The sequence below is a fragment of the Poeciliopsis prolifica genome, unplaced genomic scaffold, assembly GCF_027474105.1.
Source record: "Poeciliopsis prolifica strain line A6 unplaced genomic scaffold, Auburn_PproV2 SCAFFOLD005, whole genome shotgun sequence".
NCBI lineage: Eukaryota > Metazoa > Chordata > Actinopteri > Cyprinodontiformes > Poeciliidae > Poeciliopsis > Poeciliopsis prolifica.
The window spans coordinates 3,811,486-3,953,561 of NW_026562380.1; the positions used below are offsets into that span (position 1 = coordinate 3,811,486).

General features: G+C 39.9%; 4 protein-coding genes and 1 non-coding gene across 9 annotated transcripts; 4 read left to right on the top strand and 1 right to left on the bottom strand.

Annotated features, from left to right (window-relative positions):
• Positions 1-3,208: 3,208 nt before the first annotated feature.
• On the bottom strand, positions 3,209-13,401 carry ggps1 (geranylgeranyl diphosphate synthase 1). Its single transcript, XM_055029129.1, has 4 exons — positions 13,052-13,401; positions 10,650-10,748; positions 9,723-9,793; positions 3,209-4,599 (listed from the first exon to the last, which is right to left on the bottom strand). Exons 2-4 carry the CDS (start codon positions 10,720-10,722, stop codon positions 3,796-3,798), a joined length of 948 nt encoding a protein of 315 aa, XP_054885104.1. The 5' UTR covers positions 10,723-10,748; positions 13,052-13,401; the 3' UTR covers positions 3,209-3,795.
• A 246-nt stretch (positions 13,402-13,647) lies between these two features.
• On the top strand, positions 13,648-62,332 carry arid4b (AT-rich interaction domain 4B). Of its 5 annotated transcripts, XM_055029406.1 has the most exons (24): positions 13,649-13,991; positions 15,982-16,030; positions 30,068-30,178; positions 35,639-35,704; positions 36,016-36,106; positions 37,240-37,319; positions 37,610-37,701; positions 41,432-41,573; positions 42,626-42,705; positions 45,778-45,854; positions 46,431-46,579; positions 46,661-46,733; positions 46,816-46,910; positions 47,003-47,100; positions 47,857-48,055; positions 48,148-48,350; positions 52,180-52,362; positions 53,309-53,393; positions 53,466-53,661; positions 54,755-55,954; positions 57,038-57,148; positions 57,601-57,825; positions 58,381-58,527; positions 58,617-62,332. In XM_055029406.1, the coding sequence occupies exons 2-24, from the start codon at positions 16,025-16,027 to the stop codon at positions 58,763-58,765; spliced, it is 3,858 nt and encodes a 1,285-aa protein (XP_054885381.1). In that variant the 5' UTR covers positions 13,649-13,991; positions 15,982-16,024; the 3' UTR covers positions 58,766-62,332. The 5 variants fall into 5 exon arrangements, with proteins under 5 accessions (XP_054885377.1, XP_054885381.1, XP_054885382.1 ...); XM_055029402.1 differs by having other exon boundaries at positions 13,648-13,991; positions 46,431-46,733; XM_055029407.1 differs by lacking the exon at positions 52,180-52,362.
• A 1,522-nt stretch (positions 62,333-63,854) lies between these two features.
• tomm20a (translocase of outer mitochondrial membrane 20) lies at positions 63,855-66,532 on the top strand. Its single transcript, XM_055029132.1, has 5 exons — positions 63,855-64,033; positions 64,338-64,384; positions 64,465-64,546; positions 65,661-65,803; positions 66,042-66,532. The coding sequence occupies exons 1-5, from the start codon at positions 63,910-63,912 to the stop codon at positions 66,084-66,086; spliced, it is 441 nt and encodes a 146-aa protein (XP_054885107.1). The 5' UTR covers positions 63,855-63,909; the 3' UTR covers positions 66,087-66,532.
• On the top strand, positions 65,837-65,968 carry LOC129360200 (small nucleolar RNA SNORA14). Its single transcript, XR_008605987.1, has one exon. It is a non-coding gene; the product is annotated as a small nucleolar RNA SNORA14 (small nucleolar RNA).
• Positions 66,533-107,126: 40,594 nt separating the features above from the next.
• irf2bp2a (interferon regulatory factor 2 binding protein 2a) lies at positions 107,127-109,696 on the top strand. The gene is made up of 2 exons (XM_055029948.1): positions 107,127-108,381; positions 108,575-109,696. The coding sequence occupies exons 1-2, from the start codon at positions 107,556-107,558 to the stop codon at positions 109,285-109,287; spliced, it is 1,539 nt and encodes a 512-aa protein (XP_054885923.1). The 5' UTR covers positions 107,127-107,555; the 3' UTR covers positions 109,288-109,696.
• Positions 109,697-142,076: the final 32,380 nt, after the last annotated feature.

The window sequence follows — 142,076 nt, forward strand, 5'->3', positions numbered from 1 at the left end:
TGTGTTGACATGTAGTGTGGGTATAATATTGATTCATGTACGATATGAACAAACTGATTGATGGCTCCACTGGGGGAGGACATTCAGGGTGGCGAGACACTGTAAAGGAGAAATGCCATCGTGTCAAATGGACACAGTTGAGGGCTGGGGCCATTTGCCATTGCATTTGGTTGGGAGGTTTTCAAATGATGGATTTGATGAAAAGAAAATTGATGCAGCAGACATAAGCCCTCTCCAAAAGCACTGGACCCTACATCTTCCCCTTAATGCACCCAGAGAGCATCTTCTATCAGACCTCTCCAACCCGGTGAACACCACTTCTTCAAAATCCCATTTCCCATTTTTGAAACACAGGATTTCTGTCAGAGAAGTCTAAATCCCAACTGAGATGAGACTGATGGTGCAATTAAGCTCCCCACCAGAGCCTCAAACAATAAGACACATCTGTCCTGTTGTTTCTGTGCTCTAAAGCTCCCCATGGTGAATAATCTGAACATCACGGGTAAAATCTCGCTGTAACAAGACAGGTTTATTCACGTTACAGTAGCTGCAGGTGGGAAGTGTTTTGTTTTTCCTCTTCAAGCCTGATGGGACATGCAGACGCAGTGAGGGATTTTGGAAGCTGGCAGAATTATGCATGAGAACATGTGTTGCTGTGGGAGCACCGACAACTCACAACAAGACTGACATGAATATTGAAAACTGAACCTCAGTTGTTTGGTGAAATTTAAAGATGATTCTTTCAATATTTTATACTTTAACAGTTTAGGTAAATGTTTTTGAAATGCTAAATATTGGGAGTAAGAGTTGGAGAAGGGAAATATTTGTGAATCCACTGCTTCCTCCTCAAAACAACTGGCGATAGTTAATCCATCCATTCTTCTCATTCCACCATCTTGAGCTCTTCTGTTGACACTGAGTCTGACCCCCAGCAGCAGATCTCCACTCCTGCACGTTTTTTTTTTTTTTTTTTGACATTAGTGTGACACATTTACTCATTAGTACGAGCTTGGGCATTGTGGGCTTATTTTGTCAGCCCTGCTGGCTGTTATTGTCACTCACAAGTGCCACCAATCTGCAGCCAGAAGATGCTTCCCAACAGTTTTTAATCTTCTGTTGCTGTGAAGCCGTCGTTCTAGCCGAAAAGCCAATTTAAAAGAAAAAAAAGGCTGTCACTGGACAAATGTTTTTATGATGAGAGCAAGAAGTAGATGGAAATCAGAGGTTCCTCAGGGATCAACCCCACTGAACGCTGCACGCTGCATAATTGGATGCTTGCAGCAAACTAATAATTCTGTCATTTAAGACGTATTTTATTCAGCTGCAGCGACAGAACATGGTTTTAACTGGAAGCTGGTTTAATTGAAACCGTTCAGCTGTCATGGACATGTTTTTTTTTTAGAGTTTCTCAACCGGTTTGAAGAGGAATACAATGGCCTGCCAGGAACAGCTCAGCAGTCCCTGATGGAAGGACGACTGTCTTTCTGCCAGTGTAAAAGAACCCCAAAAAATACACCACCTGTAAAAACTATGGCAACATCTCAGGATTTTGACATTTCTGCAGAATCAACAAAAACACAGTAAAAACAAGACAAGTCTGTTTACACCCTCCAAATGAAGGTTGTTGTTGTTGTTTTTTCTTTTTTTACATCATTCTGGATCTGAGCGATGCAGGTCAGTGAGAAACAATCCAAAGCACGAGGGAGACAGCGACTCTTCATTCTGTTTGTTTCTCAAACACAACTCAGACTCTGTAGGTGAAAAAAAAAATCAATCTCACCAACCCAGAGAGGAGAAATGAAAGCCATGAGAGAGCTTTGATTTATGTCATGGACTTAAGCTAGAGCTACAAAAACGACTTTATGCTTTTTCTTCTCCATTTATCGAATCAGGCGTTCATTTGCATCGGGCTTTCCTGCGGCCCTTAACTTCTTAGCAGGGGCAAAGATTTTCAAGAAGTTGACATTTTGATGAATAGATGTGACGGCACAATGCAATCCAAAAAACACGCATGATTAATTGAACTGCAGCTGTCAAGAGCTGGGGCTTCAGTGAGTCAACAGAGCTGTCTGGGACAGATAGGCTTTATCAACAGGACTGTGTTTTCTTTCAGCAGCGGAGGGAGAAACTCAAATTAACAGAGACAGCAGATAATGCCGGATTTAGATGAATTGTAACCAACACAAGGACAAAAGTCCAAGAAAACCTCGGGTGTCTTTATCTCTGCTCACTGGTAGGTAGAGCTGCCTCAGAAACAAAAACAGTTCTGGGTAGAAGGTTAAATCCACTCATCATAGGCGTGAATGTCATTGGCTTTGGGCTTTTAGTGATTCATTTCAGCTGCTCTTTCTCAACAACAGAAAAAAAACAAGTGCTGGGATGTTTACAAGGCTGTTCCGGGTTGAAAATATGGAATTTTTAAGATTTTATGACTGTATCCACATGTTTTCCCACTACAAATCAGAAATGAATGCCACTGTGTTTGATTAAGTATTTTTCATTCCAGGAAAAAACTTTTTTAATGTGTAATTTTGACGTCGGTTCACACTTTAATTTAAAATATTAGAAAAATATTACCTGGATGGTTATTAATTAAATCAGTTTTTTGTTAGTGAGTCCTTTCGAGGAAACAAATTTGGAAAAACAAATATTTAGATAAGGACTCTTTGTTCAGCTAATTAATTAGAAAAGATCTGAATTTCCATATTTTTTACTTCATTTTAAATTTATGTTTTGACTATTAAAGAGTTGGAATAAAATTTCAAGATTTATCCGAGTATAAATCACCAAAATATCAGTTTTTCAGAAGTTCAGATCCATCCTTCAGATTATAAAGAGAAATAGTCTGTAAACTCCACATTTGGATCTGCAAATTATAATTTATGAAGAAAAAAAACAGTCGTAATTTTTTAACATAATGACAAGAAAAACATCTATCTTAGTTTATTTGTCATTCTGTGGTGAAACTCCAGTGTACTTATTCAGATTTGTTATACATTTTTAAAAAGTTTATTTTTCAGCCAACATTTTAGTGCATCGAATTTTCCTATTTTCATACACCTGACTACTTTATGTTGGGTAAAATTAATGGCCCGGTTGTCAAAAGATGGCGCTGTTTTTCCAGAGTTCGAGTAAACCAGACTAAAAGAAGACTTCATGCCAGTGAGAAAGATTTATAAAACAAGACAAATAACTAATTTAGATTTAAACATTTTTTTATTCAAGAAATTAAAACAAGATCCTAGGATACAGCAGTGTCAATATATAAATATGTGAGCATCACAGTAGCTGTGAGGATTTGTGCTGTGAGACGACTGAATGGAAACAGTCACTAACATCATTGTTACAGAGCAATCAGAACAAACAGTCACACGGCTGTTTTTCTGCAGGGCTGAATCGACTCCCTGCTGATTCAGCCATTATGGGACCTCAAATCACACGGATGCGGCTCCAGTTAGAGATTTAAATCAAAAACAACATTCACTCAATTAACTGGATTAACTGGATCCAACAAAAAGCACTTAGATCCACTGGAGTGTGCATCAGAAGAAAAGGCTTTCAAGATTTTTTTTTTAATAAATAATCTTGTCAAGTGGTAAAGCAGAAACTGACTGTAGTTCTGCTGCTTAATTTTTATTCCTGAGAGCACTGCAGCACTTCAGATGTCAGAATTAGCCATGGGTACTATTTTAAGCCACACTTGGAGCTCGCCTGCCGTCACAACGGTTAGTTTGGAGCTTTTCAGGAATGTGCATCTTCTGAGTTCAGGAAAGCAGGAGTGTGAGGGAGCGTCTGTCAGTAGTTTTGGTTGGAGTGCGTCTCTCTGTTGGACTCTGCTGAAGCCTCTGCTTCTTTATGCATGCGGCTGAGATGTTTGACCAGGCTCTCCAACTGAGGGTTTCCTCCTAACTCCGTGATGAGGCGGTAAGCCTCCGCCTCCAGATCCCGCAGGGTCTGACGGGTGTAGGCAAAAGATCCCACCTTTTCCAGGTAGTCCACGCAGTACTTCTTGATGTCCATGTTCTCCGTGCGCTGCCGCAGGATGTTCTGCACCTGGGTGCTCTCCGGGCGCGACCATATGGCGTGGATTGTGGGAAACGAGAACTTCCCCTCTGTCAGGTCCTCGCAGAAGCTTTTGTTCTCGCTGTACTCGTCGGAGCTCAGGTTGGCGTAGTCGTCCCGGATCTGGAAGAAGAGCCCCAGAGTGTCCAAGAGGGGCTTGAGGTCCTGCTTCCAGTCTGAAAAGAGCTGCATGAGTCCCACGGCCAAACCAAAGAGGCCCCCGGTCTTCTGCAGCACCATGTTGCGATACTCCTCCTCCGTGGGACAGGTATAGGTGTCCCTCCAGTGGATGTCCAGGCCCTGGCCGCGGTGCAACTCCAGCAGCTGGCGGGTAAACACTCGTACAGCTTCTGGGTGCTCTAGGATCAGAACCTTCTCCAGCCCTAGGAAGTACACGTAGTTGGCTGAGTTGATCACGGAGGGAATGCCGTAGATGCTGTGAGCCACTGGGAAGCCTCGACGCAACTTTGAGTTGTCCTCGATGTCGTCTATCAGCAAGCTGGCGTTGTGCAGCATCTCTGTCACCTCAATGATCACCTGAGGAAGACACAAACATTTTTGTTGATTCATCTCAATATGTAAAATTCACCAGAGCAACAAAAGAAACAAAACAAAAAAACAACATTACTCCCAATACGGACCCTAACCAACTTACAACTGTCAATTAATGGTTTATTAGATTAAAATTAGTTCCAACTGATTGATAACATCCACTTAGGCCTTTTAGTGTTGTAGTGTGGCCACCATCCAGCAGAGGGCGCTGCCAGTCATCCTTAAGCTGAATCAGTTTATACAGAAACAAAGATGGCGAGACAATACCAGACCGGAAAAGAGAAATGGTCCAAATATAAGAAAATGTTTTTTGTGTGTGTTTTAAAATATAAACATCAGTTTCTATTTTTTATAAAAGCCCTTAAACAGTGAATCCTAATGCTAACAAATGTGCCATTGTAGACCATCATTTATCAGCTTTGTAGTCTGTGTTTTAGTGAGTTTTTTATATCTTTATTTTTCTTTTTAATTATTTCCTTGATTTTAATTTAGTTTATTTTTGCATCTATGCCTAGTTTCTGATTTCTGTTTTGTATGTGAATATTTGCATTACTGTCTGGTGATTTGTACAAATCTTTCAATACAGTCTAGTGTAGGATGCAAACTACACTTCATCCGTTTTGAAATATAAACATACGACTAGCTCCTTAACTTTCACCTTAACAGCGCTCATTCAGCCAAGCTATATGATGAAGCAGTGTCAACTTCTCATTTAGAACTTACTGATGCTTTATGAAGGTTAAGATGTGATGACTGAAAAGTGGAGGAGATAGAGAAAAAAAAATTACATAATGGAAAAAAAAATATGATGGTTGATTTTGAGTTAATGCACTTCATGGAGTGAAGTTTTAACATTCTTTAAGAACAACCACAGTATGAACATTTCTCTATTTATGGGGAATATTTTAATTCTTTTCATCAACCCAATAGGTTGCTGTTTGTTATACTTCATAAATATGTCTAAGTTTAACAAAACAAGAACCACAATTATCTGCTTATTCAGTCAGTATTTAATGCAGAGGACAAAATATTGTTAAAATTGAATAATTTTGCTAAATTCATATGAAAAACTATCTCATTAAAGACAGTCTGACCTCCTGATACAGAAGAAAACTTAAATTTTGTAAGAAAATAGCTGCACATTAATAAATAGTCAATGGGTAAGATCAACCAACTTTAGATCAACTCAATTGATAACTTTCATCCCTACCTCCTAACTTTGCTGGAAACAGTTTTTTTTTGTTTAAAATATGCAGTACAGCTACGATACAGCAGATGGCACCATGCCTACATTTTTTGACACTGAATTTTCAGTAGAGCAATTACAGCATGAAAAAGCTCAGCCAAGACCGACTGATGAGATTCTCTTTAGATGTCTAGCAGCTAATGGGATGCTAGACATCTAGCAGCAACTTTATTTGCTGTAAAGACCCAAAACACCAGTGCTAAATATAGACATTTGTTTGCAACTTTCATCTTTTAGTGAATCTGACCAGCATCTGCTGCAGGTAGACACTTGAAATCTGTAAATAAACCTTTTTTTGTCTTATCAGGAAGACATTCTAGTTGTAAACCTTGTTGGACTCTGAGCTTTTTGGGCTACCATCAGGTTCCTACTGTCCGCTCTGCTGACTGAAAAGACGAGCGGTGTGTCCCATTGGGGGAAACTGCTTGGATGGGATCAGGCTGCTCAAAGATGAGACTCTGAAGTAGATTGCCAAGGCCGAACCGGTCAAGTAGTTTATCCAGAAAGAAACAAAACACGCCTCATGTTGATGGTGTCCCAATATTTCTCCCTCCAGCTTTAGTGAGCATAAAGCTGCAATCTGCCGTTAGAGTCAAAGAGCAAAAGAATCATTAAAGTACAACTGAATCGTCATGAAATCTCAAAAGCAGACCAGATTTTTTAAATGTTTTAAACGTAAAGCTGAGCTCTAACATCCAACCAACTTACAACTTTATTTTATTGCCTTAATTTCCATCAAAGCTCCAGAGCATGAACACAGACTCAGTTTCTTAAAATGAAACAAATCTGATTATTCTTATATAAAGAAAAATCCTTTTTCAAAAATTACAATTTTGTTCAGAGACTTTCAATATCTTTATTTAATTATTTTAGATATTTAAAATGTCTTCTAACATTTGTTAGAAATTAAACCTTATTGATCTTTTAGAGGGTGTATTTGCTTTATTATGCCAAGACCATTATATTACTTGAAATTGGTCTCAAAACAACAATATTATCATTTATTGCAATTTTTCATCTAAGACTTGTCATTGTTGCAAGCCTACAGGTTTAATCTTTATCACAGGTGTCTTGTAATTTAGCTCATCCCACAATGTTTTCATTTAACAATACCATTTTATTTTTGTCACCCAGGCTCATAATGAACTAAAATATATAATTTAATATCAACCAGACATGTAGATGCAATAAAGTTCAACTAAACTTTCATTATTGCTGTAAGGGGTGCTTATGAAGGATGTAAAAAAAACATACCTACATCTCTAAAAACAACTTTTTTTGTTCAACTGTATCATCAAGTATTTTGTCCAGAAAATTTCAGGCAAACCAAACAGAGAGGATGTGAAGGCATCCAATCTTAACTCATCAACGCACCACAGATTCAACAACCGATGACTCAAATGCAACTTTGGGATTACATAAAGGTTGTTGTGATCACCCTTTATTTTATTCATAATGGTGATTTATCACTTGTAGCTCATACAAACTTAACATTTAAAATTATATTATTGCATCAAGCTGGATTGGGGTATTTTTAAAGATAACTTTAAACTGACAATTAGAATGCATATTCTAGTTTCCTGAAGGAATGACACTGTTTTCTTTAACACATTTTTTTTCACAAATCTGTAAAATACTGAAATCAAATTTCTAAACTGTTTTAACCAACTTTGAACAAACTAGACCTATAGGAGATAAGCCAATGCAGATCTAACAGAAACTATTAGAATATACGAGTAAATATTTGTCACTACATCCATTTAACACATTTCAAAGGTGTAATTTTATCATGTGTTGCTCCACAGCATCGAACACGTCTTACTGCACCTCCTGCTTCCTAGTTATTCACTAAAAGAAGCTGCATGAGTCACAGAAAAGCACAAAAAGACCCTCATACCAAAGCAACAGATGCAGTCATGTAGATATTTCAGAGTGAAAGAGCGCCATAAATAAACAACTACGCTTTTCAGAGAGAACCAAAGAAAAGCAAACGGCTTCAAAGCGCCAAACGAAACGCGGGGAACATCCACGACCTGTGGCGTACCGACAGGAAAAAAACAAAAAAAAAACACACTGCCACACAAAAACCAGCGTGCCACTGTCGGTACCCCGTCTATCTAAAGGCGCTGTTGTTTCCATGGCGGCGACTTCATGGCGGTAGTGAACTAATGATGACAAGAGGAGAGCTCTTGGCCTGTGTGAAGGGTTCAGCTGGAGTTTACAGAGCTGTTGTACAGATATAAACCTCAGCTACCCGCTGTACCATGACAGCCAGCTTCTGCTGAAACTGTAGTTACCACAAAAACACCAGCGGGTGTAAAGATATGACTAAGTCACCAATGACTAATTAGTTACCCTTGAAACTCTAAAAATAAAACACTTTAGCTTTAGGGAAGAGATGGAATCTTAAAATAGAAACATCAGAATGTGTTTTTATATTTAGTGTGACGAGTGTTTTAATTAATTTGGCCATAGATAATTCAATATTTTACAAATATTTTTTATTGTGGAGCTTTTTTTTTAATCAATCACATTTATCTATCTCATAATGACGTTTTATTTTGTGATACTTACTTTGCAACGCTACTTTACATTTTTCTGGGACTTTTTATTTTACATTCTTATGTTCAAATGAGGGACGGGTTTGGTCAAAGTATGGCAAACTTCAGTGACGGCAAAGTCAGAGTAAAACGAAAACCAACTGCAAAATATCAGCAGAGAAAGAAATGTTTTTTGTTGCTCATTATTGTACCTCTTAAGTTACAATTTATTTTTTTTTCTACATTTATTTTCAATAAATGTATAAAATTCGTTAACCTTCATAAAAAGTCAGCCAAAAATTGTCAGCATTTCTTTTCTTCAAAAAAATAATTTACCTGATGTTTACTGGGGAATATTGTCTGATTTCAGTCACTGGGTGATTGATTATTGCAATGTAACTATAAAAAATATTTTATAAGACTTTTTAATAAAATAAATTGTATTAAATTGCAGAGGGCACAAAAAAGTGAAGTGAAGATAGCAGCTTAATTCTCTCTATACTAGCTTAGAAAAACTTTAAAATTTACATCTAAAAAGTTTCAACCAAGGTAAAAATACACAACTGCCATCAGAAAACAAATCCACAACCACAAACAGGTGGAGGTCAACTTCTTTTTATAAAAATAAAACACTTTTTGTCTTGTACAAAATCACAACAACACCAAACCACCTCACCATGCAGAGGGTAAAATATTAACCAATGTGAATCCAATATACTACAATTATATGTTTATTATATTAAGTAATCCCATAAAACAGCTGTTTCAGAATTTTATTTCCTTTAACAGAAAAAGAAAAAAACAAATAACACTTCAGATTAAAAAAAGTAAAGCATCAAATATTCAATTAAGCTTAGTGCTAAAAAAATATATTGAGGAGATTATAAAGGGCTTAAACAGAGGCTTACTCAACACAGAGGCAGGTTATCTCTGAAAGACAGGAGCTCATTATTGGATCTTTAACCAGATTTCCTCCAGAGTAGCTGAACAAGTTCAGACAAGTGTCACAAAAACTAACCCGCCCTGATCCAGCCCAGTGTGAAGCCAGCAGGCCTCCCTGCTTCCTCCAAGCTGCTCATCACCAGAGCAGCATAAATGTTTGCAGCACAAAAAATAGTGTGAAATGAGCTTCAAATCAAATGTATAAAAATGAGACAATTCTGTGAAATCTCACAAGAACCTCAAAAAAAAAAAAAAAAAAAAAAAAAAAAAAGCACTATATAGATATAAATAGAGCAGTGCTACATTAACGACTAACTACATCATCTTCCCACTTTCCACTGAGACTCGCCTGCAACAACCTAAAATGCGCCGTTTCTCACCTGGAGTTTGTCTTCTGGTACATTGAGCCAATGGTTAAATGCTTGGGCAAGTTTTGTCCTCACTTGTTTTCCTGCAGAGAGAACAAAGAAATAAATTGTTTAAGTAAAAACTACATTTTACCAACAGCTTCACTGGTGATGTTTCTTGCAAAAATGTGCATTCCTCATGCCTTGCTGACAATTTTCACAGACACTTGACTATTGAAGGTTTTAGCAGAGCGTGACCGTTCGTCAAATCTTCAGTTTGGCAGCTTTCAACTTTACTCAAGACGTTTAACAACAGGCTCATGATTCAGGAGGTCGAACTGCCACGACATATTAACGGATTAATGAGTTGCAACAGACAAAAAAAAAGTATGGAGGACACAGATGCAGAAAGAGTGAGTGAGACGTAGCATACTTAAGAATATTTGCACGTATGACGGTAAATGTGACTTTTTATTACAAGCTGTATAGATCATGAACTATAATCTGATATCACTTAAGGCTGCGGCAGTTGTTTAGTACCAGTCAGAAAGATTTACAAATTTTGAGAAAAATTCACAATAAACTCCCATTATATATTAGCACAAAAAAGTACATGGATTTGTTGATTGCTTGAATTTCCATGGGAATTAGCCAGAAACTGGAGGGACTGACAGATACAATTTGGCAGTGAACAGATAAATCTTGTATTGATTTGATTGATAACATAATATTTAACCAAACATAATGTTTAGTATAGAATCTAGAGGGCCATATAAAAAAACAAAAGGGGGCCAGATTTGGCCCATGGGCCTTGAGTTTGACACATATTCTAGAAAAACTAAGTACACAAACTGGCTTGAAATCAAATGAGCTGCAAAGGATTCTTCAGCAAAGTACAGTATTTTTGGTCATTTCATTATTGTCTTTTCTTCACATTTTCCAAAAAATAAAAGGACTCACCAGGCAGCTGCAACAAGTACTTGTATGGTTCTAGCAGAATTCGGTCCGATGCGGATTGAGAGGAACCATCCATCGCTTCCTGATAACTCTCCCTTTAAACTGGAAGACAACAAACACAAAAAACGAAAAATAAAACAGGATGAAATAGATGGCTGTGTGTTTTTTTTTTAAAGTACTGTAGGCTAATATGATTCATCTGTGTATATTTATCACAGCCGGAATAAACATAACCAAGATAAACAGTTTGGGAGCAAATTGTTTTACCATAAAAACATTGACAATGTGTTTTAAATTAACAATGCTCTTCAGTGATTGTTCCATATTTTAGGTAATTAAATACAGTTGATAAAAAAAGTAATACTTTCAAATTTTTTATTTGATTATTGTTCTAGCAACTAATTCCGGTGGAGCATGCTTTTGACAGTTTTTTTATCTTAAAAATATCCTAGAAATTCTTTGCAGGTATATCACAGAAAAGGGTAAAGAAAAGAAAAAAACATTTCATCTTCTGGATTTGTAACAGGAAGTTACTTTTCAGAAAAATGAGGCATTAAGCGCCACTCATCAAGGTGAGAGCTCACTGATTCAGGTACAAGTGACTTTTTAATGCGATACAGAAAATCAGATGAAGCAGCCTCATTATCCTGAAAGTGTGCTGGTTAGATGAGACACTACAGAAATGATGGTGAAATTATTACTACACTACACTATATTACTACACCTTTTTTCCAATCTTGTCATTTTCCACCATTACACAAGGGGTCATATCATGAATACATCATTATCTTCAGTGATTTTTGGTTTTTCTGCAAAAAAAAACTCTCAGCAAGTTTATGTATATACCATATTTCAACAACAAAGTTTTAAAGTGACTCAAATTATAAAAGCATAAAACGAAGAAACATTGAAATACGATGGCATAATGACGGAAAGTGAAGAAAAGTTGGAATACAGATTAAATCAATTATGTTCCGATTATTAAAGGCAAATTTAAAACAGGTGGGTTTTCAGCCATGATTTAAAGGACATCAGGGAGTCTGCAGTTTTGAGCCAGTGGAGGGACTTAATACAGGGATGATGTGCTGTATTTTCTTTTCAAAGACACATTATAGAATATGTGTATTTTGTGTGGTGATGTCTATTGAAATATGATAAGGTCACCTCCTACTCACAATGCATTGCTAAATATTTGCCATATTAGCAGAGGTGGAAAGAACGTCGAACATAAAGACAGCGCTTGAGGGAAACAAAGCTGTAAAAACTAGTTATTAAAGTTTGAAAAGTTTTCAACAAACAAGTTACCAAGAATAGTGACATGGAACTGAGCTATTTCGTGCATAAATTGCAATTTTATGAGAGAAACTGATGGGAAATGCCATTTTTATCTTCAGCAAAGACCATTTACACAGCTATATTAGGTGGTGTGATTGATAAAAGATAAAATTTCACCATGATTTGACTATAAGTGAGATATCTTAAAACATCTCCATGCAGTTCTTTCAGGGAGTATTGAGCAGCATTACATATGAATTTTAGCCATTTTACAGGAAAGCATGACTGTGTACCACAAACTATATATACAAATAATTATCATAGACTGTACCAATCCAAGATCTAAAAGAACAAAGCTTTTTGTTCCATCTGATGATAAAACTTTTAACAAATAGAACAGTTTTATTTCTTCATGTCATTTGTAATGTGACCGTCATAACTATTTACAGAGTGAAAGTTTCTGTTTGCATTGCTTGAAACCTACATCCAGATGTCAGGACATGTAAAACCCAACAAACTGGAAATATAGGTGAAAAGCCCAAGTAACTAACTGTATTCTGCTCCATAATAAACTGCAAAAGTTATTATTTGTCTTGTTAAGGATGTAAAGAGATATTCTGTAATACTTTGTAGTTTGGTTTTAGTTACAAAGATAGTCAAGTCCTATAATCCTGAAGATTTTGCTAAATTTGTAGATTTCCTTTGATTAAAAAAAAGAAACAAACCTCTTTTGTGGGGGGGCAAACTGTCTTCTTTAATAACATTTTATAGTTCAGATTTTAATTAGTTTCAAGAGCAGAAAAAGGTGAGGGAGTTTTGATAATTTCTTTAAAAATGTTATTCAGCAGACTAGTTTTTCCACAAAAACAGATGATAAATTAGCCACAATAACCTTTAAACACAACAGTTTGGTTTAATTTGTGGGAGATTAAAGGATTTATAACCTCACAATATACTAAATATAAAAAAATGCATTTCACTATGCAAGAAATTTAGCAGACAATTCGTTAAAAACACGATTTTATATTCTTGTTGCAAGTTTTGTTCGCATATTATATCCAATAAGAAAAAATTCAAAACAGTTTTACCGACTTTATATATATTTATTAACAGTTCCCAACTCCACCCACCTTAGCTGCCGTGTGTCGGTCTGCTCACCAGGCGTCCCCGAATTCCGGTTAGCCAGTCTGCTAATTACTTAGCGGAAGCGGGCTAACATAAACGCGTCGAAATCACCCAGTTGAGCATTCCTTTCTTTCCTTTCCCAGAATTAAACCTAGCACTTCCACGCTGGGGAATAGAAGGTACACGATATGACTTTCAGTACAATACTTTTAAACCATTATAGCTCCGAGTGCTCGTGTCTCCTTCGAAGGATGCTATGCTAAGCAGCATAGCTTATGTTACGCACCGTTCCGAGAACAGTCAAGCCTTAAAAGAGCCAGCTTTTGATGAACTCAATATATAACCTTCGGCCATGTTAAAGCGCACGCGCAGAACCTATTGAGAAATAAATGTAATTTGATAGGTATTGGATTTATTCCTTGATGTTGCCCGGTTAACACTCTTTGCTGTTTGCAAATGGGTAAAAACACTCATATCACTGTCGGGACGTCCTGCTTCTTACATCAAGCAAACCTATTTGTTAGCAGTGGGAGTTGTAGTCTTTCAGAATTTTTTTTTCTTGTATTGTGACAACCACCCAGTAGGATTACATCGAACTCTTTACTGTGCATATTTTTCTCCCGGATCAACCAATCCTGTGTCACGAAGGCGTATGGTTTTATGGTGTCCTCCAATGGGCAGTTGTATGTTTGAAGAGAGGCGGGATTATTCTGGACGTCAATCACTCTCAGAAGGCGGAGGATCACAGAAAGAGCTAGGTTAGAGCAGCTACTCAACAAGGCAAACAGCAGCTCCGAGCGAAAACCACTTTTACCAGTCCGCATCCAACATCCACCGGGATTCAACGGACGTTAAAGCCTGTAATTCTTTCTACATAAATGTTCCTATGGATTACTAATACACTATCGTCGAAGAGCAGACGCGTTCCTCAGCTTGACAGCAAAGGTAAGTGTTGCTTTTATTCGTCAAAGCGGTCGCTATTTTGAACATTTTACTGGCATGCTTCCCTGCTGATACTAAGCCAACCGTGACTGTAGCTAACTTGTTAACTAATGGAGTGTTGTACTTTCGTAGGGGGCGGTTTGAGGGGGAAATGAATGAGAGAAAGGACAACTTGATGATAAAGTTGTGTTGTTGTGAGCACAAATTAGGCTGATGAACGCAGTAAAAGGTTATGCTCCTTCGAGGTTGAATAGTTTTTCAGTGTTTCTGGACGTGGCTAATCGTAGCGTTGTGTTGCTGCCGAGCGGAGGAATCCTCTGGGAGGCTTCAGTCGAGCAGCGCCTGTCACGGACGTTGGGAAGTGATATTACTCGAAACAATCCGGGGGCACTCGTTGAAGGTGGGTTTTTTTTGTGTGTGTGCGTGTGTGTATTTGACATGGCTGCGGGACGCGAATCGTCGACTAGCGACTCAACGGCGTAGTTTAACAGGTAAACTGCACTGTCAGGAGGTTCTTTTGTGCCATCGGTGTCGCTAGCTTCTCACGACCGACTTGTCCCGGTGTAGGCTGGAGCAGATGGGCTGCCTCGTTGCATCGAGGAACCCCGATCTGATGCGATCCCGTTTCGGAAGGGGAGAAGTCCCACTGTTGTGTGCGTGATAAACAATGTGTGTGTGGGAGGGGGGGGGGGGGGGGGGGGAAAGGGAGTCAATCAGTAATCGGGTTTAAACGGACATGTTTCTGGACTAGCTGCGCTGTCGGCGGCGGTCAGTCATTCTCTCGTTGAACTGTCTGGGGCGGATGATCTCGTATCCTCCGCGATCATTCCCGAGCCATAGAAATGCGGGGCTGCTGCCGACCTTGGCTCTTGTCTCAACAATAAAACGTCGGAAGAACCGAAGATGTGAGTCTTCTTCTTTTTTTTCTTTTTTGTTGTATTTTTGTTTTTCCTCGGGCTTGACCTTGCTGCAAACCGCTCCGTCGAATTGTTTCTTTGTCAGCTCAATCAAAAAACAGTCAGCGAAATGTCGGAGCTGTCGATAAAGAAAACATTTTCAGAGCGAATAAAGTGAGTTTTCAAACGCCTCTCACTTTGTTTAACTCAACGCTGTCGCTGTGTTGCGGTTTAACGACGTGACATGTTGATATAAAGGTTTTGTGACTGTGTTTCACGGAGTTATTATCGCTCAATTTTTTTTTCTTTTTGCTGTCGTGTGTACTCTGCAGAGAGCCAAGCAGCGAGACAAGAGAGAGGGAGAGAGCGAAAATGAACAGTTAAAAAAAAAGACAAAAGAGATTTGTGTCGGAGGGGAAGGGTAAGGGGGGGGAGGAAATATGTTTAAGCATTTGCTAGCTGAAAATTACGTGTACAGTCCCAGCAATTTTCAGCGCTGGTTGTTCCTCCTTTCTGTCCGACTGTCAGCTACAGAAATGGCGTCATCCCTCTGCTGTACTGTTGGTAGAGTCAGTGCGGTGCAGACGGTGGAGGCAGAGCACCGCGAGGCTCTCAGCGAGTATTAAACGACCACATTATCCGCGTTATCTGTGCCGAGCGACGGAAGGCAGGGAAGACTTCCATGTTGCACAGCGAGTAGTTACTTTGTGTCCTTCGGAGCAAGGCGGCCGAGTCTGACTGACTCGACTGGCAACAGTACACCAGGCATTACATAAACGGCTTTAAGCACTCTGCGAACGAGAGAGTGATCAGCCTGCCACGGCTTTACTTTCTGAATGTGACTCGAATACCCAAGCGCACACACTCACACACCCATCCCTGGTGCTCCCGCAACAGATCAGTGGCTAAATCAGGATGTTAAATAATAATAGAGATGAAAAAAAAAAAAAAACAGCAAATGAGGCGGTTTTGTATTTTTTTTTCGTGCACCACTGTAGCAAAAGAAGTGATGTCATCATAACATAACCGTGTCTTGTTGTGCTAGACTGAAGTTGGCTACCCTCTGTAATGCATAATCTCCATCCTCCCTTTTGCAGCCTCGGATTCCTCACACTGGTCACCTAGAGGACTCGTAGAGAGATGAAGGTATGTTCATTCATTTTTCATGCATTTGGGGCGTTAGAATAGCAAAGCACAGTTTCTTTTTGCAGCTAAATGAAATGTGCTTTTTCTCCCTGCTTTTGCTCAGTGGATGGATGCAGGTGTAAAGCATTCATAAACTCGACTAGCCTTTTTAAATAAAAATGTGATGATTAATATGCTTAAAATAATTTTTTTTTGCGTTTTAAGTTCTGCTGCATGGTGTGGATGTAATTGAAAATTGTATAAATGTGAAAAGCATTTGAGAAGTGACATTGTTTACCCAGCTTTTATTCTGTTTGAAGATGCATCCCAGCTGCCATTCACTGGGGAATATTCCTTCTTCTTCTTTAAGTGTTGCTGTGCCTTTAGTTCTTTGTATCTGATATTTTCATTTGTTATGGGGGCCACAGCATTCCTGACAAATTTCTGTGTTTTTATTCGCCACTCGCAGCTCACAGGAGAGCAAATCGCAAGCATGCTGATACGTTTTGTGATTGAGGTGATGGCGATGAGGCACAGATCAGATTTTTTTTCCCAGGCAAATACTGATTTGAGGTCAGAATTGCTATTTTCCCCAAGGACTGTAGCACGGAAAATACGACAATGTGCTGCAAGTGTTTTGAAAATGAAAGACTTGCAAGATTATCCCCATGTTTCAAAGCATATTTCTCTAATCTTTATCTCATTCTTATTAAACTTCCAACAGTGGCAAATGAGACTGCATGTTGATGGATGACACATTGAACAAAAAGTGGTTGTTCCTGATTTTGATTAGTTTAATCAATAGAAAAAGTATTTTTCAGAATGATGAGAGAAAATTCTGTGGTTCTGATCTCTGGTTGGTTGATTGGTGCGTCTGGTAGTGAAGCAGCTGTGATGATGATCTGCAGCGTGGCACTTTGCCCTCACTGTTCTTTCTCTTCATTATCATCCGCCACCAACTAACAGACAGGTGAAAAGGGAACCACAGAGTGTTACTTGATAAACAAAATATTTTGAAACAGAGAAATCTCACTCTACTCTCCATATTAAATGGGGAAGTTAATTTGATATGATACAAAACTTTAACTGTCTGTTCCCAGACTGACCTGCATTCAGATTTGTAGCACTGACTTGAGTGACAGTATGTGTGACAGCTATGACAGATGGTTTGTGTCATAGATGTGTGTTGAAAAGCTTTTCACCGTCATGGAAATGACGAAATGCTTAAACTAATGCTCGATTGACACTCAAACTAGCTATGCTGCTTCATTTTCTACAGCAATGTTTAAATAGAGATGTTATCTCCATTTATTCAATATTTATCTTTTTTTTTTTATTGCTGAATATAGTCGTTTCCACTTTTCTCTCTGAGTTTTCTGGCTGTATTGATGCCAGAGGAGGAGCCAGCTTTTCAGTGCTGCTCTGTCTGATGTTTGTTTAGGACTTATTGTCACTCTGCCTTATGATTCCCAGCCTTTTTATATCTGCTGTGCACTCTTATTTCACTTTAACAACTGTTTCAAATTCATTGGACGCTTGTTTAAATTTTAAGATCTGGCTTTTACATTATTAGCTATCAAGTTAATGCTATACAGATCAGGAATAATGACTAATATGAGCTTGGGCGTGAAATTAAAGCAACACTTTGAAAGTCATTGTTTAGTATAGTTTTGTGCAAGTTGTACATTTTTGCCTATAAGTAAAGCACTTTTTTTTACAGTGATTACTCCCTTTAACTTGTACTAATGTCATTACATTACAACTACATAGTTCAGTATAATTTAATAAGATTATATTGGATACAGAGTTGTTGTGAGGCTGCAAAAGATTCAAACTTGGCTATGGGTACACCTTGCAACATTTCAACAAACCTAAACATTAAGTCAGCGCTAAAGGGAATGGTTTGTTTCAAAGCATTCCCAGGTGTTGGAATGGTCCAAAAATATTTGGAAGAAGGTGTTCTTTTCAGATGAGATCATTTTGGTATATATGCTAATCAAAGATGGGCAGAGATGTGATGGAAAAATGTATGAAGCGAAGTGCAAGAATAAAACTTTTTAAGAACTGCTTAAGACTGCTGTCCAGATTCCAGCACAACAAAGACACTAAACATACAAACAGAGATACAATATTTATGTTGGAATGATCTAGTCAAAGTTTAGACTTAAAGCTAACTGATAATCTTTGATGTGTTTAAATGTTAATTTAAACAAAACAAATATTTGTGGCCACAAAACATTTAGTGTATTTGGTTATATGGAAAAGGAACCGTTTTTGTCTCATTCACTTATATTAGATTTTGTAATTTATCTGATTCATTTGTAACTGGTTGTTTCATTACATGTAATGTTTAACTTGTGCAAGTTGGTGAAAAATGTCATGTGATAGCTGTCATTTAATTAATGTGGATTTGACATAAAACTCAAAGTAGGATTTAATGTATTGATCCTCATGGATGAAAAATTGATACTTTCTGAGGAGAAGATATTGATAAATATCATAGAATCAAGAAAATTACACAGTCCTAATGTCCAATTTGAGGTTGACTGAGGTTGAGCAATTTCAACGTCAATGTGTAAAGTTGATTGAAACATACTTCAAAATTCAGTTCAAAAATTATTTTTATTTATTTGGATCATTTGTAACTCATGTCCTCCAATTATCTTCAAAAAGTTGCAATGAATTTTCAGTAGCAGTCAGTCTCAGAACAAATCTGACGCTGTGTAATAGTGTCTTCTGTAACATTTTCAAAATAAACAAATATGACAGGCTAACAGCACACTTTACAGGCAGCAGAGATGATATGCCACTGTAACATGTTCTGGATGACTCGATCAGTTGTTAACAAGCTCTGCTAATCCACCTCATTTGCTTTTGTTGCTCCTCTTTAATCTCTGTCTGGCCGTATGATTAGAAACCTGGAAAGAGATGGTTTGAACTTCCTCCTTTTCTCTCTGCTCTTTGGTCCTGCTCTGCACCCAGGAAGCCTCCTTTTTTAACACCTCAGGTTTGGGGTCGTAGTTAAAGTATTTGTTGAGCTTTTGAGATGCTAATCAGCTACTCCTGGTTGTAGCAATGAAATCACATTGTTGCCAAGGTTACGCATCATAACAACTGTCTGAAAGTGAACAAAAATAGAGCAAAAATCCTTCCAGCTGCACAGCATCCAAAACCAAAGGAAATATGTAATGCTTAAACACAACACAATGCAAAAGAAAAAAATAAATCTGCAGAAAGAACAACACAGAACAACTCTAACAACTGCAATCTTATTAAACTATGGTTGTACAAGTTAATTTAGTATAACTTAACACAAATGCATGCCACTTGTTTCAGATTTTCATTTATATATAAAAAGAAAATCTTCTCTCTTTCACTATTAAAAAGCACTGAGGTTTGTGGTTGTGAAGTGACAAATTGTAAAAAAACAAAGCAAGAATCCCCTGAAGGAATAGGAATATTTTTACAAGGCAGTATAATCACATTTCTTTATGATGTGGGTGAAACATTTTTAGTGGAGTTACTCATGCTTTAGCTGCAAGAGCGATAGTTAACAGCATGTGGTGCTGCGGTAATATGCAACATAATCATGCAGTTGAAGAGGGCCTCAGCAGGTCAGATGCATTAGTCTCCTTAACGTTCTCTTCTGGTAAAAAAAAACGTCTCTGATAGATGTATACAAAGCACTTTTTAAGTGTGTAAATATACATTTGGATCTACGCAGTAAAGTATAGCGTTTAAAATCCACACTTAGAAACGTGAAGAAAATGTTTCAAGTGTCTATAACATAAATGTTGCATAGTTTCTTTTCAACACAGTTGCAATATTGTTCACTTCAATAGTCATGCATCTTGGAGTTATGTACTCCAGATTTCTTTTATTTTTCGTTGAATGTTTGGAAATTAAAAAGTGATTGCTTGGCTGGAAAAGCAACTTGGAAATGGACAAAAATAATAGTCCTTCATTTATCCCGGAGAAGGGAAAATCATCATTGATGTTTTCTTTACCCTAAATGTTTGCAACAAGTGCCAAACTAAAGGCATTTAAGTTATTATTTTCCCCACCGAGTTTAGAGCTGCCATGGCATTGCCAAGGTAACTCCCGCTGAAGCGTCCGTCACTGGAGCTGTGGTCATTCTGCTTCGCACAAAGACGTGATTCACAGCAGGATTATTGTATGTGTGAGCCTGGCTGGTGAGGGAGCTTAATTCTTTCCTGCATGGCCCTTACATGTTCCTTTGTTCAGTCTACAAGGCTGTTTGCTGGGGAACAATGCAGTGGATTAGACACTATTGCTTAGTGCTCTAGCAATGTACTGTTCCTAAATGTTATGTTTAAAACATGCAGATCTTGAGCATAAATAAAATTAATGCATTGCAGCTACTCAAGCGAAAGTAAATGGGTGATGTAATAGTTTTAAGTTTAACTTAAGTTACATTAAAACTTAAGCTGCTTCTTTCTCTTCAACCTGAGGGCTGTAGGACAAGGCAGGATTATAGATTTAGTAAGGTAACTTTCAAACTGAACGGTGAGTTTGCTGTTTCACAAAGCTGATAACTAAATCTACTCAGAAGCTTCAGTGGAGAGATAACTCACGTAAAGAGCTTTAATGAAACGATAAAAAAGATATGGATACATGATCAGAGGTTTGTCTCACCTCTCATTCTCTCAGAACATTGACTTTTCGGGAAAGAAACCCTCATTGATGTCCGATCCAAAGGGAATCCTGCAAATATATATAGAACACAATTACTCAAAATCTTACTATGATACTTTTGAGTTCCTCTTGACTCCTGATTAGTTTTCTTTATTAAGATGAAGATACAAACAAACCAAACTTTTCTTTGGCTTATACCAGTTTCTGAGTTTTTCTGAGCTCTCATATGCTGCTATTAAACTTTACTCCATGTTTTCAACAAAAAAATGTTGAAAACATGGAGCATTAAAGCAAAAATTAGCTTTGAAGGCCAACTGAAAGTGAAGCAATTGCATAATTATACTTTTTTATGTATAAAAGCAAATTTTCAAATTGTCTCAATGAAAAAATGTTTTTTTAACTAAACTCAAAACTAAATGCAACAAAGAACCTTTTGATCTGTTTACCAACAGAAAACTGAAGCAGTTAATGAACAGAAAATATATATTTGATCATATCAAAACTTTCTTTGTTTGTTGTTATTTGGGCATGCGGAGCGTCATACTTGCAAAAAAAAAAGTAAACCACCAAATTATAACCATGCATAAAAACTCACAACAAATCTCCAGCATAACATTGTGTAACATTTTAACTACTCTTTGAGGGTTTAAATCACAGATTCGTAGGCAGGATATTAAGCTGAAGATCATTTTAAAGATGTTGACATATTTTTATTATTAAAAATAAAAATAAAAAATTAATCAGTGGGCATTTTACCCGTCAAGATTTTTAATCCAGCAGTGCTCTCTGGGATTTTCTGAAGTTTAGAAATGTATCTGCAGCCATCAGTATGTTTTTTTTTAATTTTTTTATTTTATTTACTTTCCTTAGTGCTGATTGGTTGTGTCCCCCAAAGAGTGGAAATAAGCATCAGTGCAGATGTTAGTTTACGCCTAAAACAATTTCTACTGTTCATATTAATTCACATAGCTACATTAGGTACTTGAACTATAAAAATTAAAAATGGAATTGAAACAGTGAAAGCTTTGAAGCATTCAGGCCAACCCTGAAGGAATCCCTGGAGCCAATGGCAGGAGTCTGTCACTTATGAGTGCGGCCTCAGCTGCACCACACCATCTGTATTCCATTTAATAGTGTTCAGGAAGCATCTTTTTTGCTAACCTTTACAATAAGAGGCCAGTTGTCATTCACACTGTCCAAGAACATAACTATAGGCTCTAGCGTATATTCAGCTGTGGAGACGGTCGTTAAATTTTTCATGACTTGATAGTTTTTATTGAGCAGCAACTGATCTCACTCTGCAGCTGCAAGTGTGACCTTGACAAGCTTTGGTGTGTTTCTTTAAGCAGCTTCCCTCCTTAAATAATCCTGAGAAGACATTAGGTCACTTGTAATCAACAATTAAAACACTACAATTAAAGTCATTATTCTGACTTTAAAAGTAGCAAAAGCTAAGAAAATGTCTTGTAAGGAGTGCATATTGGTTTCTTTCCATGTCAGCCTCCGGTGTTTTTTGTCACTTCAATGCCAAGTCCCATTAGTATATTTAATCAAACACATGTACCTGGAGTGTCTTCCACATCAGTAGCATTAGATGAACGTCTTGATGGCTCCTCATTGAGTCCTTGCACATAGCAGCTGAAGTAGTACTCAAGGCCGGTAAATGACGCTGCTGTTAATATTCCTGACAGAATTGTAGCAAAGAAGAGAAAAGTTTTTTTATACCTCTCAACCTCTCATCGATAAAGGAGTTTTCCTTCCTTGAGCTTAGTCATCCTGAATTGCTGTTTTTCTTTGTCTTTGAGGAGGACTCATTGTCAATTAGCACTAGTAGATGGAGTGAAACTAAAAATGTTTCGTTTCAGACAGCTGGAGGCTTAAAAGTAGTCCTTGCAATCTGTGCAATGAATGGAATTTTCTTTCATAGTTTTACTGAATGTGGGGAGGCAGGGCAGAACTAGAAACAAACTGTCCTCTGTTATTGTTGGCATACAGGAGCATGACAAATGTAACTCGGGTCTCAGAAGACAGGCTGTTATTTCTCCTCATTGTTGAGCTGTGTAAGTTTGGCTACGCAGCTGTCAGGATAACCCAAGCTGCCCTCAATGACTAGGAAGTAAAAATGATAAACAGCATTTAAGAGAAATGATCAGAGTCAAAAATGTTGCTGTGAATATTTTTGTTGCAGCTCTGACTGGCAGAAGAGCTGCTCTGCTAGTGAAGCTGGTTGATAGGTTGCGTGAAACTGAAAACTGTTGTTCTTCAGACCCATCGTCTCCAAGCGGTCATGACAGGTTGTTCTGAAAAAGAGGCTAAAGTTCACCAATATTTTTTCCTACCTGTTTTACTTAAAAAGCAGTTACTAGATATGTACCGGTCAGAAATTTGTGTCTGATTTCCTAGCTCCAACTTTTGCAAAACCTTGACATGACCAATTCTGATTTCACTTTGACGACTGTAATTCATTTTAAGCATTTTTGCCCCAGTCTTTCTGCCTTCAGTGGCCATGAATGATTCACTGAACAGCAGAGGTGACGTCACACTGTGTGTGTTTGAACAGTTGCTATAAAACTTTTCTTTACTATTTCATAATGAAGACAAAGTGACTGGAATAAATATTTATAAACTTCCCTTTGTTAGCACAATTAGCCTGAATTGCTATCAGTCAACGTGTATTCCCTAAGAAATATATAGTAGACCCCAGTCTGTCACGGTAGAGTTTTTGTAAAGCCACCTATTCATAGATTTTTGTGTTCATAAAGCATTTGTAAAATATTCTAAAGAAAACGCTTTGGAAGTTGAAAACATAATTTCAATGTATTTATCACGCTATTAGCTGGCACTAATCCAGCAGCCAATCCAGCAATGCCAACAAGGAAAACTGTGAATGTTATCTTCTGAGATACTGCTACGACAGTTTGCACTGTTTGCATTAATGCATATTAAAGTATACTTGGTGTTTTTACTATTAGAATAGACAGTTATTCCTGATTTCCTGTACCTTATTGCCGTCCAAAATGTTGGACGGCAAAACAACAAAAACTACAAAACAGTAGAAGAGTGAAATCTCATGAGAGCCTGAATGAACAGATGGCATGCCTCCATTGCAGTTTCCTTCCAAATAGCTTCATTTTAAACTATTAATTGATACTAAAATAGCTAACTTTGAGTCTTTTTCTTTAAAAAGGAACTTTAACTTTAAATAATCTAAACTCTTGTACAACTTGCTGGATGTTAAGTTGGGTGTGTGTGCATGCTCACCAATTGGGGCTGATCAAGTCGAGAATAGTATGATTCTGTTGACCGCAAGACTTCTCTGCACATCTGTTTTTTACTATGTTTCTGTAGCTGTTTGTTGCTGATGTTTCCATTAAAAAATGCATTGCAAAGCTCGCCAGTCGTGCATGTCGTACTTACATTATTTTGAATTTATGGGGAGAAAATGGCAAAAACAGTATTATAGCAAAATGCATTGTGCGTGGGTGATAATAAAGCACTTTCTCTGGCATGAGATATGCACTGCATTTATTAGATTGATGAAGTCATTAATATTACATTTCATTTGTGTCAGGACTCGAGTGCAGAATTGTTTTTGTTGGTTTCTACAACAAGATAAATTATGTAAAGTTCTGCTTTTTGAGTCGACTAAACATCCTTGAAATTCCTTTTATAGGAAGATGGATTGCAATATCTACCACACACTGCTTTGTTGGAGGCATGACACCTGTTTTTTTATGAACCTCTCAATTCTGGTTAATTGGCTGGCATTCACTACAACTTCTGGCTGATTTATAAAACTTTATTTGAAAAAATGAATTCAATAAAATCTTTCACTAAGCTGGGAAGACCTCACTTGTTTATCTTCCAATTATTAGTTAATAGAAAGAGGTGTTACTTCTCACATTTGCAGACAAGCTGTAAATTTGAGTGAATCAGTGTTTTCACTACAGAGTACATACAGTACGATATTTTATATGTCAGCTTGTTCTTAATTGTTACCCATTAATGACAAAAATTGCAGCAGAATTTCAAACTCCAACATAAGCTCAAAGTACTGAGTGCCTGATAAGGCAACCGTTCATCTGATTTGTTATTTTTCCTGTCTAACTTTTTTGTTTTATACTTGTAAAGTCAGTAGAGGTTTCAAGTGGTAAAAAAGCCACATTTCTTAACTTCTATCTCGGCCCTACAGGTTAAAAAGCCCCAACTACCTCTTGTTTGGGTTGTAAAGCTGATGTTCGATATATTTTTTTTTTCCACCTCCGAACAACTGAAGGTGGCGAAAGCTTAATAAAAAGGAAATTCATACCTAATCTCTGAGTTTGGATGAGTATTCAAAATCACCTTTTCTTTCTGTGCTTTGTAAATGTCTCTCAGCTGGGATTTTTAAATGCATATATCTATAAATCCTACAATTTTTGCTCTCTGTTTGGCGGTGGAAGTGTGTCTGGTTAAAAATGTGAAGAGGGAAGGGGGGCAAGAAATAGCTGAAATTCTTGTTGAAGGTTGCTGAAGAGTGATGACATTTAATTTGGGAGACCAAACGCCCCCATTAACGCATAATGTAATCTCTACCCAAGACAAAAGCAGTGATAAGTTCTACAGCTTGAATGTGAGCACATCAAGTAAAGATTTATAAAGTGTGGAGGAGGTCAGGAGAGTTGCCTGAGAGTAGTTTGGTGCCGTAACAAACCGGCACGTTATGGATACATTTAGAGATGTATTGTGTTTTGCAGTCTGTTTTTGATTCACAGACTGCAAATAAGTTGAAGTAGTTGCCAGTTATCATGGATTAATGTTTTGAGAGAGTAGCTATTGATTTGACAAGCTCTGCACACATCAGCAGATATTTTCTGCAGTGAGAGAAAACATTTAAAAATAAAAACGACCCCAGAAGAAGCCATTTCTTCTGGAATAGACTTGTTGTTCATAAACTGAACCTTTGCCTGTGCTATATGTCCACTGCTTAGACAAAGTTGGGAACTGGCCACAATTCAAAATAAATATTTTTTTAGTGAGATCAAACTAACATCTAATTTATGTATAGTTTTGTCACTGTCTGCATGAAAAGATGCCAGTATCACTGCTAACACATCTGGTTGAATTATGGAGTCAGAGAGATTGCTAGGATGTTGATCAAAAACAAAAGTACTTCCTTGTATTACTTGTTGCTTCATGTTATGCATGTGTAATTATGGTCATAATGCTTATCATTGGACAAAAAAGCAGTGGTGGTGTTGCTTCATTCTTTAAGCTATATCTGGCTTAAAGAGTACCCAAAGTTTGAAGTTTGAAGTGTGGGGGATTGTGTGTCAACATCTGGTTAGTTTGCTGGTTTTCTGGCCATGAAGATCCTCCTTGACACCAAGGCGCCTGTAATCTTTTTCTACATCATGGAGATTTTATTATGGTGTCCATTTAAAACACAGGAACCTATGTCTTGACATAGAAATAAAATAAAAAACAACTTTCCAAGTTCCTCAAGCCTTTTATCCTCTTTGAATTGTTTAAAATACTAAAAATTAGAATTAATACGCAACATATCAATTTCCGTTGTCCTTTCTGTTGTCCTTCCTCTGCATCTATTTGCGTCTCACTAGACTGGTTTTCTTTTACCTGTGGCACATAAATATATGGCCTTGCCCCCCTTCAGATCACCAGGCAAATCCATAATATTTCATAATAGTTTTTTACTATGAGACTCTTCCTTGTTGTTTTGCTTGTCGGAAGTAAAGGAAAACTGTGCTTGTTTTCTGGCCTTCAATTGATGTTAAGGTTTCTATGTATCAGTTCAGTTTGTTCAATAAGAAATAGGGCATCCAAAACATGATTTATACTTCAGCATGAAAAGTGCAAATACATCAAACTTGTGCTATAAGATCCTACTAAATATAGCAGCAAAGCAGTCATTTGTGATTGCGGTGTTGCACACACTCGTTTTGGAATCCTGGTTGCGATTCTTTCATTTGTATGTATTCAGAATCATAATCTATGGTTAAATACACTCCGTATGTCTCCCATTTAATTTATTTTAACTGTTACTTGTTTATAGCAAAAAGATCCCGACCTGCAAGCAGTTTCCACATGTGAGCTGATTATCTCCCTAAATTCGTATATCCACCATGCAATTATGCATCGCAGAGGCAACATCTGGTGTAAGTGATTAGTCACTTCTAATTGCTCTTTGTGCTGCTAATCACTGGTGTAGTTTGTAGCTGCAGTTTCATGATATGAACAGTTATCTGCAGGCTCTCAAAGTATTCTGTTTGGTTCTCGTTAAGTGTGGACAATGAAAGAACAATCTTCGTCTTATTAGCAGCTTGTAATATAGAAATGCACTGAGAACAGCTTGTCTACAGCGAGGGCTTTAATTTCAGCTTGTAGTGAATAAGACACGACTACTGTTGAGGATTTTATGGATATCCTATTAAATGTCTTTTTTTCCCTATTGATTATAATAATCCATTTAATCACATATTAACTTTTCTAACAATAAAAAAAAAAAAGTTCATACCTTGTTATAATGCTGGATCAATGAAGTTTCCACAAAGATAAAACTGGCTGAGAAGAAGTAAAAGGTGTGTCCTGTACACCACCTTCTAAAGAGAAGAACCTCTGACCTGCATTAACACAAAATGTAAATTGATACTTTGATCTAATCTTCTTTTAACCAAAAAAAAAAAAATCAAAACTTTTTTTGATAGCTGCAAATCAAAGCTGATGTATTGTTAATGTTATAATAGTGGTGTTCTACCATTTGTTTCCAGTTTTCCTTTTTTCTTTTTCAGAAATAAATCAAGAACTTGGCTTGAAACTTTTTAGGTCTTGAAGGTGCAGATTATGCTCCCATTTTTCTCTTCTGCTCTTTATTAAATACAGAACATCCAGTGAGTCTGACTACTGACTCAGGTTGAAGTTATCCTTTTTATTTTGGCTGCCTTTTTGTTCCATTTAAAAGTAATTTTAGCATTTGGAAGTGTCCCGACTTGAATTTATGGGGGAAGCTAAAGATTAGGATGATGGCCAGGAGACAAAATACCTGTGGGGAAAAAAAATATCAGCACTCTGTAGGCGAGGTTTGGTTGCTGTAAGGCAAAAAAAGCTTTGTAGTTTTTGAAGTAACTTTTTTTCTTAAAACATAACCAACACTATTTTTTCAGAACGCTTATCTCATTACACATCGTTTTATTATCAAAACAAATGTAGTTCCATTTTCTATCAGAAACAGATTTGCTGATTGAATGGAAATAATTTTCGGCTTAACTGTATGTGCTTGGGTAGAGACTGGAGTCTGCTGCTTTACACATTTTTATGACTGTGCTTATAAGTGTGTTTTTAGTGGAAGTACAGCTAAAGCACACTGGAGCAACTGTGTCACACACATTTCTTGCCAGTAACACAAACAGAAAGGGTCACGGTTAAGATGAAGCTGTTCGGTGGACTTTAGCCAAGGGTAGTTCCTTCATTAGTAGTGATGCTTGAAAACAAAACACTGAAAAATCACTGGTGTGTTTCTCCCTGTTGTAAGCTAGACGTCCAACACCCATTTAATCTGCAACTCTGTATATTGACTCAGCCAAGTTACAGGTGTTTTTTTTTTTTTTTTTTTTGTTTGTTTTTTTTGACAAATGTGTGTGTCTATGTGAAGAGTTGTTACAATCTTATGGCTTCAGATTTAAAGCCATTTAAATCTGAGTTAGAGCAAGAAAGACTCAAGAAACTCAGGGAGGATCAATTTTGGCAAAATCAAACAAAACAAAACCAAAGCAAAGTATTCCAAACAATAGATGAGTGATTATTTGAGGGTGAGCTAGGTAGACTCCAAGTAAACTATTGTTGAGTGTATTACACTGATTAAACTTGCTTAATTTAATCAATGTAATACTGATTAAATTAAGTGTATAAATCAGTGTATTAGTGTATTAATCAGTGTATTACACTAATTTAATCAGTGTAATACACTGATTAAATTAGTGTATTACACTGATCAATTTAATCAGTGTAACACACTGATTAAATTAATTTCCTTTGAGAAGTGCAATTTTTTTATAATCAAAAGTTCTTTATGAAAAATATACAAATACAATACAATTTTATGTAGAAACCATACTTTTAGATACTTTTTTTTTTAGGTGAAACAACATTGTAAAACATGGAAATTTTAAAGGCAAACCTGAAAACGAAGAATGTGGGGGGTGGGGATCATTTGCAAAGGGGTGAAATTGATATCTAAAGGCCCTATAGGGGGCGCTGTTTTACTTTCCATATGATTACTGGCTAATTTAGTTGGGTGAGAGGAAACTGATCGAACCCCAACCATTAATACTAATCAGTAATTTTAATTAAGTAATTATTTTTAAATTTAATAAACTAAACTGAAAAATGTTCCCCATGTCTTTCACTTTTCACATTTTAAAATCAAGCAAAAGTTGCACAACAGGTTAGACTACAGACCTGTTTTGACCCTCTTGCCCCAAAAGTGCACTGCATTATTTTTCTTTTACAAAATCACAAAGTTGTGAGGTTAGTTGAGGAAAACTAACAAAACAAGTTAATCTGCCAATAAAGTGTCCAGAGCTTTAGTTTCCAGATCCTGCACAAAAAATACCGACATGCAGCAGCTTTGTGGCTATTTAAATGTAAATAAGATTGGTTTCACCCGCAAGCATTAGCAAAATTGCATTTCACCTAAAATTAAAGAGATTGGAGTTGATGGATCAGTGCACCCTTAGTTTTTTGTTTTTTATGACTAAATGTGGCACTCTTTTCCTTTTCATGCCATGAATGTTTGTTTTTTGTTCACGACTGGCAGCAACAGGTGGGGGAGGAGCTTACAAGAGGAGGAAACTACTTTCTCAAGCATCTCATTAAAATGAGTTCAAACCGTAGAAATCATATAATAGATATTGCGGGTGGGGGGTTTTCAAACTTTTTATGAAGATCCCTGCCTAATACCATTGTTATTGGTGCTTTTATTTCATTTATTTTGTTGAAACACCCCTAATAAATCTCTCACCACATTTTCTAAATGAGAAACATCCCCTTGCCCTATTCACGCACACCCTGCTCTCTCTAAATCTGCTCCGGAGTGGAGGGGGGCGGGGGCATAAAGTCTTGATAAACATCCAATAACGACACAAAATGGTGCTGCATATTTGGAGTCCCTTCATTTTTGTAATAATGAAAGCTACAGTGAAGTGGCGTTTTTTGTTTGCTTCCTCAGAGGCTTGTTTTCCAATACCCACAGCAGATGGTATGTGTTTTCCATGGATGAAACCCTGAGCTTGCTGGGTTTTTCACAATGCCAGCCTACGCTCCGTAAAACACCAGTCTTGGCTTGGAGAATGCACTTGTGTCAGTAAGCTACATATCGATTAACTGAGTTTGCTTTCATTTCCACAGACTCTAGAAGAGCCCCCCTACCTGACAGTAGGGACAGATGTGAGCGCAAAGTACAGAGGGGCTTTCTGTGAAGCCAAGATTAAGACCGCCAAGAGGCTTGTCAAGGCCAAGGTAAGTCTTGTCAATTAAATTAAAAATTAATTGTCTGTCTCAGTTGCTGCTGGCTTGGAATTGTGCGTCTTTGTTTGGAGTGGTTACAGTGGAGATAAAACAACTCTTTAGATCTAAAGCCGAGGGCGAGTTGGACACATTCTGAGCCCTCCTTAAAAATCGGCTTGTTGAGATGATTAGACTGTGCTTATGGTATTAGAGTCTGCGACATTGATACTCTTATGACTATGCGCATTTTAATTACTTCACTGGAAGAAGTCCAGCGGTGTTGCTTGCAGGAGCTTCACCACCTGGTTTGTGTTGTTTGTACTGCTTGTATGTGGCTGAAAGAGTGATCAGCATCCCAGCTGTGATCAGTGCCCACTCGCTACCTCCGGTTCCCCTCTTATCCGCAGCTTCTGTGCACTTTGTGGCAGACAGAACAGCTGCCGCCCGCCAATCCCCCTCCTTCAATTTTACATCTTTCCTATGAAAACAGTACTATGATACACATAATTCCAGTGGGGCAGAAGCATCTGGATAATGCAATAGAGACCCATCTTTGGTTACACTGGAGTGTGTGGGAGGAACAAAGATTGGCTGCTGGCTCTTTCACCGAGTCAGTTCACTGTGGTTCCCCCCTGTAGAAACAAAGGAGCGACGACATCCTGCTTCTCTGCCTCAACGACTTAAATCATCAATGACTTGCTGTTTCGCTCTCATTCACAGGATCAAACACCCGTGACGAAGCAGACCGCAAGGTTTTCTTAGTGTAGATGATGTTGGCTAAGAAGAAGCAAGCAGTGCAGCCTCAGCTAGTAAATTCATTAGCATACTAATTGGCTCAGTGACAGGTTTGTTTTGGGGAAGCTCTAATGAGAGCATGAGCTTTGTTGCACAAATGTTGAAACATGACTATTATACAGTGGTTGGTTTTACTGTGAATATTCTATTGTAATGAAGTCTTCTTCACCTTATTTACTTACTGTGCTTCATTAATTTTTGTCTGCTTGTTCAGCTAAGTCAGTAACTGCAGCGTAACTTGTTTTACGAGACAAGGTGAAATGATGTGAATGAGTCTCGCTCTGTATAAAGCAATCTGTGCGAGAGGACCTGTAAGAAGGCAATTAATGCCTCAGAGACCTATTATGCGTGAGAACCAATCCAACAAATACTGACAAGTGTGTAGAGACATGTTGTGATTCATGAATTTAGTTTTTTCTCTGATTTTTGTGAAAGATTTTATCTATTTATTTATTTATTTTTAATTATAGTTATTGAGATTTGAATATAGAGCAGGGCAGTGTGGAGAAAAGTCCACACTGGACTTTAAAATATTTAATATTAAATATTTAATATTACAATAAAATAAAATATTTAATATTTATATCCATATGTGTCATGATACAAACAAATAAAAATTTTTGTTTAATGTTCCATGGTACTATTAAATCATAACATATTATGTTATTTTTCATATTAAAGATTCAGTTTTAAAAGTTGAACATATCATTGAATATTATACATCTTCCACTGAAAAATATGAGGTATATTTAGGCCTGTCACAATAATCAGTAAATCATAATTTAAAACGAACTCAATAATTGAAGAACAATTTTTTTTTACAAAGACTTCACAATTAATTTTATTTGTCGATGTTTATTTATTTTGGATATTTTCAAAATGTCCTCCAGTTCCACTGTTAAATGTTCATTAGGATTTAAAGTTTACTGATCTTTGAGAATGTGTTCTTGCTCTACTATTTTGTCATTACCATTACATTATTTTAAAAATGGTCTCAAAACAACAGTATTATTGTTTATTGCGATAACGTCTGGAACAATTTATCGCCTAGAAAATTTTTTAACAGACCGAGGTATATTATAAGCTAAAATCTTTTTTGTTTTTTTTAGAGTAAACCATAAAAAAAAAAAACAATCAAAAATAAACACAACTTCAGTTTATGTTCTCAGTGTAAATGTCGGCAACAAAACTTAAATAAAATAAACATTGTCTTTGCTCTGGAAAAAAAAACCCAGATTCCAGTTAGAGGAGTTCTGTCTCAGTGCTGTCAGTCTGTGCCGGATCAGATATTGCGCTGCACAGGGGACGTTTTCTCACGGGGTTTAACACTTGTTCTCATCTGGGATTGTGACGTTTTACATTCAACGTGTTCCAGCAGGTGTCACTGGTTCAGGTGGATCTACAGATTGGTTTTATTCCCTGACTTCTTCTCAATATTTGTGCTACATGTTTTATGTCCAACTTTAAGTAGCCAAAATACCTCCAGTTAACTGAACCATTCAGGCCCTGGTTGTCATCAGTGTCATTTGCTTTTCATTTTTTCTGTCTTCAGGCTACTCTTTTCTCTTCTTTCTTTTACTTTTAATTGTATCCTGCTCTTACCTGAAGTGAGCAAGGGCATGTCTAGATTTTTTTTTTCTTTTTTTTTCACAAAATGCCCTTTTTTACTTTTATGAAGTAGAAGTGGAAATTAGCCACTGGCCTGTTTAATTGTTAATCTATATATAATATCCCGTCTCTAAGGAATAGATTTGAAAGAATCAACATTTATAATATAAATGAAATTATATAATAGCATTTCTGTCACTTACTGACAGAATGTGGACAAAATACTAATCTGTGTGTCATCCAATATGAACAAACTGATTGGTGGCCCTGGTGGGAGTGGCCTATTCAACTCTTATGTGTTGACCCTTTCTTATTTGTCTAACCATCAAGTAAAAATTATTTCAAGATTATTTCGGCCTTTGAGTGCTGCACCAAAAATTTGTATGTGCTTGAACCATCAATATGTGCTTGAAGGGCAAATAAAGCTTCCTGATCTTGAGCCTGACCTGGTGTTGTAGTACTTGAGACCGGCCTTGGTCTTGTGTGAAATTCTGTTCCCCTGTGAAAATCTGTTCCCCCTATGTCGAGAACACGCATTGCAGCCACAGAGGCTGATCTGACCATTTTCACAGCTCTTCTGATCAATTTCTCAGTAAAAACAACGAGTTTGTTCTGCTTTTAATGTTGATCAAATTTATTTCAGCTCTTAGTATTTAATATCTAGGTGTTTTTATGGGAATGTGAATCTTTCAGATCAATTTGATTAACAAGTTTGATGACATTTCACATTTTATTGTGTCATGTAGCGCTGTTTGCTAGTCTTGGTCTTGACTTGGTCTCGGACCCAAAAAGTCTTGGTCTTGTCTTAGTCTCGGTTTAGGTGGCCTTCACTACAACACTGCTAGATACTCTTTAAAAACTGTAAATTATAACATTTAGAAAATCATAGTGACTTCTCAGAATGTTTATTATAGCATAAAAAATTAAATTCTGTGGAAATATTGCCATGTTATAAAGCTATCTCTCTATGTCCCTCTGTATGCATTTATAGATGGGACTGGGAACTCTGTTAATTTCATTGAGGAGGAGCATTAAATGTATTAAACATGTATGTTGTTCTATATGAGTCTCTCCTCCATGTGATGATTCAGCCAGACAAAATCAGTGTCTGCTTCTTAAAAAAAATGGCCAAGTCACTGATATTGATATAAACTACCTGTTGTATCAAATTATGGGGAACAAAAAAAAAAATTCATGGAAATTAGGAAGCAAGAAAAACAACTGGAGTAAGTTTGGGCTGTGATAAAAGTGAGGCAGGGATAAATATTTTTCATGTGATGTACTTTCTGAATTAATGCTATGTCTTTATGGGGTTTAAGTGGTTGCTCAGCTCCCTCTGCATCAACCGTCATACTGTTAGGTTTGTCAGTGTGGTGAGGTGTTATTGATGTTGTCTGACTGCGGCTTTGGACCACAGCTCCTTCTCTTTGCCTTTAGAGTGAAAAGCATCCCGCAGCTCCTTGTTCAAAAAGGAATTTCTTTATTTTTACTGGGTTAAAATGTCATTTTCTTGGAAAAGCAAGTAAGCTTTTGTAAGCTTTTAATTTCTTTCCTGTCTTATTTTTTCTTGACCTTACAATTTAGTACATATTTCTTTGCCTTGATTCTGCCTTCAAAGTGAAATTTTGATTACTTTTTCTTGTGCTTCTGGTTTATTTGAAACTGACTCCATGTCATTGCCTGAAGCTATTACCTGCTGGAGTTTTTTTCTGATAGCGGATCTTTAACATTTTGTTCACCCCCTCGCGTGTGCCATTGTTTCTAAATTGAGTTGGGTTTTTAACAAAGCTAATTTAATTATACCATCAAAATAATTTTGTCATTTTATGTGAATATTCTCAGAAAAATTCATTTTTAAGATCTTCTTGAAAATTCACATGTTCAGGTGAGGATAAAAAAAAAAGAAAATCCTTAGTTTCTGGCTACTCTTAACACATTCAGTGCATATAAAATAAGTCACTGTTAACATAGGGCCTTGTAATGATTAAACTTTTTATTATATATATTATATATCACAGTAAGGGCTGGACATCAAATTTCCTTGCAATATTTCTGCAGTATTATTGTGATAACAGTAGAAATTATGACACATTTAGTTTTAAGAAACTACCACCGTAACTGCCTGACACATGATTCATAGAGCCACAAACATAAATATTCTTCTTGAAAAACATGAAAGAAGTGTGATTAATATGACTTTATATCACCAAACTTCACAAAGTAACTGGACTTAATCACACTTGATATTATAAAAATAAATGTTTTATTTAGTTTTTAATTTAACATCAAAAATCGAAAACTTATCTAAATAATGAATCTAAATTCTTTTCATAAGTAATTTTTCACAATATATGCAAACTGATACAAAAAACGAATCTCCCTAATCACTACAAAAATCTGAAAGTATGACCTGCATCTAAGTTTACCAAAGTTTTACTGAGATCACAGTAAATAAATTTCAGTTCAATAATTTACCTTCAAAAGTCACCTTGTTAGTAAGAATAACTCTACTGAATTAAGATCGGGAATAACCCGAGAGACACCATCCCCTCTGGAAACCATGGCAGTGGCAGTATAATTCTGTGGCAATTCTTTTTGGGAGTATAGTTGAAGTTGATTTATGTGATTGTGGGGGATATTTAAGTCAATCCAAACCTTTCAGAAGCTCCAAAAGTTATGAGACAGGGCAGAGCTTTAGTATCCAGCAGGATAAACAAACAGCCAGAGCAACAACTGATGGGGTGAAATCAAAGCTTATTCATGTTGGTCCATCAATCCCAATAAAACACATTAAAGTTTGTGCTTCCAACATGACGAAAGGGGTGTGAATATTTTAGCAGGTATTCAGTGTAGCTGGCCTTTTCTTTTCTGCCACCCAGCCACTTTGTTAGCTCACTTCGAGAGTGGGATTACCGCTGTGGCTCATTTAGGGCAGCAGACAGACCTAAAGAGGGAGGAATGGGTTTTCACAAAGCAGACGTCTGCACAAATCATTCACATATTGTAAAATAACCTGGTCAGGTAATTATTCTCATTACTAATTCTCTTTTTGCCTCCTTCCTCCCCCAGGTGACCTTTAAGCCTGATCTGTCTACAGCTGAGGTCCACGATGAAAACATCAAAGGACCTCTAAAGGTGAAGCTTAAAATATGAGCAAAACCAGTGCATTATGCACCTTTTTTTCTTTTTTGGCTTCTATGTTTATTATTAAACCCATTTTATCGAATCTACTTAATAGATTTACTCCTTCGCTTTCTCCTTAACACCCCCTTTTTAAAAGTTCACAGACTGAACATTAGCATTTTAATTTGATCTCAGTCACTTTGGTTTCTATTGCTTTCTGTGTGATTGTCTCACTATGTACAAATAACATGTCATTAGATTTATGATCAGATAATAATTATGATTTGCAGCATGGTAATAACAGCTGTGCGTCTGTGGAACAGGTGGGTGCTGTTGTTGAAGTGAAGAATCAGGACGGTGTTTACCAAGAGGCCACCATTAATAAGCTGACTGATGCCAGTATTTATACGGTTGGTAAGTCAAAGAGAAACCTGCAAATCTGTGCCAAGTAATGTGAAAAAGAAATAGTTTCTGTTGAAAAGTGTGGAAAAGTATCAACTTTTGTGTTTATAATTTCCCAGGCCTGGTTAAATGTGAAGAAAAGCAAATTGTTTTTAGCACATTTCAGTTTGGGTTCAACATCTTTGTCATCACTATTTTGGTGTTTAAATTACTCTGCAAATATTGCTTTTTTGCCTGCTGCATCCTTTCAGTAAACTGAAGCCGTTTTTCTATCTGGGCATTTTTACAGTGGCTATAAAAAGTTTTCACACCCTGGGGTGTTTTATCCTTTCTGTTGCTTTTACAAATTTGCCATGATCAGCAAAATTGGGATTTTTTTGACTAAAGGAGAGAGTGAATATTTATTTAATCACTTAATTTATGTTAAATATTTCTATTTAATTATGACTATTTTGTAGAAGTCAGTTTTCATTTCACTGTTTTTATTTATTTATTTTTTCCCCCAAAAGGAAAGTGTCTTCTTTATTGATTTGTTGAAGCAATGAAAAAGGATTAATACTTTTTATGGAAACTGTAAGGGGATTCAGATGTTAAAACATTTAATAATTATTTTTTGTTATTGTAATAAGTGGTATATTATTTACTTTAAGCACAAGTATATCTGGTATCATTTAAAAAATAGTCAGAAGAATATATCAGCCACAAATGTTCCCAAAGATAAAGTATCTACTCACCCAGAATATTTGAGAAAAGCTGTAAACTGCAAGTTTACTCAAGTTTAATCTGCTCCCTTTATTGAAAATCTATACCTGTGAGTACACAGTTGCAGTCTGTTTCTACTGCTGCTTTGATCAGAAGTTTCGCAGCTTCTTGTTGTCACTGAAATGCACCCAGAGGGATTTCACTGTAGTGAAAACATCCTCAACCCAGATTAATAATTTTCATTCACTTACTCTGGTGCGTGTAGCCTCCTCAAATGTTTCCTCTCTGTGACGTCAGTGGCGCTTTCGAGGAATTGATGAGCCTCTCCAGCAGCTGAGAGCGGACTTGTTTTCATTATGCAGACATCGGGAATATATTTGTGTCTACTCATGTTGATGAAGTTCTGTTCTTCTTGCGGCAGCCTAATGATTTTGTTTTTGCAGTTTTTGACGACGGGGACGAAAAGACTCTGCGGCGTTCTTCTCTCTGCCTGAAAGGAGCGCGTCATTTTGCAGAAAGCGAGGCGAGTAGCGTGCTGGCTTTGAGTTTAATGGCTGCCTCATTTTCTTGCTTCATTGAGAAAGCTTAACAAATGAAGCCATGTTCTCTTTTTCACATTTTAACTAAAGATTATTGCTTAAAGATCTTTTTTTTTAAACTCCATTGGTGAATAAATCCATTCACTAATGGAGTTTCTAAGTCCTTGAGGTCCTCTAAAATAACATTTCATATTATGTCAGTGAACGCTGTGTTGGATTCTAATTGGCTGAAAATGCAGCTGAGGCCCTTTGTTGTGCTTCGTTTCATCTGCAGACACTCGACAGACTCCCTCTTACCAACCCTGAGCATTTTGGCACACCGGTCATTGGCAAGAAGGGGAACCGTGGCCGGCGATCAAATCCTATGTGAGTATTGCCCTCAATCTCTGGCTTATGTCAAACTGCTACAGTGCCATGAAAAGGTGAAAAAAACAATAACTGTGAAGATAAAGGAAAATGGTACATGATTTATTTTTTACAAATTTCCAAATGCAAATCTAAGAAGTGTTGCATTTATTTTGTATTCAGGCCAGCAAGTCAGTGCCTTTAAAGAGTGAATTTCTCGCCTGTTAGCTGAAGTTCAGTCAGATTGTGTTTGCTGGCATTAGTTATCAAGTTTTGTGAGTGATTCTAACTGGACTTTGATTGAGCCATTCTAATACATATTGCAAATACATGTGGACCCTACATAGCTTTGATTAAATGGATTTCTTGTGGCTTTTTCCCAACAGTTGCTTTCTTCTTTTCCATAAATGCCAGATTTGTTGATGGTGCACATTTGACATAGACATCTTACATCAGACATGTGTTGCTTGGTCCATGCGTCTCCTCCACTAACAGACACACCTGTTGTACCTTTGTTGATGGCATATGAAATGAAAGATTTGATCTCATCTCTTTATACAAAGTTTCTGAGGCTTGACAATTAGAGAAGAACCAGCTCTCTGGCTCCCACAGCTTCATCATGAAGGCTTATGAATGTTTGCATAGTTTGGTTGAAGGCTGCATTTTTTCTTTCCATTCCCTTTTTTTTTCTCTTTCTTTCCCTTTCCCTTTTACTTTTGTTTTTATTTCATTTTCCTTTCTTCAGAATTGAACCACTCATATCTCTTAGTTGTTTCTGATTTGATCTTTTTTGGGTAGTGTTATTAAGTGTTACTGTGACAATGAGGTGAGCAGCTGACCAGCATCTCAAAAGCTCAAATAACACCTAACCCTAATCACAGAGGAGGTAAAAATGCGGTTACATGGATGCAGAGAAAGAAGGAGGACGTTCAAACTATCTCTTCCATCTATCATTACAGTCACAGATCACCACCTGACTTCATCGTCTCTGCCCGACTTTCTAACCATACAGCCTGACAGACGTAAAGAGAAGCGTCAGAAGCAAATGAGGTGGATTAGCAGAGCTTGCCAGGAACTGATGGGAGTCAGCCAGGACATATTGCTATAGAGTATAGTCACCACTGCTCATCTATTGAGCTGTTAGCATGTCATGTCAAAATCCAAAATTTACCAAACAAAATGGAATCCATAATAAAGGAAAAGCTACACATTAGATGGGGAGAAAAGTAGACCCCAGAAAATAATCAAATCACAGAGCAGACAGCAAAGCTGTCTTCAATCAGAGGCTTCTTCAGGTCAATTGCAAGACTGACTGCTACCAGTGTCACCATCCACCATCTATGTTTCAAGATACTTGATTGATGCGAGCTATGACAACATTTAATTTCCCTTTGGCATAGATAAAGAGTCTTTGAACTGAATTGAATTGAACTCAGATGTTCTTGTAGTTTTTTTTTACTATCAAAATTCCCTCTGAGCTCCTGGGAAATAGCATAGTTTTCATTTGGGAATAGGGACTGCTCAGGATTTATTTGGGTTATAATTGCGTTTCATCCCTTATAAAGAGAAGACTTGGCTACATAATCTTATTCTCCTTTAATAAGAGGAGAATAAGATAGACAGAAAAGTCTATATTGGCCTAAACACTGATGCACTATTGATCTAAAAATTGACCCAGCTACACATTAGCACTTTGGGTCTGTTGTCCCTCTACGCAATGAGGTTTCATATCAGGAATTACAGAGGTTGACTCCACTGTATAGGCTGAAATGATTGGAAACGAATACAGTAGCATCATCAACAGCTGCGCTGCAGCAAGTGCTGAAGGATTCCTTTAAATCACTTCCTGCAGCAGCTGTCAGTTAATGTTGAATTCTGTTTCCTAAATGAATGGTAGTCTCTCTTTCATTAAGTCGTCTAAGTGCTTTGTTTATGACTTTGAGTCCCAGCTTGTTGATGTTGTTGTTGTAGCTGCAGCAGCCTGACTGATTTACTGAGCTCTCGTCGTGCCAGAGCTGTGTTTATATGTACACAGAGCTGCGCACAGAGCCGGCCTAGTGAGGCATAAAAAGAGGACAGAGGATCTGTTTGCCTGCTGGTGCTGCTTGCATGATCACTCAGAGACGTGTCTGTCTGTCTGCTGGCTGCAGGACAGAAAATCAGGAAGAAGCATCAGAGCGTCAACACACTGATCCTAATGAGTGGGCTCATCAGTAGAGTCTTGTGTTTCACTCTGCGCCGCAGTGATAAGAGCACAAAATATGGAGCTGGTTTGTTGTACTTGAGTCTGTTCATGTTTTATTGCTGAAGATGTCACTAAATAAGGAGATGGTTGGTTTGGGGGAAATTAGCCTCTTTGCTTTTATTGAAAGAGACTGGCACAAGTTGCTCGTTTTCGTTGTTTTATTGATTGTTTTGCTGGGTTTTATTATGCAGATCATGGTTACTGATGCATGCTTAGCAGCAATATTGGTGTCGCTTGGTCTTTTCTTTTTCCTTTTTCTCACTTTATCTTCAAACTTTATTGTATTTCACTGGGATTTCATGTGATGGACAAACACAAAGCAGGGCAATATTGAAAAGCAGAAGGAAAATAATTTATTTTCTCAAAATGTAAAAAGAAATTTGACCAACCCCCTTACTCTGATAACCTTTAATAAAATCCATTGTCTCACTTGTAAATAAAGTCCACCTTTGAGTAATTTAATCTTGGCATTGCTACAGCAGTTTGTTGGAGAACATCAATGAACAAACAACATCATAAAGACAAATGAACAAAGCCAGACAGATACGTTTAAAGCACAGTTTAGCTATGAAACTATATTCCAAGCTTTAAGCATCTGTGAGAACTACAATTCAAAAGAGTCTGGTGACAATGCAGATGTATCAAAACATGGCTGTCTGCATAAGCTGACAAGAAGAGAATATTAATCTCAGAAACAGAAAATGTAAGCAACACTTTGGCAACACTAGAAAATTGTAGATCATAGATGTTGTCTATCCAGTCTATGAAACTGAGATTAAAGAAAAACTGGGAAAAGTGTTTCATAGATGAAAGCAATAGACTGACATTGGCTTATTTTGCAACATAGAATGGGCAAAACTCGCTTGTGGAGATATTCACAGTTCTACCAAATGTTGACTGAGAAATACCATTTCCTTTACAAATTTTTTGGGTTTTGTATTGTGAAAACTGTGCATCATCTCTATTCTTCTTCACGCTTTGTGTATGTCACGTCACGTAAAAACCCAATATAATACGTTGATATTGGGGCATGCTGTGGTGGTGCAGGGGGTTAGCACGCCCCACGTTTGGAGGCCTCAGTCCTCGATGCGGATGTCACGGGTTCGACTCCCAGTCCCGGCGACCTTTGCCTCTTCTCGCCCTCCTTCCTGTCTGCCTACTGTCAAAAATATGAGCCACTAGTGCCGCAAAAACTCTTCGGAGAAAAAAAAATAATAATAATAATACATTGATATTTGCAGTTGTAATTTGTCAAAATATGAAATTATCCAGTTATGAGTGTTTTTTGCAATGCCCTGTAAATGTACCATTCTGTCTACACCAGATGTGAATAATTGGTTTGTTTATAGACCAAAACATGTTCCCTGCCATCCTAGTTTGTCCAAAAGTTGTTTAATTTTTGTAGAATCCGATCTGACGCTCAAGTCTTAACATGCATTCTCCTCCGCCCTCTGTCTTTTTTGCTTAACGTCTTTTTAAGCAAATTGTCCTTTTTTCCTCCCCCAGTCAAGAGGAGGAGTTGTCGTCCTCCTCTAGTGAGGAAGAGGAGAGTGACCAGCGGCAGAATGAAGATCTGTTCGGCAAAGTGGTCTGTGTGGAGGGGGCTGCCGCCGGCGACAAAAAGAAGAGCACATGGTATCCCGCTCTGGTGAGTTCATGCCTTTCTCCCCCAGCTGCTCCGTGCCGCAGCAGAGCCAGAGAGCACTGCTGCTGATCTAACAGAATAGCCACAGCGCTGTGCCATTTCATCAAAATGCTTGCTTATGTAACAGCAGGACTCAGCAGGATTATGTGATTGCTTTGGAGTTCAGCTCCTTTGAATTGCCGTAACATGCATGTTTTGGGCGATGAAAGAAGGAGCTAATTTCCTCGATTAGGGGGGAATATTTTCCTTCATTTTCTCTAGGAATTAGATCTTGTCTGAGCAGCAGTGCAGCACAATCAGGTCTGTTTTTAATTCACATCTCAGATCCATTTATAAACTCTGTCTGTGTCAATGACTGCTCTTTCTCATTTTGTATAAGTGCGAGCAGTAGAAGTGTGAGAATGGCAGAGGGTGGGGAACACTGTCCTTTTAACTGTGCTCAGCTCTGCCCCGCCTCCTGGATTTGTTGTTCTTGGCTTGTTGTGGCTGTGCTCCACGCTGCCTCCTTGTGACCGATTAGGGGAGAACATTACATCACAGCTTGTCATTGTTTACACTGTTACCTTATGGCAGAGCGATGCTGCCAGATGTGTCATGCAGCAGATGATCCATAGCTAAAACAAAAGGGTTTGTTTCCCCCCCCGACTCATACCGTAAAAGGAGGAAAGGTCATGTGTGCATATGTGAACAGAGTGTTTACCTTCGCAGAGCAACATGTGAGTCTGTGCTTAGGTCAGAGTGTTCACCCTGCAAGCGTGTTTGTGCTGCAGAGTCCAGGAGGAAGTGGGCAGAGAGCGAGTGGAAATCATGTTAGCAGGGCTGCCTCCTGTCATCGTTTTGCTTCTCAGCTCATTCCAGCAGCAACACATGCTGCCATAAGCTGCTTACTCCTACAACTACAACCATTGTCTCCCTTTCCTGTATATTTTTACGTTCACTGAGGACATAATTCTGCATGCCATTTGGCAGAAACCTATTTGAACTCCATAAAAACCTCAGCTCCGTGTCTCGTCTGCATCTGATTTTCTTATTTTCTTGTTTCTTTTCATCACAAGGTCATTTCCCCGGACTGCCATGAAGACATGACCGTGAAGAAGGACAACATCTTCGTCCGATCTTTTAAGGATGGAAAATTGTGAGATATTTTTCAATAGGCATTACACTTCTTCTGCTGTTTGTGAGTCTTTGTGCTGCTCCTTTCTGACTTTTGTTAACATGGATACGAGCTAAACTCAGCAAAAGTATTCAGTGTTGTCAGGATGTATTCACACCCCTTAAACTTCAATGTTTAATAGTTTTTTTTTCTATGAAAGAAAAGCACAAAGTAATTGTAAACTGGGAGGAAAATGATACCAGATGGTTTTCATCAGTTTTCAAAATAAAATTCTGAAAATAGAAACTGAGTCAATACTTGACACTTTGCTTTAAGTCTGCTGGATTTTGTGCATCTAGAGATTTATATCTTGTGTTCTTTACAAAATGACTCAAGTTTAGTCAGATTGGATGGAGAGCGTCTCAAAACATCAGATTTAAAGATTTTGAACTGGCCATGGGCAGCATTGAAATTTATGTAACGTTGCTGAATACAGATGGAGGCCACACTTTTCAGATTTTATTAATTAAAAAAATGAGAACTATGCTCTCTTTTCCTTTCACTTCACAATGAATTTCTCCTTTGTGCTCTCTTATCACATAAAATCTGAATAAAACTTCTTGATGTTTTTAGTGGTAACATAATAAAGTATAAAACATTTAAAGGAGCACGGTTAAAAACATTTTCAGGGTAATGTGGATAAGTGTAGATCCATCTGTACTATAATGATTTGTAGCTACAAAGTAATTTTTCCAGTTCATTATGCCAAAAAAATAGAAACTTATTTTTAGATGTGTTCAAATGTATCTTAAGAACTACAAAATGATTGTAATTTATATTTAACAAATTAACTAGTTTGACATTTATTTTCTATAAATCTGCCACAAGCAAGCCTTTAAAATGAAAATAAAAATGTTTTAAACTTTGATTAAAAGAGAGGTTTGAGAAATCCCTTCACTATCAGGATATAATAATTGCAGTTTTATGTTAATTATGTGTATTTGATCAAAAATTCATACAATTTGACAAGTAATGCATTTTGGGCATTCCTTACTTTGTTTAAATTTTCTAAGATTGCAGATACAAACAGCAGTGTACTTTATAGGGGACCAATGCAAATTATTTTAGACTTTCCAATAGCAGCCAAGCTCCCACTCGGTCTCTGCTAAAGAAATTTAATACCTCAGGATGATGATGCCACTACAATGTTTTTGAGAAGATTTAATTTCTGAGTCTGGACAAAAGTAGAAAAAGTAAAAGGTGTGGGGGAAAATATAGTTTTCAGATTCAAATTAGTAAATGAGGTGCTATGTTTATTGCTTTGCTGGCCTGGTTTGTAATGTTCTACTTATCCAAGTGCTGCGAGTTACTGCTGAGGCGACATATTGCAGCTTCCCTGCAGCCTACATTCAGTCTGGATCCACAAAGTCACATGTTGTGTCTAGTAAAGATAGAGAGAAGTTGTGTCATGTGTCTGCACTCAGCCAAAAGTTTATGTTTATGTGGGTACAGACTAATCCCAACATTCAGTGAGTGTTTTAACAGGGCAACCTTTATGCATTCTTTAAGAGATATCCTACTAAAGTCATCAGTGTGACTTTTAATCTGCATTTTCAGCACAGAAAGTCTTATCAGACTAATAGTTTGTTGAAGGCTGAAGGTGATGAGAGCGATAAGATTAGGAATGATTAATGAGGCGAGAGCTGGGAGTCAGATACTTCTCCAAGAAAACCAACACATCATAATTAAACACATATCAGTTTTACTCTCCGATTTCACTTGTTTAAGTCATCACTGTATTTTGAGTGACTGTCAGAGTAAGAAGAAGGATAAATCTATATTATTGCTAATGAGATTTTCAGTTTTATCGCCCTGCGGGCCTCCAGCTGAAATGTTGCTGAAATAACATAGATCAAATCCTTGCATCATTGTTAGTCATGCGTGAAATGCATATGACTTACAACTTTATTTCCATGTTCTCTGCAGAGAAAATGTATTTAAAATTCAACTGTAAACATTCAACACAAGAATCTAATTTGAACTGATAGTAGATCAAACGCTGCTCTGGTTTAGCCTGGATGAGAGACAGCTGGTGCAGAGACTGATGGTGCCTGTGGGGTGATTGCTGCTGACTTATCCATTGATTTTTCATCTCTGACGTTGACATTTATGGTCCAAGGCTAAATGTCTCTTCAGTAGCAGTTTGCCTTGACATGTGCCACTGCATATGCTGTAAAATGGGTTTGGGTAAAAGTCAGACATGACCAAGAGTCCAACCCGGTTGGATCAGTTGTAGAAGCTCATAACTTCTATAGCATCTACTAATTCACTGAAAACAGAGTTTGAAGAGTTTGGATTGACCTGAAACTCATCAAGAAGACTAATTGATAATTAATGGAGCTTTTCAAATGAATAATGGTCTAATGCTAATTTCTGAACAAACAGAAATGACTCACCTGACACAAAATCAACTCCAGATCTGCAATACTCTCAAAAAACAATTAAGAGGAACTAAAAACAAGGGAGCCTATCGGAGTGCAGGATCCAATCTGCTGAAGCTTTCATGTATTTATCACCATTTTCAAAATTTTACAAATAAAATCTGAAAAGTGTGGCATTATTTGTATTCAGCCTCCTAGAGGAAAGTTGGATATTTTTGTAGTGTGTATTTATCTCTATGACAACAATAAATTACATTTAATTATTCAAATTCAGAAATACTTTCTTGATCCCAAAGGGAAATTAAATGTTGTTGGAACCCACATTAATTCAGATTCTGCAGGGTTCTTGTAGATGTTGATGGCTATTGGCAGGAAAGTTTGTTTGATTTACAACTTGTTAGAAAAAGCTTTACTGTATTGTCAAAATTCTTATATTACCCTGCTCTTGGTTACATGAAAGCATCAATAAATATCAATAAATTAAAGCCTATGAGTAAATGCAGTTACTGTGTGGCTTGGTGATAAAAATCACACTTTCGTTGTAACTGGTGGAGAGATGTTAGGAAACGAGGCTGTAAAAGCTTAAGTACGGGCATTTCCCTCCTTTATTTACTTCCTACACTCTTCATAGTGTGTTTATGCATATTTAAATTATTTTCACCTTGTTTTGCAGCTACATGGTGCTCCGGAAGGACGTCAACGAGATAAACACCGAGATTCCTCCAAAAGCCGACGCAGGACTCAAAGCAGGTAACATTCTAAGAAAGGGCTCTGACTGAACTGGTATGGCACGTTCCCAGTTTCAGATGTCTTGTGGGCTAGCTATGTGTGTTGGCACACTTGGCAGGAAAAAAAAAAACACTCAGAGTGGGTTTCAGTGTGGCAGAATGACGAAAGATAAGTTTTTCTTTTTGTTCTGAGAGAAAGCCAGCGATTGAGAGCGCCTGTCGCTGTCAAATCTATTTTTATTTGAAGTCCTCACAAAGCTTCTCCTGCAGTGCCCTCGTTTTTTTTTTTTTTTCTCCCCTCCCCTTTCTGCTGCGCCACTCTTACTCACTCTCGTAATTACAGCCAGGAAACGGCTTTGCATTATCTCAGCTGAGCTATTCACAGGTGGTTGACTCACAACTGTGATGTTTTCGACTATACAAAGCCTGAAACGAGCATCTGCCGAGGCAGTGAGGTCCCACCTGTGACACGGTGGCTCCTGCTGCTCCAGGCCGCTGCAGACACTGATACATTTTAATCTTTCAGATTAAAAATGTCTAATTTTAAAGCTGGTGCATGTTTAGGTAGTTTTCAGTTTTTTGTGCTTGCTTCTGACAGCATTGGATGCGGCGTTGGAGTTCCAGAGGAAACAAGCCGTGCCCGCCTCCTGGAAGACAGAAGTGAAAGAGGAGAGCTCCAGCAGTGAGGAGGATGACGAGGATGAGGAAGATGAGCAGGAGGAAGACGCCAGCGGGGAGGAGGAGGAGGTTAACGGCGGCACAGCGAGCCATCGCTGCATCCTCCGAGTGGAAATGATTCTCATCTGCTCTCTTGTTTCCCGTCTGCAGGAGGAGGTGGAGCCGTTCCCAGAGGAGAGAGAGAACTTTCTGCAGCAGCTCTACAAGTTCATGGAGGACAGAGGTGAGTGCAGTGAAGAAACCAACATTTACAGCAATCATTGGCATTGCAAAAGCTCAACCTACTGAATGTTTCTCTTCTGCAGGAACCCCCATCAACAAGCGGCCTGTTCTCGGCTACAGGAACCTGAACCTCTTCAAGCTCTACAGACTGGTTCACAAGCTGGGAGGCTTTGACAACGTGAGTCTTTGACTGTCACTCATCACATTTTAGATCAGCCATCTTTGATTTGTTTCTCTGATTTAAATCTGTGATCGTCTGTCCTTGAACAGATTGAAAGCGGCTCTGTTTGGAAGCAAGTCTATCAGGATCTGGGCATCCCTGTGCTCAACTCGGCCGCTGGCTACAACGTCAAATGCGCTTACCGCAAGTATGTACTAATGCCAAAAATCACAGGATGGATGGATGGATGGATGGATGGATGGATGGATGGATGGATGGATGGATGGATGGATGATGGATGGATGGATGGATGGATGGATGGATGGATGGATGGATGGATGGATGGATGGATGGATGGATGGATGGATGGATGGATGGATGGATGGATGGATGGATGGATGGATGGATGGATGGATGGATGGATGGATGGATGGATGGATGGATGGATGGAAAACCCTAAAATTCTAGAAAAAATGATTCAAGTGTTTGTTTTTAAATGTTGGTCTTACTGTTACTTTCATAAAATGGATCAGAAAATGTTGATTAGCGATGCACAACTTCCTGTTTTCACAAGAAGGCTCTGACATGACTCTGAGTCATCCCAATAGGAAAGACAAGAAAGCATTCCATTTAAGTCAGTTCAATTTCTCTAAAAAATGTCTGCTGACTGAAATTTACCCATATTACCCAAATCTGCAACTTTGTCTTACATTATCTACAATGCAATAACACAAGACATTTAGCCATTTTCAAATTATTCCACTTTTAGATATCTCTTAGGGTTTTTTTTAAAATCACAGTTTAAGTTGTATGTGTAAATTGTATTATTTCTGGCCATTTTCAGTTTTACTTCTTTTTCCTTTCTCACTTTCTCTTTCTTTCTGTCTCTTTTTCTTGTTCTCTTTATTTAATTCTTTCTTGCTCTCTTTTCTGATGAATTTATGAGGTATGTTTTATTTTGCAGGTATCTGTATGGATTCGAGGAGTACTGCACCTCCACTGCCATCACGTTCAAGATGGACCTTCCTTTGAAACAGGGTCCCAAGAGAGAGGCGAAGTCTGAGGAGGAAGCAGGAAGAGCGGCCCCCACTGCCTCCATCTCAGAAGAGCAGAAAACCCAGATGGACGGAGAACTTTGCACTCCACCATCTGTTCTCTGCAAGGTACCTTTTCGTCGGGACACTTTGAGTAAAATGTATTTTCACTTTGATGCCAGGTTGGGTTTTAAATAAAACACTCCTTCCCTCACACGTAGGAAGAAAAAACAGACTTCACCCAAATCAAATCAGAGTCGGAACCATCCAAAACGGAGGGAAAGGACGCTGATGATGATGACGCAGACGAAGAAGGAGGCGCTTTGAAGGCGGACGCGGACGAGGGGTCGTCCACATCCCGCCTCGGAGGTGATAACATAAAAACGGAGCAGGATGACGAACAGGAGAGCAAAGATAACTCCGGGTAAGTTCTCTCATCCACACAGCTTTAAAACAACTGTCCTTGTAGTCCAAAGACAACCTCACCCAAAGAATGTTTATAGTTTGTTGCCAGGCCTTCCTTTTTGCTTTGTCAAAGCTATAAAGACTATTAGCAAATAAGGAGCAGTGATCCTCGTGACCTTAACGACAGTAATACCCACAATCCTTCTCTGCCTGTCTAACCAAAGAGCTCTCCTCTCCCTCTTCTAACTAAGCTCTCGCCCTCTGTGCTATTATTATTTTGGTGGCTTGGTCAGGATCAGCTGGCAGAGGCCTGGTAGAGCGCCTGACTGCTACCTTCCACCTGGCCTTTCACGCTGTGCTCTCTGTGTGTCTCTGTGTTAGACTGCTTAACCGTGGCAAAGCCTCATCCACTCAGTGCACACAACATGACTGTGCACACCTCCAGATCTCTCTGTCTCACTGCCTCTCCTCCCCTCCCTTCTCTCTCTTGGCTTCCGTTCCTCAGCTCTTGTTAAATGTTCCATGTGTATGAATGTTGTCACTGAGACATCAACCCTCTCAGCGCTTCAGATGCAGTAACCTATAGCTACACGAGGACCTTGGTACATAGACAGATGTGCTGGCTTTGGTTCAACGCTCCGTTTGTTGCGTTTTGTCGAGAACGCGGACTGTTCGGTAACTTGCAGTTTGTCAGATTGAGTCTGTGGACAAGCCAGAGGCTGATCTGATCTCTTCTGATTGCATCTCATCTCTTTGATGTGTGCGCCATCTAGTCTGGAGAGTGTGAGGGCTACATTTGAATCCAGTAGCAGATTTCCATTGGGTGTGACCAGCAGGAATTGTTTTACAAGGAGGTTAAACTGTGCTGTTATTTTGGGGTGGATATAAGTAATTAGAGAGTAGGTGGACGATGTGAATTAAAGGTTTTATCGTAAGATATTGTGCGGTACAGTTCTGATAAAAGTGATGATAAGAATGATTTATATCTGTGGCTACTCTTGAAAAAGATTCTCGTTTGTAATGCACCTTGTTAGGACACCAAGGTGATTTGTATCTCTATTCTGCACATAGTAACTGCATTTAATCATATTTTCAAATGTATAAATATTTATTGATGCTGTCATTGAGTCAAATTAATCTCGACGATATAGACAGTTTTGGGTGGTTTTTAAACATCATTCATTGTAATTTATTGTGACAAGATGAAATTTATCACAGTAAATGACTAACAATACAATAAAAAATGTCAACCCCTCCTGGGGAGACTGATAATTGTAGTATTCTCAACATTCGAACTCTTTCACAAGCTGTCAGGTTGTGACAACAATTTTTACTGGCATTTTAACATGAATGATTCTTATAACCATTAATATACCCATTATCCACAGTTAACTGGTTTTATTTAGGGGCATCTGATTAAAACAGGCAGAATTCAAGTGCATGTCATACATGCCAGATTATTTTTTTTTAGGCTTGTTTTGTTATTAAATATTTGCATTCATTGTGAATGCCACAACCTGGTTTCTGTAGAAACGGATAAACAGCAACACAACAGCATCTCGTGCATTTTGTGGTTATAAATCACTTCCTGGTATGCTGAATCGTAATTCCAATACATGTACATATATTTTATAAGAACTTAAAACGATTTAATTTAAAGGGATTGCAGGAAATATACAATGTGGAGATTCTAGTCATACTGACTTGTTTTGTTTTTGTATTTGAAGAGAACTGCTTTTTTTTGCATTCCTCATGGATTTTTATTTTTAATGTGCAGTGAGTAATAAAAATGTTTTCATGTATTTATTTATCAGTGTTCAAAGTAAAGGACTTAAAATAGCTGCTGTTTCCTTTGATCATTTGTTTCTGTGCCAACAGAAACCAAACGGCTGTGAGTAAATATGCAAAATCTGATGTTTTCGCTGAGTTTATCCCAGCTTGTTTCCTCTCAGAGTGTTAAAAGACGTCATGTTGGTGGAACCAGAGAACATTGTTGTGAATCTCAGTGCCTCCATCAGTGCTACAGACCTGCTTATGTTGCTGCTGAGCTACCCTGCAGAGCTGCGTTTTGCTGACCTAACTTGCTCTTGTGTCCCTTTGCATCTAAAACTCTGACTGCACTGCCAGACTAGCCTCCAGCTTTGTTTCCCACTAGCTCCTTCTTGTGGCTGCTTTATTCCTCACATTGTGTGCTTGTGTGTGAATGAGAATTTCAAGTGCTTCATGTTTGGGTGTAGGGTTAGTTCAAAGTAGTGTTTTTATGCCCTTTCTCATTGAGTTTTGCCACACAAGAATGTTTTACTTGCTGAAACACATACTGTACTGTGTCCTGGGTTACTATTAATGATGTAGTTGTTTATCCTGCAGCTTGCCTCAGGTTATACTGGACTGGAGTTAAAGCAGGACAAGAACAGGAAGCTAATGTTTCTATAAAGATAAAGGCCATGTGTTGTAATGGGACAAGGCAGGCCAGGGTGGAGCATATTAATCAGGCTTCTTTGCAGCAGTCAGTAGGTTGGGTGGATGGATGTGAGGGTGGGTCTTTGTTGTCATAGACATAGAAGAATAGATGTTGCGTTACCTCCCAGATCACACGCCAAAGTCTAGGGCATCCTGTGAGTGGCATTTTTATTGAGACGCAAAGACTGCCCTGGACATTTCTGCTGAATGGATTTAAGTCAAACTCCGTTCATGTTTGATACTGTGAAGCGTCGTCACAGTATCAAACATGAACTGTGTTATTTACACGGCTGAAATACTAAACATCACCAAGAGTGGTAATGTAATGGAAAAAAACTTTTTTTGCATATTCAGCCATAGTTTTGCAATTAAATGTTTTTATTTTTCTTAGCATAATAGTAGAATTAAGATCACTAGTTACATTAATGAATGAATTTAAACCACTTTCATTTTATTTTTCAAATATCAGTAAGTACTTTATTATTAATAGTCTATAATAATAGTAATAATAATCATAATCGTAACCAGTGTTATTGTTACTACTAGTATATTTATTATAATAATTGTATTATTATTACTATATGTAATAAAATAGTTATAAGCTTATTACTGTTATGGTCAAAATACTATGAAAACACTAATATTATTAGTAAATTAAACCACTTAATTTTATTTATCTTATACCAGTCAATACTTTATTACTAATAACAATAATAGCCGCTGTTATTATTACTACTGCTGTAATAATCACAATTAAATTTCCATTGATATTACGAGTTATAGTAAAATAGTTATACACTTATTATTATCATAACAGTATGAATAATATTAGCAAATTAAACCACTTAATTTTTTTTTATTAAATTGATTAATTTATACAATTACAATTGTGTAATAATACAAACATTAAGATCATTATTAGTATTCTTTTTAATAATAATTATTATTATTATTAATAATAATAATAATTAAATTTATTTTTAATTTGTCATTGCAAGACTTAATAATTTTAACAAAAATGACAATATCATTATTATTATTAAAATTTTTATTATTAATATTAAAATTAGTAGTAGTGACATCTAACAAAAAAGATCAGTGCTTAGCATCAACTAATAAAATTAAAAAAACAGTTTAATAATTTAGTTAAGCTATTTTGTGTATAAAATATTTCATTTATTTACTATACCTTTAGAAAATCTCCTTTCAAAGCGTACTCGTTTTGTTTTCCAAGGAGAATTTGCCACTCACAATATGGCGGATTCACTGGCGCATTGTTTCTCTGGGGCATGGAAGCCAATGTGGCATCTAGCTCTCCTGTGTCTATGGTTGTGGTGGTCAATGGGGGCAGCCTAGGGCCAGGAAGTGCTGAACTGTTTTTCTTGCAGGGATGACAGCAGTCAGGAGGGGGAGGAAGGGGAGGAGTTTGAGTGTTACCCCCCGGGGATGAAGGTGCAGGTGAGGTATGGGCGAGGCCGCACTCTGAAGACGTACGAGGCCACTGTGAAAGAGGCAGACGTGGAGGGGGGAGAGGTGCTCTACCTGGTGCACTACTGTGGCTGGAACGTCAGGTAAGACAGGACCTGGGGATAAATCACCTCTGTACACCCTAAAAAATAATAATAACTCAACAAATTTTATTTATGAACTTGTAACTCAGGTCAGGGGATCACCGCTACATGGGTATCCCTGCAGGAGCAACAGATTTATCCTTCATTCCTCTTGACAGTGCTCTGATTCTGGAGAATAGTGCGCCATCTAGTGGCAGAAACAGAACTGAGCGTTTTGGGTTGACTCCTGGCTCAGTTTTGATTCAATCATCTGTCTTTCTATCCCCCAGAAGTCTGTCTTTCTACAAAAGAAAAAAAAAACTAAAACTACAAACAGGATGATGATTTTCTAGCCAATCAGAGTTCTAGAATTGATCCGATCAGTGGTTTTGGTTGTAAATGATCTTTTAATTCCCATGAGCTACTCTGGATCTTTTGAATGGCCAAGCAAAGTGCTGCTACACTCACCTCTACCTCTCAACCCTCTCCCCCCTCCCCAGCGGGTTAGGGTCAATGCAGGAGCGTTAGGGCTAACCATGACCCAGAAGTCAACTGGTGCAATCAGCATTTCATCGTCACAGTGTTGTTATGTGGTCCTCCAGCACTCTTTAAGACAGTGGGATGTTCTCTGCATCGTCTCTGTTGTGTGTGATGTCGTAAAACGTTCATTTTCCACTCACACGACCCCCACACCCACCCCTATAGCTCCCCTTGGTACCTGTGGAAACATAATTTGTGTGGTGGCTGGTGTGTTTCTTTCTTCATCGTAAAGGTTTGTCTTTTTCTACATAATTCCTTTGGATTTTCTCCGTTTGCTGTTGAAGCTTTATTGTGTCACAGCAACATGTCGGTTGGTTGGGCGGGTGTCTGTGTGGTGGCTGCTGTCAGCGTGTATGTTTGGCTCTTTGTTGATGACCTGAATGTTAAAGCTGTCCTGTCTCTAGTACTGATTTTTATTTTTTTTTAGATATGACGAATGGATCAAAGCGGACAAGATTGTGCGCCCGGCAAATAAGAACGTCCCGAAAATAAAGCACCGCAAAAAAATAAAGGTACGACTGACTGTGCGGAGGATGGGCACATTTTTGGCAAGCACCGGGTTCTGATGTTTTGAATCCCGACAGAACAAAGCTGAGAGGGAGCGCGACCGACTGGAGCGGCTCGGTGACCAGGAGGTCCTCGGCCCGAACCGTGTCCAACGCTCCAAATGCGGCCTGAGTCATGACGTCTTTTCTAAAATGAACGAGAGCGAGGACAAAGGGACTCAGCAACCTCCAGTCAAGTCGATAGAAATCACATCGATCCTCAATGGATTGCAAGGTAGCAACACTTGAAATGCAGCTCTGCTTAGAAGTTTATATGCGCTGACCATCGGCAGGAATGTCCTGATGATTTTGGGCTTCTAGCAATTCAGGATACTGTTGCTTTCCAGCAAAAATATTCTGAGTTTGAATCCTAGCATGGGGCCTATCTGCATGCATATGTCCAGGTATTCAGGCTTTGTCCCACAGTCCCAAAAATATGAATGTTTGGTTAATTGAACTCTATGAACATCCCTTGGAAAGAACTTTAAATGCATGTTTCTAATGTCCTGTTCGAACTGTCCTCGATGTGCTTAATGACCCCTGCAGGGACTAGCCAGATTTTTCTTAGCAAGTTGAAGAAAATCCACATAATTTTCATCCACATCAGTTCTAACATAATTCTGCCTGGATATTCAGACAATTTTCTTACCAAAAAAACATAATTTCTGTGCCGTCTGGAATTTAGTTCTTTGATTTTCTTATCTGGATTGGTTTTGGAAAAAATAAAAATGCACCATCGGCACTTACCAAGAAACATTTATTGTAGTGATCAGACCGTGTGTTGGGTGAAATAAGTTCCCAATTCAAGCTTGTTCATCCCATTTTTGTTTTTTCAAGTCATTGAATTTGTCTGTAGTTGTACATTTATTTCCACGCTGGTAAAATAAATGATTGCACAAAATAATTTGCATTCATGTCTGAACTGATGTTGACCGGATTTAGCTTTCTGACCATTACTATTTTTATTTTTTGAATATGTGCAAAAAAAATACTTGAATCACAAAACTTAATGTCAAAACTTTTATAAATTCAAGGGTAGAAGTACAAATGCATCAATATTCCCATTCTTATCCAGTTACATAATCTTGCATTCATTAAATGTATAATCCATACATATAACAACTGACACCATATTTAATTGTTAGCCAATCAATACAATTTATATTTCATTTTAATTACAGTGGGTGAATAATCATTATTTCTTTAAATGTCACCAGCATCAGTAACAAAAACACCAACAATAATTGACTAATATAGATTATATCCAGCAACTGAACGTCTCGTCTTCCGACTTATTCCTGAAGATAACAGAACTTCATGTTTTGCAGCTTCCGAGATGTCCACAGATGAGAGCGACTGCGAGGATGAGGAGCAGGAGCACGACGAAGAGGATCATCCCAGCAGCAGCGCCAGGCGAGGTCCGACAGAGCCGCCACAAGCGTCCGAGCGCTGGGAGGGCGGTGTCCCCTCAGAAGGCTCCAAAGCGTCTTCCGTCTCCGGAAAGAGCCTGGACGCTGCTGGTGCAGAAAGCCCGGACGTTGGGAAGCGCAGAGGCCAGCCAGAGACGGAGAGAGAGGCAAGCACCAGGAAGAGAAAATCTGATGGTGCTGCAGAGAGGAACACAAAGGGTCTATCCAAGGTAAAGACCAGGAACACCAGGAGTGCCGACTGGTTGCCTAGCGGCTCGCCTCGCAAGCTGGAGGACCGGGGGGCTCTGTCCAGCAGCAGCTCAGAGGACGAGAGCTTAGCGCTGGCCGACGTCCCGGCTGAGGAGAACGAACGAAGCCGCGCCAAAACCAAAGGTTCCCCTTCCAAGAAGTACAACGGCATGAAGGAGAAGAGCAAAGCCGGGAGGCAAGCCGGCTTCTGGGAGATTCCCGAGAAGAGGGCTAAGGTATCTGGGAACGCTGAGGAAAAGGCCCCGGCCATCCGTCCCAAAGGACAAAAGGACGTGTGGTCCAGCATTCAGGCTCAGTGGCCTAAGAAGACGCTGAAGGAGTTATTCTCTGACTCGGACACAGAGGCAGCCAACTCTCCTCCACCCCCCGTCCCGTCGTGTTTGGATGAATCCGGGGCGGACCAGGAAGCGGGACCTGAGGACGAAGGCTCCGAGGAGCAGCTGGAGAACGACAAGCTGCAGGAGTTTCCCAGCAGCGGGAGCAACTCCATGCTCAACACCCCTCCTACAACGCCTGAATCGCCCTCTGGTGGAGGTAGCACGGTGGAGGAGACCAGTCAAGCTCCGCCGCCTTCTCCACCACCATCTCTACCTCCCCCCTTACCCTCAGAGCCGGTTTCCCACGATCTGCCCCCAGATCAGACTCAGGAGGAAGGAGCGGGGGGGCGCAGCGAGACGGACAGCAGCACGGTGGAGGTGGAAAGTCTGGGCGGAGAGCTGCAGGAGCTCCCGCAGGACGACGGTGCAGGTTCCCCCTCCAAGGTTTACGATGTCAGTCTGTCCTGCAACAGCAGCAGCAGCCTAGAGCTGAGCAGCAGCAGCCAGCAGAACAGAGAGCAGAAGACCAAAGGTACAAACGCTGCTAAACCTGTGGTCTCAAACTCCAGGACTCCAGGGACAGAGTCCTACAACTTCTAGTTTGTCCTGTAGAAATTGGGGACCAAAATTGCAATATTTGTTATATTGTCAGCTGCAGTGTTTTGCTTTCACAGTACAGTGTGTCAAAGAAACCAAACCCTTTAAAACCTGTTGTCCCTTACCCCCTGTGGTGGTGTTGCACCAAGAACTACTGTAGAAAACGACACAAAAATCTCTAAGAAGACTTGAACGCAACTTCCTTCTTTACAAAATGTTAAATAAAATTGCAGTGCCATCAGATTTTTGCCTTTGGTAAAAGACCACAAGCCATTTCTCCTGCTTGTGATAGACTCACATGTGTGTTTAGGTTGTTTTTACCCCGAATGCTCTGCTCTGTAGTCCATTTCCTTCTTTTGGAGGGGTCTCCAATCTGCTTTCATCGAATATATATTCAAATCTCACCAGAGTTCACTTCAGTTGAACCGAGACATAGGCTTTTTCATTTTTTTTGGTCAGAGTGCATTCCCACCTATCCAAACAAGCCAAACTTTCTATGCAAACAAACTGAAGTTTGATTAAAGTATAAACATCGTTTGCAATGGCCCTAACAAAACATCATTTTAAGCTTTACTTTCAGTAAACAAACACTACTTTAATTTACTCTTATTTATGTCTTGTAAATAAACATGTTTCCACCACAGCTTGCTTATCTTGAAGCGAGGAGCGGCCATATTGAAACCCAAAGTCTGCCTTAACTCAGGGCAGTCGAAGTTGCTCCGTCTTTCCCAGTGGGAAATCCAGCATTGGAGAGCGTTCCAGTTTAATTTTTTTTACACTGAAGGGGGAATTTCAACTGGAAGGCAGCATAAATGGCTAAACTGCCATGTTAACATGCAGTCAAGCTCTGCTAATGAGCTAATTTTGGACCCAGATGTGTGTAAGCGGAGAGACATCTGAAAGCTGCAGGGACACCAACACCCTGATGACTGGAGTTTGAGACCCCTGTCCTAAATCCTCCTCTTATTTTAAGTGAACTGCTATGATGCTAAAATCTCTTTTCTAAATCTGTTTGTAGCATCTGTGAGTCAGAAGAGACAGAAGGAATCACAGACAAGTGGAGTCTCAAAGAAACACAAGCCTAATCGTAAAAGCCTTGGTGTGCCTCCCAAAAGGAACAGGAGGAGAGGTAGGAGATCAGAACCGTCTGAGTTTAGATTTAAACTCAGACATTAAATCTGAAGAAGTTTGGAAAAATAAAGCTATGAAATGATAGGTTTATGCATTTATGAAAATATGCCCCCTTTTTATAATCTCAACAGGTTGGCAAAGTCTGTAGATCACTAAGATTAGTCCAGTTGTTTATCCTTCAAACATCCATTTATTCCAACCATCCAGATAGTGTCTATATCATCCATCCTTCCATCCAGCAGTCTGTTCTTCAGTCTTTTCATCCATCAATGATTCTCCAATTCTTTCTCCGTCATTCATCCGTTTAATCTGTGCAGCTATCCTTCATAACACATTCATTCAATCATTTATCCAGTTCCTTCTTGTCTTTCCAGTTGACTTTCTTCCCATCTATTTGTATTAATCAACTATTTATTTTCTTTCATCTCTTCTTGTCTTCCAACCCCTCAGCTAACAGCAGTGACAGCGAGGACCAGTCTGTTGTCGAAGGCTCGGCCAAATCGGCCGCCTGTAAGAACACTTCATCGGACGTGAAGGCCTCCGCGTCGCCCAAGTATCAGGGCCGATCCCCGCCCTCCAGCCATAAGTACCACAAGCCGGGAGATCCCGATCACTCCCAGCCCAGAGACAGCCATGGAAGATCGCCGCGCATCTACAAATGGAGTTTCCAGATGTGTTAGTGAAAGTTTTCCGACTTCTTAAAGTTTTTCATTCTGTGTACCTTCTGGAGCCTCTTAAAAACTTTGACAAAAGTTTGTAAAGAAAAAGCTTTAAAAACTGATGACATTTTTTATTATTTTTCGGTGTGTGTTTTTTTTTTCGTGATTATTTTTCTGTTTTTTTTTTTTCATTATTTTTCTTTTTTTCTTCCATGGAATAATTACATTTAATTTCCACAACAGTGACACTAATATGATCTAGTTTCTAGTGGAATATCTTAGTCGTCTTTAAATAAGTTTGACTAACCTGCAACTTTTGCATACATTCCTACTTTACTACACTCAAATTAAACGAATGGTTAACTAGCAGGCATTTACTAAATTTGCTGATGTTCCAAGGAGAAAATTCAGCCGTTTGGTTCTGGTTTGTTGGAGCAGGAATGCATGAAAAGTTGCAGAACGTCGGCACTGGAGGATAGACATGAAAACGTGACAGGGTTCATGCAGTGTCAGTAATTATCAAGGCACTGTACTTTGTGTTACTAAACTCATTTGTTTTGTTTCCACTTAGCTGATTTGGAAAAGATGAGCAGTCTGGAGAGGATTTCGTTTCTTCAGGAGAAACTGCAAGACATCCGGAACCACTACCTCTCCCTGAAGTCGGAGGTGGCCTCGATCGACAGGAGACGAAAACGCATGAAGAAGAAAGAAAGAGAAAGTAAGTCAGTCCTCTGAATCTATGCGGGGTCAAAATACAGAAAAAAACACTTTATGAACTTTTTTTTTTTCTTTTTTTCGAACCTGAAGGTGCAGTAGCCGCTTCCTCCTCCTCCACCTCTTCTTCGCCATCCTCCAGCTCGCTAACAGCTGCAGTCATGCTGACGCTCGCCGACCCTCCGGTACCACGTTCGTCGTCCTCGTCTCAGAACTCCGGGGTATCAGTGGAGTGCAGGTGACAGGACGAAGCCACGAGGAGCCACCGCACAAAGCACTTAACCAGCACCCCGAGGTCGCCGCCCCCTTTCCTTTTCAGCAGGTTGGTGAGACGGACCTGACCGGTTCTCCGCAGCTGCTGGGGCACAAAGAACCAGATGAGAAACAAGCACTATTTTCTACTGACAACTGTTTCCTCTGCAAGCTATCCGCACTTAAGTGCACTTTTATAAAGATTGTATTTAAGGAGATGGAGGTTGAAGGGGGTGAAATTTGTCAAAAAGATTATCTAGATTTCACTTAAGCGTTTTGCTTCTTTTTAGGGCTGGGCGATATGGCTTAAAAATAAAATGTCCAATTTTTTTCATACCAGATCCAATTTCCAATTTTAATCGACTTGTTTTTGCTCTAAAATAAGAAATTACAGAAAATATTTTCAAAAAGTGGCTTTTATTTCCTTCTGAGATGCAGTAGGGCCAACCTAACATAAGTTTTGTATAATTATGAGAATATAATCATAATTTTTGAAGAACAAAGACACAATTTTACCCAAAAAATGTTAAAATGACTAGAAAAATATTTTTATTCAGAAAAAATCTCAAGTTATCAGGATATAATGTGACCACCTCATATTGTGTAGTTCTTTCTTCAAAATGCACAAATGTTTGCACATTTTAAAGTCTTGCTGTTTATAATAATTTCTTATTTCTTAAAATAAGAAATTAAGCAAAATGCTTAGTGTTCCTCATTTTATCTGTAAAATGACAGTACACATTAACGTGTCCTTTTATCTTCTAAAGATAAAAGATTCCTCATTTTATGCTTAAAATAAGGAATGTTAATAAAATTAATAATTTATTCTTCTAATAGTATGACTTTATTCTCATAATTTTTTAAAAAAATCTTTGCTGTAGGGTTGAAATAAATTCAAAGTCCAAGTAAACAGAAGCGGTAAAACATGCTTGTCAAACAAAATGGCCGCCCTGGGATTGCTGACATCACTCTGAACTATTGAAACTGAAGGAGCGCATTGGCAAAGAAAAAATCCAGATTTTCCAAAAAATTCCATTGATCAATACAATCGATATAATCGTCCAGCCCCATTTCTTTCATCAAGCTATTTTTTTACAAGCAATAATGATTTCCACTTGTTCGACGTTGGTATCGGATCATTTCCCCTCCGTTCTGAGGATCGCCGCCTCTCTGGCATTAAGGGCAAACAAAATGTCATTCTGCCACATTTCTCTGTCCACGCTCTTCATCTGAAGCACTCCGTTCTCACGTACAGGAGGAGGGAGGAGGCTTCCGCCCAGCTCATCTAACTCCACCGGATGCAGATGGAAAAATGCAGTAGTGCCTTTTGCTCTTTTTGAGAATGACGGTCCGTTTTCTAAAAAAAAAACTCCAAAAAAACAAAAACAACACACTGATGATCGGCTTGTGAGTGAGCGGCCAGCGAAGGGCTACATCTGACGGAAAATGATGGATGCTTTCAATGTGTTTGAGAATCTACTACTGAATACTCATCCATTTTGGGTATTACTGTGGAGTGATGAAATTGGTGAATGATCACTTCATCTATTTTATTTGAAGCCCGTCTGCTTTAATTCGTTTTCATTTTCTCTCAGTTTATTAACTCTCCTGCCCATCCATCTTAGCTGAAGATGAGATTCTGTAACTGCATCAAACTAACTACAGCTGCATCCCAATACATTAGAATATCATCAAAAGTTTGATTGATTTCACTGTATAGATTCATTTTGCGCAGTAATATGTTTTTATACTTTAGGTGATTCTGGCTTGCAGCTAATGAAACACTAAAATTATATAAGACCAATAAAAATGTATTTTTAGTGCAGAAATGTTAGGTTGTGACTAACAAAAGTTAATTGCTGAAGAAGCTGTTGAAGAAGGGTTTTTTCTGCAAACATCATTGGAAAGTTTTGTGGAAGGAAAATGTTGAAAAAAGGGGATAACTGAAGTCCTGTGATTAAAGATTTTTCTTTTTGAGGCTTTGAGGAATTACTATGTTCAACCTGACCCACTGCTGAGGTGTAATGGTGACTTTCGTCCTGTCTTTAATTGTCTCCCTCTTGACAACAATGATTAGATTCTTTGAGGGTTAGGTCAGGTAAATCTGTTGCTTAGATGATAATTAAATAACCAGGTGTTGTTACTTTTGACAATATAATCGGGTTAGTAGTTATATGACACAGCATTCCAAATCATCTTGAGTAACTTTAAAGTGTGTCTTCTCTCTCAGTTTTTCCTTCCACTCCACTTTCTATTAATATGCTTGAGCATAGCAGCAATCCACAGTTTGGGAATTTACTTCCAACACTTCACTTCCCTCATAAATTCTCAGTAGGCTTCTTTCCCTGATGCTTGTGCATCTCTTTCTATCACAGTTTTTCCTTCTACTCAACTTTGCGTCAATTTATTTAGATGCAGAACTCTGTGAACATGCAGATTCATTCAGTAACATTTCTGTATTAAAAATCTTTTTTTTGGGAGTCTTGTGGGAATGTTCAAATCTTTTGAGAAATTGAATATTTTTATTATCTGTAATCATTATATTGAGCAAAGATAAATGTTTGAAAAGTTTCACTCTAAGAAAACCAAATGAGTTCTTAACTGCCTTACTGTCATAAACAAACTTTTCAATGATATTCTGATCGATTGAGATTCACATTGCATTTAAGTACTGCCTAAAACATTAGAAACAAGAGTCCAACATTTGCAGTATTTCAAACATGACGTTTTACATTTGTTGTTTAGTTTTAGTATTTTTTTGCCACAGTATGAGTTTTCTGATTTTGCTTCTGAACAGTAACAGTATGCAGGCCTGTTCTCGTCATCGTCCCTACCGAAACCGTTCCCTGTACTCTGAGCAGAATAAAGGTAGAGGTATTGTAAATGTGCATTTATATCACAAAGTGACATTTGTGTGAACATTTCTAACGACATCCCTCTGGTGTTTTCCTTTGTATAAATCCCCCCACTGTATGATATCCCGAAGTTACATTTTTGTCCAGCACTTGTATGTAATTGTATGCTTTTGTTATACATTTGTATATTGAGAAGTGTTTTGAGTCGAGCTATTTAATATCTTGCACTGTTAATAACATGTACTTTTCTGTACAGACAGTTTTACGGTTTTAACTGTAGTCAGAGTGTAAATACTGAGGGTTAGAGCATGTTTATTCTCCATGAATTTAATTTTTTTTCTTTCCTTTATGTTCCGTTCAGTCCAAATCCTGATTGTCCTTTTGTATTTTTTCTCTATTTTATTTTATTTTATTTTTTATTTCATCTTCTCTGTAGTTTGTATTTTCTTTAGTCTTTGTTTGATTTTGCTTGTTAGAGAAGAATTATGGTGTTGGATGCGGCTGAACTGTTTTCCAACAAAACTCGGCCTGAAGCATCGTAGATTAAGACACAGTAAAGGAGCTTGTCTGAATAAAAAAGTAAAAGTAAAAAAGCTCTGTAGTATTTATTAGGCTCATCTGATGATGGTCATTGTGTAATTTATTGTAAAAATGTAAGCAAAGCAGAAGCCTCTGTTTGAAATAAATGCCATAGTTTGTGAAGTATCTGTCTTTTGCATCAGTTATTTATAAATATGTATAAGTATTTTGCATTTCAAGTGTCAGAAATATAAAACATGAACCTGAAGATGACAATTCTCCCAATTTTTATAATTTTTTTTTAAATTATTCAGTAAATTATGTTGACTTACTTGGTCTATAAGTGTGAACTTAGCTTAACTGGATATGCATAAGTTGTACACACTTATGTTATTACTTTAGCAAAGCTTTTTGTTGCTAATCCATCCTTTAAATAGTTGCATTTTTCCTTCCAGCCTCATTGCATCATTGTTTATTCAAGAGAAGTGCCCACTTAAAAGAAACTAAGGATTAACATGCAACAAAACACACAAGCTGGATTGTTTCATGTTGATTAGATTTTACACCAGAACTAATTTTGCCTTTCAGCTAAAGAGTAATGAGCTTAAGAAAAATAGCTTTTGATTGCTAAGTGGTTCGTATTTGACATGCTCTCCTGTCAGGAAATGCGCCACATAATAAATCTGCAGGTTTGTGAAGTAACGACTCTTAAGTGAATAGATTAATAAATGTAAACTTTAATTATACACTGTCAGATTACCGGTCAGATTTGAAGCTGATAAACAGAGATAAAAGAAATAAGTTTGACATGTCAAAAACATCACACAAACAGACTTGATATTTTTAATTTGGATTTCACAACAGACCTTTCTTTTTTACTGGAAACTAACATATTTATCATTTTCATTAGATACAAAAGACAAAGTGCTATTTAGAAGAGATGGTATGTCCGGGTATTGCTTCATTGAAGCAGGTGTAAAAAGGCATGGATTAATTCAATTTTAACTTACATTTTTAAATGTTACTATTGTTATTCTCATTTACCCATTTACTTTCTTTAAATTAACATTTAGCCTGCAAATCTGTCACATTAAAATCCTAAACTTCCCTGTATTTTACTTGGTTTTCATGTGATACAGTGCAAAGTATTGCTTGATTTTGAAGTGGAACAAAAGTCCTAGAACACTTTATACATAACAATTTGAAAAGTATTATGTGTCTTTATTTGTTGTATTTTATTGTACATCCTTCTCAGTCGACACTTTCACAATTGTACATCTTTTTGAGTATATCGACCAGCTCAGAATTAGCGCTACAGAGAAACTTCCAACAGGTGGCGCTATTGCTAGGTCACTGTGTGGTTCATGATCCGTCTATCTACCTGCCTGTATACATATACCTAAATAGTAAAATAATAATATTTACTCTGATACTGTATGTTATATATTACACATAACATTCCCTTTTTATTATTATTCATACTACCCCTAGCGAATTGCATCTTGCTGTACATACACGCTATTTTTGTTTTGCTTGTTTCATTGTTCGTTGTTATAAATAAAATTACATATTATATATATTTAAATTTAAAATATAAATAATTCCAAATACATAAATACAAATTTTAAAAATGTTTGCAGGAGACGAGCGGAAATGACCTTGTCCTGCGGACGTTACGTCCGACGTCATGTGATACGTATTTCCTTTCCCCCGCAGAGTGCTAGTTGCTAGTCGTGCTTGTCCATGATCGTTTTTTAAACATGATGAGCGGCAGGACGAGTGCAATGGTGGCCGGAATGTGTGGGGCCCTGTTCGTCGCGTACTGTATTTACTTTGACAGGAAGAGACGGAGCGACCCGTTGTTTAAAGAAAAGCTCCGTGAACGTAAGTTTTTTTTATTTTTTTTACCGACCATGAAGTTGTGCTAGCATCGTTAGCATCATATAGCTAGCTGCAGCCCGCAAGGACACCGCACTAAAAATTCTACACAGACTCTCCACTGTGGTAGATATTTACCATATTCTAGCTATTTACGAGATGAGGACGTTATTATACATATTAGCTTCACGTGTGAGATAGTTTCGTAATTAACCCTGATTTAGCTTTAGTCTTTCTAATCCTGTAACCACGTGTTTTCAAGTATATTTAACTCTATTCTGTCAAAAGACTTTTCCGTTCTTTTTCACAGGTAGAAGAAAACAAAAAGTATCAAGCGAGAAGACCGGAATGGCAAAGGTGAGCCGTTTGTGACACTGTCATTAAATCAGTTATGTCTTAAATGTAAAACGGGTGATCTTGAACTGTTTGCTGTGAAGTTGCCTGACCTGAAGGACGCAGAAGCTGTTCAGAAGTTCTTTTTGGAAGAAATCCAGCTGGGAGAAGAGCTGCTTTCACAAGGTAACCCTTCATTTCACATGGCGCTTTTATTAAAATTGCAGTTCTACTTCAGTTGATAGATTCTACATCTAATCAAATCTAATTTATCTAAATCTCGTGAAACACAAAATGTCCAACCAAATTCTAAAACTTGTAAGACAAAATTATCACTTAAATTTGGTATTTTCATGAAGTGCTAAACAACTTGGTTCAATACATTTCCAGGTATGCACCATCCACCAACCAGGCAACATAAACTGCATTTCCATTGACCATATACTTGCACTAATTGGAATTACAAAAATACATTTAATGCTTAAAGTATTTTTGTAATATGCTATTTTCAAAAAATGGGAGTCATTCCACTAAGGTATTTTTGACTGTATTGAAATGGGTATATTTTGCAAAACTGCAATGGAAACACTATTTTTTACATCACACAAGTTATGTGATCAATAACTCAATGTTACTACTGACAGAAAAGATTAATAAAAAGACAGGAAGTAGTTGAAGGAAGCAGGAGTATCATGAGTTTTAATGACTAATCACGTGAACAAACATTTTTAACGAGCATTTCTAGTTTAATAAAAACACTGCAATTACAATAAATTTTTTAATTTTTTTTACATTAGTGGCTTATCAACAGTTTTGAGCAGATTTGTAATGGAAATGCAGATACTGTCATCACAGTGTCAGTGTGTTCAGTTTCAGAGTTGTAAAGGAAGTCTTGAATCCAATATTTGGCAGGACATTGTAGTGTAAGTGACCATTAGTTTGTCCTGTTGCACGGACTTCCACTGACCTTGATGTTTTCCATGTATGGAAGCAAAACAACAACAGTTTAGGAAATATGGATCCTATCCTAAACATTGGTAGGATTCAGTAGAATACAAGTAGAAAATATTTGTCTATATTATCCACTTGTATTTACAATTCTTTGGGATGATTCATTTAAAAAAATGGCTGTCACAAGTTTGAGTTGAGAGCAAATTTGAAATCTGAAAGGAGCAGGTTGTCCAAAAGTTCTTATTCTTTTTTGTTTTTAAAATGTTATTGTTTCTAAATGTAATTTTTGTTTTTGATGCCTAATATAATAACCCATCTTATAATTTTCCTCCTCTTCACTTCGACCCAGGTGAGTTTGAGAAAGGTGTCGACCACCTGACCAATGCGATCGCAGTGTGCGGTCAGCCACAGCAGCTGCTGCAGGTCCTCCAGCAGACGCTGCCTCCTCCCGTCTTTCAGATGTTGCTCACCAAACTGCCCTCAATCAGCCAGGTGAGACTCTTCTTCCTGTCAGAAACGGTGCTGCAGCATCCTTAGAAAACCCCTCAGTCGCTTCTGTAGCTTCTGGGACAAGAAAGGGTGCAAGATCAATCTTAGAACCATCCAAAGCTGAGAGCAGTCACTGTAGCTCTTTGCTATTTCACCTCTAAGACAGAAATAGATTGAAAATAACACATCGTTTATAATTGAACAGCTTAATAAGGTGTTAATTTTTTGTTTCATTTTTCAGCGAATCATCAGCTCCCAGGCTTTAACGGAGGATGACGTCGAATGAATGTGCAGACGAGTTGGAGACAAAACTGCTTTTATTTCTCCTAATAAAGGGTTTAACAGTGATTCTCGCAGCGTTGTTGAATATTGAAGACTGTTGTGACTTATCAGCCCAAATACGACATACTTTACAATATTCTGGAGTTAAAAGGAACTCTGAAGTTCATCTCTCCTCACTATCATCAAACATTGTTTTATAGTCGTTTTGTTTGTTATTTTTCCTCTGTGTTTTTTGTTTTGGTTGAAGCATCATGGCAGTAGTAATATATTGAATTAAAGTAGACAATTTGTCATGTTGCTATCAGTATGACATTACATTTGTCTACGGGGAGAAGAAAAAAAAAAGAAATGTGTTAATTTCTGTGACAATGCGTTGTTGGTTTAATGTTATTTTTATATTCTAGTCTGTCATCTATTTGTGTAAAACTCCATAATAAACATTAAAACACGTTTCTGACTGCGGTGGCTTTCTACTTGTTTCCACCCTACCTGGTGATAGTCCCCCTGAAAACAGACGCTGGTCTGTATAAACAAAAAACTGCAATAACCAGATGGTGGAACTACAACCTCGACTAGAACGTCAGACATTCAGTTTTCTCTTCATAATTTTGGCAAAAAGTAACAAAGAACTAATTAATATTTTAAATTATAGACATAACAAATGCTAGTTTTGATTGAATAATTGCAGTAAATTTCCAAAAAAGAACTAAGAACCAGGAATGTATAGGTTTTTTTTTATTTTGGTGCAAATAGTTTAGTCCATTTGAATTAAGACTAAATTACAAAAAACTTTTCAGCAGTATATTGTAGCTTGTTTCTAGTTAAAATATTAGTTCTGGAAATTATCTGCCAGTAGAACTAGTATATTTTTTAAAATCAGTATAAAGAAATTATTTACTTAAACTATAAATTGCTAAAAATTAATTTTGTGCCAGAATATTTGCAGATGAAAACACTTGCTAAGATGTATAAGATTTTTGTGCTTTTGCGATGTAGACTTTAACTAGGTTTATGTTGGGACATATTTGGTTGTTTTCCAGCAGGACTACACAGGAACTACGTCACATTAAAGCTGAAAAGTGATTTGAAAGGATCCATCAAGTGAATAACCATTGATGGAGTTGTTAAATCCACTTTGAACCAGCAGATGGCAGCAGTCGTGCACAGGAAAGCCCTGCTGTGTTTTGCACAAGACTAAACTATTTTTCGATTCTCAAAATGATAAAATACCAAATGTGGCATGAGAACATGCACACAGGGGAGCATAAATCAAGCCCAGTGGTTCCTTTTTGTTGCCATTCATAACATCCAGGCACCACCAGAATAATGTACGACTGCTGTCATGAGTTTTCTATTTCTGTGTCCGGCCAGCATGCGGAAACCTCAGCTCCTGTGGGTCCCCTGACCCGCAGCGTGTCTTCGGTATGAATGGCTGCATTGTGTGTGCATGAGAGCAAAAGTGGAGCAACCAAGTTTAGGAGAAGGGAGTGGGTCTGGTCCGGTTTGGAAGACAAATAGAGGCGTAATTATTTTTATCCCAGTCTGCAGCTGTTATTCCGAGAGCGCTGGCCAGAGGAAACTGGGCCACGAGGTTGCCAGGAAACGAGAGCAAAGATGGAGGAGGGAGAAAAAAATAGTTTTTCTACAATGAGGAATGAAAAGTGGAACGACGGCTCAGAAATGTCAAGTGAAGACTAAATGGTGGTCACTGTTCCATCCATTTTCCATGAACTCATGAGCTGCTGTTAGAGTCATTTGGTGGAGCTGGAGAAGCCTTTTTGGCTTCGAGTCTCTGTGCGGGGAAAAACGAGTTAATCTTTCATTTTGGAGAAAGATGCAGAAGGTAAATCTGAAACTTTGGTCTGCTGCTGGCTTTGCTACCCTCCCAGTTTACCACAGCTCTGCTTCTCCCATAAATAAACAGCCAGCCGCTGGCTCTGTGGTTCCTCCCCTGCAGACTGGCTGAAGGGTCACTGAAGGATACCAGACCACTGCTGGCTTCTCTGGGGGTTTGCAAACTCAGATGAAAAAAGAAAAAGCAATAAAAATCTTCACAAAAAAGCAGACATTGTTGTTTATTATGATGACAAAGCAAAATGTTCTGTTTTTGTGTTGCACAGCGGGATCTTTCGTGCAAAAAGACAATTTAAGTCACAGGTGTTTGTGGTTACATCCGTGCGGAAAATACTCTTGATTTTACTGTATTGTTTGCATAGTGATAATGAGTCAGCGCTTTGTCGCGGGCATTAAAATGAACCCACGGCCTCTTGTCGGGCGGTAGGGGGCGCTGTTGCTCCAGCCTGGGGTCAATCTGGGCGTGCAGCAGCTCCAGTTGACAGCAACAACAATGGCTTTGCCTGCAGCAGAAACTGTTTTCACCAGTTGATACACATTTTTATTCCTCCAACTTTCACATGGCGACAGACTTCAACCTGTTAGTTTACTAAATCAACCGGAAATAGCCCGTTTTTTTAAATACACTACACCCTAAAACGGGTGGAGGGCTTACAGAAGCAGACAGAGGGAATTCAGACTTGAGAACGTCGTAATTACTGTAATAATTTGAGATCTTGTCAACAAATTATCCACAACAGCTCATGACCTTTTTGCATGGTGCTGTTTCATAGTGTGAGTTTAAATGTCAGGCGCTTGATTGCAGCTTCTGTGCAGCGAGTGTCATCTGAACGAAGTGGTGGAGATGTCTGGTTATGTAGGAGCAGCTGTGTTTGGGAGTTCAAGGCAGCCAGAAATAACTCGGTTGTGTGCAGTTTCTATGGCAGCTTCACATAGGCTCTGCTGCACTGCTCCACATTTGACATCCTCAGAGTGTTGCCTCGAAGTAGTTTTATACTGGAAGTAACGAAGGACGATGTGGCAAAGATTGTTTTATTTGCAGTAAAAGTATGATTTTATATGCTGGATCACTTTTTATAATTACTTAATCAACCGATCTCCAAACTTAAAAGTTAAACTGGACACTAAAGCAGTGCCACCTATCACGGTTATTATGATAGTGGTGTTCAAAAACAAAAGGCATAATGCAGTAGGCTAGCCAGCATGTAGCACTACTAAAGAACCAGCTTTTATTAGCTCTCTTTGCAGGTTCACTGACTCAATGATTGTGGAACATGTCTGAAAATTATTTTTGGATAATTCGCTTGTTTGAAAATTTCCTTGTAGAGAACATTTAGAATAGTCAAAAGAAAATACAACTTGTGATGTACATGCATTAGTTGAAACGCTATTGGTTGGGGTTTGCACAGCAGCCAATCAAGCAGCGCCATTCGTTGTCCTTGATGCTGATTGGCTGTAAGCTTTAAGACCGGAAATTAGTACAACTGTGGACGTTAGCTTCTGTTTTTGCCAAGATGGTTTCCGCTGTGCGAAATAATTTATGCTGTAGTTATTAAAACGGAAAGTCATAAGTTGCTGCGTTTCCATCACAAATAAGCAGAAAACTTCGTAACTGCGTTGTTGTTAAAAGACGAGCGCCACCGAACTCCTACGACTTCCTGCACGTCCATTCTTATAGTTGCTAGAAGCACAGCTAATGTTTTTGAATGAGGTTTCAACTATTCGCACGTCGTTGTGCTCCCAAATACCAGCCTATGTCAGGTCATATCGCCCAGACCTGGCTGTGATATTTCCCCCTGTCTCGGCGTCCCGCGGCGCACGTCGTGGTCGCGCTGCTGGTGTCTGCAGCCTGGACATGGTGAGGGCAGAAACTCCCTCGAAGCCCCTCACGGCAGCAACACGCTTTATTTAACCGCGAGTTTTTCACTGCCATTCACCACTGAGGGGACGGAAAATAGGAAGCAAAAATTTCCAAGGCACGTCCTAAAAATAAAGCGGCGCTGTACGTGCTGAGAGTATTAACTTTCACACAGATGACCCATTTTCCATCTCAAAGGGTCTGAGGTTGGGTGAAAAAAAAAAGAAGCGTGGTGATGGGGAGGGTGGAGTCAACAGTTTAGCCAATCACGTGAACCTAAAGCAGGCTACAAATCCTGGTGGATTTCTCTTCCTCTGTGGGGTAATGTCTTTCTGTCATCTGTTTTTTCCATTCCTCTGTTGCTACATCCCCCCCTCCAATCTCCTCCACTGTAATTCTGCCTCTTCTCCTGCCCTTCCTCCGCTCTCCAAGCTGGCTTTCCCCTCTGAACTCACTTGTTTACATTCTTTTCCAGTGTGAGCCGGAGAGCTTGGACAAAAACCCAAACCATAATGTGACTTCTTCTCTCTAATAACGTCCCCCGTCATCCGCCCACCCACGAGGCCTCCAGACAGGCATCTTCTCATCGCCTAATTGCTTGATAGCACCGACAGAAGAGAAGCAAACGCATCACGTGACCTGTGAATTCCTGTTTACGCTCTGCGGTTTTGGTGCTTTTTGCTTTGATATCGTGCCTCGCGTAACAGCTGAAGAGAAACGAGAAGGGTCGAAGTGAGCAAGGCTGCAGCGACAGAGAGATCGTGTCATGTGTCGTCAGCATTATGTGCATGCACGATGTAGGCAAGAGGTGAAACTAGACGGGGTTGCCAGATCTGACTGAGAGTTTCCAGCCCAAACACAATGTGGAACCCGCCCAACTCCAAAATAACCGCTAATGAAACACTGACGGTAATAGCACCAGACGTAGACGTCTGTATATTTATTCTTATATGTCCTATAGGTTATTGACTACATTTAGACACTTCATAGTTTTGTTTGTCCTTTACTAACTTCTGACCAGGACCTGCATAGAGTTAGCCTCCTCACCTTCTTCAACTTGTACAAAATTAATGTCAAGCGTTTGTGCAGCAAACCTTTGTGTTTTTTGCTACGATTTTTCTCTATATCAATTTCCAGAGGTCATTGAAGGTCAAACAGCCAGTCCACATCTACAAAGTCAAATTAGTTGTCAATTAACTGTGCTATGAATAATTCAGTTCTACAAATGTGAAACAAATTGTTTATATCAATTTTGTTTGATTTTATTAATATTCTGGGAATTCATCTCTGGTGAACCTCTGGAAACAATTACTCTTTAATCTTAGAAATTACAACGACACATAGAAAAATTATTTTTGCTGCACAAACCTAGCACAGTTGATTACACACTTTGTTTGATTTTGTAAAAGTCGACTGACCAGTTGACCTTTTGTGACCTTGGGAAACATTGACATATCTTTAAAATTATTTTGACACCAACAACAACAACAAAATGCAGCACAAATGTTTGACACCAAGGATACAACCAGGTTACTAGAAAGGACTTGGGACACAAGAGTTGAGTGTTTTTGTGGCGCCGTGTCCTTTTAAAATCACAAAGTTGTCCTGGGATTTCGGTTTTACAACACTAGAGTGACACTAATGACTAATCGTTAATGATGACGTAGTTCTGCCCCACATTGACAAATATTCAGAAAAAATTTTTCCACTTTCTAAAGACATGCCAAATGTTGCTTATTGAATTGATTTGATTTTATTTAAATGGGACAATGTGTACTAATGAACGTGCAACACTGTCGTACCGGATTTATCTAGACACTAACTTCTATAATCCCACAAAAAGCAACCGAAAATTGTAACAATCGTCGAACTAGGATTTTAAAAAAAGCCCAAATGGGCGGAAACCAGCCCAATCTGGCAACACTGGAGGGAAGTGGCTCGCTGCACCGAAACGGAGGGTGAGGAAGGGGTTAACATGAGCAGACTGTGTGCAGTTATTTCCCCCCTCTCTGTCTCTGATCTGCCTTCCTGTCTCACCAGCAGTGCAGAGGCTTTGAACATCATGAGAGAGTCAGACAGGCTTGTTTTGCATACTGTAGGTCTCCTGCATTGACTTGTAGCAAATCCCTGCCCTCGGGAGGCACGTCAGAAGGGATTAGTGGGGAGGGACGGGGCCTCACAGAGTTTCCCGTTGTCGCAGCTCAGCCCGGCTCTGTATTTTCATCCTGCAGAGTGAGAAAAGAGCGAGCAGGTGGGGGTGGAGCGGTGTCAGCTTTAGCGTGCAACGTGTGTGTGTTGGGGTGGGGGGGGGGGGGGAGTGTCATACAGTGGTGTTATTTCCCTCTGCCCTGATTCTGTGGAGCTGCGCTGAAGGGAGGGGTGGGGGTGTAAATAATGTATTTGGAGCGGCGGGGCAGAGGGAGATGGAGCTTGACCGAGATGAGAGCGCGGGAAGGGAGGGGCTGAGCGGCCATGCTGTTGCACAGGAAGCTGGGGGCAGGAGGCGTCGAGGGGTGGGGGTGTTGTTGGTGCTGGTGGAGGAGGAGGAACTGCACGAGTTATAATGCTGTTTTGATGCTCAGGGGAATGTGGGGCCTCCACAAGAATGTGGCAATCCTCTGCTTCCGCTCTGCTCGCTCCGTTTCAGCAAGACCGATATGGTTGGCTGTTGCAAGCTGCTCCTACTAACGCATTCCTTAAAGGAGACGTGTAATGTCTTTGTTCTTCCATTTGGGTCTCGACTGCTTCTAAAAACCTAAGCGCTAAACAGAACACTCCGCCGTTTCCTTTTATTTTTTGGTAAAAGTTAATGTTTTGTTTTTAGTATCTGGAAAATGAGCCCTTTCAAAAACCTTTGAATGTGTCACAAATAAGCAGCAAAGCGTGTTTTGTTATCTAGAAACCCTGGCAAAGCTCCAGTATATTTGGTCAGCTGGTTTTACTGCTGTATTTACAATCACTACTGGAAAGAAAATGTTTTTTTTTTTGTTGTTTTTTTTTTTGACTTATCATTCAGAAACCACTTTCTGCATTCTTATTTGTGGTATAAGAGGCTCTACTTCTGCCTTTCAAAGATGCACAGTTGTAAAGCATATGTTTGCAGCCATTTTCATGTGCAAATGTAAACATTGAATTGGAGGAGTGGCCAGCAGCAGCGTATTTCATTTGAAAGTGACAGAACAGCTGATTCTGAAAGGAGCTCAAAATAGGCAGAACTGAGCAGAGTAAAATCTCATTATGTAAGAATCATTTTGTGCAAGAAAATGTGGTGAAGTTGTTTTGTATATCCAGTTTGAACTAACCTGTTCAAGAAAGCATAACAGGTCACCTGTAATAATAATGTACCAGCATTAAAAGCTTCACATTGAGCTGGTTTTCACCATCATTTTGGAAAATAGTTTCTTTCAATCCAGAATTTGCACAGTGAAGTGTTCAATGGAAACAGTATTGACTCCTCCAAAGGCAGGACAAGCTCTTTGCCCGTTCAATATTAGCTCTAAAAGCGGGCAAAGTGACTGAGTGTTGCATAACGTGCTGAGGTCAGTGGGTAAATATCTGGACTGCAAACAGGGTTGCTTTTTTTGCATGAATGGCGCCATGGGTGACCCCTGCCTTCTTCCAACCAAAGATCAATTAACTCCACTGGCATAGTCCATTCTGCAAAAACATAAAAATACAACATTATTTCAAGACTTAAACATTAAAAACTAAAAAATATTGTTCTGATAATAATTTAGCTAGATGAAAAGGTGTGCATTGTGTGACAAAATGAATATGTATCATATTTATTAAAGCGGAATGAAAAACTCATTTTCTTGAAAGGGAATATCTGAATAATGCATTTTAATAGGTCCCCAAATATATATATTTTGTTATTAATTTATTGTATGCTTTTTAGCTAGTAAATATTTTTGCTTCTATTCTGTTTAAACTAGTTTACACAACAACCTTACCTATACAGCAAAGGTTGCACAGAACAAATCTAATGGATGCAAACACATTAAATATTTATCTTTTATATGAATTTTTTTCCATTACACCTTCATGGAAAACTGGCTACTGTTAGTGAGACAAGTTAGCTTTGCAGAAACGTTTACTATCTTGGTGTTGTTCAGCCTTAAGCTTTGCTTAAACTTAGAAAAATTCTCCATGTTTTTTAATGCTATTTCTTTTGCAGTGCTATCCACAGTAGCCTGTTTCAGCTAACAGCTGTTAGCTGAACTCTTGCTCGCACTGCATGCACCAACAATGTTTGTTTTTACACATCATTTGCGAAAGTTGCACAGACAAGTCTATTTGTGTGTAGATGTTCTTCCAGTTGACTTGTGTGTTACGGTGGCAACGGTTCACTTCACAGTCCTTGTTTTTACAAGAATCAACATTCTTTGAACCACATTTGTACGTCACTCTGATTTACTGACCTAATTTGACCCAAACTTCCAAGTCCAAATTCACAGCAGAACTTACTGTCTGCATGTAAACCATTCATCCCTATTTGGATGCTCTTTCCAATGAATACACACATAAAATACTCCAATAATGTCATATATTTTTGGGAAAGCAATAAAAAAGTCACACCATAAAATCAAATGTTCACAAGAAAAGCAGTCATATTGTTTCTATTTTCTTATTTTTGGTGGGGGGTTTATAAACCTACTTTTATTTTTCTGAATTAAATATCTCTACCATGTAAGATATCTCTTGAATCGTCACAAATTGTTGGTGTAGATTCTCCATCATCCAAGGAAAAGACCATTTGTAGCAACTAAATAGAAGACAACCAGGGTTCTTGAAGATGATTCACTTTTAATCCAAAAGGCATATTCAGTTCAGAACAGGTATCAGGCTTTTAAGATTGTAAGCAGAACAATCACACTAACAGGGCTAATAAAGTCACAAATAGGGCCGTTAAGGTCCTGTATGCCGTTGGCCACACCCTCGATGTGAGTAACTTCTTTATATAGCACCCATTGTTAAAATACTGAGCCTTGAAAATGTTCCCTTATTAGCTGTCACACACATTTGTCCTTTCGTTTCTCTTACGTCTGTTATATTTTACAGCACCAATAAACATAGAGAAGCATGAAAAACGACAGCGCGCAGTCTAAACAGCGGTAGGTGTAAAAAAAAAAAAAAAAAAAAATCACTCCGGTTTCCCTTTGTACACACTTCAGCCTTGATGTAACAGTTGTATGGTATCATTTTTTGGGGGGCCCACAGAGCTGCAACTGTTTCACCTCGTGGAGCGAGGCTGCTAAAACGCCCACTCGTTCACCCGAGAACTACAAAGTGGGTTTGACGCCTCGCATCTTGTGTAACCGCGCTCTTTGAAGATGCTGGCTTTGAGCTCTGTGTCTCATCAATTCCCCACGCAAAGCTAAATTTGATTGTGAGGCGAGCACATGAGGGGGCAGCCTATCTGCCCCACTCGTTTTCACGTTATTCATTCATGCCCTCCATTTTTGTGACAAGTTTTGCTTGGAGAAATATTTTACTTTTTACTCTTTTTTTGCTGTTTATGTAACCATTTTTGTCTTTGTATGGATGTGCAGAGAACGATGGCAGAACAAGGTTTGATTTTAATGTCTTCTCATTGAAGCAAAAATAAATGGCAGCCTTATTTGACATTAGAACCTCAAAGTTCTGATATATTATCCACTCTGACGTGCTAATAAATCTCGTCTAATCAAAAAATAGGTCTAATTTTCTGTTCTGTGAAAACTGATGAGGTCTGATGAGGGAGAGGAGTTGTTAGAGAACATCAGTGAAGAACAGACAGTTCATAGAGAAAGTTATGAAGAAGTTTCAAGCAGACAAATATTTGATTTGGCTGAATAGAGCTTCACAGAGGACTTTGTAGAATTTTACTTGCATATATTTGAAAATAATGTATTTTTTTCCCCCTGTAGCTTCACAATTATGCAGTACTTTTGTGTTTGTCTAGCTCATATAATTATAATAAAACTGAAGTTTGAGGTGTGTGAAATAGTTCAAGAGGGGCATGTAGCTATTACCAACAAAACTGAGCGCTTTCTGGGAATTAAAACAAAATAAAAAATTTAACAGAAATCCACATGTTGCAGGCCATGGAGGAGCCTCCTCATAAAACGAGTCCTTCTCATCTCTGCATTCTCGCCTCATTTGTCACTGGGGGCCTTGGATTTGTCACATCCGATCTGCTTTTCTCAATGAGCTGAAAAAAGGAAGATTACAGGCTCATAGTCAGTGAGATAATAACTGCGAGTTGAGCTTTGATTCAAGTCCACAAGTGGATGACGCATCCTATGAGAAATTTGACTGTCTCGGTTCGACTGAAGCCCATCTGGAAATATGATGTTGCCTGCCAGTTAGCCTTGCAGGCTTTTTTCATTTGTTATTTTTTATGAGGGCTGCTGCTGAATGATACATTAATCACTTGATGTAACTTCATATCACTGTGGCTGTAGACGCAACACTGACAGATTTTCAAATTTAAAGGACCACTGTGGTGTGTTTTTTTTTGTGCCAACTTGATGCTCTCCCATAATAATAAATGCATAAAGTAACTCCACAGTTACGCACCGAGCCATCTCAGGTCAAAAGGAAAGAACTGGTGGAAAGCAGAGCTGCAGATGAGTGCAGCAGCTCAGATTGAGTTAATCTGGTGCCTGGAAATGCAGCAAAGGCTTTTAGTCCAGATGACGCTCAGCATGGGACCTATCTGTTACACAGCTCGGCGAGAAGCTTTGCGAGAGCCTTCCTCCCTCCTCCGCCGCCGCCATCACCACAACCCCCCCCCCCCGCCTCTTTCTTGCAGAGAGATGGCTTGTTGACATCCATTAGGAGGTTTTCCCAGCATTGAACGGGGCCAGGAAAGAGGACTAATGATGTAATTCCCTCAGAGATGACATTAAAATGTCAAAGTGCCGCAGCTGACATCATCCATTTAGCACACATTTTCCTACAACATCTATTTGTCTTCCTCTGCTCCTCCAGCAGAAGCTGGAGCTCCCCGCCCAGCTCGGTGCCTCCAGGCTCTGCTGAGGTGCGCTGCCAGACAACGGAGGACAGACTACAATCAGACTGTGTCTTCCCCTGCAGCTACGAATGCCCCGCTCAAGAGGACTGTGTTCTCAACATGATATGCGTGTCACATTGTATTTCCCCCTCCTGTTTTAAGGCTTCATCTGACGTTGATTTATCTTGTCTTCAAATGCAGGTGTGTTGTCTTTGTACACTTCTTCTACTGGTTCTAAATTGTCTATCTCTCCTATTTTAATCACAGTTATTATGATAGATCACAAATGTAACAGTCAAAATGTAATACTTTTCCAGTCTTCTACGGTGTCTGAGTTTTTACAGCTATTAATTTAAAACACTAATTCACAATACATTTAATACAGATATTATACCGAGATCAGATCCTGCAAAAAAGATGGATAGATGGGTAGATGGATGGAATGGATGGATGTATGATGTTTGGAAGAATGGGTGGATGATGTATTAATGGATTGATGGGTGGATGATGATTGGATGAAAGGATTGGATTATTGGACGGATGGATGGATGAACAGTAAGATGGATAAATAAATGAGGATTTTGTAGTCTTCATTTTGATCACCAGAACATTTCAATCTAATTCCAGTCCTGCCCAAAACTGAGTTGGGCCCCCTGCAGAACCAAGAGTTCATCTCTTAAAAATGTTCATAGAGCAGATCTTTTTGTTCGAGATGAAAAACAATAAAAATAAAAATCCTGAATCATATTTCTGGGAGGGGGAAGCTTGACATCTCTCTATTCTTCGGCCCAGTGAGTGGGCAGGCGTAGATGTCAATAATAGATGCTAGGAGGCAGAGTGAGGAGACGTGAACGGGAAGCAAAGCAGGGGGCTGCGCCTCACTCAATAATGAATCAATTGATCCCCCTGAAGATGATGGATCGGGTTGCCATGACGACGGAGGCAGTGTTAACCAGACCGTGGAGAGGAGGGCTTCACTTCCTCGAGACACGCAGTCGGCTTGATGTGTCGAACCTGGCAATAAATGTACACCGATGATCGAAAGCAAAGTGTTTTTTTTTCTTTTAAATGTGAAATGATTACGGGGTGGATTAATGCAGCCAGATTGCTCTCCTCCGCATGTAGCGCAATACCTTCGTAGGATCAGCAACACATGACATCATTCTTTCTGATTTCACCCTGAAACACAGATGTCAAGATGTTGCAGGTGCATGAGATCATGCTGGCAATCATTCCCGCTTTGATTAATCTGAGCGCTCGCGCTTTGATGGATGCCTCTGCTCTGAGCTGAATGCACATGTGGATTTTTTTATTTTGCATGTCGAGCCGCTGTGCTTTGAAAAAATGAAGGTGGTGGTGGGGGGCAGGGCGAGGGGGGGAAACAAAACAAAACAACATCATCAACAACAAAAAAAAACATGTTTACCGTGTCTGCATGTGTGCGTTCTGTTGCCGTAGCAACGCGGCTGATGCTGGGTCCAGCTGGGACCACGTTGCCAAGTAACAGCTGAGTGATGATAGCGAGGGAGAGAGTGGGTGGAGGGGATGAGGGAGGCCTACAAAGGAGGCAGCTAGCAACAAAGACTGGAAGCATGAGAGGCGAAACATCTCTCAGGGTTGTGAAAAACAACTCTTACTTGGGTTGAGATTTCTCTTTTTTTAATAAAAGAGACTGTTTGCCTCTTTTACTGCCAGGGAATACTGATACAAAGCAGCTTTGGAGTTTGGGAAAGGCATAAAAACAAAAAGTCCAAAGCTAGTTTCACGATCAGACAGTTCTTTGGCCTCTGAAGGGGATAGTTTGGGATTTTTGAAGCGAGGTTCTGTTGAAAGGTTAGTTGATTTCTTGCCCGCGCTACATAACTGTCTTGGCATCTGTAGCATAAATTCAGATCAGTGGAATATCCTACCAAATAAAATCCGAAAAATGTCAAAGCGGTTTCTGCAAATGCTATTTTTATTTTATTTTACTTTTTTTTTTTTTTTACTGGGGGTAGCCAACGATCACGTACAAAGGAAATGGAGGTGAGAGATAATGCACAGCATGCACTGAGAATGAAACAATTTCTTGTCAGAATGCCTACCTTGTAGAAAGTAAAAAAATATATTTATTTAAACTGCTACAATACATGTATTTCAAACAAATTAATACTGATTAGCATGTGGCTAAAGCGGATAGCTTGTCTGAGTGGGCTCAAAACCAACGCAGACCGTGACAATCACAGACGTTGAACATCGTCACATTTGCAGCCAATAAATATTACACAGGAAATGCCGGTAGGAGGCGCTGCATCTTCATTTTCTGTGTAAAGAAATGTTAGTATCGCTGTCTACCCACTTAAAACATGCAAAATAAGATAGCATTCACCTAAACCAGTGGTGCCTAAAGTCAGTCCTCGAGGGCCAGCACCCTGCAGGTTTTAGTTCTCTCCCTGGTTTAGCGCAGCCGGATCCAGTGATGGCTTATTAGAAGGCCTAAGAAAAACACTGACATGCTGAAAACATTGTTACTACCACTAGGTAGTAACAATTTTTTTGTAAGACAGCAGCAGTCTGACCAAGCAGCAGAAGTCTGTTTGGTCATGACCCACCTAGCGCTAGCTGTTAACGTTAGCCTCTAGGACAAACTAGTCTATGCTGGTTTGATTTTAAAATGCAAAAATAAAAAATAAAAAATAGTTTAAGTGATGCTCTTTTATTGATTTTTACGCTACTGAACATTTAAGTAGTTATTATCTCAGTCTGTGTTTCACACAGGAAGATTTTTAGTGGCACACCACCTCCAACCTCTATTTCCTCTGTAGATAATCATTGTTTTTAATTTTTGGATGAAATTGCCCAATTCAAAATTTTATTTGGTTTAAAATTGTATTTGAATGAACCACTATGTTTATTAGAGTTGTTTTAACCTTAGAAGTCAGATCCGGTTCAATTTATCTGAATATAGACAAAATAACAGACCAAAATAGTTAACAATTACAGGTAGAATATTAATTTTTTATAACCTTTCAACAATACCACATTTTTTTAAATTCTGGACTATTTCTTTTCTATTTCATTGGTTCATCCTTTTATTCCACATTTCTGAAGAGAAACTCCATGACTGATGATTCAGTGTCTCTGGCACATTTACACACAGACATGAATATTGTGAAGCCTTACAGAAACCGAGGCGGGGAACAGGTAAGTGGTTTGAATGTTTAATGATTTGTGATGCCAGCAGCTGGTCGTGTTTTTCCAACTTCCATTAATATCTTTCCAGAGACAAGCTCTGCTCATTAAGGCCTTGTTTTTATGACACACGATGGAAAACAAAGTGGTTCAACCATCAATCCACTCGGCCAGATTATAAATCATCACCAGCCTCAGATTTCATCCTCATCGTCCCATCTCCAGTTAAATTATTTTGGACATGTCTGTTTTTGTCTCAGGTCTGCTCATTAGAAAAACACTTTTTTCTTTTGTCTGTCCTCGACTGAGCAGGTTGATTCGTCGCCATGCAAACCAAACTAGAATTTCCTCAGTGCTTCATTTGGGACTAATTGTCATCTCTGAGCAAACACACACTTCTCTCGCACTCGGTACAGGAAAATTCAGCTTTTGCTTTTCCTCTTTGTTAGGATACTCTCATGCTTTGGTGCTTGTCAACAATAAACCGTCGTACTTAATAAGAGCTAATAAAATCCAATGTAAACTTTTAATTTTTGAAATATTTGATGCTTTTTTCCCCAGTATTGCTCTGTATTTCATTCCATCGATATTCCCATTAACTTTGATCAACTTTCCTGTCTCTAGTGAAGAAATGCATCTTCAGATCAAGATGCTGCCACCACCATGTACCACCATGGTGGTAACTTTGAACACATTGGTTGAAACTTGAAAAATTGACCATGCCTGAGTACATTTTTTGTGTACCCAGGCTTGTAGAAAACTAATAGCCAAAAGAGTAAAATTTGTGTTGAATACAAATTCACTACAACAATTTTTCTGATTTTAATTTGTAAAAATTTTCCTTCCAGGTTTCAGTAATGCAGGACTTAAAGTTTTATAATATTGTGTAGTACTATTTACACCTTTTTTTTCGGTAAGTGGGTGGCTATGACTGCATTACACAGCAATTATAATCTCACAAACACAAATAGTCTTGAAAAAAGTTTGTAATATGCTACTTTAGGACAGTAGTCACATAAAATGTTTGACCCGTATCACTAAAATTCATTTAATTATATTTATTGATATTTATTGAAATATGTTTTTTGAACAATGGAGAAAAGTAGTAAAAATAACAATCCCAACAATACAGTTTTATGAGGTTAATTAATTAGAATTTATTGTGACAAGAAATCAAAAATCTTCTCATAAGAAAGTTATCACAATGATAATACGACATGATAAATGCATTGCCACTAGTTGGTGTATCACATAAAATGCTTGTTGAGAACATCTGGATTTGTGCAGCTTGGGACTTATAGGTAGGGAATGAGGCCTGAGACGAGAAACAAAAACAATAGAGCCAACGTGGCTCCACACTTTATATAACAGGCTGCCTGTGGCGATTGTGCAATGCGGTGCAGTTGTCTGGGCTGATGTAAACAGAGCCTTAGTGCCTCTGGAGGCTAAGCCATGTGCCTTGATGCAGCAGTTATGGGCACATGCCCTACTTTCATAAATCAGAGCTGGAAAAAAAGGAAAGGAAACGGCGTGTTGGGAAGAGGAGGGGGGATGCCGAGTGAGGAGCAAGCAAGCGATGGAGGCGGTGATGGCGGGGGGTGGAAAGAGGCTGAACAAGGCTCATATTGATGTTCCAAACACAGCTGCAAGCGTCAGCTGACTGGCTGGCCTGGAAGCGGCCCCAAGCCCTGCCTCCTGCCTTTATCAGCTTACACTGCGACCTTTCTCTCTCCGTTGGAATAGATCCCCTCCACCACCACCCTTTCAATTTGATGCCCTGACCCCCCCGCCAGCCCAAAGCAGGGCCTTCTACATGCTGTCCACGTGGCTTCGAATGAGTCCGGGCCTCGTTTGTCCTCTCTGACATCTGACTTCTACCCAGGGGGTGCTGCGTTGGGCTGGGTTGGGTTGAGGGGGAATATCTGCAGGCTTCTAGCAACACTAGCTCTCTTTTTGGCTCATCAGCACTTTCGTTTGTCTCACACGGCTCGGTTTTCAAACCTCGCCCCGCGCTCTTACACAACCCCACCATGAAGTCACTGTTCCTCCTCACGTCCGCACCACCCGATGGCGGTGGCGACGTCGGAGGATAAAGAGAGGAGATGAGGGTGAAAAGGTTTGGGACAGAGCTGCCAGACTGAATGGCTGCTAAAATGTGGGCCGTTTTCACAACATTTGGCCGGTTTTTGGAAAGTGTTCAAAGGTACATTTTGTTAAAGATAGATGCCATTCTTTTAATAAAACGCTGCGTTACTACACTCCTAGTCAGGGGCCGTCATAGCTACAAACAATATCCTAACCCCCTTCCTGCTTTTCAACTGACCATAACGCATCACTTAATTTTCAATTTGTCAGCGCAACACTAAACTTCTTTTAATATCTCATTTAACAAACATGGAAGTGTGATGCAGCAGAGGCTTATCTGAAGCAGAGAATAAAGAAGCTGTGGTTATTTTTACAGTCCTGAAAGTACAAGGAACTATATGCAATCTATATGATATTGGCACATATTGGATATGACACCAGTATTAATATTAGCGATCAGGGGAAATTTTCATATTGACATCCCTATTAAATAGGCAATAAAATTGTTTCCAAGAAGTAGCCGAAAGCAATACAGTAATAAAAGCAAGCTAACATAACTTGTGAAGTGATTAACATAGCATAGAGCAATCAACACTTCTTCCAGCTAATGGCTATTTAATTCAGTCCAAACTACATCACAAGATCATTGCCTATAGTAATTATAGTTTTACTTTCCCATGTTTTAGTTTAGATTTAGAAGAATTATAATCTAAAAAGAATATACAATATGTCTTGCTAAAAACCAAATATGTCATCTCAAACAGCTAAACGCAAACAACAAAGCTCCTGCTGCCCCATATGAAAAGCCCCCCTGGGCTACTGCCCATCTCAGAAACCGCTACCGCTTATCGTAGTTAATTTATTTTGAAATCTCTAGAATCTGGTGAATGTGACATCATCAATGATTAGTTATTGGTGAATCAAGTGCCACTATGTAGTGGTATTATAAAACAGAAATGCCAGGGCAACAACATGATTTAAAATTACAAGGCACCACAAAAAATCTCAAGTTTCATTGCGTTCAGAGTCAATCCTAATGAGAATATAATATGGAATATAATAAAGGACAACCAAAATTGTATTGTATTTACATATAGCTCCATTTCTCAGCTACTTACACATATATAGCTGCAGTTTTTGCTAAAATGTGTGCAGAACTTTGTTGATATTCTGCTAATACTGAAAAAAAACACAATTTTGTAATAACAGTGTTTCTTTAAATCAGAAACTCAATTAAAATCACACATGAATAAGTTTACACAATAAGACATTAAAAAATGTTGCTCCTACATCCTCCTTCCACTTCCTGTTGTTGTCATTTCCACCAGTAGTAACATCTGGTTGTTCATGATCACATCACTCATGTGATGCAAAAAATATGTTTAAATTGCAAATACCCTAATTTGGATACAGCCAAAAACCCACTTCATCCCATTTCCATACTTCTATTAAGCAAATTTATTTTTGGAATTTCAATTTGCTAAATTATATGATGAATGGAAAATCAGTTTATGACTATATCTCATGCTGTCAACATGAGTTTCATCAGAGGTTGAGGTTTGGGCTGTTTTCTTTGGAGCTGGGTGAGTTTTATGTTGTGTTTAGGCTTTAAACAGTCAGACCTGGCAACCCTGGCTCCTGATACTTTGCAGATACTTGTCGGTTCAGCAGGTCAGGCGAAGTCCTCCTGTGTCGGATTTCTGCAGAGGCAGAGGTAGACATAAAAGAAGGGGATTCGGATGCCACGCTTAAGCTGACGAGTCAAGTTTGGACATATTTGGAGAGACGTTATGTGAGACGGCTGATGTTAGCGAGAGTTCAGGGGGAGTTTGAAGCAGCAGCTGTTGTCAGGAGTTTGTCCCTGAGGGGCAGTAATCAGCAGAGTCAACTGTCAATCACAGATCTGCACGGCCTCGTGGGCTTTTTCTCAGAAACACGCCTCCTCCGTGCTCACACACAGCACACCTCCCCTTGATGACGCTCCTCAAGTGTTGCTGGATAGTGTTTCTATGGAAGCTGTCCACCCACACACACTCACACACACACACACACGCCCCTCCCAACTGTTTGCAGGAAACACTCATCCTTCTCTGGAGATGTCGCTCGCGGCGGCCCATGCACTCATAAATCCTCAGCTCTTTTCTGGGAAATGAAGGGCTTGAACGATACATGCATACACACACTGGGATAGGGTGGAAGGAGGGGTGCAAAAACACAAGTTACCAAGTATATCTTCGTCGCCATTCTGACATTGAGGAGGTCGGATTGAATGTCTGCCTTTTCCTGGAGGCAAATAGGGAGCATATTCTGCACGGTGCGAGGATCCAAGGAACTGCGGTCTCTGAGCAGGCCTCTGCAATTGGCAAACATTACGGGAATGAGATGTGTTTGGCATCTGAGGACAAAGACAGACAAACATTTAATAGCAGCCGTTGCCGGTTTCAAATGTCCGTCAGTTCCTGTGCAGACAATGAAAGCCAGCTGTTCGTGCAGCTTTGAACTGCAGCTGTCTGCTGCTAGAATGTTGCTTAAAGGTGACTTAATATGCTTCCTGGAATAGCCTTGGCTAGGTTTATGGGCTATGCAAAACATGCTCATTACATTTCTTGCACAAAATCTTATATATAAAATGTATTTAATGAAATTTAATTCTAGTCAGGTCTGCCTATTTTGAGCTCCTTTCAGAGTGAACAGTTTTAGGGCCTTTTGTCATTTTAAATAAAAAAAAATCTATTTTATTTATTTTTTATTAAAAGTGCCTTCCAACTCAACATTTACACTCAAACATGAAAGTGATTGCAAACAGATGCACATTTACACAACCATACATCTTTGAAAAGCATTAGTAGGGCCTCCTGCACAACCGAGAATGCAGGAAGTGGTTTCTGAATGCTAAGTGAACAACAAAACACCTGCCTTTTTCAGCAGCCATTGTACATGCAAGGGTAAAATCAGTTTCGAGTGATCGAATTCCTCTTTTGTTGCTAGGTGACGGGCTGATCATCTGCTAATGTGTTGGGATTGGCAGATGATGCATTCAGCTTTGTGACATTACATTTGGAAGGTTTTTGAAACAGAAAATGTCTGGGTGTTTTTTTGAGAACTTTGGCTGTTTTTAGAAGGAGTAGAAACCCAAATGGAAGTACAGAAACAGGCAAAGTGTGAAATTGTCAGTGTGTGTTCAATCACTGGTTTTGTCTGCAAAGGATAAAGAACTGCTGGAAGATTGTTGTGTAAAGCATTCAAATGTGAGCGGGTGGACTCAGGTCATAGAGACACATGAGTAGGTGGTGAGTCAGATGCTCCTGATTTAGAAACCCTCGAGCCAGAGGCAGCGATGAGTAGAGGTGGCAAAAATGGCTTCCACTCTGAGGCTACACCGAGGCTCAGAAAATTACAGATGGAGGATAAAGAACGGATCTGGGAAGGACGTGTTCATAGAAAAAAATCAGTTTTGATTGAGAACTGAGAGAGGAATTAGGAAAATATATTGAATCAGTCTTCCTGTTCGTGATTAAATTACCCGTTGTGTCCTTTCCTCCCACAAATTCCTCTCTATCACTGCTGGATCCTTGGAGAACACCTCTTTCATCAACTCTGCTGCTTCTTTGATCATCCTACAGACGATGCGTCATCGGACCTTGGTTGATTTTCCCAAGCAGCACAGCTCAGTTACTTAAAGGGAAGCTTATTAGCATATCACAAAGCGCAGACGTGACTCTGCAAATAAAAGAACACATTAAATCCCCCAGTCCTTGAGTTATTCCTATAATGTAAGAGAGAACAGGTACAACCGAGTCGCACCTTGACTTGTACATCTGATTTTATATTCAGCTTGGGAAATTAACATTTTAAGAGGCCTTACTCAAGTACTCCCACTGTACTTTAAAAATTGTTTTTTGTTTTCAGTTGCTTGCACAAACGTTGAGAAGTGGCCTCACAATATGCTTTAAGATCAAAAAGCTTGTCGTATCGCCATTTTGTACCTTGATTGTCATTTTGTTGAGTATGACATGTTTATACCAGCCTTTACAACTTGAAGTAATTTTTAATCATCTACTGAAAGTCCTCAGTGATGTGCTGACACTTCCTTCATCTTGTTCTGGTCTTGTATTAAGGATTATTTTGTTATTAGACACTTCGATACTTTCTGTGTCTCTTCATACCTGACGTGTTTTGATGGTATATTTCAGTTTCCATCAGAGGTACGACAGCTGAAGCATCAAACGTCAGCCTTTGATGAAGCGAACTGTCAAAACACGTCGGGTGTGTCTGGAGAGACATAGAAAATAACTAAGTGTCTAATTACAAAAGAATCTGTATTATATATAGACGCAATGACTTTCAGATAGATTATGATGTTGTCAACTCTGCTTGTTCAACAGCTTGAAATTCCTTCCATAAACTTTGTATTGCTGTGTGACGTCTATGTTTTTCTTTTGCGCATGCAGGTCGCTTTGGGGTCATGAACCGTTCACAAAGAAGTTTGATTGCAGTAGCATAAAAACATCAAACTTGACAATCAAGAACTTGTAAGTTCCAAGTAGGTGGAGATAACAGGTCTCTTGAAACATTGTTAGATATTTCAATAAAACCATATACAGCAGTTTGGATGTTTTAAAGTTGCACTTTCACACCCTAAAACCTCAATATACCTTGATGCCGGTAACACGTACCCTCAATTGTGTTTTAAAAATGCAATTTTAAGTGAGTTAAAAAATATTTTGTACCAATAGCATAATTATTATAGTCTCTTATGCTTCTATAAATCAACTTCTCCAAACGAGTATATTAATACTAACTACTAACATGGGCAGTTGTGAGCATTTTAAAAACGATTCTCAAGTATATGCAAATTTCAAGCTATTTAATAATGATTGTGATTCCTAACCTCCATAAATAATGGGAGTTTATGTGTATTTAGTTTTTGCACTGCCATTGAGACATTTGAGAGATTTTGTTGTGATTTCTTGTGTTGTTCTTCAGCTCTACAAATGACTGCACCATACAAAGAAAACTAATTGAGACACAGTGATTAACTATATGAGTATGAAGCAGAAGTGGGAAGAGGAAAATTGGGTACGGATTGGAAAATCAACCCAGAGATGTCAGGAGTGCCTCGTCAGCAGATTCTCAGCTCTACAAGACGAGACTCCTCAGTTATTCTGAACGCGCACACTGAGTCTCACGTTGCCAGAAAGATAATAACATCCTTCACAAATAAGCATCGTGCATTTGCCTGCAACACGGTCTGCAAAACAACAAAGTGCATGTTGACTGCTGCCACTGAGCTTTGATATTGAAGACGCCATTATGAGGCTGTGTTTTTGGGTAAAGATGAGTCAGCATTATTCTGCAGGTATTTGACAGCAGGAAGGTTGTGGGTTTATCTTCTCTTGTGCAAGCTTTGTGTGGAGAAGAGCTTCCCTGAATAATGGATCTATTCATTGTTGCCGACTCTGCCCCTCTCTCTCTCTTTCTCTCTAGGTTTATGCATGCATGAGTAAAATCTTGTGTGTGCTTGGGTGCTGCAGTGCAGTGTGGCGTAGAGCGGAGCAGGAGCCATTGACGAACACAAAGAATGTGTGAATATGTGCGTGCATGCGTCAGCCGCTGACTTTGTGTTCATTCCGCAGTAAATTGATCTGCCTGCTCACTAGACTGGATGGAAAAGGGCCCGAGGGCGAGCGGTGCATCAGCAGATGGGAGAGCCCGCTGTGTTGCCATCACACGGCATTCCTGCTCACTGGGCATGCTCAGAAAGCCACGCCCCACGCACCAGCAACCCCCATTCCTCCGAGGGCCTGTTTGAACCAGTCAGTCAGAGGTGGCAGTGGCTTTTTCTTCTCTTTCTTTTTTTTTTTTCCTTCCATTTGACCTTCAGAGTCAGGCAATGGTAGCAGTAGGTTGACAGGAGAGGAAGGGAGGAGGGCTGTTTTTCTCAAAGCTCTTTGGGTAGCAGAGCTGATATGTCACTCATGATTTCCACTCTGTGCTTCACCTCCGTCACATGCACCGCAGCAGTTACCCAACAGAGGAGATAACACACTCGCCTGTGTGATGATTAACAACCTGATAGAGAATCCTCCTTTTATCTCCTATGAGATCATACTTTAATATAGGCAAATGTTAAATGGGGAACAATATTGTGTTTACTCAAACAGGCAAATAACGAGGAAGTGAAATCGTTTTAGTCACTTTATGCTCCTCTTACGTAATCTCAAGGTTGTTGCAATGTGACAAAAAAAAAAGGGAATTCAAATCACTTTAGCGGAAGTTTCACACAAACTGCACATTCAAAGGTGACATCCTCCACTAAAAAAAGGCGCAAATGTTGGCAGAAGGCTCATTTTCGAAACTAACAGCTAGCATGTCACATGGTCCCTGAGCTCATTCACAGTGTTATATTTACACGATTGATGTTTAAAGACTGAAACCCAGCTATGGCTGGGCCTTGCAAAAACATTTTTCCCCTATAGCTTTTTCACAGTTTGTCACAATACAACCAAAGCATCTGTGGATTTCATTTCTGTTTTATGTGACAGCCTGTGCACAGTGCAGCATGTAAATTATGAAGTATAAAGAGAAAAAAAACTGTGAAAAGTATAAATCCAGCTGTTCTCTGAAGGCCTCAGAATTTTGCAGAACATAAGAGAACAAATGGCTTCAAGAAGACCAAGAAAAAGAGTTTAAAGCACAGTGAGAATCTATGCCAAGTGTTGAAAATTGTTCACAGATATTCTCCATTCGTTTCGAAAGTTTCAGCTTATAGTAGAGTCCCACCCAAACAACTCGCAGCTGTAACTGCACCACCAATGTCAGTCTAGCACATCTCTAAGCTACATTAGATTTTATGGTTGTAATGTGACAAAATAGGAAATGGTTGTAGTGTGTTGAACGTTTTTGCAACACACTTTAAAACCACTGCAGGTAAACATCACAGTATGATTGCAGTTTACGGTTGGCATCATTTTGTGGCTTTTCGCTCTACTGTTGCTTCACACATCATCACCATTTTTCGGTGCACGCTGCCTGCTGACGATGCAGAGATCTGAATCACAGACTGCATTCCTCCATGAGTCACACGGCACTCTGCAAACAAAAAGTCTGAGTTTTTTTTTTCTCTCTCCCTCTCTTTCTCAAATCGAAGTCCTGCAAGCCTTCACACATTCTTTGTTTTGCCACCGCATTCTGCACCCCGTCAGCCTCTCCCCGTCGTCCGCTCTCTTCTCTGACTTGCATGACCGGCTTCCTGTTTGTGTCAGGCCAGCATCAAGCCAATCAGCTGTGAAGGCTGTGATCCTCCTCGTAGCTATTTACTACCCTGCGGTCTGTTTTAAAAAAAGAATGGTAAGCAAGCTGCGCTTTGGTGCAGGCTGCTGAGTAAGCAGACATGTAGCACTCCAATCCGTCCACAGCTAACCGACCTACATGTACACGTCAACCATTGGACTTTTTAAGAGGCGGCTAGTGTTTGTTTTTCAGTTTTAGAAACTTTTGTGAGTTAGTTATTTGTTGTTTTTTTTCCTCCCCCTTCTTGTGCTTCTCACAGCACAGCAGGATCTGCACGCTGACATTTTTTTTTGTTTGAAGGCTGGAATGTGCTGGTTTGAAGATAACAAAGCAGCATGGGGCGGTTGCATGTAAACTTTGGATGAGGTCACGCTCCGCCAACACAGCACACTGTGAGATGAGAGGGGATTTTGTTCTGGATTCTCCCCTGCTGGTGTCATACCGTTTTGCTCTGTCAGCATGCAGTTGTAACTTATCAAAACACCAAGAACGTATCTTATTGTGATACCTCAATTAAGTGAAACAACATGAAGTGGACCGTATGGCGTTAGCTGTGGACTGGTATGAAACTGTCGCTGTTCGATAACAGCGACAGTTATCAAAAATTTTACGCCATTTAAGCAAAAAAAAAAAAGTCAACAAAAATGTTAAGAATTTTCAAATTCCTTTCAATCAAGAGCAAAATGTAACAACTGTTTTCTCTGTTGTTAGAGAATGTAATGTAATACAGAAAAAAAAATCTGCTGTTCTGATCTTTACAAGTCCAGTAGCTAGCCAGCAGTCTGCTGCTTTACAGAGTTAGTAGCTTGTACCTTCAAAATAGGTACAAGGTGTACTCACATAAATACTAGCTGGTATACTCACTGGTATACTCAAAGATATACTCACAGGTGTACTCGAGTGTACCTGCTACTCACCGAAATAGTAGCATGAATAGTTGTTAGTATACTTGAAGGTATTCTCACATAAATACTTGCCAGTATACTCGCTGGTATACTCACGGAAATATTAGTAGGCATATTCACTGGAATACACACAGGTATATGTGAGGTTTACTTGTTGGTTTACTTGTAGAAATAGTAGCAGTTATACTGACAAAAATACTACCCACATACTCTCTAGTATACTTGCAGGTATGGATCTATTCTTGGAGAAATACTTGTTGATATTCTCTCAGGAATACTAGCTGTACTTGAGTATACCTGCTACTCACACTGACAAAAATACGAGCCTTATATACTTGCGTATTCTTGAAGAAATACTATCAGATGTACTTGTTGGTAAACTCCAAGTGTACCTGCTTTACTTTATGTAAAGTACTGACTCCAGTACTTTCTCTGGCCTCTCATTAACAGATTTCAAGCCAAAAAAATGGATAACTGGAAATATTTATGGATTTGAAAGTGTAACTGCCTAAAACTGTGGTATATCTTAAAACCGGGAACCAATCCATGCCTATACAGAATTTTCCTGTTTAGATGTCCAGCCGTTGCCAGATTTCTCTCCGAGTCCAAGCTGTTAGACGGGGAGAAAATATAATCAGGGCTTTGCTGGGGCATTTGAGTTCACAGCGGGCATTACGTGAGGACCAATGCCTAATTCAGCCCCGGTTCTGGCAAACATGCCTGACATTCAGTGTTTACACCGCTCAATGAAAGCTCCCAGTCAGACGGCCCAATAACTCGGCCTGGAATTAGATTCAGGAAGTCATGAGATTTCCAGGTGGCCCGGCTTTCCTAGAATTGTTAAGCAGGGATTTTCAAAGCTTTGACAACACACATTACACTGAAGAGGTCCCTTCCCCCTCCTTCCAGTAAGGAATTACATCAGTTCACTTCCAGCACTTGGCCAAAAAAAAAAATACTGAACTTCTTTACATTTTAAACAAAGAGAATGCAAGCCGTTAGATTTTTCTAGAGGAAAAAAACTGAGAAAGGGGCTCTGCTGCGCTTTCATTTGGTAAAGCATGAATAATGAATCTGTCCTGAACTCCTGCTGAACCCTCCGCACCAGCACCAGTCCAGAGATCCGCACCACATGACATCCAACACACACACACACACGCACACACACGCACCCGTTGACCTGTACAAATCCCCTGAACATGCGAGGCAGCCCTCTGCGTGAATCATTATACTGTGCGGCACCTGGCTGCAGTTAGACGTTTTCTCTTTGATAAACCTGACGTCTGTTGGGAGAGGACAGGGGAAGCAGCCAGCCACGGCGGAAAGATAAACAGAAACCGGTGCGGCGGGCAGTTAAAGCTCCCGCCCTTTTTTTACCAGCTCAACTGTGTGCGTGTGTGTTGTTCAATGTTTAACCCTTATGTCAACAGCGCGCATGTGTCACAACAGCATTCCTGTGAGGCGCTGGTCTTGTGAGAGGTTTCATAATGGGAGCGCAGCTCCGGGTTGTTTTGTTGCTGGAGGAGGGAGTCCTGCAGCAAGCTGCAGAATGACAAGGTTCCATGTTCCTGCGTGTTGGGAGCTAATGAGCTGAAAGGTGATGCGCTGAATGTGATGCGCTGAATGTGTTCAGACAGTGAACGCATCAACCTGCTCGCCCACAAACGAGCCACCCCGACTCCTTCCGCTTTTTTTTTTTTGACGCTGCAAATCAGGAGCGTCATATCCATTTTGCGCCATATCAGCGTCATGAATGTTGCCCAAGGGCCAGTTGTTTCAAAATGTATTGATAAAACCCATTAAGAAACTGTTAAAAATATTAATAAGCAGCTGTGTCTGCATTTTTTTTCAATGAAATAATACTGAAACTGATTACTTCCTCCTAGACTTCGGGATTTTGTGATTCTTTTACAGTCACAATTACTGTTTTGCGGAACTAATTTAGAAATTCTTGCAAAAAAAAAGCGATTTGCGCATTTGTATGACGATAAATGGTCGCATTGTGTGTTTGCATCAACTGATTCTCAGACAGCAGACAAGAAATATTGCCACCTGCAGGTGGGAGTTAGCATCAATAAAACCGATATATAAAAAAAAATTCCCTTCTCACCCACCGCGGGTGGTTCTTATCCTCTGAGCTCGGGTCCTCTACCAGAGGCCTGGGAGCTTGAGGGTTCTGCGCAGTATCTTGGCTGTGCCAAGGACTGCACATTTCTGGACTGAGATGTCTGATGTTGTTCCTGGGATCTGTTGTAGCCACTGCTCCAGTTTGGGGGTTACTGCCCCGAGGGCCCCGATGACCACAGGCACCACTGTGGTCTTCACCTTCCAGGCCCTCTCCAGTTCCTCCCTGAGGCCCTGGTATTTCTCCAGTTTCTCGTGCTCCTTTTTCCTGATGTTGCAATCACTTGGTATTGGTACATCTACCACAACGGCTTTCCTCTGATGTTTATCCACTACGACAATGTCTGGTTGGTTCGCCATTACCATTTTGTCTGTCTGGATCTGGAAGTCCCACAGGATCTTAGCTCTGGCGTTCTCCACCACCTTTGGGGGTGTTTCCCACTTTGATCTTGGGGTTTCCAGTCCATATTCTGCACAGATGTTTCTGTACACTATGCCTGCCACTTGGTTATGTCGCTCCATGTACGCTTTCCCTGCCAGTATCTTGCACCCTGCTGTGATGTGCTGGACTGTCTCAGGGGCCTCCTTGCACAACCTACACCTTGGGTCTTGTCTGGTGTGGTAGATCTGGGCCTCTATTGCTCTGGTGTTTAGGGCCTGTTCCTGGGCTGCCAGGATGAGGGCCTCTGTGCTGTCCTTGAGTCCAGCTTTTTCCAGCCATTGGTAGGATTTACTGATATCAGCCACTTGGGTTATTTGCTGGTGGTACATCCCATGTAGGGGCTTGTCCTCCCATGATGGTATCTCTGGCACCTCAACCTCCGTTCCCTGTTGTCTGAGACATTCACTGAGCACACTGTCTGTTGAGGCTTTGTCCCTGATGTATTTATGGATCTTAGTTGTTTCGTCCTGGACAGTGGTTCTCACACTCACTAGTCCTCTGCCTCCTTCCTTGCGGCTCGTGTACAGTCTCAGGGTGCTGGATTTGGGATGGAACCCTCCATGCATTGTTAGTAGCTTTCTGGTCTTAATATCTGTGGCTTTTATCTCCTCCTTTGGCCAGCTAATTATTCCAGCAGGGTATCTGATTACTGGCAAGGCATAGCTGTTTATCGCACGGATTTTGTTCTTGCCATTGAGCTGGCTTCTCAGGACTTGCCTTATTCGTTGGAGGTATTTAGCTGTGGCTCCTTTCCTTGTGAACTCATCGAGGTTGCCATTTGCTTGTGGTATACCTAGGTACTTGTAACTGTCCTCTATGTCTGCTATTGTTCCTTCTGGGAGTGAGACTCCTTCTGTGCGGATCACCTTCCCCCTCTTTGTGACCAGCCGACCACATTTCTCTAGTCCGAATGACATCCCAATGTCAGTGCTGTAGATCCTGGTGGTGTGGATCAGTGAGTCGATGTCTCGCTCACACTTGGCGTACAGCTTGATGTCATCCATGTAGAGTAGGTGACTGATATTGGCCCCATTTTTGAGTCTGTATCCGTAGCCAGTCTTGTTGATAACTTGGCTGAGGGGGTTCAGGCCTATGCAGAACAGTAGCGGGGACAGAGCATCTCCTTGGTATATGCCACATTTGATGGACACTTGTGCAAGTGGTTTGCAGTTGGCTTCAAGGGTGGTTTTCCACAGCCTCATCGAGTTTGCAATGAAGGCTCTCAGAGTCCTGTTGATGTTATACATCTCTAAGCATTCAATGATCCAAGTATGCGGCATTGAGTCATAGGCTTTCTTGTAATCAAGGTTGGTGTGTCGGGTTTTGCAGTCTCGGGCAACTGTGCGGTCTACGAGGAGTTGGTGTTTGGCTCCTCTGCTATTTACACCGATACCCTTCTGTGCCGTGCTCATGTGTTTATCCATGTGTTTGCTTATCTTGGCCGCTATGATGCCTGACATGAGCTTCCAGGTTGTGGAGAGGCAGGTTATTGGTCGGTAGTTGGGTGGGACTGGACCCTTTGATGGATCCTTCTGGATTAGGATTGTCCGCCCTTCAGTTAACCATTCAGGGTGAGTCCCACTTTGTAGCAGCTGGTTCATTTGGGCTGCCATTCGCTCATGGAGAGCAGTGAGTTTCTTTAGCCAGTAGGCATGGATCATGTCAGGCCCTGGTGCTGTCCAGTTTTTCATACCTGAGACTCTTTCTTGGACATCTGTCACAGTGATGGTTACCGGGGCTTGCTCAGGGAGGTTGCTGTGGTCCTCTCGTAGAGAGATCAGCCACTGTGCATTGCTGTTGTGGGACGCCTCCCTTTCCCATATGCCTTTCCAGTATTGTTCCGTCTCCAGCCTTGGTGGGTCTGCTCTGTTGTTATTGTTACCCTGCCATTGAGAGTACACCTTAGCTGGTTGAGTGGAGAAGAGCCGGTTAATCCTTCTGGATTCATTCTCCCTTGTGTATCTCTTTAGGCGGCTGGACAAGGCTTGGAGCCTCTGTTTGGCAGTCTCGAGTGCTTCAGGTATGGGCATCTGCCTGTACTTTCTGGGTACTGGTCTTTTCATTGCACCCTTGTGGAGCTCTGACAGTTGGCTCACTTCCCTCCTTGTTACCTTGATTTTAGCCTCTAACCGTCTTTTCCATGGTGGGTATTGGGTCTCATGGTTGCTCTTATAGCCAAGTATCTCAAGGATCACTGATGCTGAGTTGTAGATCAGCTCATTGGTTTCTGTTATGGTGTTGGTAGGGATCGTTCTCAATGCTGCATTCACATTCTCAATGAGACTTTCAGATGGTACTTCACTCAGCCGTTGTAATTGGCGCCGGGGAGGCCTGGTTGTCATTTGGGTCATGATTCTCTCTCTCAGGTCAGCAGCTGTCTCGTTCAGCTCTGTTTCGCTCATTGGGGCCGTGTATCCCCTCACTGGGTGGGGACTTGTAGTTAAGTCCCCACAGTCCTGACATCCGGGTTCCTCCCTTTTGCCGTAGCATTTGTGTTGTATCCCGTCAATCTCAAGTTGTGATAGCAGTTGCCGTTTGCGGATGTTGGAACACTGAACTACTAGTTGTTTAGCGCTTAGTGTTGACTGGGGATGTCGAAGTAACCATTCCTTCCCCAGTCTTTGCATGTAACCTCTCTCACTAGGGTTACTTGAGTAGTAGCATTCCAACAGATCCACATTTTCATCTCTCGCCCATTTCCGTCTTGTTCCAGTAGCCCATTTGTCATCAAGGTGCTCTGGTTCCCCAACACCTGACGCAGACCTTGTTTGGCCGGGCGACGTCTGAGCCGGCATGTTATGCAACTTAGTATCTCTCATGGTATGAGGTAGGCAGTAGCTTGAAGGGTCTTGCCTAAGGACCCAGACTGGATTCGAACCCTGCCCTCTCGGGTGATATACTGATGCCTTATGTATTGAGCTATCCAGTCAGCTATATATATATATATATATATATATATATATATATATATATATATATATATATATATATATATATATATATATATAATTTTATTTTATTTATTTTTTTGCCATTGTTGCTGCAAATTTTCAATAAACTCACAATTACGCATTAGCGTGCAAAACCTCGTGAACATCCATCTTCGTGGAGTTGCGAAAAACTGCAGAAACGGAATACTTAATACTTGATTAATAAAACAATATTTACACACACATAAAGGTACATGAAGGTTCAATTTATGCGTCCCACCTAAAAAGCTAAGGCGGCCGATTAATGTGCAGTAAATGGATAACATTGTAAGAGTCATGTGAGAGATCCCATTCTTGAACTTTAAACGTCTGGTTTGGCATTGTGGAGTGGAGAGATTTCATCATGGAGAGCACACGCCCTCATAGAGGAAGCGTGATTTGATCTCCTTTTCTCGATGAACAAATTAAAGTGTTTTGAAGACGGGGAGGGGAGGAGCAGGGCCTCCAGGGCAGCCCTGGGTGGAGCTTCGGCTTGTCAGTTGGTTTGAGAGCGTTTCCTCTTCCAGGCTGTCTGGCTCCTCCCTCCCATTGTGTGAGGCAAGGCTCCACTGCAAAAACAGAAAACCTCACCAAGTTTTCCTGGGCTAAAATCTAACGTACCTACCTTACAAGGAACATTTCAGAACGCAATAGGAGCTTGCGTTCAGTCAATTATTCCTTAATATTAGTGAAAAGGTATTAGCTATCATACTCCTCCATATGGAAAAATGTCTTGTTCCACTGGTAGATTATTTCACTCATAACTCATATTTTTTTTAATCAATATTAAAGAAATAATTGACTTAAAACAAGCTCCAAATTTTTGCTGTGTAGCCACTTGTAAGTTAGTTTTGCCTTATTTTTAGTGTACTAAAAATATTTCCACTAGAAACTGAAGCAAAAATACTTGGTTTCTGTTTTTGCTGTGTGTGTACATAGGTGAACTTTATCCCTCTTTGCGGAGAGGAAGATCTTTCAAACGATTTGCATGGCGCAATATCGGGTTACGTGTTTTGTGCTGAACAAAGCAGATCTCATTGCCGGGAGAAAAGAAAGGAGTGAGGTCAACCTTTGTGTGCGTTCAAAACAGCCACTGCACAAACCTGTATGGCAACTACAGAACTACCCCAACATGCAAAAGACACTACCATGACACACAGATAACGTTCGCCACACCCAAATCGCCCTTCGGATGGGGAGGCTTGCAGTCGTTACAAATTTGCACAACACAAACACGCGGGGTCCGTATCGCCTTATCAGGCTCCTCCAAGGGCACCGAACTTTCCCACAGTTCTCTCGCTCCGTCTGCTCTTTCCTTTTTGCATCCCTCTGAGACGTTATTGTTGCTTCAAGGCTCTAACAGTCGGCCCGCGTGCTTCCCACACCGCCGCTGCAGTCCAACCTGTTGTGGTGACTAAACCATCCGCCATGTGCCTCTCAGGAAAAAATATTTGTCATTCTCAAGGCCACAAAACCAGTTTGTCATGGAAGTTTACAGCAGTAGTGAACGTGTCAGTCCTGAAAGGGGAAGTGTCTGTTTTGTTTCTTCTTGCAAAAACCCGCGCTTCAATGCAAAAGTTTTGTTTTTAACTCACTCATCGAAGCGTATTGGTTTATGATGTTTTCCTAGAAATTATATAAATAAAGCCAAATTAGCCTTAGCTTGAAGGATTTCAGAGTCAACGTAATGTTTAATGTGTGTCAGTTTGCAGCTTTACTTTCGTCTAGCGTTTTCCAGCCCATTGTGTTGAATCCGACCTGCTTCCTCATGTCAGTTGTCATTCGGTTCTCATTTCTCAAAATAAAGGTTAGCCATGACTCGCTCGGCTTCTTCATTTAGTCTCAGCATGACACAACATGTGAATTGTTTGTATCAGTGCAACAGGTTAGTCAGTGCATTATAGGAATGCTGCAGTGCAAGAATAATTATTTTACTAGATTGCAAAACTTTACCGCACTCGGACTCCAGTTTTACCTTCACAGTTTGTCACGTCACACCCACACATTTCAATCTGATATGTAATTATGTAATTACATAATGATACAGTGAAATGTAAATTCCTTGATTCAGTTTATTGGATTTTACTTAATTTTTTTTTCTGATAAGCAGGTCAATATTCAAATATTTCCACAGATTCATTTCTTACATTTTCCTGGCTGTAGATGTTAGAAGTGGAAAGACATTTTCCACTCAGAGTATTTCTAAACATTTAGCTATATTTTCTGTTTGAATTATTAAATGAAGCTTTATAAACTTCAAGTGTTCGCTGACTTCAGCTATTCGTAGACAGCTGTGGTTCCTAACCCCTGCAAATCTTGGGTGTCCATTTTATTCAAGGTGTTTGTCTAAATCTAATCTATTTGCTGCAGTTTATTTTTACATGGTTGACCTTAGCCAGCCTGCTGTTTTCGTCAGTTTCAGTCTTTACTATTTATTCAGAATTTCACTGACTGAACAAATTAAAGTTGTGTTGTTTTTACACGGTTAACCAAACTTGTGAAACTATCGATGTCTGTGTTTAGAAAAACAAAGCGTTTTAAGGCATGTTTTTTCTGTGTTGGATCAGTATTGGCCGATGCTAAACCTCAGATATTTGTATCGGCATTCCTTGTTGTAACGTGACCAAATGTGGAAAATTTCAAAAGGCAGGAATAGTTTCACAAAGCTCTGTAGTCGAGATGAAAATATGAAAATCCTGGCAAGAGCTACAGCAATTTATGCGCTTCAAGGACGGAATCAAAGTTGAACAAAAGTATGAAACTATGACCAATTTGTCTTCGCTCTCCTCAACTTCACATCTACTCAGTAGCACTTATCATCAGCGCTCCATTTTCTATTTCAGCCCGTCACGGCCGAGCGTTTCTCTGACGTGTTGCTTTGAAGTTGGATGAAGGGAAGGTGAGACATCATGCGCTCAGATGCCCTGCAGACGTTGCGGTTTCAGGGAGTTTATCACCCAGACAGGGAGACGGCGTTCGCGTCCTGCCCCTTTTACATCCTCCACTGCGGCAGGAGGCTGAACGTGACAAACAGTCCTCGGCAGCTGCTCAGGGAACCAGGCCTCGCAAATACCGCAGGCCTGATAATGACTTCCACGCCGTCGTGACAACTTGCACTTTTATGGGAAAGGCGAGGAAGGACGCTTCTGGCGCGCTGGCATAGGCTGGAACACTGTCTACAAACCAGACAATCAAAGAGAGGAGGGCAGGGAAGCATCTGTGGAATCTGTGACGCCAACCTCGGCTGATTGATGATCACTGCCGAAGAGAATGAATTTAGAGGTAAATTGCAGGAAAACCAAAGCTGTACCGCTCTCCAAATTCAACCAAAACATCTGTAAATGATGTGCTACAGTTGCATTATCCATGCTCTTCCTTTATTTTCCTCATGCAGAAGGAGAAGCCACATGCCCCCTCTGATCAGTTCCCCACAAAGAGAGGCCAGATGAAGTTTTCCAATTAGGCCAGACTTCGCTATTCTTAGCCTTCCTCACAATCACACATCATGCTTTTTATAATCGCTAAAGCCTTTTGCTTTCAAGGCACCAGAAAAGCAGCTGCCTTTGATCTTCTTCCAATAGTGGCAGCCTAGAAATATCTCCTAAATAAAGGGCCTATGAATACACAGCTACACAATGAAGGTTTCTAAAAATCTGGCTGTAAAAGAAGAAAATATAAAGCAGTTATGTTCCACCTTGATAAAAAGACAAGAAAGGACAACAGTGCAGAGAAGATGACACCCACACTTGAATATATTATGCGGCCTGAAAGCTGAGCCTCGGTTCTGTGCTAACTGCGGCACCGACAGGATGTCAGAGTCCATTTCCAAGTAAAGGAGCTCCAAAATAGACAGGAGATACTGTGAGGGATAGGCCTACTTTGGGAAAGTTTTATTTTGGCTCACAGGAGGAAGTTACATAACCAAGAAAATACAACTCACTCTTCTGGAATCGATGGAAAGAAAAAGCCAGGAGAAACAATGAGTACACCACATTAGATATTCAGGTTTTTATTAGGAAATGTTAACATATTGGCACGCAATTCCATGTTTTTATCTATGGAAACAAATTGGTTGTTGTTAAACAACAAAAAAGCTTGTTTTAGTCACATCTCAACAGAAATGAGCAGAAATAGGAGAAAAAGCAAAACCTATCCTATAAACTAGCGTCACCTACTTTAGCTGAGACATCTTTGACTATAACCATCTGGTTTCTTAACTAACTTGCTTGTAGTCATGATCTGTGCTTTGATTTTCCATGTCTTAGTTCACAACCAGTCCTTGGTGGATTGATTGTTTTTTTTTTTTTTTTTTTTTTTACACATTTTTCACATTTTCTTGAAGCAACCTCTGAAACAGAGTACAATTCATGCTGGATTCTTTGAAAGAAAGCTTCTGCTACAAATCATGACACTTCCACCCCTGTGCTTCACAGTTATTTTCCTGGAACGTAAAACTTATTTCCTGTCAGACAACTCTTCTATTCTGGTGTTTAGACTCATATTTCCAAACAATATTATTGCAGACATTCTGGTCTGTCTAATGGTATTTCTGACAAATGCTAGTGTGGCTTTCATCTTTTTCCAGAAAACAAATGCTTCCTCTTTCTATCTCTGACTGCATATATTCAATAAATATTCATATCAATAGTAGCACGAGGTTGCTGTAGGCCATGCAATGACATACTAGCATTTTTGGAGGCTTCTTTTATCATGTTGCGATCTGCTCTCAGGGAAACCTTGCTTGCATTGTTAGATGTGTGCATGTTAGCAGTTGTTTTTATGCAGAGTTGAGTTGTAGTTAGTTACATTTACTCTAATTAAATTTTGGGGGGAACATTGTACTTTTAGGAGTGTTTTTACTGCGTTGTACATTTTACTTCTACTTGAGTAATTTCATTATGAAGTTCTGTTGCTCTTGATTAAAATGTCTGGATGCTCTACTCACTGTGACTAACTTCACTAATTGAAGAACAAGCTTGTTTTAACCGTAAAGTCGCCAGACAAGTTTCAAAAGTTTTAGAATGAAAGAATTTGATTTTGAAAAACAAAAAAAAGGCTTGATTTTGTTATTTTGTAATTATTTATATGAGTTTCTTTCACTTGGATCTTTAAAATACAAACATATTCACAAAGTTTTATATTTTGGTCTGTTTGATTATGTTCTTTTTTTAAATATTACATGACTCATGTTTTGATTAGCTACTCCATACTTGAGTAGCACTTTACCAAATGCTTTTTCTTAAATCTTACTTCAGTACAATGGGTACTCAACTCACCTCTTTTTTTATTCCTCCATTCATAAAACAGTTTACACTCAGTAGTTACTCATTTCAGATTCTTATGGGATCTTTTTAAATCTCTAGCCAGTCTCATAAACTGCTACAGTCTTCTTCCTGAAGGCTTCAAATGGCTTTTATCAATCTTACCGTGGTGTTTACTAAGATTTAAGATATTTATACATCTTAAACCTTCAAAAATGCTGCCACGGATGTGTTATTCTGGTCTGTTTTCTTCTGCATTTTACTCAGGGATTTAGTTCAAGTTGTTTATTTACGTTAATGAAAAAGGTCAAGATATGTCTAAATGTGTCAAACATGCATGCTGGTGGTGTTTTTTTTTTTTTTTATTGCACATGGCTGGTGAAGCATTCATGTAACATACAAACAAACAAAGTCCCCTTGAAGCCTGCAAGAGCAAACCAGGTGCAGAGGGAGCACTGCAGTCTTACTGCAGGAGTGGATGTGGGTGACGCCGCCCGGCCTGCTGGAAACTATAAATGTGTTTGTGTGCATGAGGCGTTATGCAGCAGAGTCACATTTTCACCATATTCTCTGAGCCAGTCACACAGCCAGCGCAGCATTCTGAACACAACAGCTGTGACTCAGGAGTCAAACCTCCTTTTACGGGCAACAACTAGAGAGAGAAGTGATAATGCAGCAGATGATTTGGATGGGGAGGTTGTTTACATCGACGTCTGGTTGTGACTGAAAATATATGGGGGTTTTCCACCGGACGGGAAGCTATGACGACAGCTAGCTGTATGTGAAAGCTTACTTCAGCTCAAACCTCAGTGCTTTCTGTTCCTGGTTGTCAAACTGAGTCGACACAGCAGCAAGCCACTGAAACTACCTTCTGTTTAAAAATGGAAGTGAAAACAATGATGTTCATTTACATTTTTTTTTCTCTTTCTGCGGGGATTTTTCCCCTCCTCCCTCCCCCTCGGTGCTGCACCTTTCACCGAGTCGTCTGTCCCCAGCAGAGGCGGGCAGATTAAAAGGATGTGTTACCATCTTGTTTTTTTTTTTCTAAATGGATACACATGTGGCACATCTGGGTCCAGGCCTGACTCATTACTCTCTTTCTTTATGCTCGGTTCTCTGCAGCCATGGCAACTGCTGCATGTTTGGCAGAAAGCTTTTGAAGGCAGTGGAAAAAGAGAGAGATAGAGAGGAGGGAGGGGGGGAGAAAGAGAGGGAGAGTTCTCAGTAGTTGGCCTACATCCAGTGTAATCATGCCATGGAGCTGAAATGAGGCCTTTGGCAGCACACCAGGTTTCTGAGAACAAAGATGTGAGCTTCTAATGTTGGCGGTGGGGCCTGCTTGGCATCCTTTGCCATTTCCCAGCAGCCCTTGCCTTGGCCGGCTGCCAGCCACCACCCCCCTCCTTCCCTGCTGGGACTGCAAAGAGGATCAGAATAAAGAGAGAGACTTGTTTTTCACTCGCCTCTTGCTCTGGCCAATGACATCACCTCTGCAGCCTCCAGCCCCCAGATTCCAGCCGCCCAGCACATTTTTCCCCTCTTGCCGTCCACCCTCCATCTTATTTCAAATCCACCATTTCAGACTTTTATTAAAACTGACTCCTTAAATTACGCGTTTTGCTGTTGCAACTCTGTCCATATGCTGCACATGACTTCTGCTGTCATAGTGTGAAATTGATCGGAAAATCTATGAAAAGTAACCAGACTATACACTGACAACAAGACGGAAGAAAGCTCATTATGTTTCCTATCTCCTCAAATTAAACTCAGTACTCTGATCCTTCCAGCGCAAGAGAGCAGCTAAAAATAGCATCACAACCAGGATATATACGGCAGCTAGTCTAGTCGATAATCACCATGGCTAATTCTAACACACAAAACAATGTGAATTAAGCAAACATTTAAACATTTACTGCAATATAAGTACCTCATGTCCATGATTAAGCATGGTGGAGGGTTTGTGATGCTGTAGTCCTGTTTCTCTTCCAAAGTTACAGGAAATCTTGCATTTAAGAACTGTGTGATGTAAGCGAATTGTTGCATTGCTTAATCTATATCATACTATACTTTCCTCAGGGCCAATGTAAGGTATTGTAAAGGGTCTGTGATGCTTTGGTAATCCCCAGAAAATGTTCTTTGTCTATTTAAAAAAAATAGAAAGAGAAAATAACATGAGACATGAGATAACCATTTCCTCTACTCAATATACATTTATTAACCTTTGCCACAATATTGGTACGTCATGTTCACATGGTGGAGGATGCTTGATGCTCCGTATTGATAGTGCATATTTTCAGGGAAATGTCATTGTTAGAAAGTGCGATGTGTACTCTGGTCCTGTTCTCGCCTCCGTCCAGGTTGGCACAGGCGGTTACAGTTTTATCTGCTTACCTCAGCAGTTAATGTGGAAAAAAAGGGTTAAATACGCACATGTTGTCTGGGTCAAACTAAGAAACAAACAAATGAACAAAAAAAAAATCCATTCCTGAGCTGAAGTGGAAAAATTCACAAAGCATTTACAATGCTTTCCCAGTGTCGTATAACATTTCAGAAAGTGCAAAGACAAAAATAACGTCATCTCATCCTGCCCGCGGTGCTGTCACATGCTGGGTATTCCCCTGGCCATCACCTACTGCTCAGCCTTTATTTAGCTCCCACATGTCTCGATCTACAGTCACAAAACGAAGCTAGCGAATGAATTATACAGCCGCTCCATCTGGTTTAGTGCAGGCTCACATCAAATGGTCACTGGTCGGGTCGAACTGTTCTGCTTCTACTGTATACACGGTTTACATTGCCAGTCAGGGCCATCTGGTCATGTTTGGCTTCCACCCAGACCTTTGCTGCCTCTGTGATTTATAGCAACGTTCTTTTTTTTCTGTTTCTTCTTCTTCTTTTTTATAATAATAATAATGAAAAATCAGGTCATTTAGATTTAAATGAATCCCTGCATGCCTTTGTCTTGCATAATAGCTGCTTGGCCCTGCAGCTATTTGCTTACACAAACGTCGACCGAGTGGAAAAGCAAAAAGGATCAAAGCGATAGGCAACTGTTTTCCAGCAGTCTCAAGGAAAGACTTTTGTTTATTTTGTCCCTCGCAACAGCTATTTCCCAACCGCGCCGTAAAGGCCCAGCACCACATTCTTTTGCTGCTCACCCAGCGAGGACAGGGAGTTGAGAGAAAGCGGAGATGGAAACATAGCAGTTTACAATTAAACTAAAACTTGTGACAGTTGTGTACAGGGGAATATAACCTCCCTGTGCTCGGTGCAGATAGATCGGGAGCAGAAGTGTCTTACTTTGTTTACGGAAAGCCTTTGAAGAAAGGCCCCATGCCATAGTGCATGATCATGGCTGCAGGCAGGGAGCCAAATGGCCTCATGTTCTGTGTAGATGGGCGAGGCGGATGAGGGTACGTGACTAAACATCTTGCTTCCTCTTTCCAATGTCACATGGACTTGCACAAACATATCCTGCTTTGTGTCTGCAGGTTTCAGACGCATTGCCTCACCCAAAGCCCGAGGCTAAGCTGCAATGAGCTGGAATGAGCCCAGATGAGAGACGGAGAGCGAGAAAGAGAGACAGAGCGAGAAAGAGAGGGAGAGGAATCTGAACTGCTGGGACACTCCTCCGGTTCATACCTACACTTTTACTTCAGGGGATTTTGGCTGGGGTTTTGGTGTCTAACTTGTTTCATGTGACATTTTTCCCCTCCTTTATGTAAAACAGCACAACTGTGAAGCAATTCATCTAAATAAACCTTTCAGGCACATAAATTTGGGAGGAAAACTGACTACTGCTTCAACAAAAACAATAATAGAAGTGATAGATGATGAATTTCTTGTCTAAATATGAGTCACCTTTGCATTGGGAGTACTGATTGCAAAAACATTAGCTATGAAAATTCGAGGCTAAAGGTCACAAGTAGTTAACATCTCACCAGCAGTAGGTAACCCTACTGGCATTTTAATTTAGCAATAAGAATTAATTGCTCTGGGAAACATAGCTTTAAAACATCCCCAGTGATAATCAGTGATAATTATTTTAAAAAATTAGCTCTTTTACTAACTGTACTTTTAGGCTGAATTATAAAAAAAAGAAGCTACTTTTTGGATTCAGGACAAAGAAAAACTGCTTTCACTATTGGTGAAAAATGAAGAAAAGAAAGTGCATAGTTTTTCTTTTTTAATCCATTATTGCCATTCTACTGTGGGTTTTATTGATTAAACAAAAAAACATAAAAACTGCTAAACTTTTGTTACCTTCATGTATTTACATCTATATGTGGTTTAGTGAGTTTTGTGTGTGTGTGTGTGTTTTTTTGTTCTAGTTGCTGGATTTGTGATTATGCTACAATTTCTATTCTGCCCCAACTTCTGCTGTTTGGGGCAGAAGTTTCCAGAATCCTTGTTGATAAAATAAACACACCCAAACTTCAGCTCGTTATCTGTGATTTACTCCTTGTGAGGGCCGACAAAACAGTGCTGGATCATCTGAAGATGAATCAGCGTCAGAAAAAAAAACATGGGAAAATTAGCTTTCGTCAATTTCGAGGGATGGTTTGATAGTCATTCCACCATTAAAAAGTGGTGAAATGAACATCAATGTTTATTAATGGACATTTGATGAGTTTCAAAACCCCAAAGTAGAAAAATCCTGCCAGTTTTTATAACTTAGATTATGTTTTGGTCTCACTCCTTTCACATTTTACTGTAGATTAAGAAACATAAATGATTTCAGGATCTTAATTTTTAAAATAAGCTACACATTTTCATTTACAGCCTGCAGAAATTATCTTTGGATTCTTCTCAGTTATTTTAGAGTTCTTCAGAGCAAAACCGTTTGTTTTAACATTCAACTAACAGCCACAACCTTTAATATCAGAAACATGTCTCACTGCCCAGGATGCCATTCTGTCTGGGGGCGACAGAGGAATTAAGGGGGGTTATTTAATTATTTGTATTTAGATATATTGGGTACCAAATTATTTTTTCTGTTGCTTATTGTGGTGTGCAGACAAAATATATGGGGACCAAATATAGCCATGCAACTTAGCTGGACCCTCACGCTAGCATAATTCGTATGGCTGCAGAGCTTTTGAGATATTTTTATTGTTGTTTATGGAATCTTGAATGCATTTGGTTATTTTACGGCTTTTTTTAATAGCTGGTTTTAATTTGTGAAAAAGAATTTCACTATATATTATTGCTAATATATGTGTGCTGGGGATGGGGAGAAGGGGGCTTGCATTTGCCCAGAGTAGCACTCATGCAAGGACCACCGCTGCATGCAACTGTTTTGAACTTCCCACTAAAACTCCAAAAGTAATACGCCAAGGTGGTTGTATGCTACAGCCAGGTGAGATATAAACTGCTTATAAACAGAACCGCGCTTCAAAAACTCTGAACTATCCCTTTAATATGTGGGCAGAGTGAGAGTATACTCATGCCGCAACCCCAGTCCATTCAAGTTTACGACACACTGGCTGGAAATCCCCACCTCATGACAAGAACTTCCTGGTTACTGCCTAATGGAGGCGCTTACTTCCCCCCAGCCCCTTTTTTTTATTTATTTATTTTTATTATTAACACAAGACTAGGTCAGTGCTGTCTGCAAAAAAATGAGCGGATAAAAACATGTGGGTTGTAAAATCTTTCTAATAATCCTAATAAAAATGCCCTTTAAGTTTGCGCTGCTGGAACAAAAACGTAGAGTAGGAAAAAAAAAAGTGCACACGTTTTTTTTTTTTTTTCTCTTGCCATTGGATTACAGTAGCTCGGTTGTTTTTCTTAGGGTCGACCCACCTCATTCATTGCACAGCAGTTGTAGTAGCAGCTCATTGCGTAGAGGCGCTGTGCATTGAGAAAAACAAGCTGCAGCACTTTACAGCCTCCACCGGATAACGCTCTGAATCCAGGACAAAGCGAATCCCTCTTTGGTATTTATTTTAAACATCAAAAACAAGTGGGAAAAAAATGGTTCTTTCTGTACAGTTTCTTCCTATTTAGTAATAATTACAATAATAACCTGTGGGATTATTCCTCCACGAATTGGAAGTAGTGAGTTTTTTTTTTTTACTATTTATTTTTTTTGGCTCAGGCTCAAGTGATTAAATTAGAAATTAAAAAAAGTGACAGAGGCTGCAGTAAAGTGGGGTGGAGGTGGGGTTGGGGGGGATCTGTCGAAGAAATCAAGTCAATAGAAACTGAAGTGGAAGCAGGCGTTTAGCCGTGGTGACGTCGCTGCTCCACATTGAGCCAGTAGTAGAGAGTCAGTGGAGATAGATAGAGGAGCGCCGGAGTAAAGTACACACCGACATGAACTTCTCCCTCTAAAACTTCAACCTTGTTGCTTTAAAGCCGAAAGAGGACCAGCTTTTTTTTTTCTTATATCTTTGTTTTTTTTTTATTCGCCTCTTTATTTTTGAACGGGGAGCTCAGAGGAGAGGCACATTTTTGGGGGTTTATTTCTGTTTTTTTTTTCCTTCTGGGAGTGCGTCGACGACGAGCAGCTATGTCGTCCGCGGCGGTCGCTGCTTCTTCCAGGAGGCAGTCGTGTTATTTATGCGACCTGCCCCGCATGCCTTGGGCCATGATCTGGGATTTTACCGAGCCCGTCTGCAGGGGATGCGTCAACTACGAGGGAGCCGACCGCATCGAGTTTGTCATCGAGACGGCCCGCCAGCTGAAGCGGGCTCACGGCTTCCAAGAGGGGAGGTCTCCCGGGCCGGGGAAGGCGCAGCTCTCCGGGAAGGAGATCCAGGCGATCAACCACCCATCAGCGGGGGACTCCAGTTCGCGGCCGCCGCAGCCCCTGGACCGCTACCCGCTGTCCTCCGACCGCCCGCCCAGGCTGGGGCCAGAGTACCAGTCTGGCCGGCAGGCGAACGGCATTCCGGTCCCTAACGGATTTCCCAAGCCCGACGAGCCGCCGGAGCTGAACCGCCAGAGCCCCAACCCGCGCAGGAATAACACTGTTCCGCCGAACCTCGTGCCTTTGGTGAACGGGGGCATGACCCCGGTGCACCCAGTCAATGGCAGACCGGGACAGATGGGGCTCACCTCCGCGCTGGCGGGCGGTAGTCCCGCCGATCTGGGCAAGAGACCCGCGTCGGTGTCCAGCACCGAGCACGACAGAGAGGGGAAGGAGAAGCACAGACCGGACAGCCTAACGCAGGAGATCTCCGAGAGCCACAAGAGCCGAGAGCAGGACTGGAGCAAGGGGAAGACTGTGAGGGACCTGATGGCTCTGCACACCTTCGACAGCAGGTTCAAGAAGGAGCATGTGGCCATGGCATCAAGGATGAACTACGAGTCCTGCACCCCCCCATCCAAGTCAGGTAAAGCATTTTTCAGGGTGTAAGCACAGGATTAGACTGGAAGACATGTGGTGGGTATAATGGAAGACTGTGCTTTTGTTTTGTAGCTTGTGGTGCAGCAGAAATGCACATTTCTCCTTTACTACACTGAATTCTTAGTGTAAATCTGATCTTTGCAGCTCAATTGTTTTCTTTAACCCTTTCCCACCTCCAGACAGAGGAAAGCACCCCCGCTTGAAGAGAAAAGCATCGCCAGAACCGGACGGAGAGAGCACAGCCCCCAAGCTCAATGGGGATGGACAGCAGTGGTTACCGCCGCCCGCCGAGGGACCCAAAATGCCTCCAGTTCCCCCACCAGGCTTCACATCTCCCCCCTCCACGATATCCCCGCACCCCCGCACCACTCCACCTGAGGCCCAAAACGGCCAGTCCCCCATGGCGGCGCTCATCATGGCGGCAGACAACGCGGGTGGGAACAGCTCGCCCAAGGACGGTAACCAGGTCCACTCCACCACCCGGAGGAACAGCAGCAGCCCGCTGTCGCCGTCCTCCATGAACCAGAGGAGGCTGACGCAGAGAGAGGCGTCCGGTGCGGGCACCCCACAGGTGCCGGGCATGGACCAGGTGCACCCCCAAAGCATTCCAGACTCCTCGGTACCGGGCAGCATACCGCTGTGCTGCACGCTGTGCCACGAGCGTTTGGAGGACACACACTTTGTTCAGTGCCCGTCCGTGCCCTCTCACAAGTTCTGCTTCCCGTGCTCGAGGGAAAGCATTAAGCAGCAAGGTGCCACGGGTGAAGTGTACTGTCCAAGCGGAGAGAAATGTCCCCTGGTTGGCTCCAACGTACCGTGGGCTTTCATGCAGGGGGAAATCGCCACCATCCTTGCAGGAGATGTCAAAGTAAAAAAGGAGAGGGACCCTTGATTTTGTCTGAACACTTCTTCTGGGGAGGGGAGGCAAAAATCTGAGTATAAATATATAAATATCACATACATACCATTCAAAACAAACTAACGGACTTGTACATATTGGACCCAAGGGAAGAGTATACTTCGTAAACATGGTTGTATAATTTTTGATTTTTGAATACATTGTGTTTCTATATTTTTGAAGATAAAGGTATGTACTCATCATAATGAACTACGTTCCTCTTTGTTGATGTTTAACAAAAATTCTTGATGTACTTCTAGGTCTGGTGGCAGTTCCTGTTTAACGTAGAATGTGACTAATGCTACTCTACGAGCACTTGGCAAAACTAAAATGCTTTTAGCTGTACTTGTATGCACTTGTTTAAAAAAAAAATTGCCAAATACAATTTCTCATCTTGTATGAACTGATTGTCTGAGCTTGCTTCATTTGCGTTTTACACTGGGCTGTGGACAGAGAGGACGAGGAGACGAAGGGGGGGAGGAAGGGCGGGTGGACTTGGAGGTGGTGTTGGTGGTAGTGGGGGAGTCGGGACTCTCGGGGTCTGACATGCAGGCTTGTTTTGGCGGCTCGACTTACACTGCACAACATAAGTAGGCGTCGGTTGGATGACGGGTTCTCTGCACACATTGCTTTTCGTGATTCACGCAGACAAAAACAAGACTCATTCTCCTAAGTTTGCTCCAGTTTTTTTTTTTTTCTTGCACCACTGTGATTGATTGCAGAGCACAGAAACAGGTGCCAAGTCATGTTCAGTCAGCTGGGATCTGTTGAGTCAGTAATGAGAAAGTGCATGACCGCCAACATGGCAGGATAACTGTGTTGAGCACCAATTTTGGATGTTTGCTGAAAGATTCTTAGTGTTTACCTTATATTTTCAAGGAAGCGTAACACCACTGCCTTCATGGGTGAATGTATTTAACGCAAAACAGTCAGGGTGGATAGTTTCATTCACTAAAATAACAAGTCTTCAATCATTGGAGCCTGTCCAGGTAGATTTGCACTTCAGCAACGCTGAGTGTGATTTGTTTGGTGCATTGTGCAACTATGATTTATACTACCACTGATAATGTTGCAACTAGATGCCATACTCTGGGAACAGCATGCCTTTTTTTTGAGTAAACAATAAACCACCACTGCTGCCTTTGATGCAAACCCGGCTCTGAATCTCTAAACACAAATCATCCTGCCGTGAAATACAGATAAAAGCGGCGGCTCTACATCTGCAGTGGCAAGCAGGCATTCAAACTCGTCTCTACAAGCAACGGCGGACATGCGGGGTGACAAAATGGAGCATTTTTTTTTCTCCCCTTTGGTCTGGGGAAGCAAACTTAGACAAAGCACTTCTGTGTAGCCAATGCTGAAATCATGGAGACTGATATCTAGCAGATAGCAGCACTCTGTAAAGGAGGCAGTTGTGTAATTACCACACGTAATCTTCTTCCTTATGTTTAGCCAAGTAGTTCCCTGATTTGCAGGACTAATATGCACCCATACCAACCTCTTTTTTTTTTAAGCTTAATTATTTTGGCTGCCATTAAATCGATGAAATATAAAGATTTCCTGACATGCTTGTTCTGAAGCTGCATGGTGTCCTGGTGAACTGTTTAATTCGTGATGTGGACTGAAAACATAGCCTTTGTACCTTATTGCTTATCCAACTTAGCAACTAATGTCCTCTTAACTAAGGAGCGTTAAAGGCTGCCACTGATACACAAACAATTCAACCAGTTTTTTCTTGGCTGACATTTTCAAGGCAGTTGTTTGTTTATACGTCTCTTTCCGTTCTATGGAAAGTTATCTTATCAGTTGGACTTTCAAACCAGGAACACAACCCACTTTGATAAGGGTGACACTTTACTGTGCCAATCTGCAAAACACCACCCACTCCATATACCACCTCACATGCTGTTACTGATTTGTGTGTTATCCTTTTTTCTAAACTAGTTCGGAGTCTGACCTACCTGTTTGTCATTATATTGCACCGGCCGGCCAAAGTCGACCGGCCACTTCAGAGAAATAAAGCAGACGAGAGCCAGGTGCGTTTATAACCTGGCTTAAAGTGTGACACAGTGAGATACGAGAGGCCGCTTCTGCCCGTAAAGATTTACGTCAGCAGGGTGAATACCTGTTTGCATGGCGGTGATTAAAATAGCCTGTGCTGTATCTAATACAGTAATAACGTGTCCCTGGAAGGAGGGGTGTCATAACACAAAGCTCCCAGGTTGCATAGCTACCAGTACACAACAGATGCTCTGGCACAGCCCGTCGATGCATATCCAGGAAGAAGCATTCAGGAGAGATTTCAGTAAACATCCAGTGTTTGAGGGAACCGGCTGCATTAAGTCCGGCTTTAATGTTGATATAACAAGGCATATCAAGTCAATCATTCGCCTTTTTGTCTGTCACTGTACAACGGCACATTTGTGGTTAATGGTTCATGTTGTTTTGTTCCTTTCCTATATCCTTCAGGGATTTTAAAAAATGTTTAAGCTGCTGCTGAAAATAGCAAACTTTTTATACGCTCCTGCACGAAAGCCTTTTTGCCATGTTACCGGGTGCAACGTTTTGCTTCTATGCAGGAATAAAGCTGAATGCAGACGTCAGCTGCTGCCGTCACAACAGCGCAGTTAAACTTTATTTCATTTCCAAACAACAGGATACCACAAAAATATCTAACGCGTCTGTTTGTGTTGCATTTGTGAGTAGGCACGGGTCATTATTCACTGTAAACTGTGAGTAAGAATACGACATCAGGGTATCTATGCAAAAATTTTAAACAAAATTGTCCAGCTGCTTTATATAAAACGCATATAAACATGATGATCTTAAATAATTATTTGATAAATGGACTTAATAGTGGAAAAAATATAACTAATTGTACTTAATCCAATACTTTAATGGCTGATGCTCCTTTAGTTTCCATACAATGACTATTTGGTCATGCCAAATATTTCCAAAATGTTTCTTGTTCGTGACCTGCAAGATGTATCAACACAGATTATTATATCGGACTTACAACCAGAGGGAAATCTGGGATCTGACTGAAAGGATTCGAAACCATTGAGATTGTAGCTGAATACTTTAAAGCTGGAACTGTTGAATATCTTGGAAATATTTTGGTGATGATCACCTTTCCTCTCAATCCGTTTTAGAACATCTCGTTGAATTAATGAGTTTTAGGCCACAGAAACAGGAAGATAGAACAATAAAGAAGCTTTGAGGTGATAAACAACCAATGCCTATTTATGAGAAACCCTCAGTGGGTTTTGCATCCACTTTTCTTACTCCAGAGTGGCTGAACACAAAAACAAAAACAGGATTTTAAGTTGCTTGAAACCCTAAATGCTTAAAACCTTGGTACATCTTGATACTGGTAACCTGTATAGTTATTTGCGAGCCGCCCTTACTGTGATTCATACTGCCTTTCATCTCATGTTTTCATCTGGTTAGAAGGGTTTTCTAAAATGATGAAACATTTTAGAGGTTTTGTAACAACTGTTTAAAGTCTTGGGATAGCTTGATCCTGGTCAGCAGAAAATGTCTATTTTGAACGGTCCACAGCGTGATTTACGTTGCCTTTGTCTCGTGTTTTCCCTGGAACTCCATTTCTCTCTGCATTTTATTAAAAAGACTTTAAACTGTAGGATCAATACAACAGAAAACTGTCTGTTTAGTGACTGTTTAAAATCTCAGCGTTCTTTTGATAACCCTATTTGTGATGTTCCTTACATAACTTCTGGTAATTTCTCAGGTCTCCTGAAGAAAGCACTTAAAAATTTGCAACAGGAGACATTTAAATTTTCCCTTTTTATCTGAACAACAAGGCAAAGAAGAAGAACGCTTCTCTCCTTCTGAGACTCCCTCAAGCCCCGGACGTTCTTGATCCGGCTGCTGCAACGCAAACCTCACCAATCGATGGTCATAAAAAGACAATCCCTCACGGACTGATTGATTCTCCTGACATAATCCTGTTAATCGCGCTAAGTAAAAGGCAATAGCCGATAGCTGAAGCAGAGCCTCTTCTAGTAATGGTTAACTCAGCTTGTCGGCTGTTATGCGGTGTTACACAAAGATGTTGTCACATCTCAGAGGTCATAATTGTTGTTTGGAAAGCTCAAGGTACAGTTGTTGCCTTAGTTTTTCCTAGTTTCATCTCCCATGTCTGCAAACACCAATCGTGTTTATCCCCTTTGTTAAAAAGCGACCAACCGTAGCACTAATTCTGACAGCGTATTGGCAGAAAAAGTACAATAAATTTTAATCCTTATGTTCCGTTTCCACGTGGACTATAGTGTGTAGGTGGGTGGAGGGGAACATGAAGCACTCAGTGCAGCCAGCTGTTTCACTAATGAATCTATGTTTAGCACAGTAAATCAAAAGACCCGCTCGTGCTGCAGTAATCCCCCCCTGAAAGCGAGCAGATACGCGGACGCGCCAAAAGGAGTATCTGGTCCACATTTCTCCCAGTTTAACCGATGCCGCTCTGTTAATTTTAGACTGGTGTGGAGAGAAAGGGAGGGGGACAAGGTCACAGCAAATGTTTGTATCGAGGGCACACTGAGATCTGCTGCTTTTTTCCCCCTTTCTTTTGCTTCCCTCCCTCTACTTTTTTCATCAATCAAAGCTGGAGTCAGAAGCTGAGGGCTCCTGCGAGACTGGTAATGACGGCTTCTCTCTTCGGCGAGATGGAGCTCCAACCAGCAATTAGGAGGAGCAGGGCTAAATCCGCAGGATGTGTAAAATTTCCCCTCAGATTCTTGGCTCAGTCCGTAAAGGAAGGGAGACGAGGAGGGTGAGGGGGGTTTACGTTCGCCTGGATGTTTACCACGAAGGCCTGCAGAGTTAGGATGATTACAGTGCTGAGTGCCAAATGTGTTTTAACTCTCAAACTCTTCGGTTTTCTCTGCTGTTTAACTGATTTCCATTTAAAGCAGTGAGTATAAACAAAATAGCTGCCTCTAAGCGTGCCTTGTCTACCATTTTTAGGATTTTCCTCCCCCCTTCTCTAGTCCTTTCTGTGTGCCTTTTTATACACCAATGTGCCATTTTGAGATCCTAATATTTCATTTTTATTCCTTATGATCTAACTTGTGTGTCTGTCTCATCTTTCCTCCCCTTCCTCTTTCTCTTTGACTGGTTGTTACACTCAGCCTGTATTCCCTTCTTTCCGCAGTGAATCGAGTCTGTGAAATGGAAATCAGGACTGAGTCTCCCCCTCTTTCCAGACATCAGAACGAGCCTGTGCCTCCGATGTTTTTCTCAGATCTTGGAGTGCTGCCAAACCTTATAAGTGGAGCAGGGAGAGAGAGAGAGAGCGCAGAGGAAGAAGAGAGTGACAGAATATAGGAGGGAGAGGAGGCGTAGGACAAAAAAAGATGAAAGGAAAGAGGATGACAAATGAACAAGGGAAAGAGGCAGCAAGCATGGGACTGAACCAAAAGCATTCGAACCCTGTTTTTATCATGTTATAGCCGAGCTCTGCACAATCGACACTTCTTTTTTGTTTTTTTTCTGCTGAGCAACTACTCCTTGCTTCTGGCTCAAGATCAGCTGATAAGGTGGCATGCTGTGCCAAATACAAAATAGAAAGCAGCAGCGAGTGCAACGCAGGAAAATGTGATGCACACATTCACTTTAACTAATGGCCTTCTGGTGCATGCCAGTTAGTGTAGTAGGAGTTATATTACAACTTCCAGCTAAAGTTAGATGGAGCTGTCAGAGCGAGATGTGCTATAAGTGAACATGCAAGCAGCCAGCACAGATTTAATCCCGCCAGCAGGGCATATTCCTTCAGACGGAGTCAGACCCAATGAAAAACCCTGGTAAATTCATCCTCACCGAATGCTTGGCTCAGACATGTACAGTCCGCTCTCAGCTTTGTGCTTATTTTTTTAATGTGTCATGTTGGAAAAAGCATGGCCGCCTGTCCCCGCGCCCCTCTGAGATGGTTGTTTAGTCAGCTGAGAGTCTGGATTGGAGGAGATGAGATGTCCTGCGAGGGCCATCTGTGCAGCTGAATAATAGCTCAGAGCCTGAGTGTGCCTGTGTACACAATAACGAGATTAAGCAGAGCATTTCAAACAGACTTGGACAGAAACCAAGATAAAGCCAATGTATGGCTGTTTACAGGGACAGGATGCAGGAGAAATGCTTTAGCTGAATATCTGAATTGAAGCTAGCTGCTCTGCATCAGTATGGACTAATAAATGATTTCACTTCTGGGGCGTTTCAGTAGACGTGGAGTTTTTACATTTCTATACATGATTGGGCACCATTCCAAAGGATCTGCTGCTGCCATCCAGATTGGTCTGAAGAAGCATTCTAGAGTTTTTGCGTTAATAAGTGTTTCAACCCTTGGCATACCTTGATGAACAGGTTGGGGAGGGGCAGCTCTGTGTTACTTCATGTTCCAACTGGGGATAATTTGGCTGACTTTTTTCTGGTCTTTAGTTTTAAGGATCTCAAACTGTGTAATGAAAAGCTGAAGTGTAACACAGCATGTTGCATGAAGTGGGGGAGGAGCAGGAGTCCATAACTTCCAGAAAAAATCTGGGAATATCTGGCATTTTTTCTGACCTCCTTTTTAAAAAATATATATATAAACAACAACACTTAATAGTAGAAACTGTCTCATGGTAAATTGAGTAATGCAGTTTCTACATTTGGAATAAATTTAGTCAATCAGGCCCATTTTTGCCTGTCCTTTTAAGGAGCTGTGAGCAGCATGTACATACGTTGATTGACAACACCAAGACTCTCTTCCTGGCTCTGATTGGTTGTCTTGGTCTGCAGTTGGAGCACTGGGAGAAGGCAGAGGAACTGGTGTTTTTCAAAAATTATCTGTGTCATACTATCCTATCAGAACATAGTAACAATTTCAACAAATATGTGAAACACACACAAACACACACACATAAATGTATATTTAATTTTAAATTTGCATCCTATAGATTTAAAAAACTTTTGTCACTCCTGTTTTTACTCTGACGTCTTCAGTTTGTAGAAATGTAGTAACATAAAACCTTTGACCTTCAGCAATCCTCGCCTCTTCTCCAGAGATCCTACACTTCCCATTTAAGAGGAACAAACTCAAATATTTTGACTCTTTTTTTCTGCTTTGGGAATACCTTGTGTGTACAACATGCACAAATAAAGACAAACAAACTTACTGTAGTTTTTTCCCCTCTCTGTCCGTTACATAACTGAGAGTGGGTAGCCATTTCTCCTCTCAGTGCTAATGTTGTTGTCAATCAAAGCTTAGTGGCAGGCGCTGCTCAATCTCCACTCTGAGGCAGAATAAAGCTTTTATCGCCTTTGTTCAGCCTGGCGTGCCAATCAAAAGAAAGAAGACCAAAAAAAAAAGCTAGATTCTGTTTTCACCTCTAACTCTCATTCCACTATCTCTCTCTGTTTCTCTTTGTTTTCTCGAGACAATATTCTCAGGAATTATTTACGTTGTCCACCCGCTGTGGTGTAACTATGTACTTTCTGAGGCGTATGCAGACTCATTGTGAACTTTAAATGAAGTGTGTTTAGGTGACAGGGTCCGGGTTGATCACATAATTTACGTATGCAACATTTGTTACTAGTACATCCCAAAAATGCTGACTATAAATATTTTTTTTCCGCCATCTTTTGGCACCCCCATATAAGGCATCGCGACGTTTTACGCCACTTTCTGCCAGCTACAGAGCATTTGAGCTGGAGTTAAGGAGCGAGAGGAGGTCAGGTCAGCAGAGGGGAGAGAACAAGCAGGGCCTCTGTTTGACAGGTGCGCTCTATTATTGGAGCCGGCGACTTCCAGGGTGTTACACAACTGCGTTGCTCTCACAGGTTTATTTAGACTGCCGGCAGAGCCTTCGGAGTATCTGATAACTCGGGCAGAGCGTGTCCCGACAGGTGTCGGAAGGGGATAATGGTACGCTAAATAAGAGAGCGGTTTTTATAGCTCAAGGTTGATGGATTGAAATCTGAGGTGCTTGGAGGCTGGAATTCCTGATTTTAATTTCCTGGTTCTGGCACCAACACAATCCGGGTTATTTGGATCCAGCAGGGGCACACTTGTATTTAGCCATCATGACATAAAGTATTCTAATGACAGGTTGCACTTGATATACTGTATACATGTCTGCTGCTCTGTAATGATATAATCACAGAGAAGAAAACAGCAGCTGCTCCCCTCCCTCGTCCTCCTCTTTGGCTGGAATGTGCAGGGGGAGAAAAATGATCCGATGTCATCCGGAGTGATGGAAGTGTCTCCGTTGAGCCAGAGGAAAATGTTCAGGGCTGGGAGCAAGAGCAGAGGAGGGGGGAGCGCGGATATTTCTGGTTGAGTGTGAGTTTGAGTAAGTCTGGGCACAGAGCCAAGCATGCCGATGGAGGGGGAATAGAGAAGGAGGGACAGGCGGGGGAAATAGACAGAAAGTCTTTTGGGCTTGCGCACCATCAGCCTCACTAGCACACAGCTGCTTCTGGAAAATTCTGCACCCTGCCCCAGTAAACCACCAGGCATGACATGAATAACAAGAATGGCCCCGGCTTCAAACAGTGGCTGCTTTTTGCTTTTTGACGTGGGTCTAGCAGACTGGTACAAATGCCCCGGCCTTGCACACAGTGGAAAAATCAACAATGAAGGGGACACTGGGGCACAATGTGGAAATGAAATCCCGGCTTTGGAAGGCTTTGTCTGGATAAGGACATAGTTGACCCTGAGGGCTTTGCAAAAGGCCGTGCAACAAAATGCCAGCTGATATGTTTTGATGGGGGTTACTTGTTCACCAGCCAGTCACTAATTTGAGAGCAGAAACCCGCCAGATTGCTCTCAGTCAGCATGGAGTGCGTCATTGTCAAGTAGAAGAAAAATGAAATATGGTTTTAGATTTTTATTTAGAAGGTGCAAAGCTATATTTGTGCTGATATCTTCATAATATGCTGTCGGGGATAGACTGCATTTCCATTGACCATATAACTGCACAAATTGGAATTATGAAAATAAATTTACTTTAATGAAAACATAGTAACATAGTAATATTTGCGTGAGGGTATGGTGTTATTTTTATTATTTTTTTTGGCTGTATTGAAATTTGTGTATTTGCAATGGAAAGATATTTTTCGCATCACATGAATCATGTGATCATCAACCAGCTGGTAATACAGGAGGAAAAAATGAAGAAAACAAAGAGAAGTAGTAGAAGGACGATGGTGCTAAATCACTTATGTCGTGAACAAAGTTATTCACATGTGATTTTAATTGAATTTCTTATTTAATGGAAACATTACGATTGCAAAATTGTCATTTTTCATCAACAAAGTTTTTCACACATTTCTAAAGAAAACACAGCTACTGATAAATTGGTCTAATTTCAATTCAAAAAGTCAAAACCGAATCCCTGAAATGCAGAAAGAGAGATTACAGGAACCTTGATTCTGTTGTTTCTGGCAGATATCTAACAAAATATGTTCCGGTTTCATTGCTCTGAATGCGTCACCGAGGTCAGCCGAAGGCAGCATATGTAAAACAAACTTGGCGTCTGAGAGGGCATGTGCCAGCTGATGTGTGTTGCGATGTTTTATTTTTCTTTTCACCATGACCAGTCAACACTTGCCCCCAATCTAGCTGGAAAAGAACAGCGTGTGAGAGATCTGCTCTACACATAAGATAATGCAGGCTCTTATCCATCCATGAGGCTGTTAGCCACAAAGATGGTGTTGACATTTCCCTCCCCAGCCCATGTGAACACACAGTGCCATGCAGGCTGCTCTTAGGCCGACTGTATCCATGACCGATAAAGGGGTGAGTCAGCCGGTCGTTTATCCTTGTCTCCTCCTCCTCTTCCTCCTCTGCCTGGCAATACACCCCCATATGCCCCTGTCATCCTCGTTCGCAAGGCCTTATGTGTACATTCAGCACATGGTGGATTGTATAAATAGCAGCGACCGCGTGGCTCGTCGCTGACACCTGACATTTTCATGCCCCAGCAAGCCTCTGATACATTTGGCGCTTGGCATGCATTCTTCTCCCGGGTTTATCCATCTGTTGGTGCAGAGCCCAACCCCCGAAGCCAATACTATGTTCCTGTAACGTAACACAAGACTTGCCTTTCCCTCTATTCATCTCAACATGCAAGCCGCATGGCACAAACTTTACCCCTCCCTCCTCCATGTTTCCCCCCCTCCATCTCTCTCTCTCCTCTTTCTCAACAAATGTACCCCCACTCCGTGCACCAAATACACTCGCTCTTTAGCTTCACCATTCAGCCGGCCTGGAAAGTAATAACAACAACAACAAAAAAAAAAAAGCGAGAAGCTGGGGTGATAGAGCTGGCAAACGACAGAATGTGAGATTGTGTGCAGGCTGAGATCTTCCTGGCCACCTGCCAGGTTCCTCCAACAGAAGCAGCAGCAACAGCGGTGGCACTGCAGCATGTCAATATGGCCGTTGCCAGGGAAACAGGAAGAGCACACACACCAACGCGGTCCAGAGAAAGCCACTATGAACCCTCTCGCCCCTGTATTTCCCATTTGAAAGCACTCGATTGGAACTGTAGGGCTCTCCAGATCTTCACGAAGAAACAAAAAAAACTGACTTCTAACCCACGAGCACGGACACTCGTGATCTGAATTTGACGACATTCATGAAACATCTCCATTAGTTTTCAGAAGATTTTCCGAAAACTAATGGCTGCAACACGAGAAGGCTCGGCACCACCATTACAACAAATTACTGCACATAAATCAAGCTAATCTTTTAAAAGCTTATATAATCTTTGAGCGATGTAATTCTGTTTGGATTAAATATGTCCTCTTTGTTGTAAATTTGCTTTTTGCACACTTTATTGAGCTGGAAATGGCTCCCTGCGGCAAATGGCTGTGAATTATTACCGGCAGGCCTGATCTCTTCCGTTAGGGGTTGTGAAAGAATGACCTCTGGTACATCAGGCTGCACTGTGACTCCACAGCGGAGTCACAGCTTGCAACACAAATGACGTTTTCTACTGACCTGAGCCACAATGTATTATAGCAACAACCAGCCAGCCTTGTACTGCTGCAGTGGATGAAAGGCTATTTTATCAGTCTACAACTGGAAACTCTTTATCAGACAAAAATAAACTGAAAATATATATCTCTCTTGTTTAGCTTTTTAGCTTGTGTTATATGAACAGTCTGCTTTGTACTCTTTTTCAAAAGTATTCCTTCATGTTGAAACTTCAGCATCACATTACGACCAAAAACTGTGAAAGTATTTTTTTTGCTATTGCATGTGAAACTATATATTGTTTTCACAGTCATGTTGAGACATAGTGCAAAGCTAACATTTATTACCCCCCTAAGCAAACCCTTGCAACAGTAAAACAGGACGGTGACCATAAACATACAGCAATACAAGTTAACGGTTTAGATCAGAGCATTTCAGTGTTTTGTAATAGGATGGAGTGGAATTGGCTGGCAAGGCTTCAATGCTCACTGCCTAAAATAACTGAGCTTGAGCTCTTTTGAAGAGGAAAGGGGGAAACATTTCGGGCTTTTGATGTGCAAAGCTCGTAGAGACATTCTCCAAATTTCTTGCAGCCATAAGTACAGCAAAAAGTGATTTTTAAATCACTTAAGGGTGCATTCACATCAGGCATGTTCGCATTAGTCAAATTTCTGTTCATTTGCCTAAAAAGTCTGGTTTGTTTGGGGAGGTATGAATGTGCAAACGACCAAAAAAGCAAAGTCCGGTCCGTCTGGTGACTCTGGTTCGGTTTAAAAGCATATGTGGATGCAAGCAGACCAGAGACCACTCCAGAAGCAGGAAGTGGACTATAGCGCATGGCATTCTGGGTAAATACAACCCAGAATGGGTGAAGAAATCCTACAACTGCAAAAATCTGATGCTACTCCATTTTTATTTACATTTTGTGAAGAAGGAAGTTGTGCTCATGTCTTCTTGAGAGGTTTTTGTGTTAGAGGTTCTTGGTGCAGTGCCATCACAAGCTAGGAGGCTGAACAGGTTTTTTTAAGGTGTTTGCCTCATTTGACAAATCCAGTGTTGAAAATATAACAAATGTTGCAATATTGATCTTTAATGGAGCCAAGACTGCTGGACTATCATCTGTGAAAACACAGCAATTTGTGATTTTAACGATGTTGTACGGTGTGCACAGCTCGATTTTTCTTCTTTTTACATCCATTATTTCCCAAAAATTGATAAAATATCTTTCATATTTGTCTAATACTTTAAAAATACAACATATTTGACTTTACACCCTTCCTTTTTCCATTCAGGCTTGGCTTTTTGTGCTGAAGGACAGCTAAAGGACAGCTCTGTCAGTCAGCCACACCTAGCTGGCACACTGATCCAAGTTTGGCTCAGTCTGTGCTCGTCTCACTGGAGGGGGAAGGGGCTGTGCCAACTATAGCGCCTCAGTACTTTTCAGAAGTCTATCTGCGCCTGTGAGAGGTCTAACAGCTGCTGCAGTGTCTGAGCTTGCTCGGGGATGCAGATGAAAGTGCTGATGTGTCCTGTTATTTTAGGTTGCGTGGTGCCCTCAGGGAGGGCCGAGAAATTTTTTTTTGGAGGAGATTGGGCAAGATTGTTTTTGAGGGTGTGGGGAAGGAGGAGGGTGCATGTTTGCCCACAGGGGATCTTAGCAGAGAGCTTCTCCCAAAATGCAACGCGACACTCGTTGGCGCAAGGTGCGTTGGGAATCCTGAAGGGCGAGGGAGCGAGGGAGTGAAGGAGGGGCGGAGTTGCTGACAGGGCCACGCTGAGCGACGGGCACAGACACGAACGCAAAGATGAGACGGTCTCTGATGGCTGGCAGTATTTTTGGCTGCAGAGGGGGGCTGCTGACGGCCTGTCATCCTTAAAGTGCCGCTCAACGATCCACCCTTCACTTTATCTTGTGTTTCAAAGCTCATTCTTGATACTGAAACCAAATCCAGCCTTCTCGTATCTTTTGTAGGTTTAGCACATTGTCTTCATCAATAGATAGGGTTTGAACTTTAAAGCTGATGTTTTCTGCAACCACGCAGCCTGCAGAAATCCATGATAGCTCCATTTGTGTTGGTACGCTAACAGAAGGAAAACTTAAAATCCAGTTCAATTATGTTTTTAAGCTTTTTAAGATAGTTTTGCAGTGCAGCTTATCGAATTAGTTGTTGTTATTCACGAAAACAACTAATTCTGTTTTCTATGAGTCGGTTAGATGTTTTATTGTGACTACTAGATGGTTTATGTAAGTTATTCAAAACTATCTGAAAAATCACAACAAAATTCTTACTTATTCTTCTTTTTACTTATAGCATACAAGTGAAAAATAACACTCATGTATTACTAGAAGTACTTCTAAAAGTTAGAATCCATATAAATCTTTGGAGTGCCTTTCTAAAACATGTATAACTATTAGTTTGAATAATTCAGACATCAAATGTACCATAATATGTGTTCTCCGTTGCTAAACATGAAGATATTTGTCTTCCTGCTTTCTTCTTCAACCAAAAAGTGACCTCCACTTCCATTCTACAACACTGACTTGTTCCTGCGGTTTAAAAATACGATGAAAAACAAAGAAAAAGAAAAAGAAAAAGAAATGGACTCATTACCTCACAGGATAGTACTGACTTTCAGCACTGTGCATGTGTCAGCAGCACTGCTGCATATCAGCAGCTGTTCTGTGCTTGTAATGGTCATGTCAGCAATCACAATACCATTACCTCTCTGCTGGCTGCAAATGCTACCATGGATCTCAGAATAGATGCAGCATTTTCATTCCCATTCAGCTCACAGGTGGCTGTAATGCTACAGCCGCCTGTTTTGCAAGGTGTATTAGAGAAATGTGCTAAGTCATTTTCTTAATTACACATCCTCTTCTGCAAATACGTTGGAAACTGCTTTATTTATTTGGCTGCTGGTAATAAACGCTGTCCAGGAATCTTGATGCTCTCTTGTTCTAATTGCTTATGTACAAATGACTCCAGAATGGCTAACAGAGATAATAAAAGGCGCTTCAGAAGGCATTTAAATGCTCAGTTTAATGTTATGCTTTCAATCTTGGTTTTTTTAGATGTCCTATGCCACAGTTAAGACACAAGTTAAATCATTTTTAGAGAAATCTTACATGTTTTTATCATAAACATTAAAGACTTTACACAAATCCTATTTGGAAAAATATTTGTCCTATTTTTGGTTCTTACTTCTTAGATTGCATATACTTTTAGATAACCTGACTGAATACAAAGGAAGTATAAAAATTGGTTATGCTTCCTTTGGCAAAAGAAAACGACATTGACCGTCTGTGGTAATTGTCCTGCTCTTCTGAGAAGAATGCAAAATAAAAGCACTTCCTGGTTGATTTACACAGAAATTTGACCTCGATTTATTAAACTGTATATTGTCTACAAAGTTAAAAATGTTTTAGATGATTAAATGAAGGGGTAATGATTTAGGTTTTTTTTTTTTTTTTATATATTAATACATTTTTATAGGCATACTAGAAAATTAGCAGTGGACAGAAAGCTGTTTGTTGTTCGCAGCTCTACTTCTGCATCTTCTTTTATTTCACTCATCTAAGAGAGAGGAAAAGAGACAGTGAATTCTCACCGATACACCTGCCGTCCACAAAAGGTAACAATCAGCCTGCGTCTCCTGAAATGGGACTTCTACAAAAAAGCGTAAGAAGGCTCTTCAAAATAAGAGTCATCCTTTAAAATGGCATGAATAAATAATAAAACAATTCCGATACTTAAAAGGGTTTTATAGACTTTTCAAAATAAAGTTTATACATACTTTCAGCCGATTCTTTGAAAAGTAGGTTCTACATTCCTAATTAAACATTTTAAGTTCATTACAGGGGTAAATGTTGATTTGTCAAAATAAAGCATAAAGACACTCAAAGTAAAACCTTAATATTTTAAAGAACAGATAAGTGTATAAGTAGGTTTCAGGTTGTGGTGGAGCGAACCCAGTGACGGAAATGGAATATGTTAAGCTTTCAAAGTAAAGTTTATTCATGCTCTTCAAAATAAAAGTCCTCCTGTTCTTAAAAATAATTGTAAATATAAAGTAGGATCTAAATTACTAATTGAACACCAAGGAAGAAAATGAATGAATGTGTCCTCCAAAATAAAATGTGTAAAATATACTCTTCAGGATACCAGTTGGATTATAACTGTTAAAGAGTATTTTAACGGTTTCAACAGTCCTTTGATATGGTTAATGGGAAAAGAAAACAGAAAACAGTGATGAAACATAATAATTTTATTATGTTCAAAGTGATGCTCTTCAAAATAGAAACACAACATCTTCATACTTTAGATTATTTAAAGTATAAACAATTTTCAGGTTTAAAATAAAAAAAGGCACACAGGTTTTTTTAAAAATAAAAATATCAATATGGCAGATTATTAAATAGTCTACATAGATGTCAGCCTGACAGAAAGTAATTCTGTTTACCTTTCAAAAGAAAGCTCTGCCACACTTCAAAGTAGTAAAACCTATATTTTTTATGTTTCAGAAAACTTTTTTTATGATTCTGAGAAACACGTCAGATGGCATCACCATTAAACACGCTATTTTCCTTTCTCACAGTTTTGGCTGGATCCACACTAGTTTGTGAATAACATGTTTGTTGAGTCAGATGACAAAGCGTGCGATGCCACATTTATCCTCACAATATTAATCCTTATTTTAATGCATTAAAAATGGTTTAGATTCGGAGATCTGAATCGCATGACTGTGTGTAAACAAAGAGCCAAATCAGAGCACTTTGTTATTTTAGCCGCTCATGTGATCAGTGCTGCACACCAAAGGTCCGCTGACCGTCTCCCCCGCCCCTGGTTGTCGGCAGACTGACAGAGATAGTCTGTTAGCAGAGAAACAAAGGTCAGATTTCCAGCTCAAAGGACGAATCTTAACCACAGGGAAAAAAAATAGTCCTGGAAACAAGCATGCTTTGTTTTCATTTTAACAATCCAGCACTTGTTGTACTATGAACTGTGATGTCATCATCATGCTTCATCCTCTCCGCGAACTTGGGGGCAACAACTCAAAAATAGTTCTCAGCAGAAGGTGTGCAGCAATTAAAGCGCAGATTTTGATTTCCCGTTGTCTCACCTACGCGAGTGTCGCTCGCTAAGACGTAGACATATGTGCAAGAAAAACAGAGGGTACTGTTCGCCGGGCTGGTTTTCCCAGAGGGAAGCTACTGGAGCTCCACAAATCTGCACCATAAGTGTTGTACTTCCAGAGCATCTGCATGCTTTAAGGCAGAGAATGAGAGACAAACAGCAAGAAAACACAAACGACCCACAGTTAAGTCTGGAAATCAGTGCAGCCTTGAAAGCTGCAATGATTCATTCTCACCAGAAACCGTGAACACCTAATGCGACAGATCTTTGATGGTGTAAGTGATGTAATGCTCATGATAAATGCGTCAGGCTTTGGCCTTAGGCTGCTCTGAATACTCTAGTCCCCGAAGGCTTCATAGGCCAAACGGTCCAAAGCAACCCCATCAATACTCGACCGAGCAAAGCTCCAGATCACCTCAACTGCAGTAATTAATCTTGGTCTCCGAAGCAGGTGACAAGACTTTATCCAAACAAACAATGACGTTCTTAGGTGGGGTGCAGATGGTTATTTGGCTGAGCCTCTCTCCGTCTTTACCTGAGATTAAAAATTCAAACACGCGGGGATCAAAGTGGAATTACCTCGCTAAGCTTGTTGTAACAAAAGAAGAGGTGGGAGACAAAAAGTGGAAAAATTATCTATCTTCTCCCCCTTTGGCAATGCTTGTTAATGTGATTTACACAGAAAAACATGTTGTTTTGGTGACCTTGTTACCATGCAAGTCAGTTTTAATTTACATCACATTTATGGTGGAAGCTGAGGAAAGATGCTGGCAACATTACACGTTCGGTATGAAACTGCAACATCTCCCTGCAGAAGGATTAGCGAAATTATTTTGGGAAACATGATTACTTCCTTCAAAGAAGATAGATGAGAAGATTCTCCTGTGCCTTTGTTGCAGTGAAACTACTGCTGAGAAATGGCTTACGTCCTATTGCATGTGAAGCAACTTCAGGAACCTTTGGAAACCTGTGATCCATTGAATTTTCCCAGAACCAGGCTCAACAGCAAAGGTGTCGGCCATTTTGAATTCACCCGCTTTTAATTTTAGTTGAACAGGGGATTTTGATTATTTTATCTTATTTACCAAAATAAAGGTAAATAATATACCTTATTTTGGTAAGCAATTAAGCAATATTTTACTTTATTTACTGTGAAGAACTTTGAGATTATAGGCCTGATTATAGTACCGAAGTGAGACTTTGAGAGAGAAATGCAGGAAAGAATGAGGTCACACAGCAATAAGCTGAATCAATGCTGTAGCAGACAGTGGACCAAAGTCTCTCTGCACTTATGTGAGAGACTGATAAGCTTCTAGTTAAAACGACTGTTTCCACTCATCGCTGCTAAAGGTGACTTCACAATTTGCTGAATCATGGGGTGTGCTTAAATTTTCCACACAAAGCTTTTTCATTTTGGCTCCATTTTTGCATAATAAATAAAAAAACAGAACAGAACTCTTTATTATCCCAATACAAAAAAATACGCCTGCTTTTGATATTATTGAGTAATTTGTGTCATTAGGCCATTATTTATGGTGTAATTATGTTCTCATTAAGCAGCTTTTTGCCTCATGTTTGAATTAATACACGCATAATTATTGTACTTTAACCATCAGCTGAAATGCATCAAATGGAGCATATTCATGCCTTTTCCTTCTAAAAAAGGCTTGAATATAATTTAAAATGAGATGCACTGATGACTTTTCCTGCTCCTGATACATTCAAGTACCAAATCTGAGATGTGTCATGTCAAATGAAGAATGATGTGACTTTGAAAAGCTGCATCTCTAGGTAGGCTCTGGGATTTGAAGCTTTATGTGAACTGAATTATGTCCTGGAATGAGTAGCCGCCTGAGCAGAGGACACCCATAACCCTCTCTGAATAAAAATGTAGTGGAGCAGAGGTGAAGAATTGCATAATCTGGCGCTGTTTTCTAGATTCTTACCTCTGACCCCATTAAAATGTGATTTGCCGCAATGCATGCAGCGTCTGGAGAACAATCGTTGCAGTGCAGAGTTTCATAAGCTCTGCTTTTCATGAGGCTTCTCTGCTCTTACCTCATTCTCGTTTGTGTTTACATAAGCCTGATGCGTAACACTGAATCAGCAAACGGCGAAAAGAATTAGCCCCAGGACGAGGTCAGATTGTGCAAAAACAATGACTGAAAGAGTCATCTCCTGACTGCTACTCTTTCCTGAACAAGCTCCAGTAAGCTTTATCATGACCGAAACTTTTAATTGGCTACGTCAGCAGCAGCTTTGATCTATCGTCACGAGGGATACAGCTGATTTACTACGTTTGACCACGGCCGCTGCTGATGAACTTTTAACAGACAGGAAACTGTGGCTGTAATGAAAACACTCTTTCATCACTATCAGATGGCTGTTTCCCTGGAACTATAAATCGGTCCGTTCCTTGTAAAATCTCAAAACAATGCAGCACTGATTCGATTTGCGCCAGATGAAGTAACTCAAACCAAGAGAAGACAAAATCACACTGTACTTCTGCGCTTTAACCCTCCTCTTGTCTTCGGGTCATTTTGACCCGAAGACAAGAGGAGGTTATTCTTATTTTTTTCGTCAAGTTCACATTTGAATTGCTCCAGCAGAAAATTCCATCTGAGTTGTGAACACTGTAGGTCTGATTCAGGACTGTTAGATTTCAAGTTTCTGTATGCAGTTGCAATTAAAAAAATGTTTTATAAGGGCTTGTCCTCGGGTCATGTCAACCCTAGGGCAACAGGAGGGGGGGAAATTTGAAAAGATATCAGTTTTACGGAGATCAGTGATGCCATTCCATACTGTTTGCCTGTCCAGCTGTAATTTCCTTAGTCTTCCGGTCAGTCTGACCTGAGGCCTGGGTTTGGTTATCTTTATTTCTTTTGTAAAGTTCACATTTGGATTGCTTGAGCCTAAACTTCCCCCTGAGTTGTGCACACCATAGTTCTGATGCAGGACTGTTAGATTAAAGTTTCTGTATGCAGCTGCAATTGAAAAACATATTTTTTAAGGGCTTGTCCTCGGTCGACATAAGCCGAGGACAACAGGAGGGTTAAAGCTCTTACAATAAAACATAGCGTTAAAGACAAATTATGAATAAATATCTGAAAAGTGTGGCATGCTGTTGTATTCCTTCAGTCTGATATAGCTGAATAAAGTCCAGAACAAGTAATTGCATTCAGAAGTAATCTAAGTGCGTGTTATTCAATGTTGGCATGAGTGCAACTGTTTTGTCATTATGAGTCATGTTAACCTTTGCCACTGGCCATGCAAACAGATGAAGGTGATGAGATGACAGGAAAATGTAACATTTATCCTTCACCGGAAAACTCTTTTGCTGGAAAGCAAAGCACCATGCTGTGATGACTCTTTTCTTCCACAAGATCAGGGAATATGGTTTGAAAAAATTTATTTATTTAGTTTTTGCTTTGAAGAAACAAATAAAGGCCTAATTACAAAGCAGTCGTGCAAAGGTTTACACACAACCAGAAAAAGCAACTGTTTTTGTCTTTAATGTGCAATTCTCCAAAAATATAAATATATTTACAAACATATTTATTAAGTTTGCGCAGAGTTGGAAGTCTGTGCAAACTTTAACTAATACTTTTCAGTATTATTTTCCTCCAATAAAATAGTTTTTTAGTTAAAATATATTCCAAATTAAAATGATCTACCATCATTTTCTTTTTACAGAATTTTAACAGGTTTGTAGTCTTTTGAGTGTCACCAAATTCTACAAACCCGGTATTAGGAAACAAATGAAATGTCATGTTTTTGACCTGCATTTAAAATCTGAATAAATGCTTTGAACCAGCAACAAAATCTGTAAGATTTTTGTCTCAGAAAAAAAAAAAATATGAACCCAAATCACAGCAGGGATGTCCGGGACACAGTGAAAGATATCGTCCTTGGAAGGTGTCATAACAACCAGGGGATGGAGCTACAGGGGGGCCGCAGACACACCATCTTTCTACAATGAACATGACAAAATACTGTTATGTCAGCGCTCAGAGAAAATAGCAGTATAGCGGGAAATAGAGAGGTGAAACACTGTGTGTAAATGTGTGTGTGTGTGTGTGTGTGTTGTGTGTGGAAAGGGGAATTCTGAGATTCTGGCTGCACCTGAGGCATGAAGGAGAACATCATTATTCAGAGCACAACTTTGATGTTGAAGCTGGGTGGATCTCAGGGAGCAGGCAATAAGCAGATTTAATTAAAACAGCAACAATTCAGCTCAAGTTGCCCCACTGAAAACAAGAGCCCTGAAGAGCCAGTGAATGCCCCATTAAGAGCCGACTGTCCGGAGATAACATCAGATATAATATGCAGGAGCACACTCCGGCCTCTGTCGCAATTTGTGTATTTTTGAAGTGTGTGAGTGTGCGCCATGAGGTCTCTGTGTCCCACTTTCTGGGCTCTGTGGTGTCACTGTGGGCTGGACAGGAGTGACAGATAGAGATGCTCAGAGGCCGGACAAAGACAGGAAAGCCTTGGGGGATCTTATGACAGGTAGACAGAGGAGAGACAAAACTTCATTACAGCTGCAGCAGAAAAAAAGTGCTCTAAATCTAAAATTAACACCACAAATCGGTACATTAAACAACATCTGTGCTTTTATGTTTTTGCTCTACATGCGTCCACTGTTACAGAGAAATAATACAAAGAAGCGCCTTGATTTTTTTAAATTTCTGCCTTGTCCGTCAAGCATGTTTGTGCCTGTTCCCGTATCTACTGAAAGGCAGGAGCGAAGCTCAGAGAGACACAGAGAGAGGAGTGATTCTCTAAGACAGTAGCAGTTCAAAGAGACTGTCTGCATAGAGAGAAGCTTCTAATTTTAACTCTGAGACAGAGAGGCTCATGAAACAGCTCTCTGCCTGGCTACAGCTCAATTATTCATCAACACAAGTCTCTCAGCTAAAAAGCCCTCCACGTTATTCATTTTTCCCTATCACTTCTCACATGCTATTTCATTCAGACACAAAGCCAGCCACCTTCACACAACCCAAACCTATAATCTATTTAACCTTGAGTTAAATAGACTATAGGTGCTTTTCAGAAATCCATTAGTGGTCTGGTTAAGATGTGTCGGAAATAAACACAATGTGTTGCGAGTCAGCATCAGGACTTTTAGAAAATAGTCTGAAGACAGAAGTTCATAATTGTGAATTTTTTACTTTAAAACTACTTCATGAAAACGTCTCATCACTCCTACTTCCAAAGGAAAAATAAAACAAAAAGTATTGAAGTTTGTATCATTTTGTCACATTGCAACAACAATCAAAGGCTAATTTACTTTGATAGTGGTAAATAAAATTCGGTACAACTAACTAAATAATAATTTCTTCTTTAAAGAAATTTTATTTGTTTATTTGCTGAACATGAATAATACTTTTAGTTTTTGGAGTTCAAAAAGCTGAAGACGTTAGTCAGTATGTTCGAACGCTGTTTTGTTGACAACTTCAAATAAATTGTTTTCATAGTCTCTCAGGACAGACATCCACACTTGTAGATTAGGACTTTTGTTTCAATTGGACTCAATCAAGCTGCAGAAGTAATCTCAAACAGACCAGTGTGACCCAAATTGACTCCATTATACAAGTTTCACAATGACATTTAGTGCAGTAACACTCAGGAGGACACAGCTGATCAGCATTTTCTGGACTTAGTGACAGGAAGTCAGCAGATATACCACAAAAATGTTTCATTACCACAATTTTTCAAGCTCAGAAAGCAGCTATGCTTCAAATGTAATTTTCCCTTGCTTTCTTGTTAACTTGGCTCAAGCCATGAAGAAACGATAAAGCTAATTCAAATTATCTAACACAACCCACATGGCTGTGACACTCAGAGCAGATGAACAGTGACACATTCCCGGTCATTAATCTTGAAGCAGGATCCTTTGAGTGATGTCTTGATGCAACTCTGGGAAATTTTACAACTTTATAGCTTTGAAAGTCACTGGAAGAACTTAACCAAGGACACAACAGCAGAGATTCAAGAGGATGATTGTTCCTGTAATGACACCACTTTAAAACTCACCCAGACAGCCTCACAAACTGATGCTGAGCTTGCGTTTTCTTGTTGATTAGAGGCTAGAGAGTGAACACAGATAAGCACCTGTACCTGCCTGTCTGCTGGACAGCGACAGTGTAGTGAATTTGGAAGAAGTTTCACTGAGACTTTGCTTGAATGCTTTTCATGCTCACCCTGCCAGGAGCCTTTCATTTGTTTCAGCAACAGACAACAAATCAAAGAAAGGGGGTGCATAAAATCTGCAGGATCAATAGAGAAAATACAATAACACATCCTCAGTGTTATTGCTCTGCATTAGCCACTTCCCTGAGCATTTGTCATTATGAAAAGTAAGATTTATTATCGATTTTCCTGCCAGAAAAGACGCTGCAGCTGAACTTTGTGCTGCGCTTGCTTCAGCGTCGACATCCTGGTCAGATTTAGTCAGAGCTTTGTCTATCTGTGACGGACAGCGGGGGCTGTATATCACGTATAGTAGGAGATAGTGCTGGCTAAAGTCAGCCAGGTGTGGTGCTGTTTGTAGATAAGGCTAAAGAGGATAACTATAGCATCTGCCACACTGTCTGCAGAGATGGAAGTGATTCCCAAAGTCCATCCCAACTGGATATATGTCGGATTTAGACATAAAATAAAACAGACAAACATCAGGCTATTTTCTGAAAATCTGCTTTAAACAGTGTTTGTCACAGCTTATCAGCTTAACAGCTGTTGGCTGTAACCCTGTCAAGATTTTGATATCTTAATTTGTTAAGAACCGTTACATCCAAATGTGTAAGAAACTGATAAAATACTAGATTTAAGTAAATAGTCTGGTTTTATCTCATATATATGGAAACAACCATGACCATACTGAATTATTTCAACACTTTTAAAAAATATAATCTTAAAGGAAGAATAAGAACAAAATGTGAAACAACTTGATTACATAAGAGTTCATATTTGTTCATTGTTTGAGCTTTGCACCATTAAATTTCAGCATTTTATTAGAGCCAATCAATATGACATGACTTGGTAATATTTGCAAACATTCTTCAGGTCTGTCAGATTCTGAGAACATTTTTTATTCGGTTGTGACTCTGACTGGGATGGAGAACGATTCATAATTTCATCTACCTTAACCCAAAGTCTTTTTCATTTTGAAGAAAATGTATTTTGGGTATGCTGTTCTTTTGGTGATGTGCTGTGATTTTTCTGTGCCAAACTTTGAATTGTGAGACCAAGACACCTTCTTACTCACATTTTTGTGATATTTTTCCAAGATCTGAATGTTTTCTTTGTAAGTTTTTTCAACCCTTCTCTTTAGGCTCAACTTTTGCAAAATATAAGTTTGTTGTCACGTTTAGAACATAACCAGTCCTTGTTGGAAATTTCTGTAAATTTGTTGAAAACATAATCTGTTTTTCACAAGGCCTCAGTCAGGAAGTTAAAGACTGGTTGCAATGAGTCTTCAAATGGACAGTGATCCTAATCTTGCAGCCAAATTACTGGCAAAGTGACTTAAGTACAAAAAAGTCAATTTTTCCATCCAACTGGGAAGTTATAGTGAGAACTTAAAAGGTGTGTGAGTTTGATGTGGCCTGCAAACTCATGCAGTCACAACAGTTCAATCAGGAGGATTGGGCCAAAATTCCAGCAAACCTTTGTGAGAAGCTTGTGCAGTGATACTCAAAAACATTTGACCCAAGCCATACAATTTAAAAAGCTATTCTAGCAATGAACTTGCAGTTAACATTTATGCAAGCACTACTTATGTAAAAAATGTCACAAAGGTGCTTTGGAAATGGCTTTTTAACCCTTTTTTGAGCGAGATATTCTCATCTGCTGGTAATTTTCTTTGCAGTGTAACATGACATGTTACGTTTTGAGAACTTTCAGCCTACTTTTTGTTCTTGTCTGATGGGTGATCAATGCCTGAATTAAAACATGTTAATCAAATCTATTAGTTTAAGATTTAACAAGGGGAGTTGTGTTTTCACACAAGGCAAACTTGTTTTTGAAAAGCTAAACCATCGGTTGAAAACTGCATCTGTATTTCTTCTAATTATTTCTGCATTTGTGTTTTATAATTAGAAACATTTAGGTGAGAAAAAAATAAGAAGGCAAGTATTTTTTCACAGCATTATACATTTTTAATTATGGTAAAATATGTTTTTGCTCGCATTTTGATAAAGACTCTAAATAAATTTTAAAGGACTGCGAAGCTTAGAGCTGTAACATTTCCACTGTCAAACAGGATGTGGTGATGGGGTGCAGTGAGATGGTGTCTGTGAACAGAGCCCTTTTTTTCCACAGTGGGAGTCGACTGCAGGACAGAGACAGGGACAGACCACAGGACTCGTTCTCTGGCTGCTCGGAAACAAACATGGTTCCCCCGCTCTTCTCAGCTCTTAGCTGTTATCCGCAGCCGTTGGTCTCAAAGTGCTCTGCCAACACCCTTCAGATTCACACAGCCATATCCACCCACTAATTTCTGTTCTCTGACAAGAATATGTAATATCTCAGACCGCTGACATCATTCGGGCTTGCAGACATCGATGTGTTTTCATGCCTCTCCCTGTTTGCAGTGTTTTAGTTGCTTATCTTGACTTCTATAACTTGCATGAATTAGTTTCTTCCTGTAATTCAATGTGAGGGTTTGACAGACACAAAGAAACGATATCCAAGCAGTGCATCATCCCTTCAGAAGAAGAACGCAGTTTCTGGCAAATTAAGTGTTTGGCTGCAGGCGATGGGGGCAAGAAAACTTCTTTTCTGAAGCCCAAAGACACAGTATTAATTATTCACCCTCCTTTGCGCTTGTCTGACATGCTAATCATGACTGGAGGTGTTTACGGAGTGTCTGTAGGGCTGCAGAGTAGGCCTGACAGGGTTTTTAAAGTCTAATATGTTTGCTGCCAAGAAATGCAACCCAGCGTGATGCGTAAGCTGCCCCCAGGGCTTCCCAACAAATGGGAATAACTCATCTGAAGAAAATGTTCTTTATATATTCAGCAACTCCCATGTGAGGAAAGACAAGGAGATTATCAGTTTCTCTGTAATGGCCTCAATGAACATGTCCTCTTAAAATAGGCAGTCCATTCTCAATATTCTGTAACGTTTGAAATAGGAAACAGACAAAGTGTCTTAAACTGAAACCTGTAAAGAGGGTGTTGGCCTTTTTCCTTTGATTACAGGTGGCTCTCTGCCAAATAAAGCAACCTGAAACTCCCGAGGGCAAGATTTTGAAAGCTCAGTGACTCTTTTGCAATTCCAGTGAGGTGGATTTTAGGCCAACTCAAACAGACTTCTTTGTTTTGTGCGTAACCTAGAATACCATTGTTTGGTCTCAGTATTAGTAGAGCTTACAACAGCTGTTTGTCAGTGAGTAATGGAGTAAATGATGATTTCATCTACTTATGTTGAAAGCACCCATGTCCTTCCTGTTCCAGCAGGCCTTTCTGTGGTGTTGAAGTCGAGTCTCAGTGTCAGTGATCTTGGCGACCCGGCGCAGGGAGGGGTGCGCCATGAAAACTGGCATCTTGGTGCTTTCCGTACTATTTCATTGTAATTATTCCACAGTGAAAAACATTATTTACAAGTAGGAAACATTTAGCAATGTTTCCAACTAGTAAAAAAGTAGATGCCTCCAAAAATATAGCCAGTGGTCAAACTACAATTGTCAGAAAAATAGCCATTAGCCTCAAAACATTTGTTACTTGCATGATTGTTTTGTATCCACAAGATATAGATACGTTGAAGACATTAAGCTGATCATAAATTCTTTTGTATACCAACTGCATGACCTAAAAATATTGAAAATGTAATGAATGGCAAATTTGGAAAATGTGTCTCAGTAAACACCCCTTTTGAAGCCAATATGTGGTTCAGAGATGGTTGAGGATAATCGTCCTGGCTAACCGAGACTGACTTTTAAAGTCTGTTTGGGTCAAATTTGGAACTGTAAGCCAAATTCTATCTATTTTGGTGGGCTAATTAAAGACAAATACTGGACAGCCTTATAAACCCATAACATATATGACCAAATGACCAGCAAATGTACAGCAGAACATTTCTAATACGAAGAAATGAAACTGTTGCAATGACCCTGTTAAAGCCCACACCTTGAGCTCAGCGAATTGCTGTGGTGGGACAGCAATTCGAATAGCTAAAAACAAATGTCTGAGAGCCTCAATGAACGGAAGCAGTAATGTTACTTCAATGGCTCTAAAGTCTTCCAGAACAGTATGAAAGACTGATAAAGTTGAACAGACAGTGTCTACTAAGAGTAAGAACTGGACAATAAATCAATAACATTATATATCAAAATAGACATGTGATCAAAATCAATAGATAATATAGATATATATTCAATCATGTCACTTAACTCTAATTCAGAACTGAGTAGCATTCTGGGAGATGTATGCAGAGGAAAGGCTTTAGTTGCTCGACTTCTCTGACCAGCATGGTTGGTGGAGTTAACTACCTAGCAACAACCTGTTGAGTAACTTATGCATCCACAGTTTCAGGTTTTGTGTCATAACGTCAAAAAAAGGACAGTGGCGTGCAGTGCACACCGCTGTCCTGTTTCATCCACCCTTCCTGTGGATGAAACAGGAAGGGTGATGCCACCATTTTGGTCAAATTTCAAATATTTAAAACAAGAATTAATCGATACTTATCAATATTGACCAGTATAAATTGCTTACATCACCAGCTCACCTCAGAGTTACTGCTAATAAAGATGGTTCCACATGCTACTAAATCATGGGTGTGCTAGGTTTTTCCCATGACTGCACCTCATATTAACAGAGTGTTCCCCTTGCAGCCCAGGCTGATTTGGCAGTATTATTGGTTCAACATTTGTCATGTTGCGGTTGCCTAACTTTCCCCCTCCTGCTCCACTCTCTTCTAACGGTCTCTGAAGCTGTCAAGAAAGCACCACATGACGTGCTGCACACAGCACATGGTTTCAGTTACAACCAGACTACACTATCGTTTTCAGCAAACCCGGCTTCTTCCGGGCCAAATCATCAGCACAATGAGAGGAGGGGGGGAGCATACAAAAATGTTGTTGATTTTTATAGCCATGTTGCAGGGAGTCACATGTTTGCAGATTCTGTGTGATTCTAGGTGCCGCTTCTGCACATGTGACGGTTGTTGTGTGAGTCAGAGGAAGTGGTTAAAACGTGAGAGCTTGTGCCACAGGCTTTAATTACAACTCTTTAAGTATTTCAGGAGTTCAGTTTGTTGGTAACATACCAGCTAAATGAAAACAAAACTAATGGAAACGTGCGGTAACTTCATGCTACAGGATATATCTAAGACACAGCACAGAGGATTTCATAAGACGTTGTGCAATTTCTTACAAACATATTCTCATTTTTTGACAATGCAACAAAATTTAATATCTTTGGATTTTAAGTGAAACACAAATACAAATTAGCAGATAATTGTTATTAAGCGATAGGATCCATTATGTTTTGAAGAAGAAATTTGAGTAGCGTCATGAAAATAATTCACAAATCTATCATCATGCCCCTTTACATCCTTTGAAAATCTTGCTGCACTTTGTCAGTTAGACTTGAATCTGGGTTTTGACCTGAACAATTTAGAATTGTATACTCTGTTATCCCTGTTCACATTGAAGAGCAGCTTCCGCACAGCGTGATGCGGTTACCACCGTGTTTCATTCAGCCTGATGAGCATTTCTTGTTGTTTTTGCAGTCTGCACATAAGTCAAAATGTCCAAATGTGGGTTAATGTGACCAAAGCATCCCTAAATGACTTGTCATTGTGTCAACAATGACTTTCTTTAGATTCTTTCAGATTTATCTAATTCTTGATTGATAGTAATCTGTCCACCCGAGCTATTGATCTCTGTTTTCTAACAAACACTGTATTTATTTTGGGCTGCCATTACAGATTACACATTTTTTGTGTGAAATGTGAAAAGCCACAATTAGTCATATGAGATACAAATAAAAAACATTGAATTTTGTGGTTGTAACAAAATGTGAAAGTATTCCAGGGCTGTAAATACTTTGTGAGAAGCTATATGAGGTGAGTTTCGTGAGCTCATCTAAAGACAAGGAATGACTGAAAGAATAATTTTCTTGACTCTTGCTAACTATAAACACCAGAGATGAGAGTTCGGCGCACACACACACAGGGCCTTATTGCAATCAGGACTTGAAAGGCAGGCGCTCAGAGGCGACTGCAGAATACATGATGCGATGCGTGCGTAAATCAAAGCTAGATAAAAATGCATAATGCATAGTTTGGATAAGATGGACATCATTTGTCTGTGTTCATTTTAAGTCCAAGCACTCAGGGCAATTTAAGCGTTGTGTTTCTCTTCAAAGGAGATCCATTACTTATTGCCCGAAAAGCTCAGAGCCAATAAAACACACTGATGTCCACCTTTATATCCTATTTCCTGTCTAGGCCTCTTTCATGGTTGATACTTGCCTATTACATTTCAGATCATATTTCCACACAGGGAAGGTCTTCTGTGGAGCTTTGGGGGTACCTCATTAACAAGATTTGGGGCTGTAGCAGGAATGTTGTGTTGCTTTTAGAGGATAAAAAATATATAAATAAAATAATAGTAACTTGATGTGTCACCTTGGAGATGGCAGCTGACAGCTGTTCCCTGCACAAGCCGTGTTTAATTGGCGGGGAAATTAGCCTGACCTTGACTGCGGCGGCGCGGCGGACGAGCCGCCGCTCTCTGCCACTTCAAATGACATTGTTGTAATTTTCGACAGCAGCAAGCAAACACTCCGAGCATTAATTATATGCTGGAATGTGCTGCGGTGCAGCAGACGAGCACACGCGGTGAATACTTATGTAAGCTGTCGCTCCAGTCTCCATGGCAACGGTGCCTCTTCCGATCTGCCTGGCTCTGAAGTGGGCTGTTTCCATGGAAACGGGGCAGCTGCCTCAGATGACGGCTCTCCTGAAATGACACCCGCTGATAGTGATGGCTCCTCGGAGAGGACATATATATATATATATGTATGGATGGATGGATGGATGGATGGATGAATGATTAGATGGATGGATGGATGGATGGATGGATGGATGGATGGATGGATGGATGGATGGATGGATGGATGGATGGATGGATGGATGGATTTGCAAACCAATAGATCACAGGTGTCAAACTCCGGTCCTGTAGGGCCGGTGTCCTGCAACTTTTAGGTGTACCTCTGCTGCGCCACACCTGAATACAATAATTAGGTCATTAGCAAGGCTCTGGAGAACTTATTGACAGAAGAATGAGGAAATTAAGACATTTCATTCCAGTGTTTTGTACTTGTGGGTCATCTAAAAACTACAGGACAGTGGCCCTTGAGGACTGGAGTTTGACACCCCTGCAATAAATGGATGAACAAACAAAATGACAAATTAAAGGATACCTTAAGTTGACAAGTCAACCAATGGATGGATGGATAGCTGGTTGGATGGAAAAAGTAGAAGCTAAGTCAACGGCGCTGATGCCCTGCGGCTGCAATGGTTTTCCCAGCACCATGTTGGGAACATTTTGGACCTGATGGGGCGTAGTTCCCCCAGCTCTGAGCCACATCAGTGCTGTGATGATTCATCTGCCTCATGTTGATTCATGTGTCCCAAAAAAACACACTGTGACTGTGCTTTCCACAGAAAAACGCCTCATGCACCACCATCTGCTGCAGCCTTTTCATTAAAGAAAAATAAAAGACAAGTCAGAGCGATATTGATTCCTGCTTTTGTTTACTTAATTATTTAGTGAAGGAATATTTTTCTTTGTAACTCTGCAGCCTATTTTGCCTCCTTTTATTTTAGCACACCAAAAACCTCTCAGATCCTGTTGCTAAAGCAGCAAACAGTTTTGCGGTTACAAGTGGCTGTTATTCATCATTGTTGTGCAACATCCTCGAATAACCAGATACTCTTCTTAGCGGCCCTAACTGACATTGGCTCGAACCGCGCCTCCTATTAGCAGTAAAACGGTGCCTTTTCCCGTGTTTCGTGGGCGCAGTAGAGAGCAGTTTTAACCCCACCGAGTGTCTCCTGTCTGTGGGCTAATGCACCCTGCACACAGATTTGCTCGTCGGAGAAAATAGCACTGGCAGTGGCAAGCAGATCAAAGTGATCAGACGAGTAATCCCCTGTGAGTCAGATGAGAAACAGCTGGGGGGGGGTGAGGAGAGATGTCCCTGCGTATGCTTTCGGGGAAGGACGGAGCATTTATACACATAATATTTTTCACTCCTTTTTGTGCATAATCACAGTTTAGAATTGTATGATCTTATGATTGTTTGTGAGTGTTCAGACAGACAAAATCCTCCTCCAGTGGTTCAATTTGATCTTCCTGTAAAGTAACTTTGAAGTTAAAGGGTATGTTTTGCTTTGACTGAATCAGAAAATTACCCATTGAGCACTGTAATTTCCCCTCAGCTAGGAGTGCCAGCTGTTGCATACTTAGCAGCCACACACTTGCCTCAGACACATTACTAATTGCTGGATGGCCTTATGTTTCTGAAACTGTAGCTGTATCACTCTCACAAGCAGAGTTATCAAACCGCCGTGACACAGACGTTACTGGTTTGTGGTAATGTGTCATGATGTGGAGTCCCGCGGCTCGGAACGAAAATAAAAAAGAAACAAAAAGTACAAAACCAACAGAGACAAAACATGTGCTTCAGGTATGAATTTATGTTCATAGCAACTCTCCATATTTTGTCAACCACAAAGATAAGCATTTTTTTATTTGCGTTTCATATTACAGACCAACAAAGTGGTGCATAATTATGAAACAAAAGGAAATAGTTTACTTCGTTTACTTTTTCACAAATCAACATTCTGCCACCACCATGTTGCCCAGAGTGATGAGCTTCTTACATATCTAGGTAAAGTTGCATATGTAGGCCAAATGTCATTTAAGAACAATCTAACCAGAGCATCTTCTTCCACGTTTGTTGTTTTATTATGGTCTGTTTTAAGTTAATTTTAGAGTTAATGTTATGTTTGACATTTTATCTTGCTATGTTGTTTTATTGTCTTTTAAATTAAGTTGCTAAAGGCTCATCTGGGACTGTGGATTGCAAAATAGCTTAGGTTATAAATGTTGTTTTGTTGAGCACTTGTTTATAATTAACACTAGTCCCCAACAGCAAGAAAAAAAGAAAAACATTTCCAGGATGAACTGACTCATTTGCCATCGTAAAATGTAGAAAGACAATCCATTTATCCTCCTGGGTTAATTAAATATACATCTATTGTTAAAGTTAGGTGGTGCCTACTCCTATCTGTGCAGAATCAGAGGTCTTACTTTGGTGAATCAAATAACATTTATCCAATAACACAGAAACACAACGAAAAAACCATTGCCACTGAAGGTACCTGTGGATAAATGTGGTTTTTAACAGATAACAATGACATTCTCAGGTGTCTCGATCTTGAGCAAATTATCTTCTATAAATGCTAAATTTGTAGAGCACATAATACCTGAGATTAGATTAGACACAGAGGGTTTCTATTTACCAAGTAGGTAACACCTAAAAGCAATGCAGTGGATTTTTTTTAGGGGTGTCGAGGTTAGGAGGGGCTAAGTACATGAGCAATACACACAACATTTTTACCATTTTCTTTGTGTTGACAGTGAAAAGTTCAAAGGGTGTAAATATGTTTGCATGGTATTACTGCATGCATTCTGGGGCTTTACATGTTACAGAAATAGTTTTGATATTTTAAGGTCAACAGTGACACAGATATTGTAATTTCTCAAGCATTTGTTCTTTGGTTTGTTGGTAATGCAGAAATGTCATCAGACTTTCAACTCACTGGAAATTTCACCCAGTGTGTGTGTGTGTGTTTGCGTGCGTGCGTGTGTGTGAATGTTTGACCTCAGCTCCGAGCATTTTGAGGGAAATGTTTTGGTATGACTCACATTTCCCTTAGTATATTGCGCTCCGTGGGTGTATTTGCCTGCACTCAGCAAATGCTTGTCAGACACCGAGGGCGTTTTGAAGCACAGGTGCAAGTGAAAGTATTATCCATCCATGCAGCAGCGGCAGAACCGGTCTGAGTAGGATGAGGTGGGTTTTTTTTCTTCTCCGGGGCTTTCTGCCAAAGAGGAAGTTTTTGTTTTTTCTGCCTTCAGAGGCGTAGCTGTAAAAATACAGTACAGTTGCACAGATGGCCATGATGAGTCACGTCACGAGGCTTCCTCCTTTTCTGCTGGATAATCCTCATCAATTAGCTCTATTGTCAGCTGGCTTCTCACACTCATAAAAATTATGCCTGAATGCTCTGCAGCGGTGAATCTGGGCCTGGCTCTTTTGAGTAGCAACTCAGTCATCGGAAAAGGAAAAGTAGAGTTTTTTTTTTTTGCATCCCTTTTTACTCCTCAGCGACTTTGGATGATTTATTTACGAAGCTCGGAGGCATTCGAAGCCGTACCCTCCCACCGGGTGCTGTCATGAATAAAGACGCAGTTGCATCATAGTGGTTTTCAGTTCTCTCCAAAGACACACCCAAAAAAGGAGCGTGGAAAAAAAAAACTGTGTAAGCGGGAAAGGCGGCAAGCAGGCTCTTACCTGTCCTCGTCCCGCTTTAAGTATTTCAATGAGGTTTTGTTATCTCTGCTGCTGCTTTCATGGTATCAGTGACAGGAA

What these genes read in the sequence shown, in the direction of transcription:
- ggps1 (XM_055029129.1), bottom strand. Translation starts at nt 10,722, where the DNA reads ATGGATGGTTCCTCTCAATCCGCATCGGACCGAATTCTGCTAGAACCA. An exon ending in GTACTTGTTGCAGCTGCCTG is followed by an intron (nt 9,794 to 10,649) that starts GTGAGTCCTTTT and finishes TTCTCTCTGCAG; the next exon opens with GAAAACAAGTGAGGACAAAA. An exon ending in TACCAGAAGACAAACTCCAG is followed by an intron (nt 4,600 to 9,722) that starts GTGAGAAACGGC and finishes TGTCTTCCTCAG; the next exon opens with GTGATCATTGAGGTGACAGA.
- arid4b (XM_055029402.1), top strand. An exon ending in AGAGGCTTGTCAAGGCCAAG is followed by an intron (nt 30,179 to 35,638) that starts GTAAGTCTTGTC and finishes TTCCTCCCCCAG; the next exon opens with GTGACCTTTAAGCCTGATCT. An exon ending in GAAGAAGAAAGAAAGAGAAA is followed by an intron (nt 58,528 to 58,616) that starts GTAAGTCAGTCC and finishes TCGAACCTGAAG; the next exon opens with GTGCAGTAGCCGCTTCCTCC.
- tomm20a (XM_055029132.1), top strand. Translation starts at nt 63,910, where the DNA reads ATGATGAGCGGCAGGACGAGTGCAATGGTGGCCGGAATGTGTGGGGCC. An exon ending in AGAAGACCGGAATGGCAAAG is followed by an intron (nt 64,385 to 64,464) that starts GTGAGCCGTTTG and finishes TTTGCTGTGAAG; the next exon opens with TTGCCTGACCTGAAGGACGC. An exon ending in AGAAGAGCTGCTTTCACAAG is followed by an intron (nt 64,547 to 65,660) that starts GTAACCCTTCAT and finishes ACTTCGACCCAG; the next exon opens with GTGAGTTTGAGAAAGGTGTC.
- irf2bp2a (XM_055029948.1), top strand. Translation starts at nt 107,556, where the DNA reads ATGTCGTCCGCGGCGGTCGCTGCTTCTTCCAGGAGGCAGTCGTGTTAT. An exon ending in CACCCCCCCATCCAAGTCAG is followed by an intron (nt 108,382 to 108,574) that starts GTAAAGCATTTT and finishes TCCCACCTCCAG; the next exon opens with ACAGAGGAAAGCACCCCCGC.